The 129,829-nt window shown below is 53.0% G+C and overlaps 1 protein-coding gene across 5 annotated transcripts; it reads left to right on the top strand.

The window, feature by feature from the left end:
- The first annotated feature begins 41,191 nt into the window (after positions 1-41,191).
- Positions 41,192-125,589, top strand: KIAA0232 (KIAA0232 ortholog). Of its 5 annotated transcripts, XM_039232140.1 has the most exons (9): positions 41,194-41,208; positions 74,266-74,761; positions 91,447-91,584; positions 103,618-103,684; positions 104,835-104,916; positions 106,880-110,186; positions 116,361-116,469; positions 121,231-121,328; positions 123,104-125,589. In XM_039232140.1, exons 2-9 carry the CDS (start codon positions 74,531-74,533, stop codon positions 123,296-123,298), a joined length of 4,227 nt encoding a protein of 1,408 aa, XP_039088071.1. In that variant the 5' UTR covers positions 41,194-41,208; positions 74,266-74,530; the 3' UTR covers positions 123,299-125,589. The 5 variants fall into 5 exon arrangements, with proteins under 5 accessions (XP_039088073.1, XP_039088071.1, XP_039088074.1 ...); XM_039232142.1 differs by lacking the exon at positions 121,231-121,328 and having other exon boundaries at positions 41,192-41,208; positions 123,104-123,215; XM_039232144.1 differs by lacking the exons at positions 41,194-41,208; positions 74,266-74,761; positions 91,447-91,584 and adding an exon at positions 102,368-102,454.
- Positions 125,590-129,829: the final 4,240 nt, after the last annotated feature.

The following is a 129,829-nucleotide window of genomic DNA, read 5'->3' as shown; positions in this document are numbered from 1 at the left end:
AGTCACAGACCAAAACAGGCTCCAGGCTCTGAGCTGGCAGTCAGCACAGAGCCCGACGCGGGGCCCGAACCCACGAACCGCGAGATCATGACCTAAGCGAAAGTCGGACGCTTAACCGACTAAGCCACCCAGGCGCCCCTAAAGATAAAAGTTTTTAAAAAAATTTTTGTTGTTTGTTTGTGTCACATAAAATTTAATAATGCGGCTGTGTGAAAAAGAGTCTGGTATTTCCTCAAAATGTTAAACAGAATTGCCAGGTGATCCAGCAATTCCACTCCTGAGTACATACCCCCAAAGAACCGAAAGAAGACTCAAACAGATACCATTATTATTATCCATTATTCATCATCATTATTATTATTCATTGTTAGTAATACCAGCGTTATTCACAATGGCTAAAAGGTGGATGCACCCATGTGTGTGTTGACAGACAAAAACGACAAACAAAACGTGGTCTGTCCATAAGATGAAATGTCATTCAGTCTTAATAATGAACTTGTAACATCTGCTACAACATGGACGCACCTTGAAAACATTATGCTCAGAGAACTAAGCCAGACGAAAGGACAAATTCTGTGTGATTCTGCTTGAGTGAGGTCTCTAAAGCAGACAAATTAGAGACGGAAGCAGAAGAGAGGTTACCAGGGACACCCGAGTGGCTCAGTCGGTTGAGCATCCGACTTCGGCTCAGGTCACGATCTCACGGTTCGTGGGTTTGAGCCCCGTGTCAGGCTCTGTGCTGACAGCTCGGAGCCCGGAGCCTGTTTCGGAATCTGTGTCTCTCTCTCTCTCTTTCCCCCTCCCCTGCTCAAGCTCTGTCTTACTCTGTCTCTCAAAAATAAATAAATGGAAAAAAAAGAAGAGAGGTTACCAGTGAAGAGGGTGGGATGGGGCATTATTGTCCAATGAGCACAGAGCTTCTGTGCAAGGTGATGAAAAAAAAGCTCTGGAAATAGGTATTGGTGAGGGTTATACAGCATCGTAAATTGTACTTCACGCCATCGACTTGTGCACTTAAAAAATGGTTAAAGGGGTCAGTTTTATGTCCCATAACATATGCATATATTTTAGCACCATAGAAAATATTTTTAAGTGACAAGTAGTCTCTCATTACCAAAGTAATGCATTTTCACAAAAGACAGAAAAACACACAGAAGTAGATGTTTAAAAAACACCCTTTGAGGGGCGCCTAGGTGGCTCAGTCAGTTAAGCATCTGACTCTTTTTTAAATTTTTTAAAAATGTTTTATTTATTTTTGAGAGAGATAGAGACAGCATGAGCAGGGGAGGGGCAGAGAGAGAGGGAGACACAGAATCTGAAGCAGGCTCCAGGCTCTGAGCTGTGAGCACAGAGCCTGATGCGGAGCTCGAACTCACGAACAGTGAGATCATGACCTGAGCTGAAGCCGGACGCTCAACCGACTGAGTCACCCAGGTGCCCCAAGCGTCTGATTCTTGATCCCAGCTCAGGTCTTAATCTCAAGGCTGTGAGTTCAAGCCCCCTGTTGGGCTCTGCGTTGGGCATGAAGTTTGATTGAAAAAATAAAATAAAACAAGATAAAATAAAATCAACAAAATAAAATAAGCCAACTAAAACCACCCTTTGAGAAAGATTGTTGAAATGCAGGGGGAAAATGCAAACTGAACACAGACAGGAGGCCACATTTTCTGTCTCCTCTGGGGACATCAATGAGCCAGCTTCCCTGGGGGTCTCTCAGCTGCGTAGACTGACCTGCTGCGTGCCGTTTACGATCTGCCTGTGGGCAGCCCACAGGCAGGTGTGTAAATGCCTGGGAGGTGGCATCTTTAGCCTCCTCCCCCCTTGGGGGAGTATTTCCTTCTGCCGTCCCTTCGTGAGCTCTTCTCTGCTTCCAGAAAGTTTGGTGGGGTGCCTGGGACTCTAAGACCATCTCTTGCAGAAATGAAGCCCTAGGCTTCGTCTCTTGCTATTGTTCCAGTTAGTCATTTACTCACTTATGTCCTAATAGAGTTGGGCGTGACATTCCAGCTTTGTGTCAAAAGGATGTCGGCGTCTGGTTAATTTCAGACCTGCAAAAGCAAACCTCATCACTGTCCACGCTCTTTTATCGGGGAAGCCCGTCGGTAGGAACCCACCCAGAGGAGATGTTTGACTTACACAAGGGTGTTTCTTGAAGCACCATTTGCAATAGCACCGAGCTGCCCATCAGCGGGGGACCTGGTAAGTGGGGTATGGTTACCCATGGTGGGACATTTGCACATCAGCGAGCAGTGAGGGCTGATCGAACTGCACCACAGCATGGGGGATGGGAAAGAGATTATAAATGAAAAGATCAGGACGCAGTAGGAATCATACAATGTGTTTAATGTTTATTTTATTTATTTTGAGAGAGATGGAAACAGAGAGAGAGTATGAGAGAGAGCATGGGCAAGAGAGGGACAGAAAGAGGGGGAGAGAGGACCCCAAGCAGGCTCCATGCTGTCAGCAGACAGCCCAGAGAGGGGCTTGATCTCACAAACCATGAGATGGTGACCTGAGCTGAAATCAAGAGTCGGACGCTCAAAGGACTGAGCCACCCAGGTGCCCCTGTGCAATGTGTTTAAACCCTATTAAAATGTGCATCATTAAAACATTTTCAAATTTTTTAACAGCCTGAAAAAATTCAGTCCATGATTTTAGGTGTGAGAAACTAGGAAACTGTCTGAAAATCGGTGCAAAGTCATGCATGATGTAATTGTGAAATATGTAGTAGCTTAAAAAAAGCCTGGAAGGAAGCGTACGCCAGCGTCGTTGTGACTGTCTTTCTGGTATAATGAGTCATGTTGCTTTTTTTCCTCCCCTTTTTCTCTTTTTGTTTCTATCTTGGCAACAATGAAGCGGTCTACTGTAATCAGAAAAAGTGCTTTTTTTTTTAATTTTTTAAAAATTTTTTTAAATATTTTTTTTATTTCTAGGAGAGAGAGAGCGAGAGAGAGACAGTGTGAGCAAGGGAGGGTCAGAGAGAGAGGGAAATACAGACTCTGAAACAGGCTCCAGGCTCTGAGCTGGCAGTCAGCACAGAGCCCGACGCGGGGCTCGAACCCACGAACCGCGAGATCATGACCTAAGTGAAAGTCGGACCCTTAACCGACTAAGCCACCCAGGCGCCCCAGAAAAAGTGCTTTTCAATCTTTTTCTAATGCTTCGGCAAATTGAAAGTGCATTGAAATGCAAGTAAGTGCGTTGGGGTGACATGGTCAGTGATTTTTTTTTTCTTTCCCTAATTTTAAGAATTTGCTTTGCTTTTTAAAATTTTTATTTATTTATTTATTTTGCTTTGCCTTTTTTTTTTAAAGTTTATTTATTTAATCTGAGAGAGGGAGAGAGAGAGAGGGAGAGAGAGAATATGGGGGAGGGTCAGAGAGAGGGAGAGAGAGAATCCCAAGCAGGCTCCACACTGACGGCGCAGAGCCCTACTCGGGGCTCAAACTCACCAGCCGTGAGATCATGACCTGAGCCGAAATCGAGTCAGACGCTGAACCGACTGAGCCACCCAGGTGCCCCTAAAGAAACTTTTTAAATTTTTATTTTTTATTAAAGAATTTTTCTTTAATATGTATTTACTTGGGGGAGAGCACAAGCAGGGAAGGGGTGGAGAGAGGCGACGGGGGATCTGAAGTGGGCTCTGTGCTGACAGGCTGACAGCTGTGAGCCTGATGTGGGGCTCAAACTCACAAACCACGAGATCATGACTTGAGCCGAAGACAGACGCTCAACCAGCTGAGTCACCAAGGTGTCCTGAAACTTTTATTAATTTTTTTTTTGAGAGAGTGCGCATGGGGGAGGGGCAGAGCGAGAATCCCAAGCTGACTTCCCAAGCCCACCCCGGTGTGGGGTTTGGTCCCATGAACCTCGAGATCATGACCTGAGCTGAGATCAAGAGTCAGACGCTTAACTGACTGAGCCACCCAGCTGCCCCTTCTAGAATTCCTTTTATATAAGATGTCAAAAAGAGGCAAATCTGTAGAAGCAGAAAGTATGCTTGTGGTTGCAGGGGGTTGTCAGGGGCTGGGAGGAGGGGCGGGCATGGCTGCCAGTGGGCACGAGGTGTCTTTTGAGGCTGATGAAAACGCGCTAGGAATGGATAGTGGTGTTTGTTGTGTACCACCATGAATATACTAAAAACCACTGGATTATAATTTTTAAATGACGGGTTATATGTTTGATAAAGTGCATCTCAATAGAAAATGCAATTTAAGGGGCCCATGGGTGGCTCAGCTTGTTGAGCGTCCGACTTTGGCTCAGGTCATGATCCCACGGTTCGTGGGTCTGTGGGTTCGAGTACTGAGTCGGGCTCTGTGCAGACAGCCCAGAGCCTGGAGTCTGCTCAAATTCTGTGTGTGTGTGTGTCTCTCTCTGCCCCTCCCCTGCTCATGCTCTGTCTCTGTCTCTCAAAAATAAATAAACATAAAAAAAAATTTAAAAAAAGAAAATGTAATTTAAAAAAGGAAAGGTAGGGAAAAAGTTGTGAATGCGTAAAAACGGCAGCCTTAAGTTATTCTGTGACCGTCTGGGCACGGGCTGACCTTGCACCATGAACTGGCTCTGCTCCCGGGGAGGTTAGACATGCTGCAAATCCATCTGCACGGAGGGGGCCTGACGAAGACGGAAGCAAGTAGTGCTCACTCAGCCACTGGAGACAGAGCAAGATGAGCCCTTGTCCGTCCCGTGTCCTGGGGTGGGGTCATCGACGGCTGTGCACGTCTGCGTGGGCGACGGATTCTGCCCCTTTGTAGGTGTTCGTGCTGCTGTGCTGCGAAGCCCCCGTCTGTGTCCCCCAACTTCCCGCCGCCCCCTTCCCTAAGCCCTGCTCTGTTCACAACGCTGGCGAGGGAAGGATTTGGGGTGCAATGTGAGCCGACGCTGAGTCCCACGCCTGGGCCAATGAGGGGCAGCAGGGTAGCAGGGGCAGCGGAGGGACCCTTGTCGGGGTGGGGGGTCCCCGAGGGAAGGGGCCCCAGCTGTCTTCCAGGTTGTGAAATGAAGGCAGAGTGGGCAGGCTCAGCTCTGGAGCAGGGCTGTGGGGCCCCCACTGAAGCTCCGAGGGTCCGGGACCCCACCAGTTAGCTCAGGGGAGCCTGCGGGCCCAGGACCCACGCGGCCTGGGGAAAACAGCTCCCACGTGCGCGCCGGCGTGTCCCGGCCGCCCCTGCAGACTGGGAGCCCCTGGGCTGTGCGGACCGTCTACACACAGGAGCGTCGTGGGCACCGCTCAGTGACGGTGAGCGTGTGTGAGTGTGGTGTGTGCTGTGTGCGTGGGGTTCTGTGTTTGCCGTGCGCGAGGCAGCATGTGCGGATGGGCCGCCACCGCGAACCAGGCAGCGGGGGCCTTTCCAGTGGGCCCCTCCACAGCCCCTCCAGCGCCCACCCGGCTCCTGTGCGGCTCAGCGGCTCTGCCACGGCGGCCTCCCACGCCGCTTCCCCTCCCTGCCCCCTGCCCTCACCCCCCTTCCCACTCTCCTGACTCCCTGTCTCTCTGTGTGTCTCTGACCTTGACTCTGACACTGTCTCTGGCCTTTCAAGCCCCTCCTCCCTGTCCTTGTCCGTCGGCCTCTCGGTCTCAGTCTGTCTCCCTCCTTCACCCCCTTCACCCCTGACCGGGCCCTGATGGGCCTTTCTGGCAGACACAGCCCAGCTCCGCCCCTCTCGCCCCTGCGTGGGTGCCTGTTTGCTTCGGGAGGGCCCTGAAGAGTCTTCTCTCCTCATCTCTGACGCGGCTCACTGCCACCCTGTTTTATGGGGTCTAAATGAACGCATTCAGGCAGACGGAGCCACACCAGGGTGTGGGGACAGACCTAATCATTAACAAGGGTGTCGGCAGCCCACAGGGCCGGCTCCAGGATGCCCAGGAGAATCAATGAAGAGAGCTGCCCGCTCTGGTTCCCCCGGACCCGCGCCCCCCAGCCAGTGGGGGCTCCAGAGAGCTCAGAGCAGGCTCACAATCCCTGCGGGAGCATGGCCTTGATGCCTGCTAACTCCCAGCCCCCTTACACAGCCCTGGATGCACTGCAGTCAGGGTCCCATTTCACAGATGTGAACACTGAGGCCCAGAGAAGTCAGTGGATGGCCTAAGGCCACACAGCACCTCAAGGGCTCTGACTGTCAGAGCAGACAGTCTGCCCTTGGGCGGTCTAGGCAGGAGAGAGCGCTACCCACCTCCTGGGTAAGAAGAAGTCCCTGGAGGGGCCACCGTTCAGTCCCCAAATGTTCCCTGATGCTTCCATCACCACCTGGGAGGCTCCACTAAGTAATTTTGCAGAGTTGAGCTCTCTCCCTGAGAGAATTCTGAGTCTGATTTAAGGTAATACACTATGCCATACTTCGTGTCCTTCATTCATTCATTCACTCACCACCCGCTCACCCCTCACCCCACGTGCTCTCTCCAGGCCCCCATCAAACCTCCGGTGTCAGGCCCCAGAGCCAACGACCAGCCTGGATGTAAGTAGTTTAAGGGGCAGGAGCCCAGGCTGTGGGCCCTTTGAGCCCCAGCCTTGGGCCACCTCCTCAGAGCCTTGCCTGACGGTCCCCAAGCCCCCGACCCTTGCACTTGCAGTCTGGAGGAGGCGCTGGCCGTCTGGCTGTCTCCGCTGGCCTGCTGCCCCTGTGGGCCCAGCGCCCAGCACGGGTCTGCCCGCAGCAGCAGCTGAACTGTACACTTTGTGTACGGGGGGCAGCCACACCTCCCAGGCCAAACACCTCACAGACGACAGGGGCTCGTGCGTGGCTGAGGGGCCGAGGGCCAGCACTGCAGGCTGGAGGGCACGGGCCGGGGCGGGGGGCCCGGGCAGCGACCTCATGTTGGTCCAGGAAGACACTGCTTCTCTGGAGCTGCCCCGGCTGAGCCCAGCCCCTCGGGACTGACCTTGGCCGTTCTGGAGCCTGGCCACGCCCAGTGCAGAGACCCAGGGACGCCCTCTTCCCAGGTGTTTACAGATGGGAAACTGAGGCTCCGAGAAGTGATCTGCCCAGATTCACAGTGACCCAGCGCAGGCTGATGTTCAAACCCAGAGCTGTCGCCTCTCCCACCGGATTGGACATTTTCCCATAATAACCGTCAACACGAGAATGGTAGCCATGGTAACAGCAATTGACTGATGGGGAAACCGAGGCTCAGAGTGGTTGCACGCGTGGCCAGGTCCTTCCTCGTGCTAAGGGGGACTTCCAGCCCACGAGAGGCTGGGCCTAGACCTGGGGGGTGGGGCTGTGTCAGGACAGCATGGTGGCCACAGTCGGCTGGGGGGCAGCCCTTCCTCGCTGCCAGCTGGGCTGTGACTGACCTGCAACTCGCTGGGTGGCCTGGCAGGAGCGCCCCAGCGCAGCTCACACGCAACGCCGCCCGGGCGCGTCCTGCCCTGACCTGTTTCCCTGGCAGGGGCTGTGAGGCGGGCCCGGGGGACCTGCCAAGGCAGAGGTGACCACGGGGTCAGAGGCAGCGTCCTCTGCCCTCCCCGCCCTTCCTGGGCTGACAAGTCTTTCTCCTCCCAGCTCATCTCATCAAACTCCCACCCATCTGTCACAGCCCTGCTGAATGGCCCTGCCTCCGGAAGCTTCCAGACTCCCCCAGACGGAGTTGGGGGAGGCTTCCGCCCCCGCTGTGTTGTCATTATGGGCTTAGCCGTCTCCCTGGCTGTCCTGGCTAGAGCACAGCCCCGTCCGGGGAGGCTCCACAGCCCCCCTTTTTCTGGCATGGGGGATCACTTTAAACCAGGGCCAGCGACGCGACGGGGGCCCCAGACTCCCGGGCACGTGGTTGGCAGAGGGAGAAGGACCTACGGACACGTACACTTGCGGGGGGAGGGGTGGGGACCACGAGAAACAAGCCTGGGCAAACGCTTTCTTCTGACCGTGGGCGGCCCTTCTCCGCGCTCCCCGCGTGGCCCTGCCGATGGCACCAGAGGGAGCGTGAGGACCTGGGACGCGTGCACCCGGGGGTGACAGGAGTCCAGGCGGGAGGCAGTGCCGAAGCACCGGCGAGGCGGCCGGGACGGGTGGGCGGCACGGGGACGGTCCGAGGCGGGGGCGCCCCCGGTCCAGGCGCCGGGGACCCTGAGGCAGGAGTGTCCTCTGTGCCCCTGTGTCCTTGGACGGAGGAGGGATGACAAACGTCCCTGGGCGTGTCCCTCGGATCAGGAACCTCCAGTCTGGCAGCTTCCGGGAGCGCTTCCTGGCCAAGGTCAGTGGATCAGATCAACCTGCCCAGCCCGCCCGAGGCAGAAACACCCCCGGGGCCTCGCTGGGAGCGCCGGGCTTTTGTTTTTAGAATCTCTCTCCAAATATAAAAGTGGTGTTTGCCTGTTGTCAAAATACGGTGGGAAAAGCCAGAAAGGAGACAAGCTTACACCAAACATCACAGAATCACCCCGTCTGGCCCCCCGGAGACAAACCTTATTACCACGTTGGGGAGCAGCCCCTGGGGTGTTCGCTGTGCACCTTCTGGGATCAGGCCGTACCCGAAACTCTGTGTTTGGCTCTTTTCACTTAACAAATATGTTATGATTTAAAATCATGTTTACTGTTCCTCTCTGAGGACAAAATTATCATCTGCTCACGGTAAAAACAAACAATTACAGACGCATGGGACAGAGAATGGTGAAAATCCCCCACGGTCCTCGATCCGGAGGTGATGACCACAGACAGCCCCTGTGAATGGGGGTGTAAATGACCCCATGAGTGTCGAGCAGCAGAGGCATTAAGAACGTGGGCTTCAGGGTCAGGTGGGCCTGTTCAAGTCCTGTCTCCACAGGCAACCCCTGAGCTGACCTCTCAGGACCTCGGCTTTCTATAGAGTAGAACTGATCGGGGCGCCTGGGGGCCTCAGTCGGTTAGGCGGCTGACATTGGCTCAGGTCATGATCTCACGGTTCATGGGTTCGAGCCCCGCTTCAGGCTCTGTGCTGACAGCTCCGAGCCTGGAGTCTGCTTCGGATTCTGTGTCTCCCTCTCTCTGCCCCTCCCCTGCTCTCTCTCTCTCTCTCTCAAAAATAAATAAATGTTAAAAATAAATAAATAAATAAATAAATAAATAAATAAGTAGAACTGATCTGTAGGACCTACCCCATAGAGTATTGGAGGAATTAATAAATGAATGAAAAGCATTGACATGAATAAGGTGCTTACATAGGTAAGGTGCTTAAAATGGCACACAGTAAGTGCTCAATAAATGTCAGATTGTGAACAAGTACCCAGCAGAATCAACAAAGGAGCTTTGACCACGTGCCAGGGGAGGGCCTCCCATCTGTAACCCACGCACCCTCCCAGCAAGCCCGCCAGGCCGGTACTTTCTTGTCCCCGTTTCGCAGATGTGACAAATGAAGCCACGTGGGTTGAGTGTCATGACCACACCGCGCACAGGAGCCCAGAGGTGGAAGAGCCCAAACACCCATAGCTAGAACAACAGGTAACCACAAGGCGGGGATTAGGCGGGGGAAGATTCCTCGGCCGCGACCAGGGACAGAGCGCTGACCCTCGCTACAGCGTGGGCGGATGTGGACGCACTAGGCCAGGTGGAGAAGGCCCATCTTGAAGCCACCCTTCATAGGATTCCATTTATACGAAAGCCCTGGACAGGCAGATCTACCCAGACGGAAGTGGATGGGTGGGGGGTCGCCTGGGGCTAGGGGAGGCTGAGGGATGGGGGTTGGGCTGGGGAGTAGCTGTTTACTGCGCCGTGGGGCCTCCTTTGGGGGGTGCGGGAGATGCTTTCCAGCCACGTGTCACTCATGGCTACACAAAATTGGGAATATACCAAATGCCAGTGAGTTGGACATTTAAAAACCTTTTTTAACGTGTATTCTTTTTTTTTTCTTTTTTGAGAGACAGAGCGTGAGCAGGGGAGGGGCAGAGAGAGAGGGAGACACAGAATCTGAAGCAGCTCCAGCTCCAAGCTATCAGCTCAGAGCCTGATGCGGGCCTCGAACTTACGAACCGCGAGATCATGGCCTGAGCCGAAATCAGACGCTTAACTGACTGAGCCACCCAGGTGCTACTAAAATAGTGACTTTTTGATCATGAATTTTATGTCCATTAAAAAAACAAAGGAAAGAAAGAAGGGCCAGGTTCAGGATCATGCAGTGAGCAACTGACCATTGAAGTGGACGGAATGCTGGTCCTTCTGGGTCCCCTGAGGACCGCACTGCAGAATGGTTTACTCGTCAAGGTTTGCACACATCACCACGACCCCAACCTCCAGCAGCAGAATCACGGGTCACAAGGGCTGCGTGACACGTTTGAGGACAGGCCCCGTGTGAGCTCCTGAGGGGGTGGGATCGTGGGCCACCAGCCAGGATCCGGAGAGACTGGTCAGTGCGGTGGATCCCGGAGGCCTGCAGGGTGGAGGGCGGTGCTGACCTTTGGCCCACACTTTTAGGTTAAGCCTCGGCTTTCGACACCAGCCTCCAGCTTGCCAGGGTTTTATGTATCCTTCCAGAAGCCAAGACTTGAGGACAGAGCGGCCTCCCACAGGCCACAGAGCTCCCCATGGTGAATCATGGCATCGACCGGCCCCTGGCCACCATGTAGCCTTCGCACACGCGTCGATTCTGTGAGCTTCAACGTCCCTGTCGGAAAACCAAGGAAATAGTAACTCAACCACAGGGAAGTTCCAGCCGGAGCCGGGCGCAGCCAGTGAAGACAGAGGGAAATGTCTAGTCACACGCCCTCTACTTCTTGTGCAGTATCTTGGAAAGCTGGTTATGGACACAGAAATAGGCTCAAGAGATGCTGTTAAGCGAAAAGCGCCCAGCACCTGGTCCACAGTCAGCAAGTGGGAGCCGTTGTTACCGGTAACATGGGCTTTTATGCTTTGCTCACATGGTTCCCATTTACACAGAACATGTCTGGAGGGCTACACAGGAGGCTGTGGATGGTAGTCAGTTCCTTCCAGGGATGAGCAAGGGACACTTTTCACTCAACACCTTTCTTTTCTCTTGGAAATTTTCATCAAGAGCATGCATTACTTTTTTGTTTTGTTTTGTTTTGTTTTGTGAGAAAGAGAGAGAGAGAGCAAGGCAGGGGAAGAGAGAGAGGAAGAAAGAGAATCCCAAGCAGGCTCTGCACCCTCAGTATGGAGGCTGATGCGGATTTCGAGCCCACGATCTGTGAGATCATGACCTGAATTGAAATCAAGAGTCGGACACCTGGGGCGCCCGGGGGGCTCAGTCAGTTAAGCATCCACTTTTGGCTCAGGTCATGATCTCACAGTTTGTGGGTTCAAGCCCTGCGTCGGGCTCCGTGCTGACAGCTTGGAGCCTGGAGCTGCTTCAGATTCTGTGCTTGCATGCTGTCTCTCTCAAAAATAAAATAAAACATGAGCGCCTGGGTGGCTCAGTTGGTTAATTAAGTGACTGACTTCAGCTCAGGTCATGATCTCATGGTTTGTGAGCTGGAGCCCCGCATCAGGCTCTGTGCTGACAGCTAGGAGCCCGGAGCCTGCTTCGGATTCTGTGTCTCCCTCTCTCTCTCTGCCCCTCCCCCACTTGTGCTCTGTCTCTGTCTCAAAAATAAAGAAATGTAGAAAAAATTTTAAATAAAATAAAACATTAAGAAAAATTTAAAAAATAAAACAGTAAAAGGTTCGGACACTTAACTGACAGAGCCACCCAGGTTCCCCATAGCATGTGTTACTTTTCTAACAATGTAGTTCAAAATACAAATGTACTCTGAAATAAAAAAGAACTGTTAGTTATTGTGACGCTCTCAACTAACAGGAGAGGAAAATGTTGCCCAGACCTCACCTCCTCCAGGAAGTCCTCCTGTTGCCCCAGCACTGCCTGTTACTGTCTGTTTCCTTGGCTGCCTCTCCCTGGAAACTGGGAGTGCCTAGAAGGAAGGACCTTTTTTGACTCATCCCCCGATCGCCTTCACATTGTCTGGCAAAGGGCTGAGCGCAGCTGAGTGAAGAAATGAGGCTCAGAGAGGTTCAGCCAACTGCCTGAGATGACAGAGCACGTGGTTTGGCAGGGGACACCCAGGCCTCTGTGTTCCGACTCCAAGGCCCCCACCACGCCCTGACTTCTCTAAGACAGGCCCGCCCCCCGGCGCAGCAGGAACACACATGTCTCTTGTCCACTCACCGAAAATGTCCAGAAGAAGCCATCAGGGTATCGTCTAAACGGCTGCTAGTCCTTATGCTTCTGCTACAGTCTTTGGGGTTCAGGAGGAAAGTCTGCTCAGGCCCCAAGTGGCATTTGGAGATGCCCCAGGCATGCAAAAACCAGAGCCAACCAGAAAAGCCACAGAAGTAAGGAGGGGTCATCTTCTTACATTATCTTATCTGATGCTTCAAAATAGAGATTTCAGGGGCGCCTGAGTGGCTTAGTCGGTTAAGCGTCCGACTTTCGCTCAGGTCATGATCTCACGGTTCGTGGGTTCGAGCCCCGCGTCGGGCTCTGTGCTGACTGCCAGCTCAGAGCCTGGAGCCTGTTTCAGTCTGTGACTCCCTCTCTCTCTGACCCTCCCCTGCTCACGCTGTCTCTCTCTCTCTCCTAGAAATAAAAAACAAAAACAAAAACAAAATAGAGATTTCAGGGGCACCTGGGTGGCCCGGTCGGTTGAGCATCTTGGTTTTGGCTCAGATCGCGACCTTACAGTTTCGTGGATTTGAGACCCACACTGGGCTCTGGGCCGGCAGCTCAGACCCTGCTTGGGATTCTTTCTCTCTCTTCTTCGGTCTCTGCCCTTCCCTTGCTTGTGCTCTCTCTGTCTCTCTCAAAATAAATAAATAAACCTTAAAATGTTTTTTTAAAAATACAGATTTCAGCCTTCTAAATTTAGGTACAAACTTTCTGATGACAGCAGAGTCCTTTTTAGGCATAGAGTGGCCAGCACTGCCTGGAAAGATTTGGGGCCCGAGGATCCAGTATAGTAATTTTTTAAAATGTTTATTTTTGAGAGAGAGAGAGAGAGAGAGAGACAGAGTGTGAGCAGGGGAGGGGCAGAGAGAGAGGGAGACACGGAATGTGAAGCAGGTTCCAGGCTCCAAGCTGTCAGCGTGGAGCCTGACACAGGCTTGAACTCACAAACTGTGATCGAACTCACGAACTGTGAGATCATGACCTTAGCTGAAGTCAGACACTTAAACCACTGAGCCACCCAGGCGCCCCTAAATGTTGACATTTTATTTTCTTTTTTTAATAATTTTTTTAATGTCTTATTTATTTCTGAGAGAGAGAGGGACAGTGTGAGCAGGGGAGGGTCAGAGAGAGAAGGAGACCCAGAACCCGAAAACAGCCTCCAGGCTCTGAGCTAGCTGTCAGCACAGAGCCCAACGCGGGACTCGAACCCATGAACCGTGAGATCATGACCTGAGCTGAAGTCGGACGCTTAACCAAATGAGCCACCCAGGCACCCCAAAATGTTGACATTTTAAAATAAACTTGTTACGCTGCTCTTTTAGAAATAATCAATGGAATCTAAATCTCATAGCAATTTGATACCCACCATCACCCACTCAAAAATGCGTGACAAGCTCTTTGACAATTAAACATTTTGTGCTATTTTCTTGGTTTCTATGACTTCATATTTCCGTTCCATTTCCCCTGGAATTTTATCCTAATTTCACAGAATTTATTTTTATTCTGGAAAGTATTTTACTGTTACCGAATCATTATTCTCCATGCATAAATTGAAACTAATTTTCTTTGACTGCAAGTCCCTCTGGGCTAAAAATCTTATTTTGGGGTTGAGTTATCATTACCAAAATACTTAGTAAAAATGTCTTACATTATACACTTTGATAAATAATGATCAAACATAAAGGTACAATTTTACTAGAAATGTGTTAAGGATATACATAGGCCTTATTTTATGAATTAGTTCATGGAATTTACAGATGAATACTGTTCATATGAGACATGGCTCAAGCCAGGTTTTATTCCTCTTTTTTGAATTTATACTATAAGCACGGGAGTAATTTTTTCACATACATGCATGGATGGGGAAGAAAAGAACTTTTGTCAGAGAAATGTCACTTAATTCTCTGAATGCCTTCGAAGATGTGTGGCAAGAAAAGAAAGATCAAATAATGATGACCCATCATCTAAATTAGTTTTCCTGTTCGAGCATTGGGAACTTGGCTATGATCTTCTCAATCTGTTGATTCATCTTCGACTTACTGAAAAGCACCTGGATCGCACAGGGATATGTCACCAGCTGTTAACAAGCTGTTGGGGTCCTGCGGCCCCTGTCCCTGGGGAAGGACACCAAAAAGAGTTGACCCAAAGGAATCTGGAAGCCACCGGTTTTACCTGTTACTCTTTCGAAGACCCCTTGTTTAACCGGAGGTTCACAGGAAGAATTGGGGAAAGGGAAGTTTGTTAATTTCAATACCCCCCCCAAATTATTGTGTGCCCTTGTTCTATGCTTTATGTATATTTTCACAGAGACATAGGGGTACCTGGGTGGCTCAGTTGGTTAAGCATATGACTTCAGCTCAGGTCATGATCTCACGGTTCGTGGGTTCGAGCCCCGTGTCGGGGTCTGTGCTGACAGCTCAGAGCCTGGAGCTGCTTCGGATTCTGTGTCTCCCTCTCTCCCTGACCCTCCCCTGCTCACGCTCTGTCTGTCTCAAAAAGAAATAAATATATTTAACAAATTTTTTTTAAATGTTGGAGCTATAGATTTATAGATTTCATTTGATTTGTGACAAATAGCTGCCACCTTACCAGTTGGCCAAAGCAGCCATCACGGTCAACCGGGGAAGCCACCCAGACGTGCTTTCTCGGAGGAAACCTCTGTCTTCATTCGGTTCAGACCAAGGTGGCCATACTCCTCCGTCAAGGTGATCGCCTCCCTTCGGGATTCTAGACAAATGAGAGATAATTAGGTGGGTGGATAAGTCATGCTGAGAAGACCAACGCCTCCAGTCTTTACATGATAACCTTGTTGCTTGGCTCCTAGGAGACAATCGCTCTGAATGTGCCGCGTGAGACTCATGTCCCTTAAAAAGCCAACCAAAAAGACAAACACAAAAAATCAGAGAGTCTTGTCTCCCCGTGCTGTAATAGACGTGAATCCAGAACCGCCGACGTGAGCCCCACACGCGTTTCCGTCACCCGTCCTGCCCTTACTAGACGTGGGGACAGTGCCAGGATTCAAGCGGCTCTGTTCACACTGTGGTTTGGAGAGAAATCCAAACCAGGCCTTTCTCTCACAGGGCAGGAGGCATGAGGAAGGAGCCCTGCTCTGACCTCTCAACAGGGGGTCACTGGAAAGTGAGGTCCTTAAACCCTCCGCACCCACGTGCCACTTGGAAAGTCCTTGCTGATCCCTGGAGCACACGGCCCCTGTGAAGGCCGCTGCCTTGGGGGATTGGAGGGACCTCTGGGCCCTTTGCCCTAGGGAATCAGGCTGAACCCCAAAATGTCCCCAGAGTGGAGGATCAGGAGGGGTGAACGCTCCCTGGTCACCCCCCTTCCCCCCCGGCCAGCACTTTCTGGTGACTTCTCCTTGGACATCTCCCAACACCTCCGACAGGCCCACATGTTCCCTTCCTCATCATCCTGGGCAGCAGCGCCCCGCCCCCTACCTCAGCATCCTTCCTTGGCCCTCCTCCCAGACTTCAAGGCGCCGGGTCCCGAGCGATGGTCCAGCCACCTACCTGGGCCGGAGTCTGGCCTTCCAGCCCCTTCCCCTTCCAGTCCCTGATGGATACCCGTTGTCACACCCGCCCCCCCCACCCCAGTCGGAATGGGGAGACCGGTAACTGCAGCCTGCAGCCCGGGCCCCGGCATCCAAGGGAGCAGTGTGTCACCAGCCTCCAAGGGGAGGCATCCCCTGGCTGGCTGAGGACAAAGACAGTCCTGTCCCCCAGCCCGGCTGCCACTCAGCGTCACCGCAAAGCCCTCAAGGCTCACTGTGCAGTCCTTCCCTCCCACCATCGGGGGCTAAGGGTGGACTGAGGCTCAGGTTTGGGCAACCAGCCCGTTTTCCTGTTGTGGAAATGCGCCTGCAGGTCTGCAGGAGACCCTGGGCCCCGGGTACGTCTGCCCCTGTCCCGAGGGGCGCCTTGGCCCACCTTGGCCCACACGCCCGCACTGTTTCCTCTCTCCCCCGTGCACATGCATGCACACGCTCTTCCTCCTACAAGCAGTTGTTCACTGAACCTTTGCAGACCACGTATGTGCCCCGGGCAAGCCATGCCCGGGGATGTGATGTGGCGGGGATGCTATGTGGCCATGGCAGACCTGGCGTGCCGGGAGTTCACCTGTGTGGAGGACACAGGTGTTGATGAGAAACCGCGATTTCATCATGATGGTGCAGGGCTAGGACGGAAGTATAGGGTAAGAGGCGTCTACACCAGCAGGCGGGTCAGGGAAGGCTTCCAGAGAGAAAATGGGTCAGTGTGCTGCGCAGAGGCAAGGAGGGAGCAGGCTGGTGGGGGGAGAGGGCTTGCTGCCTGTGGGGGCTGGGCTCCATGATGCACTGAGCAGCAACTGTTCCCTTAACCATAGACTCGGACCACAGTCCGTTCTCACGTGCACCTCTATTCCCCGTGGCATCTCGAAATCAAAGCCAGAAAAAAGAGCAGAGCCAGCCCGAATGCATGCATATGGAGTTCGAAAACAGGTGAATGCAAATCCACCGGAACAGGAATGAGAACGGGGATTGCTTTCCCAGGGGAGAGGGGACGGTCAGGACCTGGAGATGGTCTGGGTTCTGACTGGAGCAGTGGCTATGAGTGTGTGCATTTGGTCAAACTCCCCAGACCCTCAGATCTGCGAATTTCAGTCCATGAAATTATTTTTAAAAGGGGCGGGGGGCGCCTGGGTGGCCCAGTGGGTTGAGCATGTGACTCTTTTTATTTTTTTTTAATTTTAAAAAAATGTTTATTTTTAAGAGAGAGACAGAGACGGAGCACGAGCAGGGGAGGGCAGAGAGAGAGAGAGGGAGACACAGAATCAAGCAGGCTCCAGGCTCCGAGCTGTCAGCGCAGAGCCCGACACGGGGCTCAAACACACAAACCGTGAGATCATGACCTGAGCCGAAGTTGGGCACTTAACCGACCGACCGCCCCCACCCAGGCACCCCACGGGCATCCAACTCTTGCTTTCAGCTCAGAACATATCTTGTGGTTGGTGAGATTGAACCCTGCATTGCTCTCTGCGCTGTCAGTGCAGAGCCTGCTCGGGATTCCCTCTCTCTCTCTCTCTCTCTCTCTCTCTTTCTCTGTCCCTCTCCTGCTTGTTTTCTCTCCCTCAAAACAAATAAATAAACATCATAAAAATTTTAAAAATTTAAAGAGAGAGAGGGAGGCAGGGAGGGAAGGAAAGAAAGGAGGAAGGAGAGACGGAAAGGGGGAGGGGAGGAAGGAAGGGAAAAGCAACGATAAACCAGCAGGAGAGGAAGCATGGGAAGAAAGCAGTGACGAGCCCGCCCAGCGAGCTCATTCGGGTTGCTTCACCTTTCCAAACCTCAGTTTCTCCTGCTGTAAAACCAAACCATCCCTTGACCTCAGAGGGCTCTGTGAGCCCGCCCATCTGCACCCAGGGCCTGGTGCACAGAGCCACTCGGGCATTCTGGAAGTCTGGGTAGCCAGGACCCCACGTCCGGGGAGCCTCACGGCACGCCCACTCTCTCCTGGCCCCCGAGTCTGGTGGGAGTGGCCTGCCTGGGCAGCGCGGAACCCGGACTCCGGTGTCTGAGCGCCAGGCCCCATCGGGGAGCCCCTGCCCGGAATCAGGCGCAGCTTCGTGGCACCGAAGTGGGAGGCCATCAGGGACTCCCCGGAAACTGCACTGTTAGGCCCCGGGGCACTCATGGCCCGGCTGGGCCTCCTCCCTCTGACTCAGGGCCGGGCCGCCGTCCTTTCCTCCCCAGCCGGCCGCTGCCCCTCCTTCCCCTGAAGCCAAGGACACCGCCCTCCGTGTTCTAAAGAGACACAGGCAGGGCTGGCCAGGAGCAGATGGGTGGAGCCCAAGGTTCAAGGCTATAATGGTCACCCTCTGAGAGGACCTTGGACCCATCATACACTTTTAGCTCCTCTCTCTGCAGCCCTGAGCTTGTCTCTCTGTGCCCGTGACCCCTGCCCTCTGAGAGACATAGTGAGCCCCTCCCTCCGCAAGACCCTCTCCAGGGTGCGGTTTCCCCAGGGGCCCGTCTGAGGCACCTTCATCCTCCGGGTGCTCAGCCGGCCATCTGCGGTCCCCTCCCTAGGTCTCCAGCTCGGTGGCCAGAGCTGGGTGAGAAAGGGCGCCCCCTCCTCACAGATGGGAGGAAGATGTTCTTCCTCTGCTGAGCCCGTCTTGAACACTAATCTTTTCCAGGGCTGCCTTATGCCGCTTCCCGAAGTGGGAAACAGGCTCCGGGAGATTGAGTAGCTCACCCCAAATCACACGGTGGAGTCGGGACTTGAATTTAGCTCTGACACTCAGGCCACCTGTTTAGCACCAACCCCCATGGCAAGCCCGTTCCACGGTGGAGAGAGGCAGTCGGACTGTTCCCCTTTAGACACGAGCTGTGCGTAAAGCCTGGACCCAGAGGCAGCAGAGAGGGTCACCCAGAGCCCCATGCCATTATGCACCGAATCAGAGGCAGCTGCATACAAAAGTCCTACCGGTCACGAAATGTCCTGATGATGCTTTGGCTGTCCAGCAAATGACTCTAATCATGATGAGTAAGGGTGGCAAGGGGGGACCGATGGGCACCCCCGCCAAGGAAGGTGTGTCCCCACCCTGCCTAGAGACATCTGAAGCCTCTCTGATGTGCTGCCCTTTCTTGCTGGAAGCAGGGTTTTCTGGAAAGGAGGACTTTGTGTGCTATTTCTCACTTAACATGGCTAAGAGGAAGAATGGTCACGCCCATTTTATAGATGAGGAGACTGAGGCCTAGGTCATTATTTGTCCAAGGTCACACAAACAGTAACTGCCCAAGGTGGATCTATCTGAAACCCTTGTTCTGTGAACCATATTGCACAACCTCTTTGCAGAAGCTTATCCCAAGTGACCTTCCCCAAAGTGCCCTTACTTCCAAAAGGGGCTTCCAAGTTCTTAAGCAGAATTTGGTTCTGTTCTGGGGGAGAGTGACTCTGGATGTGATTATTCTCTGCTGCACAGGCCTGCGGCTCTTTGCATATAGATACTCTGTCATCCAGAACTGCCGTCAGGTCCTCGAGAGTCTGGTCAGGGACGTCGGCCCTCCAGAGCGGGGCACGGAAACCCTCCGGAACTTGAGTCTCTAATAGAATGGGGTCCAAGCCTGAGCATGGCCTCTAGCACTGGGGATGCCTCTCCTTCTGGGCGCGCTTCCCCATTCTTGTCCCGCATCCCGGGCTCCCCACCAGGCCGGGGACCCCGTCTACTCCCTTCCCTGCCCAAGCCAGAGCCTGCAGCCAGCAGGAGCCAGGGGCCGACCAGGCGGGTGTGCCCATTTCCGGGAGCTGGCTGTGGTGCTGATAGCAGATCGCCGGCCAGGCCCTGCCGAGGACGGAGCACCCCGACTGTTCCGGGATCCCACTGCTCAGCCTGGCTCACTCCCCACGTGTGGTCGGTCTCTAACTCCGGCTGGTGGGACGTGTCTGGGGTGGTGGACAGGGCCTGGAGTTGAACAGGGTGACTGTGGTTGAGTCATCCCTCCGGACCGGCTTCTCTTGAGTGTTACAGATGGGGTGCTGATGGCTCATAGTTTCTGGAGCTCCCCTCTGCCCAGCGCTGTGCTAATCACCTCCCGGAGAGACCTCATGTCTTCTCACAACACCCCCATGCGGCAGTTTCTGTTCTCACTTCCGATTTCAAGCAGAACCGAGAGCTCAAGCTACTTGCCTCAGATCACACAGCCAGTAAGAGGCTGAGCCAGGCCTCGAACCCAGGCAGTGTGGGCCCAGGGCCTGTGGCCCGAGCCCCTCTACTCCCTGTGGTAGGAGGCTATGGTCGTGCCTTAAAGAATAAGCCACTCCTACCTCTCTGGGCCTTGGTTTCCCCATCTGTAAAACGGACGCTGCCCCCTCGTCAGTTACCGAAGTGAGCGGGTGTTCAAAGGAGAGACAGCTTCCACGAGCAGGCCGGGCGGTTCCAGGCGCTGGGGACGGAGTGGCGAGCAGAGCAGAGAGGTCCCTGCCGTCCTGGCCATGGCACTCGGGTGCAAGGACAGCAGACGATGAAGGAACTAGCACGTGGATACTGTCAGGCGATGGGGGGTGTAAGAGACGTGAAAACTGAGATCGAAGTGTGCAGGTGACTCCGTCCTCCACAGAAAGGACCTCGAGCACCCAGTACCGCGTCTGCACAGAAGTGGGGCCGGATCCGTGCTCGGGCTGTTGTGGTGGATCTGCCAGACCCTTCCACCTGAGCCACCTGACTTTGTCCTCCCCACGACCTGGGTGGTGGGTTTTATTACTTCCACCTTACAGATGAGGAAACTGAGGCCCAGAGGGGTTAAGCGACGTGTTCAATGCCTTGCAACTGGAAGTGTAACACCCTGAATTCAAAGAAGATGTCTGATCCTCAGCCCCAGGAGTGGGTTGACACACCCACACACATGCACACACATACACACATTACAGAGTTCTTATTTTATGAGTCTAGATTTTAACCAGCCATGACCAATGTCGGGGGAGTAGGATTTTTCATGCATCCGCCCGGCCTTATTCCAGGCCCTGTCCCAGCAGCCCTGGGCTGGGGGAGGTGCAGAGTGGGAGCGCAGCAGAGACAACTAAGCTACGAAGGAGTCAGGGTTTAATGAGAACATTCCAGACCTGGGCGTCAGAATCTCAGCAGCGTTTTGGGGCGCCCTGATAAAGGGCAACTCAGTGCCCTTTCCAGACCGGCACAGGGTAAATGTTTCCCTTTGCCATGGGCCGGGGGTGAGCAGGGTTGGCTTATGTTCTGGTTCTGGGCCTGTCACTTCCTCGCCATGCGACTTAGCGCAAGTCCCTGCACTCTCTGGACGTTAGGGCACCGGATGGGGGTGGGCTGCCCGGCACGGGCACTCTAGGCTGACCCTGGTGGTGCTGGGAGGAAGGTAAAGCCCTGGCGGATGTGTGGGACAGCCTCCGGGCACCTGTCTTTTTTTTAAAACACTTTTTTTTTTAATGTTTTATTTATTTCTAGGGGAGAGAGAGAGAGACNTTATTTATTTCTAGGGGAGAGAGAGAGAGACAGCGTGAGCAGGGAAGGGTCAGAGAGAGAGGGAGTCACAGACTGAAACAGGCTCCAGGCTCTGAGCTGGCAGTCAGCACAGAGCCCGACGCGGGGCTCGAACCCTCGAACCGCGAGATCATGACCTAAGCGAAAGTCGGACGCTTAACCGACTAAGCCACCCAGGCGCCCCTCCGGGCACCTGTCTTACCCGGAGCTGAGACGCTTGCCCGGAGCAAGTACAGAGAAAAGCGGCAGCTTCCTCAGGGTCAGGCCTCACGGCAGCTGCGGGAGTGACACGGGGTGGCTCTGAGCACAGGCTTTGGGACTCAAAACCGGGGCTTGACTCCTCGCTCTGCCCCCAGCCACCAATGTGACCTTGGCCAAGTCTCCCAGAGTCCCCCAGCCTCAGTTTCCTCATCCATAGCATGAACACATATTTGCAGGGAACCTAGCACGATGCCCGGTGGCTAGTCATTCAGGAAACAGTAACTTTGTTACTGTTGACAAAGTTAACAGTAACTTTAAAGCTGATGATGACAGATAGCATAAAAGCTACCATTTATCTGGGCACCTGTGTGGCTCAGTCAGTTAAGCATCTGACTCTGGCTCAGGTCACGATCTCGCAGTTGGTGAGTTCGAGCCCCGTGCTGGGCTCTGTGCTGACAGCCTGGAGCCTGCAGCCTGCTTCTGATTTCATGTTTCTGTCTCTCTCACCCTCAAAAATAAATAAATGTTTAAAGAAAATTAAAAAATAAAAGCTGCCATTTGTGAGCACCGACTTTGGACAAAGCCTGTAGCACAAAATAGGTTCTCCACAATGGTGATAGGTGTGTGCATATAAATATAAACATATATATTCCTATAAATAGTGTCTGAGGGAGGGAGGGAAAAAGGGGATCAAGAGAAGAAACAGTCACATGGGCGGACTTCAGGGAAGCCTGCGTGGCAATGAGTAAAATACTCATTTCCTTTATTGTATTTTTTTTTTACCATGACAATTCCAAATTATATTCTCTTAAAAATTGCGTACATAGGGGCATCTGGGTAGCTAGGTTGGTTAGCATCCGACTTTGGCTCAGGTCATGATCTCACGGTTCGTGGGTTTGAACCCCGTGTCGGGCTCTGTGCTGACAGCTCGGAGCCTGGAGCTGCTTCATATTCTGTCTCCCTCTCTCTCTGACCGTCCCCTGCTCACACTGTCTCGCCCTCTCTCTCAGAAATAAATAAAAACATTAAAAAATATTTAAAAATTGTGTATATATATTTATTTATTTTAATTCCAGCATTATTGACATAGTGTTATATTGGTTTCCGATGTACAACATAGTGATTCAACACTTCCCTAAACCACCCAGAGCTCCTCACGACAAGTGCCCTCCTTAATCCCCATCACCTGTTTCACCCATCACCCCCTCCTCGTCCCCAACTCCCCTCTGGTGACCATCGGTTTGTTCTCTGTGGGTAAGAGTCTGGTTTTTTGGGTTTGTTTCTCCCCCACCCCCTGCTTTGTTCATTTGTTTTGTTTCTTAAATTCTACATATGAATGAAATCATATAGTGTTTATCTTTCTCTGACGGGTCTATTTTGCTTAGCATTATACTCTCCAGGTCCACCCATGTTGTTGCAAATGGTAAGAGTTCATTCTTTTTTATGGCTGAATAATATTCCATTGGGTACATATACCACATCTTCTTTATCCATTCATCTAACGATGAACAATGGGCTGCTGGCAAAATTTGGCCATTGTAAATAATGCTGCTATAAACATCGAGGTGCATGTACCCTTCGAATCAGTGTTTTTGTATTCTTTGGGTAAATACTCAGTAATGCGATTAGTGGATCACAGGGTAGTTCTATTTTTAACTTTTTGAGGAACCTCCACGCCGTTCCCCAGAGCGGCCGCCCCAGTCTGCGTTCCCACCAACAGTGCAGAGGGTTCCCCGTTCTCGGCATCCTCGCCAACATCTGCTGTTTCTCGTCTGTTTCATTTTAGGCATCCTGACAGGTGTGAGGTGACAGCTCACCGCGGTTTTGTAAATACCCCTTTTCCACAGCTTGGATTTTGAATCACGTGACGGTTTTACCTATTTAAAATGACCTTCTTTTTTTAAAATATTTTTTATTTATTTCTAGGAGAGAGAGAGAGAGAGAGACAGCGTGAGCAGGGGAGGGTCAGAGAGAGAGGGAGTCACAGACTGAAACAGGCTCCAGGCTCTGAGCTGGCAGTCAGCACAGAGCCCGACGCGGGGCTCGAACCCACGAACTGGAGATCATGACCTAAGCGAAAGTCGGACGCTCGACCAACTAAGCCACCCAGGCGCCCCTTAAAATGACCTTCTAATTAGACTTATCGCTTTATCACTCGATCCTTAGAATAATCTGCCAGAGAGAGCTAGACCCCACCCATTCGGCAGACAAGGTGACATGCGTGACTTGCTCAAGGTCACCGGGCTCTATCTTGGGGGACTCTGGCCCAGCAGTGAGCTGGCGCCTGCAGTCGCCAGGGGCTCTAAGGTGCAGCTCTCTGGCCAAGGTCATGGCGTTGCGCCCCACGGGGTGGAGCCCCCACGGCCACTGCTGCTGGCCTCTGGCTGGGGCGGCCCGGACAAGTGCCTTCGCTCTGTCTGCCTGGGCTCACTGGCTGCATTTGAGAACCTGGCCTACAGGCCCCAGCTCTGCTGGGGGAAGAAATAAAAATAGCCGGGCGCAGAGGCCGGGGGCTGGGCTGTGGGCTGCAGTGCGTGCCTTTCCCATGACTCGGGTTCTGTGCAGCAGCCTTCTCCGGAGCCCGTGCGTGCCAGGCCCTGGGCTGGGTGCCCGGGAGGCAAAGCCGAGTCAGACCCAGCAGCCCCGCCCGCCGGAGCTCACGGCCTTGGGGGTGGGAGGTGGGGGCCCGAGAGGGGCTGGTGTGCAGGGGACCGTGCAGGAGAGGCCTCTCTCTCAGCCCGGGGGCAGGGGAGGGGAGTGGGGAAGAGTTCCCAGAAATCAGTCACGTGGGAGAACCCAGTTGTTAGGAAGAGGTGCGGGGCCCATTCCAGGCAGTGGGAACAGCATTTGCAAGGGCCGGGAGGTGTGAGGAGTCTGAGCCACTGAGGAGCGGGGGTGGCTGGGTGCATCTGGAGGGGGGTGCCTGTGTGGCTGGGTGCGGGGTTGGGCGGGGGAAGTGGGCGGACTTCACCACCGGAGAGGCAGGACCGGACCTTGGGGCCATGGGGAGCCAAGAGAGGTTGCAGAGCAGGGGATGACACGTGAGAAACTGGATTCCCGAACTCAAGGAGACAGTCACACCAAGGCCTGGACTCCACCATCTCCTGGGGAGGCGTCTTTACCAGCTTCCGGTTTCTAGCTCCTGCGACTCTTCCCGAGGGGCTCTCCCTGGCTGTCAGCATGCATGCCTCTGCTGGGCTCCACCCAGTACCACCTGGAGCCGGGCCCCTGCGGTGGGGAGACTGACCTCTCCTAGAGCAGGCAGAGCCCAGTCAGGCAGCTTCTAGAGGCTTCTGGGGCTCCTTCCCATACTGAGTCTCCCAGACCCACACTTCTGTCTCCCTCTTCCAATTTAAAAAAAAAAAAATTTTTTTTAATGTTTATTTATTTTCGAGAAACAGAGACAGACTGCAAGTCGGGAGGGGCAGAGAGAGAGGGAGACACAGAATCTGAAGCAGCTCCAGGCTCTGAGCTGTCAGCACAGAGCCCAACACGGGGCTCGAACCCACGGACCGTGAGATCAGGACACGAGCCAAAGTCGGACGCTTAACCGACTGAGTTCCCAGGAGCCCCATCCCTCTTCCCATTTTAAGGACTCCTGTGATTAGATTATCAACCGGATAAGCCAGGACAATCTCCCCGCCGCAGGGAACCCTAACCGCCCCTGCGAAGTTCCTCCTGCCGGTGTAAGGTAGCAGAGGTACGGGTCCTGGGGATCAGGAGGTGCCCATCTTCGGGCTCCACGATTCTGCTGAGCTCACCTCCGCAGTAGACCGTCTACACGGAGTCTTTGCCGGAAAGCTTGGTTAGGGCCACACCAAGAAGCCCACCCCTTGATGCTGCTCCCGCTTCTCCTGCCCCAGCTCCCGTCTGGCGTTCTCCTCGTTTCCCGGAGGCTCTCGGCAGTTCAGGCTCCGCAGATATTAGGTTTTGCTGACCTTTCACCCCGAATCACCTCCTCCAAGCCCCTGCCCCCCGCCTCACTCTCCGCAGCCTCAGAGCTTCTCATAAACCAGGGCAATTGGGGCAAAAATCCAGGAAGGGACTTGAAGCCACAATTGAAGGGAATTGGAGAAGGGGGCATGGGTTCGAAGTCTTTCTCTGAGGCTTCCGTGCTCATGCTCAGTGGCCTTGGGAGACTTGCTGGTCCTTTCAGAGCCTCACCTGACAAGGGAGTGGGGGCTTGGAGGGACCCCGGGGCGGGTCAGAGAGTGCACGGGTGCAAATACCCGGCACACAGCAGACTCGGGATACAGAGCTGCTGCCAGGGATCAGGTGGTTCTAGCCCTTTGTTATCCATCCTCTTCTTTAGAGACGAGAATAACGAGGGGCGCCTGGGGGGCTCTGTCGGTTGAGCATCTGACTTCGGCTCAGGTCATGATCTCACGGTTCGTGGGTTCGAGCCCCGCGTCGGGCTCTGTGCTGACAGCTCAGAGCCTGGAGCTGCTTCAGATTCTGTCTCCCTCTCTCTCTGCCCCTTCCCTGCTCACGCTCTCTCTCTCTCTCTCTCTCTCTCTCTCTCAGAAATAAATAAAACATTAAAAAAAAATAGAGACGAGAATAACCAGAAATCAATGCTGTGCTGCCTCCCCGATCTGCCAACCGCTTAGGGGTAAAAGAGCTCTGTTGTTTGTTTGTTTCCAGGATGCAAAGATCCGGCAGATTTCTCCAATCCCGGTGCAACTGACACCACCCGGAAGGCAGCCGGGGTTTCAGGTTACACAGGAGATGCTCTTCTGAGGACCCACCAGGACCTTCACCCCAAACCAGCAACAGCTTCGGGCCCTGTGCCAGCCACAGGGGTAATTAGGCCGGATGGTCTCGGGCAGAAATTCCAACAGTCCCCGTGATGCTGTAAATGAAGCCACAAGCGGGAGGGCGTCTGATGGACAGAGGGTGTGGTCAGTTTCCGGCAACTTCCCCCACGGGGCAAGGTTTCTGGGGCCCCCAGCCTCCCCTCCACCTGAGCGTGGAAACGAGTTAGGCTATGGGTTCTTGACGGCTTGGGCGTTAAATTAATGCACCGCTGTGAATACCGTTCCGTATTTCTGTGGATGGTGTTGACTCGGAAGAATGAAGGGTTTTCTAGACCTTTCTTTTTCCAAGAAAGATGTACGACATAGGAGTTTCCACATGATTCCTGTATGAGTTTGGTTGTTCTGTTTCTCAAAAGATGGGTTTTTGTTTTTCAAAGACTGTACATCTTTCTGCCAACTAGATGCCCTGCAGAACCTTCTAGCGTCTTTCTCCATCTTCCTCCCCAGGGCAGCTGGAATTGAGCCCGTCACCACCAGGCATGCCTGGCACACGCCAGGGGCGCATCGGTGGTGTGTTGTGAGGAACCCCCCCCCGCCCCCGCCAAGAATCCGTGGACGCACCGCACTTGGCAGGTGGATGAGGCCCGAGTATGCGGCTATGGCCCGAGTCCCTGTCACAGCTCTGCCACTTTCTGGCCGTTCCCCCTTTGCAAGGTCTCTGTTTCTCTTTGCTCTGGTAAAATGAGACAGTAATGGCAGTTGCCTCATCAGACTGTGAGGATTTGATTTGTAAATACACATAAAGCCACGGAATTGCCCGTGGCATTGGGTAAGCACTGAACAAACGCTAGCATTTTTCTCCTGCTTAAGAAGGCCTCCATGAGGGGCGCCTGGGTGGCTTAGTCGGTTAAGCGTCCGACTTTCGCTTGGGTCGTGATCTCGCGGTTCGTGGGTTCGAGCCCCGCGTCGGGCTCTGTGCTGACAGCCAGCTCAGAGCCTGGAGCCTGTTTCAGAGTCTGTGATTCTCTCTCTCTCTGACCCTCCCCTGCTCATGCTGTCTCTATCTCTCTCCTAGAAATAAATAAAACATTTAAAAAAAAAAAAAAAGAAGCCCTCCATGGGGTGCGCCTGGGTGGCTCAGTCGGTTGAGCATCCGACTTCGGCTCAGATCATGATCTCACAGTTCGTGGGTTCAAGCCCTGCGTTGGGCTCTGTGCTGACAGCTCAGAGCCTGAATCCTGCTTTAGATTCTGTATCTCCCTCTCTCTCTGACCCTCCCCTGCTCATGCTGTCTCTCTATCTCTCTCTCAGAAATGAATAAAAACATTTAAAAAAAAAAAAAAGGAGGCCTCCATGATGGGGCGCCTGGGCAGCTCCCTTGGTTGAGTGACTGACTCTTCTTGATTTTGGCTCAGGTCATGATCCCAGGATCGTGGAATGGAGCCCTGCGTTGGGCTCTGGGCTCTGTGGTGCGGCCCATGGGAGCCTCTCAAGATTTCTCTCTCTCTCTCTCTCTCTCTCTCTCTACCCCGTTCCCCTGCGTGCACGCACACGCACACACACACACACACACACACACACACTCTCTCTCTCTCTCTCACACAAATAATAATAATAATAATAATTAATAATAATAATAATAAAAAGAAGGCCTCTGTGGCTCATTAAACAAATAGAGGCAAGCGAATTCGTATATGCATATGAGGACAAGGTTGCCAGTTTCCAAGTGAGGAATAAGGGCTTAAAAAGAAATGAACCACAGGAGTATTATTCATGGCGACCAAAAGATGGAAGGAAGCAAGCCACATGCGCATCGATGGGTGAACAAAGTGTGGCGCGTCCGTGCGGTGGGATGTTTTTCAGCCCTAAAAGGGAAGGACATCCTGATGCCTGCCACAGCACGATGGACCTGAGGAGGCTATGCTTGCTGAAATCAGCCAGTCGCGGAAAGACAAATCCCGTGATTCCACTTACACGAGGTCCCGAGAGGAGTCAAACTCACGGACACAGCGGACTGGCGGCTGCTGAGCGCTGGGGGTGGGAGAGGGCGGCTGGGGGCTGCTCACTGTGGTGTTTCAGTGTGACAAGATGAAGATTACGGAGGTGACGGTGGGGAAGGTTGCACATTGCGGACGTATTGAGTATCCCTCAACTGTATACTCAGAAAAGGCTCAGATAGTATATTTTAGGTCATATGTATTTTACTACAAGTAAAACAATTTTTTAGGAGCGCCCGGGTGGCTCAGTTGGTTGAGCATCCGACTTCAGCTCCGGTCATGATCTCACGGTTTGTGGGGGCGAGGCCAACTGAGTTCTTGGTGGAGAGGAAGGCTCTGGTCAGGCCCCAGAAAGGCATCCTGGAGGTGGTGGCGTTTAGGCCGGGCCCTGAGCCTGCTTCCACAAGCCTTTACTGAGCACAGACTGCCAGCTGGGTGGGAAGTGCTAGAAACCGGGAGCACACAGGCTCAGTCTCGTGGGGACGACAGACGTGGCAGCCGCGGGGCAGGGGACGGGGTCAGCAGAGCACCTTTGCCTGGACAGATGCGCGAGCTGGCCCCGGGAGGACGCACGCGTTTATCAGAGCTGAGAAGCGTTCCCGGGCTCGGGGAACAGCATGGCAGAAGGCCTGAGGGCCCAACGCGGAGCTACATACAGCGTACAGAATTGCAAGACAAAACTTGGAGTGAGGTTTGTATGCTGGGTGACCCTGATTAAGGTGACTCCCTTCCCCGAACCTCAGTTTCCCCATTTGCACAACAAATGGGGGCCCTTTTGAGCGTGGGATGAGACGATGTGGGGACAGAGCGGAGGCTGGATGGCGTGGGGTTTTTCTTGTAGCTCCGTGTGTTGCTAGATCGCAGCAAACCAGGGGGACGGGGAGGGAAGGGTGACTTTGCTCCACTCGGCTCCTGGCCAAGCCCCTTCACCTGCACTGGCCGCCACCCCTCTTCCTAGAGAATCTTCTTCTGGGACCCCAGCCTCCCCACATGGAGCCTACCAGCCCCAACCTCTAAAATCTCCACCCATTGGAAACCCTCCATGCTGGATGTTATACCTTGAGGGGCGTTCTTTCCACTTCTGGAAATGCGGGCCAAGGGCGAGTGGAATTCCTGCTCAGGACTAGGGGTGGCCCCAGAGCCTTACCTCCAGATGGAGGCCGCTTGGCTATGGAAGTCCCACGCTCTGGGGAAGCGGTGGAGAAGGTGCCTCTCGTCAGGACAGGCAAGCCAGAGGACATTCGTGTCCCTCAGTGTCTCCCAGGCTGAGCTCAAAGGGCCTCAGCAGGAAAGGAGCTTTGCCCAAGTCAGTACAGCTGCCTGGCCACAGAGTCACCCTGTCCACTCTTCCGTGGTGGCCCTGAGAAGCAACGGCCCCGCCTCTGTGCCGTGAGCACACCTGATGTACCCACTCGCTTAGAGTCACTTCTCTCTGGAAGATGCCAGCTTCCTCTAAGGTGACTTCAGCATTGTCATCAGACTATGGCATAATTATGGCATATAAACATACATATAATATCCATGTTAATAAGTATCAATTATAGTCATGTTCTCTGTAAACACCATAGCATCATGAGCTGTTAGGAATGATTCTTAGGAATGACCCAAACAGAGCCATAAATCATCGGCGTCCTCTGATCTTTATTTATTCATTTGACAAATCCGTATTCGCACACCTGTGGTGCGTGAGGTCCTGTTTTCAAGGCTGGGGACACAGCAGTGCACACACGGCAGATAGGGCCCTGCCTGCTCTTCTGGAGTTTACAGTCAGAGCAGGCAGAGGGCCAGAGGCAAATAAACATGCAAAGAAGCGTATGGTGCTTAGTGCGAGGAAGAAAAACCCAGGTCACACGCAGGGCGAAGGGGAAAAGCTATGTGATTTTATGGCCGTGGAAGATGACCGGGGACATAATCTAGTGGATTGAACGGTGGACACAAGAGGTGGGCACAGCACCTCTGAATGTGGCTCTATTTGGAAAGAGGGTCTTCGCCAATGTCACTAAGTGACAGATCTGCCGAGGAGCTCCTCCCGGATTTGTCCAGGTTAGGCCCTAAACCTGATGACCAGTGTCCTTCTAAGAAGAAGAGAAGATGGGCACACGGAGAAGACGATGCGAAGGCCTCAGTGACCATGGAGGCGGAGGCCGACTTTGGAATGATGTGGCCACAAGCCAAGGAATGTCTGGAACCATCAGAAGCTGGAAACGACAAAGGATTCTCCCTTAGAGTCTTTGGAGGGAACGTATTTCTGCTGCTGCCTTGATGTCAGACTTCTGGACTCTGGAACCACAAGAGAATAAATTTCTGTCGTTTGATCAATCCAGTTGGTGGTACTTTGTTACAGCAGCCCCAGGAAACTAACACTCACAACTTCTAACCCACCTTGAACACGGTGCAGAAGTAACCCGCACAGGTTTGCGGGGGAGGAGCATTACAGGTGGAGGCAGATCAAGTGCAAAGGCCCTGAGGTCGACTGGGCAGATTTGGGGAACAGCAAAAACCAATGTGGCTGCTGCAGGGGGCATGGAGGTTTATGAGAGCAGGACGGAAGGAGCCTGATGGGAGACCCTTGTGGCAAAAGGACATCCCTTTACTGGAGAGTTTCGGGTAGGAGGGTGACACGATATGGTGTGGTCCATAATCAGATCATGCTGGCTGCTGAGATGAAAACAGACTGAAGAGGTGGAGGGTCGAAGCTCACATTACATGCCCCTCCCCCCAAAGTCAAATCTGATTCTAGAAGCACTGCAGGCTCTCATGCTTTACTGAAGGTTTGTGGGAAAACAGAAGGGAAGTTGGACAGCACACACCCAGCAAATGCTCTCCTCCCTTCCTCTTTAAATTTTTTTTTTAATGTTTTATTTATTTCTTAGGAGAGAGAGAGAGACAGCGTGAGCAGGGGAGGGTCAGAGAGAGAGGGAGTCACAGACCGAAACAAGCTCCAGGCTCTGAGCTGGCAGTCAGCACAGAGCCCGACGCGGGGCTCAAACCCACGAACCGCAAGACCATGACCCAAGCAAAAGTCGGACACTTAACCGACTAAGCCACCCAGGCGCCCCAACCTCCCTTCCTCTTTAAACATCTCGGCTCCTTTTTGTTTTCAAGCTCCATTCAAAATCCTTAAAAAAAAATTTTTTTTTTAATGTTATTTGTTTTAGACAGAGAGAGACAGACCGTGAGCAGGGGAGGGGCAGAGAGAGAGGGAGACACAGAGTCCAAAGCAGGTTCCAGGCTCTGAACTGTCAGCACAGAGCCCAATGCGGGGCTCGAACCCAGGAACCATGAGATCATGACCCGAGCCGAAGTCGGACATTAACAGACTGAGCCACTCAGACGCCCCTGCATCTAAAACCCTTTGAATAACAATCCAGGATCTGGGGTTAGTTTTTGCAGCCGGCGGAGCAGCCTCTGGAAAGCTCAAAGTGCCAGCCCCTGGGTCCCTTGTGGGAATTGGTGTGGACCTCTCCGGGGTCCCTGTCTACTTCTCAGCCCTTGCACAGACCAGAGAGCAAGACAGGGCCACGGCCCTTTGGTCGGGGGGAGTCCAGGGCCAAGTGGTCAAAGGCCAGAACCTTGTCCGTGGCTTGGAGGGTGCTTCTCCAGGGCGACTGCCCACACCTTCAGTTTGGGCACCTTTGGGACCCACGCCTCATCGGTTACAGTCCCTACCACCATCGCTGTCTTCTTGCAGGCAGGAAGCGTCATCTTCTCAATCACCTGGGAAAGGGACAGAGGCCACCCCTGGCGGGACTCACGAACACCCTCTTCAACACAACTTGGCTAGACGTGCAGCCGGTTCGTCTGGCCAGAAGCCTGTGCAGCTTGGCCAACAGCTTCAGGCAGACGTCCTGGCTCCCGGGCTCCTTGTGACTAACCGTTCGGTCCTGTTTGTGGCCGGCATTGGCTTCCATGATGGCGCCTCCTGCTCAGCCAGGTCTGGAAAGATCTCTCAGCTCCTCCTCGAATGCATTTCCCATAGACACCACTAGTTCTCTCTCCAGGCAAAACAAAGCCTTTGCCAGCCCTGGGAAATGACCCCCGCCTTCCTGATTATCATCATTGACATTGCCTCCTATGGTCCAGATTTTGGGCCGGGGAGCAAGCATGTTACATGCATCATCCGTCTCCCTCTAGCCCCACAGCAACCTAGGTGTTGGGTACTATTATCCTCATAGGTACTTTACGGGTAAGAAAGTTAAGGCTCAGAGCCGGGGGAACACACTTTGCCCAAGGCTACGCAGCTGACCAGCGGAGGAGTCAGTCCTCTGGACCCCAAGTTAAGGTACACATGACCTGGGTTGGCCTGAGGTGGTGAAGCATTAGATGTATTCACACAAGCCTGACCTTGTAAAGGCATCCACGTGCTACCCTTTTTACTAGGTCTTCACAGTGTCCTTGGGGGTGACCAAGTACAGCCGGGAGACTCAACAATGACCTAATTGGTATCAGGAATTTCCAGGCCGCTGGGGTCTTCAGCTGTTACCATCACCCTCCCTGCCTCTTCCCCAAGGTATAGCTTGATTAGTGTACTTTTTATTTTCTTTTTTAAAGGTTATTTATGTATTTTGAGAGAGAGAGAGAGACAGAGCACCCAAGCAGAGAGAGCAGTTGAGAGAGAGAATCTGCTATCGGCGCAGAGCCGGACGCGGGGCTTGAACTCATGACCCACGAGATCATGACCTGAGCTGAAGTCAAGAGCAGGATGCTTAACCCACTGAGCCCCACAGGTGCCCCAGTAAATGCACTCTTCCACCACCCTTCAATCCTGTTCCAGACTTGAAGGGTTGGAGGCAGCCTTGAATATTATCCTGTCCAGACCACGCCAAGTGCCTCAGTATCCCCTCCAGGATCTCAACTAAGGGGTTGGGCTGTGTATGAATACGCCACCTGCAAGGCGCTCACCATTCCTCAGAAGGCCTGTCCCCCCTTCGGGCACCTCTGGCTGCTTAAAGTGGAAAGGGCACTAGAGGAAGAGGGATGACCTGGGTAGTGAGGCCGGGCCCGGTGACCTTGGATGCGTCACTTCCTATCTGAGCCTCAACGTCCTCACCTGTGGGGCAGTGGGTGACGTGGAAATGAAATAATACAGGTGAAAGTTCTTAGCACAGCACCTGAATGGAGGAGGTACTCCCTAAGAGCACTCGCCGCTAACGGTACAAATACGTACGACCTTCCCGGAAGGCAATTCCAGGCGTAGCAAGAGTTCTCTCTCTCTCTCTTTTTTTTAATGTTTTATTTATTTCTGAGAGAGAGAGAGAGAGAGAGAGAGAGAGAGAGAGAGACAGCGCCAGCAGGGGAGGGGCAGAGAGAGAGGGAGACACAGGATCTGAAACAGGCTCCAGGCTCTGAGCTAGCTGTCAACACAGAGCCCGACACGGGGCTTGAACCCACGAACCGTGAGATCATGACCTGAGCCGAAGTCAGATGCTTAACCGACTGAGCCACTCAGGCGCCCCCAAAAGGTTCACACTGTGTGCAAGGCACATATTAATACTCCTTCACAGGTGAGGCAACGGCCGCAGTGGGCACCCAAAGCCAGACAGCTTCACCCAGAGGCTGGCTCTTGACACTATATACACTTGCACTTCACCTGAGACTGAGATATAGTCAGAAGTCATAAGGGTAGGGGGTGTTCCCCTCTTCAGAGGTGCTGAGAGCACACGCAGCACCGATAGATTTGCAAGGGAGGAGGCGGGAGCCCCAAGAAGGGTCACAGCTTGCCTGGGGACACCCAGCCAGTGACGCTCAGAACCTAGCTCCTCCTGAGTCATCGCTGCTCAGTCAGAGGCTAACTCCTGAATGGTGGCCTTGCCTCGGGGACATTTTCCAGCTTAAGATTGTACCTGGTGCTCAAGAGACTTGAGATTCTGAATACCTCCAAAACCAAGGGTCACTCGTCCTCAGCCTTAGACGGACCGAAGCGCAAAGCACATCACATACGCTCCATCCAAACTTGCCGGGTAGGTGAACGAATCCCTCCATAGCATACTTGCACATTTCTCACCTGCCCTGTGAGTACCTTCCAAACTCCCCGTCATAGCCTGCAAGGCTTGGCTTTGATCTGCACTCTGTTCACACTCACACGTGCGTGCACACACACCCCATCTCTCCAAAGTCCTCTGCAATCCTCCAGCCATGCCGAAACTGCTTTCAGTTTCTTAATACACTCTGACCTTTCCTGCCTCCAGACCTTTGCACTGTTCTTCCTCTGCCTGGAACACTCCCCTCCCCTCCTGACCATAAAGAACCTAGTTCTTCCCATTCTTTAAGACTCTATCTGAACAGCACTTCCTCCGAGAAGCCTTTTGATGACTAAGCTAAAAGTAGCTACAGCTGAGTCCATTCCTTCTGATTGCTGCTGCTTGCAATATTTATCACAGTCAGTAATGATACATGTAAACATTTTACAGTTTCCTCCTCCTTAGATTGCAGGTTCCCCTGGGAGCCGGGCTGACTTTATTTCCCTGGGCCTCCCAAGAGTTCAGCACAAGGCAGGTCAGATTGCGCTCACAGGGTTTGTTGACTGGATAGACCGAAGGAAGAAAGGAAGGCGAGAAACTTGGAAGGCTTGGGTCCCCGGTCGTGGCAGAGGCTCAGCTGTGGACCTTTGAGAATCACTTCAATCCTCCCCTGATCAGTGAGATGACGCCAGGAACAGTCCCTCCCAAGAAGGGATAAGGGTTAAGTGAGATAGTGTGTCAGATGTGAGGCCAAGGACAGAGTAGGGGTTATGGGTTACACGGTGCCCCCTCCTGCCCCCCCCCGCAAAAAAAAAAAAAATCCTAACCCCCAGCACCTTGGTGAACTTTTTTGTAAAGAGACTCTTTGCGGGTATAATTAGGCAAGATGAGGTCATCCTAGAAGAGGGTGGGCCGCCAATCCCGTATGACCAGGGCCTTATAAGAAAGGAGAAAATGGAGGAAGATGTCCGTGCGGACACTGGCAGAGACGAGTATGTGTGTACAAGCCGTGGGGCCCCGGGGATGGAGGCTGGGCACCAGAGGCTGGAAGAGGAAGGGACCATTCTCCTCTAGCGGCTTCCGAGGGAGCACACACCGTGCGGACACCTTGCTTTCAGGCTTCCGATCTCCACTGCAGTGAAACAACACATTTCCGGTGGCTAAACCACCTAGTCTGGGGGTCTTTGTACAGAAGCCCTAGGAAACGGATCCGGTGGATCCTCAGCAAGTGTCAGGTCAGTGTGCCTTCCTTCCTTCCGTGCTCCGGGACAGCTCTCTGCGCACATGCCGTCTGCAGCAGGCAGCGCGATTTCAAAGGGTCTGTGTCGGAATCACTCCGATGCGCAGCGCAGAGCTAGCCCGTGAGGGCTTGTGAGGTGTGACCAGAACACATCAGTGACCGTGTAGGAGCCCTGTGCCCTTGGCGGCTGGACGAAAAGGCCCATTTCCGGCTGTCCTTGTCCGGCTGGGATCTGCTCCATGCTGTGCTCTGGGGAGAAAGGTGCGGGGAACTTGTCCGGGCTAAGACGCGGGGGTGAATGGAGAGGATCTGGGGCCACCCCCGGGTTTCCCGTGCGTCTGTGCCCGGCGTTCCTCCCCAGGCATTGTCCTCCTGGTGTGGCAGCCAGGGAGCCTCCTTTGATGGAGAAGAGGGAGTACAACCTTCCAGGTCACCTGCTCCAGGCCTTTAAATATCATCTGGGCGGAACACCCTCTCCTACATAAGGCCTGACCGCTGACAAGCCACTGTGGGCTATGCTCACTTTTTAATATCTTGATTAAGAATCACTTCCAAGCCCTTTGCATGCCAATCGCCCCAACACAGGGCTCTCTTGGGGATGGAAAAGCAAACCTGGGCAGAGGAAGCCTCATGAACTGTTCTGCGTTGTCATTGATGACAAGCCATCAGGGCCGAGGCCAGGGGATGGGGGGGGAGGTGTGGTCAACGTCTAGCCCCAAAGGGCTCCTCTAGAGAGACTTTGGCCTTGCTTGCTTCTTACTCAGACTTGTAAGGTGGGTAGAGTCCCTACGTGTTGGAATGGGCTCCGAATGGTGGGCAGCTGAATCGAGATTAGTGTTTGCTCCCTGAGGGTGCTGGGGTTGTTCTGTTTTCGAGATACGGAGCCAGCTCAGAGAGAGGAAGGAACTCACAGCCAGACTCACAGCCAACCTGAGTGCAAGTTCATTTCTGAAGCAGATTCAATAGGGCAGGGCATGAGGGCTCTAGCTCACCGGGGGGAGGGGTGGTGGTGGAGTGGGGTAGGGGGTGACAAGGGATGGAGGAAGAGGGACCCAGAGAAGAGTTCATTCATTGTGTGTTCGCTGTGTACCCGGCACTATTCTGACCCCCTACGTGGATTCACTTATATGCAGCACTCTGAGGTAGCTCCTACTATACTATGCCCATTTTACAGATGAGGAAACTGAGAGGCAAAATAGCGTACCTATGTCGGCAAGCTCGTGAGTGGTGAAGCCCAGGTTCAACCCACCAGTCCAGCCTGTGCGCTTGGCCAGCAGGCCACCCGACCTCTAGATTGGGTGGTCGCTGGTGACCCTGTTGAGTTTTCTGCAAACTGGGGTGGAGGGACAGGAGCGAGGACAAAGCCATCAGCCCTTGGAACAAGTTTGAAAAAAAGATAACGAGACAGCATTTACACGGCTACAGAGTCCGCAGAGGACATCACCCGTCTGACTTTGTTTGGTCCTTAATATAAGACAGATGAGCAGGACGGGGCCATTATCCTTTCATTGTTTCCTATGCTGGGAAATGGAGGCCCTATGAAGGTCAGTGGGCTCCTCAAGGTCAGAGTGTGACACTGTGTCAGAGGCTTGACCTCAACTTTTCAGATGCTGGAATGGCATTTACCACTCCTGAAGGGGGTGCAGGGCCGCTGAGAGATGTCAGGAGGGGCTATCAGCTTGGGGAGATGACTGGAAAAGGCCAAGAATGAGGGGTTCGTTCACAACTCTGACTGATCATATCCGAGCTGCAAAGACCAGTCAGAATCCTAAATGAGGGGGTTGGGCCCGTGGGGAGGCAATGGGGAGCTCTGCTTGGGGTTCTTATCTGGGCATCATTCATGTAATAGCTGACTCAGGGCAGACTTTAATGGAAACATGCGGCACTGTAGCAAGTACACGGCTACAATCAAACCCCAATGCTTGCCACTTAGTAGCAGCGTGGCCCAGGGGCAAGCCTCCTAACCTGCCACTTAAGTAGCAGTGTGGCCCCGCGCAAGGCACTAACCTGTGGGGGGGAGGGGTCCTCCACGTCTCCACTGCAAATAGAAATAGCGTCCCCCCCTCCCCCCCGCTGACCATTGTCCATGTTGGGGAACACCTGAGATTTGTATATATTCTTTTATTTATCTATTTTTGTTTTATTTATTTTTTGAGAGAGAGAGAGACCACAAGTAAAGGAGGGGCAGAGACTGAGAGGGAGACATAAGACTCAAAGTGGCCTGAGAGCAGTGAGCCCGATGCGGAGCTCACCCTCGAACCGCGAGATCCTGACCTGAGCCCAAGTCGGATGCTCACCCGGCCTGAGCCCCCCAGGCGCCCCTAACGTATTCTTTTATTTTTAAAACCAGACTTTATTTTTTAGAGCAGTTTTCGGGTGCGCCCCAAAACTGAACAGAAAGTACAGCGATTTCCTGCATCGCTCCTGCCCCGCCCCCCTCACAGAGCCTCCCCCTTTTATCAAAGTCAACTTCATTGAAATTTTGTTTCCAACATTCAGAGGAAAAAGACCACACAGGTGGATACTTTTGAGATCTTCCTAGGATACTTTTGAAATCTTCCTAAGTCCGTTGTTGTGCAGAAGGGGAAACTGAGCCCTAGAGAGGGAGATTACATATATATCCGAGATCAGAGAGCCAAGGAGGCCTAGCTGCCGCTCTCTGCCAGCGTGCACGGCGGCATCACGAAAGAGTTCTGGCTGGACTCGTGAGTGTGTTTAAAAAACCACTGCCCCAGCTGGCATCAGCCTGAGTCCTTACTGGCATCCAGAACGTCCAGGTCAGAGGGCGCCCTCTCCCCGCCTCGCCCTCGTGCAGCCCGTGGTTCTGGGGCTGGAGACGCGGAATGAATGAACTGCCGACTTACAGTCAGACCAAGATGGTTTCTCTCGAGGAAATCCTCAAGTGGCGAATCCTACCAGTTGGGCCTTGACCCCACTTTCCTCTGGCCTCTTTTCCTTCCCTGAAGATCACAGCCCTCAAGAGCCAAGGAACTACTGTCGTTCCAGTTTGACCTCAGCTGATCACTACTCAGGAGCTTTAAGGAAGGTCTCAGGCAGGGTGGCATAGTGGAGAGTGCAGGGGTCCTGTTTGAGACGCTCACTCGAGCGAGCAGTTGTTTTCTCTCTGCTTGTCCACTTGGACTGTGTTACAATGGCCATTCGCTCATTTGCCCACAAACTCGCAGGTCTCGTGATGGGTGGGTGAACACTGCGGATAAGATGGTGTCTTTCCTAGGATGCAGGTCTTGGAGCTGGGGAGGGGGAGAGGGGAAGGCTGAGTTTGATGACTAAACAAACACACAGTCAAGATAATTTCATACACTGATAAGAGTTATGAAGAAAAAACCAAAAACCGGGTCGTTACATCATGACTGGGAAGACAGATCCCTCTAAACTGGGGATCAAGGAAGGTATCTCTGAACATGGGACATTGTATTTGAGCCCTGAACAAGAAGGAGCCAGCTGTGCAAAGATATGGGGGAGAGATGATTCAGGAAGTGCAAAGTCCCTAAGGTTGGAGTCAGCCGGACCTTCTAGGACTTTTATCAAAACAAAACCATCTGAGGAGCGCCTGGGTGGCTCTGTCCATTAGGCGTCCGACTTCAGCTCAGGTCATGATCTCATGGTTCGTGGGTTCGAGCTCTGCGTCGGGCTCTGTGCTGACAGCTCGGAGCCTGGAGCTGCTTCAGATTCTGTGTCTCCTTCTCTCTCTGACCCTCTCCTGCTCATGCTGTCTCTCTCTCAAAAATAAATAAAAAAATTAAAAAATTAAAGAAACCCCACAAAACCATCTGAAGCACAGGGAGCTATTTTGTTAAGAAAACAAAGTAACCAAGACACTTTCGTTCTCTAATCTGTAATCTTCCCCTACTCTCTCTAAATCCTGCTAATCCTAGTTAATTCTTGCCCAGTTTAAATACTTCTGTCCTCTAAGAAGCCTTCTGATTTCACTACTTTATGGTTTAGAAAGTCTGGTCTGTGGCAAAAATGAGAAAAATAAGGTCAGTAAACTCCGAGTGTGTTTGTGTGTGTATAGCTTTAACACTGCCCACCGTGTTTCCTTTCTTCCGAGATTATCTGAGATACAATGTTACTATTTTTGGTTTTCGAGGCTCAAAAATTCTTTCACAAGGTGAGTGTAGATGACAGCGATGTTACCGATGTGACAAAAATTAAAAGCTGATCACACGGCAAATCCCTCCTATTTGGAGGGAGATGTCACTGGTGTGTGAAATCCCAGGTTTGGGGGTACCTCGCAGCTAGACTCCCAGGCTCCTTTACCGGCCTCTCCTTTGCCCCAGACCACCCTTGGCTCTTCCACACCCTTCCTGCCTCTCCATCCCTTTTTAGACCGAGCTCCAAGAGGGCTGGGCCACCCCTGCCTGGCCTGGAGCCAAACCAGCACAGGTGCTCAGAAGATGTTGATTGAATGCACTGTGATTTGTGACACATTCAACCGAGATGAACCCCAGAACCTCGGAAAACAAAACTCTGAGCAAGATGATGCAGAGGAGCTGTGCGAGTGAAGACCCCAGACCTCAGAGCCCGGAGTCTGGATTCAAATCCTGCCTCCTGTAAGAGGCAGTGTGGTACAGGGGAGTCAGAAGCGTGCTCCCCACCCCAAGCAAGGCTTAGGATAAATCACTTTCTCTGAGCCTCTGCTTCCTTACCTGTGGTATGGGGATGATCATATCCAGGATTCTCCTGAAGAGTAAAAGACATGTTTGCCGAAAACCACTTTGTAGGTAGTATGTAAATGAGGGATCTCCATGCCAGCCCTCCAGCACCTGGCACCCTGCCCAGCTGCCCCCTGCCCCCGTTCTACGTCCGCTTCTGCCAGGAGCCTGCGAGCCGGTGCGAGTCCTGAACAGAGGGGCTGGGCGCCTGGCACCTGGTGGGTGCTCAATAAATCAATCAACGACCAATGACCCCAAGCAGGTCACTCCCCCCCTGGACAGGTCTCCCCTTTGTAAATTGGTGATCTCCTGGGCTCCATCCTCCGCTCATACTTAGGAATTTGCTTTTTAAGGACAGGACCAGGAATCGCATCACTAAGTAAGGTGGGTGGGTGTGAAGAGACTTTGATTAAAAGGTTAGTGCACATTTTTGGTTCCTACTTTCGAATGTTCCGGAATTTATTTTTGCCTACTTAATAAAAAGAGCCATGTCACATTTCTTTAGGTTGTCTCCTAGGTTTCTTAAAAAAAAAAAAAAAAAATTAAAGTCTTTATTTTAAACCGCCCACTCCAGCCATCCCAGGACGCGGTTTAGGAGGGGGCGCAGACAGGTGGAGCTTGCGCCCGGAAAGGCGGGGGCTGCACCGGGGGCCGCGGGTGGAGCGACGCAGGGCGAGCCGCGGGGCCCCAGCCGGGTCTGGGGTCCGGGGTGGGGCGGCCGCACCGGGGGCCGCGGGTGGAGCGACGCAGGGCGAGCCGCGGGGCCCCAGCCGGGTCTGGGGTCCGGGGTGGGGCGGCCGCGGCGGAGTTCAGGGGCTCCCTCCCAAAGCCGCCCCACGCGCCCCTCCGCGGGGGGCGTCTCCCCTCCGCCGGCCCGCACGTGGGGTGGGCCCCCGCCAGCCAGCAGCCCTCCGCCCGCGGCGGCGCCCCGCGCCCACGCCCAGCCGCGGGGCTCGGCCAGGTCCGCGGCCCTCGGCCCGCCCACGGGGCCGGCCGGCCGGAGGGGCGGGGCCGGGCGGGGCGGGCCGGCGCTGATGTAATCCGGCGGCTGGGCGGAAGGATATGGAGCGCGCCCGGTTGGCGGGGCGCTGAGGCCAGTTGCCGGGTAACGGAGCGGAGCGGCCGCGGCGCGCCGCCTCCCGCCCTCCGCCGAGTGGCGCCGGAGCCGCCGCCGCTTTACGTAAGGCGCAGGCCAGGGCCGCCGGCGCTCGGCAGCCGCTCGGAGCCCTCGCCGCGAGAGGAGGCGCCCCCGCCGGCCGCCGCGCCGCCCGGCCGCTCGGCAGGTACCGCGGGCGGGGGCCGGGGCGGGCGGGCGCGGGTCGGGCCGCCGCCGCCGCCGCCGCCGAGGCGCCCGGGGCCGGCCTGAGGGAGGCCGGGATGCCCCGCCGGGCCGCGGGCTCCGCGAGAAGCCCGGCCGGGCCCCGGGCGTGCGGCGGGCCGCGGAGACCCCCCGCCCCGGCCCCCGCGGCCGCGCTCCGGGCGCCGGCGCGCGGGGGCCGGACGATGAGTCCGCACAATGGGCCGGTGCGGCCGCGCTGGGAGCGGCTCTCTGCGGGGAGGCGAGGCGGGGCGCGGGGCCGGAGCGCGGGCGGCGGCGGCGGCGGGGCTCCCCTGCGGCCGGCGGGTGGGCGCTCGCCGCGCCGCCCTCGGCCCGCGCGTCCCTGCGCCCCTCCCCTCTCCTCCAGCATTGTCCTTTGGGGGCCCCGGCGGGGGGACCGCCGGCGGGGGAGGGGCCGCGCGGGGCGGGGCGGGCGCTGACTGACGGGCGCGCGGGCCTGTGGCGCGGGGCGGGCGGGGCGCGGGGTCCGGCGAAGGTGACGGCCGCGGGCGGGAGCGCCGGGGCCCCAGGAGTCGCCGGCTCGGGCCGCCGAGGGGCTCGCGCGGCCGCGGCGGCCTTGCCCAGCTCCCCGCGCCTGCCGGCTGGCGACACGGGGTTGTCGCGCGGGGAGTGTCGCCCGCCTCCCGGAGTCTCGGCGTGCCGCGGGCGGCGCGCAGGTGACCGGGCCTGACGAGGTCCTGGAGCAGACCCCCCCGTACCCCCCCCCCTTCGTGGCAGGAGCCAGTTTTGATTTCTCTTTCGCCGCCCTCCAGTCTGGGGCCTCTGTGGGCAGGGTGCAGAGACTTCACCTAGTAGAAGGTATAGCCGATTAAGCGGGGAGGAGACGTGCGGTTCCTTGGGATGATTTAATTGTGGTTCCTGCTAATAATTACCGAGGTTGGATACTTGGATTCATTGTCCCAAGTTTCCAAGAATGCGTCTTACATCTTTGGGCCTTAGCTTGTTAAAACCAAACACCGGTAGTAGATTGGGGGGGGGGGGCGCAGATTTGATAATAGGTGATAATGCTGTGGATGAAACTGAGCAGCCAAATCCCCAAGCTAGATTTCTCCTGTGCAGCGTGAGACCTGTGCCAGAACACCTTGACCGCTTCGCAGACTATGAACTTAGAGGAGGGGGTGGGGAATCTACCACTCTGCGTCCTGAAGGTCAGATATTCTGTCCTCGGTTCTTTTGGATTGATCCATTCTTAACTGGGTCTCAGGAACGTTTTATGCCTCTTTTTTTTTTTTTTTTGGTGACAAAAACCGTTTCCAAAATTATGCCTTTGCATACCTTTAGCAGAGTCTCTTGCAGTCTTACTGTATACTAGATTCAGTCGCTGTATTTGCAAAATAATGCATTTTTAAGTATTGAAGAAGTAGTTTACTGCTTCGGTTTGGGCACATGCCTTAGTTATTCTGCTGGCTTTGCAGCTTTGGCCACTGAACATTGACTGGAGGGGGGAATACTGCTTTTTTAAAGTATTTAATTCCATAGGAGGTGGAGTTAGAGGGGGCTTTTGTTTTTTAAAGAAAAGCACAGGTCTTTAACATGGCATAAACATGAAGCAAGTCTGTAATTATTTTAAGGGTTAATAAGCTTATTTGTTACACGAGTTGCAAACCTTTAGGAAAATTACATGGATTTTTAGCATTTTTCTAATGGAATTATAGGTCACCCTGCTTTTACAGCAGCACTTTTCAAAAGCAGTAGGAGGGATTCTTTTAATTTTGCATAGTGTCCCTGGGTTTTCTTCCTGTTACAGCAGCATTTGACTTGGAGCAGTTAATAGCCTCATAGCAGGTTTTTGGGTCTGTAAAATGGAAGGAATGGCAATACCTGCATCAGGCTGGTTCGGGGGATCAGCGGAGGCGAGATGTGAAGTAATTGTGTCAACAGCCCTCTCCTAAAATATTAATTAGATTAGTGCTAGTGCTTGAAGCCGCAGATTCCTCTCTGGGCTGATGCCTTCTCTTTAGACTCCTCCCCACCCCTTCCTGTGCACACACTGCCCGGAGTCCTCAGTCCTACACAGCGGATCTTGCCAGTGTCTTGGCTGAGAAAGTGAAGACTGCTTGTCGTTGGAGCCTACACTCCAGACCCACTAGCGTCACGTTCAAGGTCCCTCCGTGTGCCCCCCATCATCCCTGAACTTTACATGTCCTCTCGGTCACCTCGCCACAGTGTCCCACTGAGTGGGGCTCTGCTTGGTTCCCTGAACCTTCCTCCCTGCTCTGTTTATGTCCTTTCCTCTGATTGGAATGCTCCGTCTCATTCTTGCCCCCTCCGATTTTTAAAGGTCCACACCTGATTTTATGTCCTCTGGAGCCCTTTGGAAATCCTGTCGGCGTGCATTATTCATTGGTGCAGTCATAATCCTCTATTTTTACTTTCATTATTGCCTGTATCACATTGCATTGTGTACGTTAAACTCTGGTTGTGGTGACCGTGCCATTATTTTACCCCCGACACCTTGCCGAAGGGCTTAAACATTAAAGCAGGGCTTAAACATTAAAGCGGTTAAATGTTTGCTAAATAAAATACAAGTCTGTCTTCATTGTTACAGAGTATTTTAATGAGATGTAAGAGTACCAGCCATGACATTCAAAATGTAGTTTTACTGTGTTGAGGATAATTAATACTTGGAGTATTTCTTTTCAGTTATTTTTGATCTCTCCCATAATACCAGCTGGTATTTTTATACAAAGTGCAAACAGCCTCCCTGTCCGAACTTCAGGGTCCGTGAGCCTGCCCTGCTGACTGTCAAGTCCGTGCACCCCGTCTCTCGGGTAGAGGCCGCCGGAACACAACTTTTAAAATATTTCTTCTGTCTGGAATAGAACGGCACTCCCAGCAGATGACACGCTTTTTCTTTAAAGCTTTTTGTTTGTTTGTTTTGGAGATTTGTTCTGTGTAGAAAAGGTAGCTTGCTTGTTTGGGGGGAGGGGGCGCTTTTTAAAGAACATTAGGCCTAGATTTGCAAGACTCAGCCTGGTGTCCTGGCTCCTCTCTGTCCCTGTGTCACTGTGGGCAGGTCGGTGACATCTCTCTTGGACTTCGGCGGCTTTGTTCTGTGAAATGAGAACAGTCGTGTCCGTGCTATTTTTGCTCCGCGGTGTCACTTAAAGTGGCTACACTTTGTGCGCTGCACGTCCTTGCTCTCGCCTGGGTGCTAAGGCCTCCGCTTTCCCAAGGCCGGAAACTCTTGAGTCCTCGACCGGGACCGAGACCCCTGACCAGGGATTCAGCAGAGCTTCCTCCACGCGTCCTCCTCCGTGGTTCCTCGGCCCGTCCTTGCGGAGACGGCTGTGTGGGCCTGCAGCCTGGCCTCCCTTTCTCCTTCTCCCTGGTCCTCCCGTGCAGTTACCAGGGTTGCTCAGCGTGTGGATCGAACCCTGCTGTGCGCCCACCCGCTAAGTATGCGCAGGGGGGCAGGGGGGCCTCTCGGCGGCCTCCGCCTCCTCTCACACCTGCGAGATGTGGCCTCCTTCTGCCGGTAGGCTCCTCCCTGCAGAGATCTCCACCTTGGAGACACTGGCACCAGTTGGGAATTAGTGGGAAAGAAATCACGGAGACCAGGCCCCCTGGCCTCAGTTCCCCGGGGAGCCCCGGCCTGCCCGCTCGCCTGTGTTTCAGCCCCTGACCCTTGGCCACTCTCTGCATGTGCGTCTAGTTCCTGTGTGCCTTCTTCCTCCTGTCAGAGGCCTTAATCCTGCCGGCTCGGCTTAAATGCTGTGACTTCGGTGAAAGAAGCTGCCGCCGATTTTGCGAATGACCTCCCCATCACTCTCCTGCGCGGTGCTTGACTGATGCCGCCACTCGGTTATGTTTCCTCATGACATTTAGTTTGTTCTTTACGTGGAGTCTTTCCTGGATTATAACGGACTCCAGGGAAGAGAGGAAAATCTTCTCCGTCGCCCGTTCCTTCTAGCACGCGGTGTAGGCTTTTCCGTGGTACTTACCCACTAAATGCTTGCCTGAGTGAGGTCAGTCACCTGCGGTCCCTGATTTCAGCAGAGGGGAGTAGGGTTGGAAGGCTTTCTGTGAGAGCTTGGTGAGTGCACGAGATGTGGAACAGGACCCGGCGTGTAGTAAGTGCTCAGTTAGTAGCTGCTTTTAGCCATTCTTTTGAGCAGGTGTAGACAACGCTAGTGGTTGGGTAAGTTGGTAGATGGTACGTGCGGGTTTACTGTAACGCTGGTCACAGATTTGTTTCTGGGGCACCCACGTTCTGGTGTGTGGAAAGAACAAAGTCATCTGGCTTTTGCAGCGGAGCCCCGTTCTTTCAGTAGTTTGGAGATAAGCAGAAAAGGGAGTACTTGTTTGGAGAGGGCTTTTTCACAAGCCGATTTGTGACAGTTGTCCTAAATTATTCTGAAGACCAGCAAACCTAACTGTGTGAGGCAGGTTTTTTGCATGTGGCTTGAGAAAGTCAGTGGAAAATGGGAATTGCTAAATTTCCTATTACATGTTATTTTTCAGTAAAGCACATGTTTTCATTTTAATCTTCTACCTTTTAAAAAAAATTTATATTTATTTTGAGAGAGACAGCACGAGTGGGGGGAGGGGTATCTAGAGAGGGAGGGGGAGGAGGGACAGAGAGAGAGAGAGAATGAGAGAATGAGAATCTCAAGTAGGCCCCGTGCCGCCAGCATAGAGCCCGATACAGGGCTTGAACCCACGAAGCCCTGAGATCATGACCTGAGTCGGAACCTAGAGTTGAACATTTAACTGACTGAGCCCCCCGGGCACCCTGTGTAATTATTAAGTGACAGAATGTCTCTATTTAATGTTTGGAGGGACTGTTGAAAGTCTGACTTTGACAGGATCTCCAAAGGTTTCCCGGTTACCAGCTTCCCCATCCCCCTCGGCCTCCGTCTGCTGTCCTGGTACCTGGCTGGGGGGCCCCTGGGTGAGGAGAACTAGCTTCAAGTTTGAAACTTTTAATTAAGTATATAGTTACTGTTTTATTTTATTTTTTAATGTTTACTTTTGAGAGAGTGAGTGAGCAGGGCAGGTGCAGAGAGGGGCGGGGACAGAGGATCCAAAGCGGGCTCCTTGCCGGCAGCAGAGTCTGACAGTCTGACATGGGGCTCGAACTCACAAACAGTGAGATCATGACCCGAGCTGAAGTCAGATTCTCGGCCAACCGAGCTTCCCCGGTGCCCCAGTTACTGCTTTTAAAATATGTATGTATTACTGATCGAAAGGTGTATCTAGAAATTTCAAAAAGTAATATCTGTTGGTCCTCATGTAATCTGGAATTCCCTGCTGCCAGCAACTTAGGAGTATGTATTGCTATTTGATTTACATTGACTGTATTTATGATTATGAACTTTTTAAAAGAAATTCTTGAAAATCTATGTATTCCTAATAACCCTTTTTAAAAAAAAAATTTAAATGTTTATTTTGAGAGAGAGAGAGAGAGAGAGACAGAGCGTGAGCAGTGAAGGGGAAGAGAGAGAGGGAGACACAGAATCCAAAGCAGGCTCCAGGCCCCAAGCTCTCAGCACAGAGCCTGATGCGGGGCTCGAACCCATGAGTGGTGAGATCATGACCTGAGCTGAAGTCGGATGCTCAACCGACTGAGCCACCAAGGCTCCCCCTCCCCCAATAAACCTTTCTTAAAACCTGCCCCAAAGACTTGGGGGGATGGCGGGGCTGTCCCAGCGGGTGAACTAGTATCTGTATTAGAAATAAAGGCAATAGTTTAATAATGACCTTGTGCTTGAGAATGTTGTATGTGTGTGTTTCTAGCTAGAGTGGTAAGGAAATGTGAGTTCTGTGAATACAATCAGTGTGCATGCGTGTCTGTGTGTGTGCCTGTGCATGTGTGTGTGAGTGATAGCTCCTCTCTGACGCTGTCTGTAGTCTTCATGGTGCCTGGCACGGGGAGTGGTGGCTCAGTACATGCTGACATGAGTCCATCACCTGTGGAGATAAGTGTAAAGAAATGTGTCTTCATGCATTTTCAGATTTTTCAGCCATGTGGTTGTTCTCTCTGTAACGCGGGGAGGTGGAAAGTGCAGGGAGTGGCGGGAGGAGGGGGGTTATTTTCCCTTTCAGGCAGGAGTTCATTTCCAGCTCAATTACATTTTCCAGAGCACCTTTGGAATCTTTGTAGCCGCTATGGAGCTATTTCAAAGTTGTTTGCCTAGTTTGGGGATTTATTCAAGCCTTTTATTTACTTTCATTTATTCAGTTATTAGCTTTGCCCATGTCTGATTGACATTTTGCTGCTTAGCATCTTCTCTGAAGATTTTAATCAAGAGAAAGTTGAAATGGAATAGACATTTTTTAAGTTCTTTGTGGGTTTTTTTTTTTTTTTTTTGGTTGCTGTTATTTGCCACTGCTTTCTCTGGTTACCACTGTAGATAATGAGTGCTGATTGTATTTTTGTTAATTTTTTATTTTGCTAGTACCATGAAAGGAGTTTTCTTTTTGTAAATTTAAAAGCTTTATTTAAAACTATTAAGGTATATTTTGTATGATTCATCAAAGCATTGTTCTAAATATAGGTAACTGCTATAAAACTTGTTTGGATTTTTAAAAGTAGATGTTAAGTGCCTGGAGAGCTCAGTCGGTTAAGCCTCTGACTTAGCTCAGGTCATGATCTCTTGGTTCATGAGTTTGAGCCCCGCATCAGTCTCTGTGCTGACAGCTTGGAGCCTGGAATCTGCTTCCCATTCTGTGTCCCCCTCTCTCTAGCCTTTCATCGCCTGTGTTCTAATCTCTCTTTGTCTCTCTCAAAAATAAATAAAACTTAAAAAAAAGTACATGTTAAGAAGTCTAACAAAGCAGCTTATAAGATGAAAAGTCAGTCTCCTGGGCTCTCCTTCCCCTCCTGTACTCATCCTGTATGTAAACAATCACTGATGAAGTTTCTTGGATGTCATAGGAAAAAATATGCCAATACTTAAAAAAAAATGGAGTACCTGTAGAGAGTATTCTGTGTTTAAGCAAACCCCGAACTTTGTATCTTGGAGTGCATCTTGGAGCACTTTCCATATCAGCATGGACAGATCTTTGTGTGCACATCCACTTCACTGTGGGGTTGTTTTTTTAGGTGCCTGGTATTGCATTGTATGAATGTGCCAGGATTTAACTCGTTGACGGGATGGGCTTCCGTACGGTGCTGCTGTGAGCATTCCTGAAACGTGTATTGGTGAACTTCTGTGAATAACCAACTTTCCTACTCGAAGCAGCCTAAAACAAACAAACAAGCACACAAAAAGCTGACCAGCAAGTTTCTAACTTCTCTGAATTATCATTGATCATGTTAAAAAATTTTTGGTGGGTATATTTTCATAACTTCGGCATTAGTTTGGATGTTTTCTTCTTATATCACAGGCAGTCCTGTGATATAATTTTGCACTACTAAGGAAGGCAAATTCTTTCTATTGCACATTCAGTATTTGGTTAAAAATTATACCAAAATTAGTCAGTCAGAAGAAGACAAATATTCTATGACTTCACTCATAGGAGGAATTTAAGAAACAAAACAGTGAATACAGAAAAGGGAAGCAAAAATATAAAAACAGGGAGGGGGACAAAACCTAAGAGACTCTTAAATACAGAGGACAGACTGAGGGTTGCTGGAGGGAGGTGGGGGGTGGGTGGGGGATGGGCTGGGTGGGTGAGGGGCTTAAGGAAGCCACTTGTTGGGATGAGCACTAGGGTTATACGTAGGGGGATGAGTCACTGGGTTCTGTCCCTGAAATCATTGCACGATATGCTAACGAACTTGGATATAAATGAAAAAAATTACAGAGCTTCATCCAGGGTCAGCTTCATGAGCCGGCAGCCTGTACTGCAGTCCCACGGGGTCCTTGCTTGGCTCGAGGCTCTGCTCGCACAGTCTGGACTCTTAGTAATTTTGACCCAGGGGCCTACGTTTGCATTGTGCACTGGACCGTACCAGTTATGCAGCCTGTCCAGTAAAGGCTTTTTTTTTTTTTAAGTTTATTTATTTCGAGAGAGAGAGAGAGAGAGAGAGAGAGAGAGGGAGACAGAGAATCCGAAGTGGATGCAGGGCTTGAACTCCCAAACCGCGAGATATGACCTGAGCTGAAAGCAAGAGTTGGGTGCTTAACTGATCAAGTCATCCAGGTGCCCCATCAGCACGTTTTAAAAGAAGTGTTTAAAGGGAAGCATCTCTCATCTTATACCCCCTCAGCCTGGTTCCTGTGAGTCTCCACCAGAAACGGTTTAGTTTATCGGCTTGGAGACTTGACTGCATATCTAAGTGCATGTATGTCATGCTTGAGTAGTTTTTAAAACTGCTAATAATTGGTGCGCCTGTGTGGCTCAGTCGGTTGGGCGTCCGACTTTGACTCAGGTCATGATCTCACGGTTCGTGGGTTCGAGCCCCGTGTCGGGCTCTGTGCTGACAGCTAGCTCAGAACCTGGAGCCTGCTTCGGATTCTGTGTCTCCCTCTCTCTGCCCCTGCCCCACTTGTGGACGTTATCTCTCTCTCTCTCTCTCTCTCTCTCTCAAAAGTAAGTAGATAAACATCTAAAAAATTAAAAAAAAAATAAACCTCATAACCTAGACAGCTACAGACTTAAAAAAATTCTTTAAAGGAGCTCCAAAACCAGCGGTAGGAAGTTGGTACAGAATTGCAGTTTTAGATTTTGTACTGGGTTGTTTTTTTTCTTAAAAAGCATGTTTTACTTTAAGCTGTAGGGAAACAGCTTAAGTTTCAACAGTGTTAGGATCTCTGTGTCTGACAATATTTCATTTTCTAAAATCCAGTAAAATAAACCATAAGCCCATCACAGGCAGGTCAGGAATGAAAATGCAGTTTAATCGTCAGGCCCAGTGGAACAAGGGGTCACTAGTGCGTATGTAGCATTACTTGGGCTTTGCCTAGTTATAGAGGAGCCAGAATCCTTGCTGGAAGGGAAAGGAGTCTCAGAAATGGCTGGGGAGCCGGGCGCGGAGGTGGCGCCTGTAGTCGCAGCCCCTCGGGAGGCCGGGGCAGGAGCAGGGCGTGAGCCCAGGAGTTGCGGGCTGTAGCGCGCTATGCCGATCCCGTGTCCGCACCAAGTTCGGCATCAGTATGGTGACCTCCCGGGAGTGGGAACCACCAGGCTGCCTGAGGAGGGAGAACCGGCCCAGGTCAGAAGCGGAGCAGGTCAGAAGTGGCTGGGGAGCAGGGGTGAGGAGGAGGGTGAGCCCGCGTCTGCTCGGACGCGGGTAACTGACTCCTGTGTCCTACGGCCCCTGAGAGGGGTGGTATCCGGTCCATTCTACGGATGGTGCAGCTGCGGTGGGGAGGGCTTACCTGAGGTCACGGATAATACGTGGTGGAGCCAGAGCCCAAAATTCTTTTTTTTTTTTTAAATGTTTATTATTTACTTTGGAGAGAGAGGGAGAGCATGCACATGTGTGTGAGCACGAGTGGGAGGGGCCGAGAATCCCAATCAGGCTCCGTGCCGTTAGCGCAGAGAGGCCGCAGGAGTGTGGAGGAAGAGCTTCTGACCACCGTGCAGGTGAGACCCTGTGCAGGGCCGCGCGGGGAGGGGAGCCTGGGTGGGGGTGGCCTCAGGCCAGGGCAGCTCTGAGAAAGCCTTGGTTAGGCTCCTGGGGGGGTCTGTAGCAGGCTGGGTGGCCGGGGTCTAGTACCCCTTGCGTGCCAGTAGTGCTGGGGGTGGCTCGATGTCACTGTGGTGACTCTGAATGTGCAGCAGCAGCAGCAGCAGGTGCTCCGCCAGGGCCATCTGAGCAGGGTCACCACATACACGAAGCACTGCTCGGTCCCGACAGTATGAGGAGGCAGTGGGTAAAAGTATCAAGTGAAAATTGATGCGAAGAGGAAAAGTCGAGCAGGAGACGGGTTGGACAGGGTAGGGTTCTCTGGTAAGATGCCACTTGAGCTGAGACCCGAAGAAAATAAGGGAGAAAGATCTGGGGCTCCCTGAGAAGCAGAGTGTTGCAGAGTGAGAGCAGTGCGGGTAAGGGACCCCGACTCTGGATGTGATCTGCCGGTAGAACTGGGATTTGCTGGCAGAGGGGGGATGGGAGTGGGAGGAGGGGGAGGGGTCAGGATGAGGCAAAGCTTTGGCTTGAGCAGCACGGGCTGCCTGGACTGGCATTGGGAAGGTAGGTCTCTGCAGGGATGGTGGTGGGGAGGATTCAGGTTTTTCTAAAGACATGTTATAAGTTGAGATGCCAGTTAGACCGCTGACTGTCTCATAGCTTGAAGGCTCTAGAAATGGGAGGTTCCTGAGAGAAGCAGAGCAGTTTGGAGTAGTCACACGTCACTGGCGTGTAAAACCGCGGGCCTGGAGACCAGCTGGGACCGCGCTGCTCAGTAAGGTGGCCGCAAGCCATGTGTGACTTTTGAGCACTTGAATCACGGCTAGTTTGACTTGACATGTGCTGTGTCAGATATACAGCAGATTTCAGAGACTCCACATGGGAAAACAGATCTCTGTAATCTTTTACCCTCATTATGCTTGGACTGATGATAGTTTGGATCTGTTGAGTTAAATGAAATATATTATTGAAATTTATTTTACCCATTTTTCCTTGCTGGTATGGCTGCTGGAAAATTTGAAATTACGTACCCGTGCCTCACATTTTGCTATTGGAGGGTGCTAATGGAGGGGTGAGTAAGGGAGGAGCGCGGGGGTGAGGGGGCTGTGGGGGGGTTGATAATAGTTGTCTGTGGGCAGGTGAGCTCCACTAAGGTGTCTCTAGAACTTGTGTACAAGAATGCGAGCAGCTAGGCCCGGCCGGCACATGGCACACGGGCTTGGCTCCTTAGACGGGAGCAGGTCTCGGAGAGGAGGTGGTCCAGAGGGTCAGGATCATCCCCTTCGGCTGCTGTGGCTTCTGCTTGTGCGTTAGGCGGAGTCCGATCAGGACCAATGCGGCCGTGCGGTGACCGCGCCGCCGCAGCCTGGCCTCTGCCAGCGCCCTGCAGTCGATGACGGAGCACCTGTAGACGCCATCAGTGCAGGAAGGTGACGCCAATGACCCCCAAAGCCTTGACCTCAGGCCTTTCTCCCAGCTTGCAGCCTTCGCTCGATGAAACGCCTGTTCGGATATCTTACCTTCCTTCCAATTCTGAGCCCCGTAGGCCACCTTGGAAGGCTCCCCAAGGCCCCGGAGCAGACTTGGCTACTCGAGGGGGCTTTGTTACGTTCTGACTTGGTCATTCAGTTCTTTCGGTCAGTGTGCCATTCCTGTCCTTGTCATCTCACAGAGACCCCGGGTTGGAGGCGTGTGGAGGGGGGCTTGGCTGACCCCAGTCGGTGTGAGGACCTGGCTGGTGCGGCTCACGGCGGCCGCGTGCTGTGTCGGTGGCCGTGCGCGCGCGCCCGTGCCGCCTGGTGCAGCGTCAGGCCTGGAGTTCTTCCTGGCCCCGTGTTTCATTCGCCCGTTTCCGAGGAACGTCAGTGCGCATTTCAGGGCAGCGGTTGTAACGGTTCTTCGTTAGCGGCGGCACGGAGACCGATCCCCCCCCCCCGGCCCCCCAGCGGCCTTTCTCCGGTCTCTCCCCGGGGCAGCCAGCTGAGCACCTCTGGAAGGACCGGGCTGCAGTGGGGTCAGCGCCGGTGTCGCCTTCCCTCCGGCACGGGGTTCAGGCCTCTCCGCTTCCTCAAACACCTCTGGGTCTGTGCGGATGGTGAACGGCAGTGGCCGAACCAAAAGCCCTGATTAACAAGGATACGCTAAATGCAGCGTAAAAAGGCTTCGCTTGGACCCTTCAGAACTGTAGGGCTGCAGGCTGCACGGTGGAGGAGGGGCAGCTCGGCGTGCGGGGGCCCCGGTGTGGATCCGCCGTGGGACCCTGACCACGTCGCAGTGTCTTCATCTGTGAGCTGCAGAGGTGTGTGGCTGGGCGTGGTGTGTTTCCGTGCTGTGACGGCGGTGTCCCGCACAGAGAGGGAGTTCTGTGTGTTTTGAATGAACGATCGAAGGGAAGAATTCTGGACGCAGGGGTGGGGAGATGCGGTTAGGGCAGCTCCCTGCCCCTCACCTGAGCCCCTGCCCTCGGTCTCAGGCTCAGTATTGGGTTTTGGTGCTCTGAGAGGCGTTTGAGTGGCCCGGGACGAGAGGATGTCTCCCAGCCAGCAGTCGGCGCGCTCCCGACGCTGACGCCTGCGCGCGCGCCCCTCGCCGCCGCGGTTGCCGGGAGGTGGGCGTCGCGGAAGCAGGAACGCGCTTCCGGGCCGGTGGGAGGCGTGCGGCGGAGTCCCAGGGCCGCCGCCCACGCGCCTCTACTTAACTCTCCATTACTCTCCTCCGCCGGCCGGGGCCGCGAGCCTGAAAAGCGGTGTCACGAGGGCTGCTTCCTTCCGGAGGTTCTGAGCGAGGCCCTGCCCTGTGCCTCTGTCTCAGCTTCTGTGTTTTTGGCGCGTGCGCGCCTCGCCGCGAGTTATGCCTCTGCGCGTGGCCTCCTGTGTGGGCCTCTGTGCACGTTTCCGTCATCCTGTGGGCACGTCGCTTACCGGGCCGGGCACTGGGCAGAGGGGGATTGCAGGGCCGCGGCGGGAGAGTGGAAGTGTGGCGCGGGTACCTGGACTCTGGTCAGCTGTCGTGTTCGCACACCGCAGCACCGAAGTGCGATTCCGGCCTTTCTGCAGAGCGAACGGTACTCGGGATGCTGAGGATGGTTATTTCGTGCACGCGCTGGAATCACATTCTCTTCGCTGGAAAATTCCTCGAGAACGAGCCACCATCGCCCCCCCAGACGCTTGGTCACGCCCACTGGGTCTTACTTACGCACCGACTCGACTCGACTCGTGGTAGTTTCTGAGGCTTGAATCCAGTTAAAGGGCCACTAGAACCTGATGGAGCCGTCCGGCCTTCGGGGAGGACGCTGTCCCCGCGGGGTCCACGCCTGTAGGGAGGAGGGAGACGAGGGGCTGCCTCACAGGCCCCGCCCGGCCCGGCCGACCCCACGGGGGCGCGCAGCGAGAGTCGCCCGGCACCGTGGCCCTGGCCGGCCCAGAGGACCAGACCTGCGCGCTCTCCTCTGTTGGGGGGTGTGGACCACCCTGGGGAAAGTCCCTGAAGAGGCCGGCACAGCGCCCCCCCCCCGGCCGCAGCTCAGCCTTCACTGGGGAGCCCCGGGGTCGCCGGTGTCTGCCACAATGGGAGAGTAGTTTTCTTAAAAAATTTTTTATTGATCTGGTTTTACGTACTGGTTGGGTTTCTGAAGAAACATAGAGTTAGTCTATTTCCCTTTCCCTGTGACTTCCCTCAGCCACCCCCCACTCCCGCCTGCTGCACGTAGGGGGTGTGTGGGGGGGGGGTGTAAGCAGTTACAGCGCATTAAGCTTCCCCCCGGAGTAAACGTGCCGGTTTCCTTGAACTTAACCTGATTTCACGCGGTGTCTATGCCACCTTGCGGTTTTCTTGGTGTGGCGGAGCCCTCCTAGCTTTTCGTCAGCTGTGAGCTGCGTGCGCTGCATGTTCTCAAACGATTATCAGTGGGACAAAGGTCCTTAGATCGGTGCTCGTTCTCAAAATTTTGAAATCTATTTCACATGAATTTAAAGTTTTTAATGTTTTTATTTATTATTGAGACAGAAACAGAGCATGAACAGGGGAGGAGCAGAGAGAGGGAGACAGAGAATTCGAAGCAGGCTCCAGGCTCTGAGCTGTTAGCACAGAGCCTGACGCAGGGCTTAAACCCACGAAAACTGCGAGATCATGACCTGAGCCAAAGTCGGATGCTCAACTGATGGAGCCATATAGGCGCCCCTATTTCACATGTGTTTAAAAATATGGATTCATTTAATTCTACCTTCCTTTTCCCCCTCTTTGAAGTTGTCCTGCTTTGATGGTTTGAAGGACTTCCTAAGGCGCCCATGGTCATACTGGACTAGTCAGAGCAGACTGTAACTCCCAGAGGGCTAGAGTGGGATGCGGGCTGTCGCTGTGCGGGCCTCTCCTTGGGGCCAGAAGCGCCCCGTGGGTGTGACTTGTCTTCAGAGGGTCGTAGTGACGAAGAGCCTGGCTCTGCAGTTAGCTGCTTCCAGGTCCCGGCTCTTCCTTTCTTGATGTTTGGAGGAATTAAGTTTCTGTTCTCAGGTGCCATCTCATCACCCGTTGAAAGGGAATAATGACGGTGTCCACCTCCTGGGTTGTTGGGATGAAAAGAATGAGCCGTAAACGTAAGCTGCCTCTGCTGTCACTGGAAGAAAACCACGCGTGTGTCGTAACAAAGGAGGTAGTTTTGTTCACTAATTCTAGACATAGGTGACAGCGACAGCCATCGTCTTCTCAGACTGCAAGTGGAAGGAAGTGGTCTTGAGCAGTAAAGGATGCCTGCAGAAAACCTACAGGGAGCATCGGCTTTGACAAGGAAGTGTGGAAACACTTCCTGTGTAATCAGGTCCCAGACAAAGGATGACTTCCCTGTCCCTGACCCACTGAGGCGAGGGCGGGCCCCGCAAGCCGAGAGCGGCATTGAGCCGCCTAAGGGTCACAAAACTCTCCTCCTTCCTAAGAACCTAGGAGAGCCTGTGGCCTGGATCTGTGTGCGGGACGTGAATCTTCGCCGAGAGGTCTCGGAGGACACCTAACGTGACCGAGGAATGGTCCTTGTTCACAGCTTGGAAGGCTCAGCAGTGGAAAGCCATCTGTTTTCCTCGAGTTGATCTGTATATTTAGTGCGCTTCCGAGGAAAATCCCGGCGGGGTTTCTCACCGCATGTGGTGGTCGATCCCAAAATTATAAGAAGGAGCCAAGGACTGCACACGGTGGCCTCTCCTGAGAAGACCTCAGTGCTTCACAGAAGAGTCTAGAAGTTCAGAGCGCGTGGTGTTGGCGTGGGGATGCTTGCCAAGAGCACCACAGAGAGCCCCAGATGGGCATGCAGGTCTGGGGGCCTTTGCTGCGGGGGCGGGGGGTGGTGTGTGGCGCACGCGGGCCAGAGGGCCGGGCCACCAGACACGCAGCAGACCTGCGCTCAGGGGCCGGCCTCGCTCATTCTAGACACGGGTGACCTGGAGATGGATTAAGGACTTGAACGTTTATTAGATTTTACAGGGTTGTACTGTGGTGACAGAGCCCCCAAATTCTCAGTGGCTAAAACCCCAAACGGCTCTCCCTGGTTCACGTCACACGTTGGCGGCTGCGAGTCCATTGTCGCAGTGCTGCCAGAGGTGTCCTCTCACCCTGAGACCCGTGCTGCGCCGTCGCCTTTGGGATGCGTTCTTCCAGTGGTACCACCAGGGGCCAGGCCTAATCACAGTGTCCGTCACTTTTGGAGCTGCCTGCACGTGGTGTGTGTCACACTGGTCACGGGGCAGTCGCAGGGGCCGCTGCCAGTCCGCCCCTGCGACCGTAGGGCCTTGCTGTGTGACAGGCCGTGGAAGGGAGCGGCTGGTTGGGGGCAGGAGTTCACTTTGCCCCAACAGGAAAAGAAAAACGAGCACTTTCAGAAGAAAATACAGAAGGGCCTCTTCCTGGCCTTGAGGCAGGGAGAGGCGTCTAAGGGTACGTGTTCTCCAACTTTGAAGCACATCCAGGGGCGCCTGGCTGGCTCAGTCTGTAGAGCATGCAACCCTTGATCTCAGGGTCTTGAGTTCAAGCCCCACATTGGGCCTAGAGGTTACTTAAGAAAAAAAGTGCGTTTGTCATCTGGGGACCTTGGTAAAATGCAGGCTCTGGTTCAGCGGGTTTGAGTGAGGTCTGACCCCTAAAATCTGCCACCACAGTGACTCTCCCCTCTTAAGCCCTATTCTCCACTGCTCTTGTAGCAAAGATCTCAGGCCCTTGGGGGCGGGGGGGCTTCTGTATGAGCCCAGCCCTTCCTCTGAGTTGTAGGCCCCCTGCCTCCTTCCCTGCACCTTCGTGTCGGGCGCTGGCCAGCCTGAGGGAGGCCGGGGAGGTGCTGGCTGTGCTGTGGCGGCCGAATCCAGCCAGGACACTTCATCTTCGTGTCTCCCCCAGAGACGTTCGGGCACAGGGGTGTGCTGTGACCTAACAGAATACACAGTGCTGACTCAAGTGCGGAGCCAGCTGTAGGGGGGTGGTGATGGAGAGAGAGCATGGAAGATTGAAATTAATTGGCGTGAGATTATTTCAGGAAGGAATGACCGCATCGGAGACAGGATGACAGTTGAATGTGAGCGCGTACGCGGGTAGTTCTACAGAGCGAGGCCAGCTAGCTCATGTTCAAACAGAACCATCCTGTGGGTGGGTAGAATCTGAGGCTGAGAGGTCAGAGTAGGAGAACGGATTTGTTGGTAGTGACTGCTGAATAAATCACACAGATCTTAGACCTTGTCAGTGCGGGGTTGAAACTTTTACGTTCTGGGATCTCTGACATAGCTCAGGGCCAAAGTCACGCCAGTAGCTCTCTTTCCTTAGTTACGTAACACCTGGAAGAAGCGTCTGGCTAAGGTTTCTCTGATTTATTAACTATTTCTAGAGATTATAATCTAGAGATTATAATCCAGAGTTGTCTAATTTCATGTTCACTTGAGTAGAATACTTACTGCTAACCCTTAAGTGAAAAATTTCACATGAGCGAGAACTTGACCAGAACCTATAAGAAAAGCATAACCAACTTCATATTTTTAGAAGATGCTTATTTATTCTTTTGAGAGAGTGAAAGCAGGGGAAGGGCAGAGAGAGAGGGAGTCAGAGGATCTGAAGAGGGCTCTGTGCTGTGGGACTTGAACTCAGAAACGAGAGATCATAACCTGAGCTAAAATCGGATGCTCAACCAACTGAGGGCGTCCCGCCCCCCGGCGCCCCAGCCGACTTCATGTTTAACAGGAGTCATTTGAAAGTTGACTTTTATGTTTAGTGTTTGGATAATTAGCTGTTTCTGTTTATATGCTTTTCTCAGCTGTGCCTCAGCATATGTTCCTGGGGTATATGTGAGCGTGTGTTTCTGCTACTTTATTTCTTTACATTGACCTTTGTAATAATGCTTATGACTTGAATGGATCAGCAAAATTTTAAGGAGTTTTGACCCAAATAGCGCTCTGCAGATTATCATTCCAGTCTGTTTTTTGAGAAGGGTTTTAATAAGTATAAATTCCAGTCCAAACTTTGTCACCTTTGTGTCCTACTTTGCTGGGTATTTTATTTTACTTTTTGAAACTGCATTATTATTATTTTATTGTTAAGGAATCCACTTTTGTGACTGTCCTGAAGCCCAGGCTGGTTGCACAGTGTTGAGTCCAGGAGGTACCTCCAGATCGGGACTTTGTACTCGTAAGCACGGTCTTCTCCACCTTGCTTCACGAGGCGGATAGCAGTCCTGAACCACAGGCAGGTCGGGGCCTCACAGGTTGCTGGGTGTTTTAAGTATATTTTCGAGAATATTGCATTGTTAATATTACATGGCCTTTAAAGTATTTATATGTCGGGTCTTGAGAAATGTCGATGTAGGGAGAATTTTGTAGATAAAAAGTCCTACTAATGCCACTGTACTTGGCCTCTAAGAGCAGTGGGGCTTCTCAGCATGTTTCCCAGGTTCAGGGGTGCCTCGGAGTACACTTAAAAGTCAGCAGCATTGCTTTACTTTCTTTTTTTTTTTTAAGTGTATTTATTTATTTTGAGAGAGTGAATGTGTGAGCAAGGGAAGAGGAGGAGCAGGGGCCAAGAGAGGAAGAGAGAGACTCCCGAGCAGGCTCCAGCTCTCAGCGCAGAGCCCCGTGCTGGGCTTCACCTCTGGTACCGTGAGATCGGGACCTGAGCCGAAATCAGGAGTGGGACACTTGACCGACTGAGCCACGCAGGCGCCCCCAGATTGGTAGCATTTTTAAATGTTGTAGCAGCTGTGCTTGACCCCAGCAGATGTTTATTAAGCACCCGTCCATCTCCATTATCTTGCCCCTCCTCCGACCCCTGGAGGACGCCCTCTGAGCGCCACTGGCCCTTTGAGTTCCCTCACTCCTGGTGGCGGCTCTGCCACTAGCATCCTGTTGTCAGATACCTGTCTTCTGACCCCGCAAAGAGCAGCTTGGTGGTTTTGTCCGTGGGAACAGACCCGGGAGCATTTCACTGGCTGTGAGCACCTCCTTGGCACTTGGGTGCCGGCTTTGCTGCAGGGCCTGTAATGTGCGCTGGCAGATCGTTGGTAGCATTGATGCAGGCATCCACCCGTCCCCCGAGTGCTTGGACTCCCAGGGGAGGATTGAGGCGTGCCCAGGGGCAAGGGGGGACGTCTGCACGTTGCTGGTACCGTGTAAAAAGGAGTGCTGATCGAGTTTCTATATAGAACTGTAATGTATGCAAATTATTTAAAGGAAAATAAAGGAGAAAGAAGTCCTTAATGATCTTATTTTTAAATGGTATCTTCAGTTTAACTTGTCAACTCTAGGGAATTTAGGCTCTAAGGACCCTAAGATGATCTGTGTCTTCCTTGTGACTTGGCCATTAGGGACAATGTTAATTCCTTCTGGTTAGAAGGTCTTATTTCCCCGAGTGTGTTCTGAGGAACACAAAAGCGGTCTATAAGGAAGTAAGTATGGAACATGCCGTCTACCTTGGTTCCTCTCTGGAGGCCCCAGATGCACATTACCGTGAGTATTACCTTACTGAAAGTTTTCAGAGGCCCTAAAATAAGCAAGCCTACTTTTGTTTCAGCTCTGCTACTTCCCTGATTTATGCAAAAGGAAGAACATCTCCAGCAAAAATAATAAATTTTTATGTCACTTAGAATACACTTTGGGGAAACTGTAGTGGGTTATGTTTTAAATGATGATACTGTTCATTTAATAGCTTCCTAAGGGCCGTACCTATATCGTCATCCTGAGAGTCACAGCTACAGACTTGATTTAATCTTTGAGGCATATACTTAATGGGTGAAAAATACACATACTCAGAACCTATTCTGAGTTCTCAAATGTGTATCTTTTTGCAAAATCAAATAGAGAATTCTGATCCTTCACAATGTCTAACAAGTAGGATATGAATCAGATAATCCGTACAGATGTTTTAGACTGAATTAAGTATCTTTTATTGACAGATACTAAAATCTTACCGCAGTATTGCTCATTATCTAATTTCATTTTGGAGAACTGTAATATGTATTACTTAACTTACAGTTTTATATAGTAATTAAAAGAAATTGGGGCATCTGGGGGGCTCAGTAGGTTAAGTGCCCGACTTTGACTCAGGTCATGATCTCACGGTTCATGGGTTCGAGTCCCACATCAGGCTCTGTGCTGACAGCTGGCTCAGAGCCTGGAGCCTGCTTTGGATTCTTTGTCTCCCTCTCTCTCTGACCCTCCCCTGCTCACGCTCTCTCTCTCTCTCTCTCTCTCTCTCTCAAAAATAAATGAAAACATTAAAAAGATGTAAAAAAATTGACCCACTGTTTGCCAGTGAGCTATCGAATTTTGGGCCCTGTTCCCTCCACCCATTGAAACTCAGAAGACAGATCACTGAATTTTGAGGCCAGTAGTTGAAAGCTGTAGAATTTTTGTGCTCAGACGTTTGACAGGCAGAGGTATCACATTGTTAGATAACTTGATGATGAAGACACCGTGCTGTAGTATTGTATTTGATAAAACGTTTCATCCTGGATTCAGTGGTTTTCGTCATGTTTGAGCCTTTTGCGTTTTCAGAATTCTAAAACTCTGCTTGTTTACATTTTTTCTTTCTAAATATAGTGGTTTTAGAAATTTTGATTTCTTAGAGTGAAGGTCAGTTAAGTTTCTCCTTACAGAAGTTTTTATATTTCTGAAATTTAATTTCTTTACTTTCCAGCAATTTTTCTAAAAGCATTTAGTTTTTTAAATGTTTTTATTTATTTCTAGGGGGGAGAGAGAGAGAGACAGTGTGAGCAGGGGACGGTCAGAGAGAGAGGGAGTCACAGACTGAAACAGGCTCCAGGCTCTGAGCTGGCAGTCAGCACAGAGCCCAACACAGGGCTCGAACCCACGAACCACGAGATCATGACCTAAGCGAAAGTCAGACGCTTAACTGACTAAGCCACCCAGGTGACCCTCTAAAAGCATTTAGGATTTCCTAATAATGAGCTTTGTTTCGATGCTTGGATTCTGTTGGGTAGCTGCCTTGTCGTTCACAGGACGACTGTGCCTTTCCAGTGTCTGCCTGCACAGACACCCCCTGCTCCCCCCCGACCCACATTCTGCATGGCTTTTCATTCCATCGCCTGCTTGATGTGAGGTTTCCCCCCTTCTAGGGAAAAACAGCATTTCTATTAAATCTTCACCATGGACTTTTTTGAAGGCATAAAAACTGCCATTTTGTAGTGCTGTTAATGAATTCTAATGTCTAATAGACCCGGATGAATTATAAACCCCTTGCTGGTTATCGTAACGTGATAACCTGCGAAGAGGATTCAATAGGGGAAAATCAGCCCCGCTTCTCAAACCAGAGATGTTAACATTTGAGTGTGACTCCTCAAATGACCGCCAGTGGGTAAAAGTTAGAAAGAAAAGAATGTACTTTGCACAGCGCTCCTCTTCCTCCGGTTGGGGCCGCTGACACTCAGAGCTCAGAGGCTGACCTGGGCTGTGAGTCGGCAGCGCTGACAGTAGGCGGGGAGAATTGATCCACGTCGGACTGAAGACTCTTCCCATGAGGTTAGTCTCGTGACACAAGATCTCGTTCCCATTTGTTTTTGCTTTAGTGGAAGTCTACCTGGTACTTATGATTCTCTGTGGAACGAGTACTTTCACCTGTCTATTCTCGTGATCTAGTTTGTTCTCTCCTTTTTTTTAAACCTTTTTATTATTAATTTTTAATGTTTACTTTTGAGAGAGTGAGCAAGCAAGTGTGGGAAGGGCAGGGAGAGAGAGGGAGACACAGAATGCGCAGCAGGCTCCAGGCACCCAGCTGTGAGCACAGAGCCTGATGTGGGGCTCAAACTCACAAACTCTGAGATCATGACCTGAGCTGAAATGCGACGCTTACCCAGCTGAGCCCACCAGGCACCCCATCCTTTTCTTATCTTTTCAACAGGGAGATTGATGTGGAAGTGTTGGGGTTCAGAGCTGACGACCAAGAAAGAATTCTTGAGAGGTCTTCCTTGCAAACAGTTGGTTTTACTAAAGCACAGGGACAGGACCCCTGGGCGGGAAGAGCTGCGCTGTGGTTGTGACGGGGGGCGGGGGACTGATACACTTTCAAGTTGGGGGCGACCGCATAAGTCTCTAAGGAATTTGGAAGCAAGGTCTCCAGGACCTTGAGGGGGCTTGCTGCTGGTAGGAAAAGATCATTTATTACTTTCTAGAAAACCCTTAGTCATGAGGCCCTTCGGATGTGTGTCAGGGGCTGTGGGCTTGGAAGATGATTGCTAACCTATCTTTGGGGGTAGAGGTAAAGGAAGTTTCTGGAGGAATTTTTATATATTGAAGTAGACTTTCAGGATCCTGGAGGTTGGGATAATGTTAAGCTAAGATTACATTTCGCCCTCGGCAAAGTGTCATCATCGAGGCAGCTGGGCTCCTTGTGAAAGGCTGCCCTGTCCATCTCGAGGACTTGTCACTGGGCTGTGAGCTGTAAGGAAATTTATTTTGTTTTCTTTTGCCTTTGTTTCCCACATCGGAGATCAACCAGGTCTGTTAGTCGTCTGCAGTTCTGTAAGATGTTTGCTAGTTCCTGCTTCTGTCCAGCAGTGCAGTGGTCTTGTCTGTAAGAACAGTCCTGTCTTCAGGGAAATAATTAATTCTCATTGCCACTGGAGAGCATAGGCTCATCAGGTCGTTTCTGATAACCTGGCTGGTAACAATGGGGTTTATTTATTTATTTTTAAATGTTTGTTTATTTTTGAGAGACAGAGTGCAAGTAGGGGAGGGGCAGAGAGGGAGGGAGACACAGAATCTGAAACAGGCTCCAGGCTCCGAGCTGTCAGCACAGAGCCCAACGCGGGGCTCGAACTCGCTAACTGCGAGTTCATGATCTGAGCCAAAGTTGGACACTTAACTGACTGAGCCACCCAGGCACCCCTAAAAATGGAATTTAATCTTTATGCAGTTCTTACTTGCACAGAAAGCACTCATGTCCATGCTAGTTTTATGGGTTATATTATCCTAAAAAGAAACCTTGTTTCTTAGCACTTGACACATTTCTGGATGCGGAAGAGACTGCAGGTCTGATTATCTGTATCTACCATAGTTTTTCAGGTATAGAAGCTGAATGGTTTTATGTGATGAGCTTTTAGCCTGTCATTTCTTCACGTGTCAGAATTCCAGCCGAGGCTGTAGATTTTCTATGCGTTCTGTTTTCTCACCATAGATTCACTCTGGAGGCATGCCACCTATGAAAGAAAATGCGCGGTATCTTGTGTTCCAAATCGATGCACTGAGATCAGAAAATAACAGGCAAGGATTATGTATATGCGTATAACTACCTCCTCATATGTATGCGCTCTGATCTGCAAGGCAAACAGGATCTTGGTGAAAAGCAGCGGAGTAGAATCTGAAAGCCAGGGTCTTAGTAGTTTAAACATCTCCTTTCTTTGTTCTATTTTTTTCTATCTATATTTTTTATATCCTTTCCCCTTGCCCTTCAGAGGTGTGTGTGTGTGTGTGTGTGTGTGTGTGTGTGTGTGTGTGAAAATTGTATTTACACCCAAATTGAGGAATTAGGAAAAGACAGTTCTGGGTAATTTAGACCCTTGAATACTGAACGCTTTGTCAGATTTACTGTGCAGTTCGTAGCAGGGAAGACTTGTTAAAACTATGTAGTTAGCATGAAGGCATCAATTGTGAAGCACCGAACTGGCTCAAAGAGAAGGTGGGAGGCAGTGGGTTTCCCTGGGACGAAGTACCGGCTGATAACCCGGGGATGAAGACCGAAGCCCACTCCCCTAGGAGGGTAAATACAGAGGTTCCAGCAGACCTGGAAGTCGTTGATCTTGTATCACTAACGGCGCGCTTGGTACCGGGCACCCAGGAAGTCTCCGGGATGCGTGCGGCTGGTGCGAGAATGAGCCGGGGCTCCTAGCTCAGAGTCCTTTCCCACCGGGGGTGGGGGTGGGGGTGGGGTGGGGGCTGAGAACTTGACTGGAGCTCCGCGTTCCCCCCACGGGCTGCTGTGATGAATATCGCCTGGTTTCCCAAGCCTGTCTTTCACAGTTCTTTCCCCATTTAGATTTGGGAATTGTTTCATCTGATGCAATTTAGCTCACCTGCCGAGGCCTAAGCACTCTGCTCACTAGCCCGGGGACAGTGTGTCACGTGGGGTGAAGACCTTGCAGCCTTGCTGGTGGAGGCGGCCACGTGTAGTCGGAGAAGGGTATGGCGGGTACCATTGGAGGGCAGAGAGCAGGGAGGCCAGGGGTGCCCTGAGTGTCCCAGGAAAGAGCAGTGTGGCTGGAGGTGACGAGGGAGGGCGTCTTAGAGGAGAGGGGGCCCCGCAGGTGTGTTTCCGTAGCGTGTGCGCCTTCTGAGACCTCCCGGCGCCTGTTTTGTGGGGCTTCCTTTTTCTTTTGCAGCGTTCTGGTTCCTCTGCCTCAGGTGCGCCCCCTCACCTGACCAGAAGGCTGGTTTCCATGGGGTTAGACTTAGAGTTGTGTCCCACCGCGACTCCCACGGTTTTGCCCCTTGAAGCAGGTGCTTGTGACACGTGTCCCTGGCCTTCCCTCTGCCCCTGGCGTGTGAGAGGTGCCTCCTCCTCCAGGCCCCTTGCATGGCTGAGGCCACTGGACTTGCCTGGACTGACGAGATGTAGGGCTCGCCTCCAGCAGGGACACGCTGTGGCACCGGTCGTCTTTCCCCTGGCTTCTGGACTAGCGGGGTTCAGGGTCGGGGGCCATGCTCTCGTCTTCGGTGCCTGGGTGGCCGCGCTGTGATTATGCTGAGCGCCCCGGCCAGTGCAGACGGCCGCGTGGCGGGAGCAAGGACCTAACACTGTGTGTTCGGGGACTGATGGCTTCTGCAGCGGGTCCGTCCTGTTGTGACTGAAGTAACCTTTCTTCCGGAGTTTTGGACCTTGGCCCCTTCCTGGTTACGCTGCTTTCTTTTTGCTTTGGCCAAGAGCTTCGTGGTTCTTGCTGCTCTCTTTACGGTTTGACACTGTCCTCGAACCTTCCATGACGACGTTCTACTTGCAGTGACATGTGACCTGATGAAATTTGAGGCCCATCAGACACAGAGGCTAAGTTTTCCACTTTCCACCGATGGTCCCTCTAGCACATGGTGCCGTCTCAGAGCGCCTTGACTTCGCATCCGGCGTCTGGGTGTGAGGAGGACTGTCTGGTACGGCCCACAGGTTCGCAGGGAGGGGTACGTGGATTCTGTTGAAAAGAGCCAATGACTCCATGTTTAGTCCAACAGAATTCATTTACTGGAGAGAAATCAAGCCAGTATTGGTTTGTTTGGTTTTTTTAATATGTTTAAAAAATGTTTTAAATGTTTTTTTTTTAAATTTTTAAAATGTTTTTATTTATTTGTGAGAGAGAGAGAGAGAGAGAGAGAGAGAGAGAGAGAGAGACAGCGTGAGCAGTGGAGGGTCAGAGAGAGAGGGAGACAGAATCCAAAACAGGCTCCAGGCTCCAAGCTGTCCGCACGGAGCCGGACGTGGGCTCAAATTAACCAACTGTGAGATCGTGACACGAGCAGAAACACTGAGCCACCACCCTGGAAACAGTTTCGTATTGAAATTCAGCTGGTCACTTGTCTGCTCCGCTTGAGGTCTACACAGAGTAAACTGTAGGGTGTCTGTTCCTTGGAGCTCACAGGAGACGCCGCTCCCGCAGCTGGAGAACACTCGAGGCCGTCGTGGGGGCTTCAGCTTGAACCGCCTCCGGGAATGCGGTGCCACACAGAGTGCAGAGGCAGCACTCTGCTTCCTGGGGCGTCCTGCCCAAGGGAGGAGGCTTTGGAGGGTCCGGGAACTCCTGCAAAGTGACCCTTCCTCCCACCACGGAGAACCCCCGGTTATTAAATTACTCACTTGAAACTTGCGGCCTTTCTGTGTCTTAATTACTTGTTGAAAAAGTATTTATATAATCACTTAAGCAGTAGATCCATTTTCCTTTATTCTTAGTGGACAAATCACTTGGGACTAATTACATGGCTGAAAACATACAGACTAGATAAAGAAGTGAATGCTTTTATTTTAAAAGTTGAGTGTGTTGTTCTAGTCCCGGATCTCACCATAAACATCACAGGCCCCAGGGCCCTGACTCCTGAGGGCCCAGTGGCACGGGACCCCTGGGGGTGTCACCGGAGTGAGCAGGGCTTGACGGAGGCTCCTACCTCCTCACCCCCGCCGCCCAAGTCCAGCACGTTCACTTGGGGCCCAGATTAATGGTAGGCCCGGAGGCTTCGATTGATCCCCAAGCCTGCACAGAGTTGCCCAGTCTTTGGGGGAAGATGTTCATTCACCACCAGGGCCGTTTTTAACCCTTCAGACTCTAAAAGGGCTGGAAATCGTACACGGGGCAGCATCGGCTCTGGTGTGGCTTGTGGGCCAGCTCGGGGTGGAGACGGCCCTGCGGCTGTGCTCGCCTCCAAACAAATAGGACACCAGGCCGCCAGGGAGCCATTGTGTCCCTGGGGTTCCGGGGTGGCCCGCTGCGCTCTGCGAATTTGTAGCAGAGAATGAAAGTGCTGGTCAGCGAGAAGGAAGGCTTCGCTGTGACTGGAAACTAGTTTCAGAGTGTGTTAGTTTAGGGATAGTAAGGAAATCGAGTATTTTTTGTTCTAAAAGCGGAATACATTTTACATAAATACTGTTCTTTGCATCATCGGATCAGTGAGGGAACGTGTGAGATGAAGCGAATGTACACAGTTCGGGGTGAGGGGTTCGGAACAGTGCCTGCTGTTCATGACCATTAGGACACCCACGTAGGACACCCATGTCTCACTTGCTCATTGCAGCAGCCTCAGGTGAGTCTGAGCTGCACGGGGTGGGGGGTTCGGAACAGTGCCTGCTGTTCATGACCATTAGGACACCCACGTAGGACACCCATGTCTCACTTGCTCATTGCAGCAGCCTCAGGGGAGTCTGAGCTGCACGGGGTTGGTGGGGGGGTTATTTATTACTGTTTTACAGGTGAGGAAACACAGACCCCAGGAGGTTACGGGCGCAAAACCAGCTGCTATGTAGCAGAGGTGAGGGGCTACAGAAGCGCCGAGGTGATGACCGCTAGGCCACTGTGCACGCCCCACCGCGCGCTGCCTTCAAAACCTAAAGAAGAGGGGCGCCTGGGGGGCTCAGTCAGTTGTGTGTCTGACTTTCTACTTTGGCTCAGGTCATGACCCCACTGTGCTGAGCGAGGAGCTGCTTGGGGATTCTCTCTCTCTCTCTCTCTCTCTCTCTCTCTCTCTCTCTGTGGCCCGTCTCCCCCTCCCTCCCCCCTCCTACTTCCCTCAGCCGCCCTTCCTCCCCCTCTCCTGCCCCCTCCCCCATTCTAGTCTCTAAAAAATAAAAATTAAAAAAAAAATCTTTTAAAAACTTAAAGATATAAGTGGTAGAAACTTCTAATTACTTGTAGCTCTGTATGTATTTTGGATCCTTAGTGGAAACCATTTAAAATTTGATGTAAAAAAGACAAAAGATGTTCTGAAATCAGCATATTACTGTGAGACTTTAGAAACGATCACTTCGGCAGCAGGATGACTTGGGTCAGTCTTGCTTGGGAGACAGACCCTCGGGTGACCCAAGGCTCCTTCCTTCCCTGTGACCCTCTGGAGAATCACGTGTTGAAAAATGAACTGAAGCAAAACAAGAAGCTTTTGAGTGCGTACAGTGCTGCTTTTTCTTCCAACCTCTTGCGGAGAGTTTAGTTAAAGTGAATGAAATTTAACTTCATACTGACTAAATTTCACATTTGGAAGGAGTATAAAGATGAAGAGACGGTTTGAAATTTGGGTGTTTGCCAGCTGTGCTCTTGAACTTGCCAGGTGGACGTTCGTGGCTTTTGCCTCTGCTCGTCAGAGCCCCCACCCCCATAGTTTTGACCGTGTGGTAGATCCCACCCAAAGGGAGGTTTAATTAAACACAAACCATGAGCCAACGTACCCAGGAGGCTCCTTTCAGTTCACAACTGGAAATAGACTCTCCTGGGGCCCAGCGTTCACCCCACTATTGAAGGCTTGCTGCTTCGGAGAGGAAGCCTCGTTACGGCCCGGTGTTCTGTCCCTGGGCCGTCTGCTAACTGTGCGGCTCCAGGTAAGGAGGACGGACGCTCTGGCTCCGAGAATGTTCGCACCTGCTGGCACGGTACAGGAACGGCCAGCTGGTGCTCTCTCTGTCTCGGAGCCCTCGCTGTCAGGCTGCGCTCAGGTGCCGTGCAGACAGCTGCCCGCTCGTCTCACCGGGCCACACCTGTCAGCTTGAGCCCTTTTTCTGTGGCTGTCTGCAGTCTGAACTGTGGAGAGTAAAAAATAGATCATAATGGCTAGTGAGTCTAGGGATGTGGCCCATTATTTACAAATTGTATGGGGGCTCCTGGGTGGCTCAATCGGTTAAGCGTCCAGTGCTTGATTTCGGCCCAGGTCATGATCTCAGGGTTCCTGGGATCGAGGCCAGTTTTGGGCTCTGTGCTGCCAGTGCGGAGCCTTCTTGGGATTCTCTCTTTCCCTCTCTCTCCACTCCTTCCCCACTCATGCTGTCTGTCTTGCTCTCTTAAAATAAATAAATGTTAAAAAAAGATAAAAGCTATGTAGAATCAGCTATTGAACAAGTTCGAGGAAGAGTTCTTTTAGAGGTGAATGTGCAAGGGAAGGTTTTAACCAGCTCTGGTAAGATCTTGGGGGTTCAGCGGGCTTTGCTTCATTTTGCATTTGTAGGCCGATTTTTTTTCTCACCCACTTCTGGAATCTTTTCACTTGGCTAAAGAAGTGTGAAATCTCTTAATGACAACAGAGAGACGCCTAGGGTTGATTTGAAACCATGTTTTAAAATGCACGCAATAGGGGTGCCTGGGGGGCTCGGTCGGTTAAAACTCTGACTTCGGCTCCAGTCATGATCTCACGGTTCGTGAGTTTGAGCCCAGCTTCGGGCTCTGTGCTGACAGCTGAGTCTGGAGCCTGTGTGTGTGTCTCTCTCTGCCCCTCCCCGGCTCACACTCTGTCTCTCTCAAAAATAAACATTAAAAAATTTTCAAGTGCACATAATAACAGCTATAACAGTGTTTCTCTCTGTCTTCACAGTGAACAGAGTCTGTCGTGGCACAAATTTTTAAGGCCTTAGTGCATTTAAATGAGGAAAAAAACGTTATACTAAGTTGTTGTGTGAAACTGATTTTTTTAAATGTTTATTTCTGAGGGAGAGACAGCATGAGCAGGGGAGGGTCAGAGAGAGAGGGAGATATAGAATCTGAAGCCGCTCCGGGCTCTGAGCTGTCAGCACAGAGCCCGACGCGGGGCTCGAACCCACGAACCGTGAGATCATGACCTGAGCCGAAGTCGGATGCTTAACCGACTGAGCCACCCAGGTGCCCCTACGAAATTGATATTTTTTAAAAAAATTTTAATGTTTATTTTTGAGAGACAGAGAACAAGCAGGGGAGGGTCAGAGAGAGAGGGAGACACAGAATCTGAAGCAGGATCCGGGTTCTGAGCTGTCAGCACAGAGCCTGATGCGCAGCTCAAACCCACAGGTTGTGAGAATATGACCTGAGCCAGTCAGCCGCCCAACCAACCGAGGGGCCCCACCCCTGGCACCCCTATGCACGCATTTTGAAACTCTATTAGGTATATAATAAATAGGACTGTTATGTCCTCTTGATAAATTGACCCCTTTATCATTATGAAATGACCTTTATCTCTGTTAATACTCTTTTCTCTAAAATCTGTCCTATTAATGTAGATGCTCAGCCTTGCTTTATATTAGTGTTGGCATGTTGGATCTTCTTCAGTCCTTTTAACCTATTTGTGTCTTTATTTTTGTGGATATTTTTATAAGCAGCATATATTTGGGTCTTGCAGTTTTAAAGTTCAGTCTGACCATCTCTGCCTTTTATTGTTATTTTTAAATGTTTGTTTATTTTGAGAGAGAGAACACAGGTGATAGGGGTGATGCAGAGAGAGAGGGAGAGAGAATCCCACGTGGGCTCTGCGTTGTTAGCCTGTCACAGGGCTCTAAGGAACCGTGAGCTGAAATCAAGTCGGACACTCAACTGACTGACCCCCCTCCACACTCATCTTTGCCGTTTAATTGGTTGGTTAGGCCGCTTAATTTTGTTATTATTAACACCAATCTTATCCCAGTCTGTCCAAGTGGCATTCTACCATCTCATGTAGCATGATCAGAGTGGGTAATAGTGGGGTGTTTTCAGCTCGCCTGGGTGGCTCAGTTGGTTAAGCATCCGACTTCAGCTCAGGTCATGATCTCATGGTTTGTGGGTTCGAGCCCTGTGTTGGGCTCTGTGCTGATGGCTCAGAGCCTGGAGCTGCTTCAGATTCTGTGTCTCCCTCTCTCTGACCCTCCTCTGCTTACACTGTCTCTCTCTTTCTCTCAGAAATAAATAAAACGTTAAAAATTTTTTAAAAAAAAATAGTAGTGCATTTTCCCCTTCTCTTCCTGCTCGGTGAGGTCCTGGGTTTTGCTTATACATATGTTGCAGACCTCACAATAAATAGTTACTATTTTTGTTTCAATCACTGGAGTATCTTTTAAAGACACTTTCATAAAGAGAAGAATGTCTCCAGTGCTCTGTGTTCCTTTGAGTGGATCCACGTTTTGTTCTAGATCCACATTTTGTTTTCAAGTCATTTTCCTTCTGCCCCAAGGACTGTCTTCATCATTTCTGACGCCTCCGCTGCTTTTGCATGTCTGGAAAAGTCTTTGTTTCCCCTTTGGTTTGGAAGATTTTTTTTTGGGGGGGGTGGAGTACAGAATTCCAGGTTCATGGTTTTTCCTTTCAGGCTTCTCAAGCCCTTCTGCCCCCTTCTCACTTGCGTGTGTCCAGCAAGAAACCTGGTGTCCTCACTCTCTGCTCCGTCACACCTGAGGCCTCTGTCTGGCGTGAAGCTTTCTCTGTCACCTGTTTGAGGGGCTTTGTTGCCACGTGCGCTGGTGTCATTTTCTTCATCTTTCTTGTGCTTAGAGTCCAGGGAACTTGGATCTCTGGGTTCAGCGGTCATCAGTTTTGGAAGAATGTTGGCTATTATTTCTTCGAATGTCTTTGTTGCCTTCTCTTTCTTCTCCAATTACGTGCATGTTAGATTTCTTAAAATTGTCACATCAGCTGGCCGAAGCTGTGTTAGTTTGTTCCTTTCTCTCTCTGTTTCATTCCATAAGGTTTCGTTTGCAGTTTCAGACTCTGTAATTGGGGCACCTGGGTGGCTCAGTCGGTTGAGCATCCGACTCTTGATTTTTGGCTCAGGTCATGATCTCATGGTTCATGGGATCAAGCTCCAGTGACAGTGCAGAGCCTGCTTGAGAGTCTCTCTCTCTCTGTTTCACTCTGCGCCCCCCCATAAACAAACAAACATAAAACAACAACAAAATAAATGCCCTTATTTTTCCTTCTGAAATGACTGATCTGCCATTAACCCCAGGCTGTGTGCTTTTCATTTCGTATGCTGTCGTTTTCATCTGTAGATGTTCGACTTTATATCTTCTGTTCTCTACTCCTGCCCTGCGTGGCATTTTGTCATAATAACTGCTTCAAGGTCCTTTTCTGCTGAATCTAACTTTTGTGTCAATTTTGAGTTGGTTTCAATGACTTGTTCTCTTCATTTCTACTTCCTTTGTGTCTGTCTGCTAATTTCTTTGCATGTCTGCTAATTTTTTATTAGATGCCAGCCATTGTAAATGTTACTTTGACAAAATTTTTTTTAATGTTTTATTTATCTCTGAGAGAGAGGGAGTGTGTGTGTGTGTGTGTGTGTGTGTGTGTGTGTGAGCAGAGGAGGGTCAGAGAGAGAGGGAGACACAGAATCTGAAACAGGCTCCAGGCTCCGAGCTGTCAGTACAGAGCCCGACAAGGGGCTCGAACCCACAAACCGGGAGATCATGACCTGAGTCAGATGCTTAACCGACTGAGCCACCCAGACGCCCCAAATATTACTTTTTAAAAACTTAATGTTTATATTATTTTTGCGAGAGTCGGGGAAGGGTGGGGGTGGAGACAGAGTATTGGAAGCAGGTTCTACAGTTTTAGCGCAGAGCCCGATATGGGGCTTGAACCCACACACTGTGACATGTGGCAGATGCTTAACCAACTGAGCCACCCAGGCAGCTGTAAATTTTACTTTCTAAGTGCTGGATATTTTTTGTGTTCCTATAAATTTCTTGAGATTTTTGTGGGACCGTAGTGAAATGAGTTGGAGACAGTGTGGTCCTTTCAGGCTTTGATTTTAGGATGTATCAGGCAGGCGCTGTCCCGTCTAGGGCCTGTTGCTTCCCCGCGCTAAGGCAGCCACTTCCTGAGCGTCCCGCGCCTCTGACTCGGGGTTTTCCAGCCTGGCTGGCGGGGAGCAAGCCATGGTGAGTAGCAGGTGCTCTTCCCTCCTGTTCTTGGTGGCGGTCCCTTCCCGTGTTCGGGCGCCCCCTCCCCTGCCGGCCCTGCTCCGTGCTGTGCGGGACGCGTGAGGGCCGCCCCCCTCCAGTCTCGGGCGCTGTTTCCAGCGAGCCCAGGCTGCCTTCGGTTCTTCCATCTGCTTCCTTCAGCCGTGGCTTCCGGTCCGCTCTCCGTCTTGGTTGATCCTCATTGACTGAGCACCAGCTTGTCACCTTGCTTCAAGTGATGTCCCCAGAATTCCCTGTATTGTTTACTTGGTGATCCGTCGGGCATCCTGGGTGCCAAACATACTAAAGAACTTACAAAAAATGTTTTAGTTTGGAGAGTCAGCTGGAAAATTTCAGCAGGTAAAAATCATAGAAAAAGTTTGCTTTAATTTGTCTAGCTTCTGTAGATCAGAAAAGACAGTTTTGTAGAGAAAATTTTAGGAAGCAGAATGTACATTAATGATAAAGTAATAACTTAGTCCTGTGGTAGATTTAAACATTTGTTGTTATATTAATTTTTTTAAATTTTTGTTTATTTTTGAGAGAGAGGGAGGGAGGGGCAGAGAGAGAGGGGGAGACACCAAATCCGAAGCAGGTTCCAGGCTCTGAGCTGTCAGCACAGAGCCCAGCACGGGACTCGAACCCATGAACTGTGAGATCATGACCTGAGCTGAAGTCGGACGCTTAACCGACTGAGCCACCCAGGCACCCCTCTTTATATTTAATGAATGTCAAAGTCACTGTGTAGTTTTTCATGAAATGCAAGAAAGGAGTCTTAAATCTTTGGGGAAGTCTTTTTATTTGATCTTTTTACTAACGTCAAAAATGCTTTTTTTAAAAAAGTCACTTTTGGTAACCCTCTTACTATCTGCTAAAATTCACGCAAAAGCTGAGATGGACATGGCAGGAGATGGACCTGCCATTGTGTTAATTTTCATTTTCTGGTGATGGAAGTTCATGAGAACTCTAACATGAGGAACACCATGATGTAATAAGGCCATTGTTAGGTTAGTTTAACACATTCAAAGTAGGGTAACTTTGGGAGAAAAAGCTGTTAAGAGTATGACATCTATCACAGAAGCAAGCAACCCATGAGTCGAGGTGTGGAAGTTACACCAAATAGAACCGTACAGCCCGGCGTGCCTCTGAGCCAAATCCATGTTTTACCTTAACTTGTTTTTTGAAATAAGTAGTGAGCAACCACATAAAACCTTTAGCCATACAAAGTGATTATCTTTGTGAAACCTTGAATTAAAAGGACTCATTTTTAACCAGTGTTTAAATGAAATGACTATTCAGTTGCTTGTTTCTGTTACACTTAAAAATGAACTAGTGATTCGTTACCACACACCTTCCAGCGCTGCAGACGAGCACGACTTTATTAGCCCGCCTCTCGAGATCGCGAGATAAATGTCGGTGTGATTGAGCAGAAGCGCAACAGTATGAAGTTCTGAGTTTTCCTTTCTTTCGAATGATACTAAGCTTTTAAGGGTTCAAAATGTCACTTGGCTTCAAATGTCAAAGATTACAGCCAGAAGAAATCCGTGTTCTATGATGCCAAATTTCAATAAACAGTTCGTTTGGGTTTTTTCCCCGAAAGATCAGTAATTTATGTCTGTATATGACGCGTGACTTTTCTTTCTCTGTCTCATTCCGTAGGTTCTGCCGGAGACTTCCATCTGGCCTCAATGTGAAAGGAAAGTAGAAAACCACATCTCTGTGTTGCTCCCAGGATGCTGATGCGTTGGCCATGCCTGGAGTGGGAAGTCCCGGTCTAGACGGCTGACTGCCCGCAGAAGTAGATGCGTGGCCTCCATGTCCGGCCTCTCTCCTTTTCCCTGGAGTGAAAGTCCCCTCCGGATACCACCAGGACGTCACCTGCAGAAAATGCCTCGCACGCTAAGGATGTCAGCGACCTAAATCCATGCGCCCTGTCTGTACAGTAGTCGTGGACGGTTTACCATCCGGGAGCTCCGCAGCCTCTTCTCCGGGCCCCGTGTCTGTTTCTGACATGTCTCTGCTCCATGCTCTGGGCCCAGTGCAGACCTGGCTGGGACAGGAGCTGGAGAAATGCGGCATTGACGCCATGATTTACACTCGGTATGTCCTCAGCCTCCTGCTGCACGACAGCTATGACTACGACCTACAGGAACAGGTACTTCCGTGTCTGATGCGTTTCGTGACCGTGCGGGGTTGTGTCCGCAGGCTCCTAGTTCCTCGGCACAGTGCGCCCCTAGCCCCTGGGGCGGCAGCCACTGCCGCGGGCCATGCACGCTTAACCTGCCTGGGAGCGCCCACGGGCTGGGTCCTGGCACACCCTTCAGCGGGGCTCTGTTCTCTGCACTTGCCTTTCTCCGTGTTGGGCCTGTTCTGCCTGACACTCGGGCCCTCGTGGCCTGGTGAGGGCTCGGGGACCTGCCGTGAGCAGCGCTGCGCCGGGAGGTACTGGCCTCTGCCGTTAGGAGCACCGCACATGGGGACTAGATGTTTCCGTTTTCGTGTCTGATGCCCTTCTTACCGTTCCAAAGGCTAAGGTTTCCTTTTCGTGTTAAACTGCTTATTCATCCGAGTGTCACAGGTCCGTGGGCTTAAACGTTGGGTGAAGCCCATGACTTTGCCCTAAGTTGTCATAGATCCCCTGGGGAGTCGACCCTCACACACTTCATTCGACTTTGGTGCGGAGTTGAAAGTGAAAAGGAAGCAGATCTAGCTTCTTGAAAGAGTAATAAGCCCGACTTCAGGGTCCCCCTCCCAGAGGAGGCACGGAGAGTGAGGCCGGCCAGAGGGTGGCACGGTCCTCACCAGGGGCCACATGGGCTCTGGATGAGCTCCATGCACCACGTTTACGTGACCCCGAGTGTTTCGTGGGCCGATTTCGTTGCTGCTGTTTCCCATTCCCGTTGCCAGCACTGAGAGCAGGGGTGGCGTCACTGACCGAGAAGCCACAGGAAAGCCTCCAGGCCCCGCGTGTGCGCGCAGAGCCCCCCCAGCGGGGTTAACACCGGTCCCTCGTCGCTTGTCCGGAGGGCATTTCTCCCTGCTGGTGTCTCGTTGCTGGTCGAGCCCTCCCTCTCCCCTGCTGGCAGGTTGCTTACTGCCCTGCTGCTGAGAATGAGGTGTTTCCAGGGGTTTGACTTAGAACCTCATAATCAGAAAATGTGTCATTTTAGTAGTCAGTGTTCTGTGAAAATTCCTTCTAGGACTCTTATTATTTTCCATCCTCTTTCTGTTAAATGTAAAAAATATATTTTTAGGGCCAAATAATATGTAAAATCTACAAACATGGAAGAATTCTTTTTAAGTTTATTTATTTTGAAAGAGAGCGAGAGAGAGCACAAGTAGGGGAGGAACAGAGAGAAAGAGAGAAAGAAAGGGAGAGAGAAAACCAAGCAGGCTCTGCACCGTCAATGCAGAGCCCAGTGTGGGGCTCGAACTCGCAAACCATGAGACCAGGAGCTGAGGTGAAATCAAGTCAGCGGCTTAACTGTATGAGCTGTGCCCCCCCTCCGCCCCCGGTGCCCCTGGAAGAATTTTTATTTCCAGAAATGAGCAAGAAGATATTTCTCTTAATTCAGAAATCATGTGCTTTTAGGGTTGCATGCGAACAGCATCTGCCTCGAGTGTTTCGTCAACGTCAGTAAGTTCCTTAGCACGAGGGGCTCGTGTAGGGCGTGCGGTAGCGCAGGGCGAAGTGAAGTGCTGGCCTGCTGTTAAGATTACAGCCGAACAGGGGCGCCTGGGTGGCTTAGTCGGTTAAGCGTCCGACTTTCGCTTAGGTCATGATCTCGCGGTTCGTGGGTTCGAGCCCCGCGTCAGGCTCTGTGCTGACTGCCAGCTCAGAGCCTGGAGCCTGCTTCGGTCTGTGACTCCCTCTTTCTCTGACCCTCCCCTGCTCACGCTGTCTCTCTCTCTCCTAGAAATAAATAAAAATATTTTAAAAAAAAGAAAAAAAAAAAAAGATTACAGCCGAACACCTCTCTGAGGAGACGGGTGTGTGACACCTCTGGTTCCCTTTTAGTAGGACTTGGGGGGCAGGGCAAGGCAGCTGTCGGGGCCCGAAGGATCCTCCTTCCAGAGCTCCGCTTCATCTTTAGGGGGCGGAGGCCGGAGGCTGGGGAAGCAGAGCCTGTGTGCGGTCACCAGGAGAATCCAAGGGAAATAAGGGCTCCTGAACTGCTCCTCCCCTCAGCGTGGGGCCGGGGGCCGGGGGCCGTGCCGATGGGGAAGGTCACATCGAAGATGGTACTTGTGTGAACGGGTGACCTAGGGGGTCAGTTAGACCTGCTGTTAGGATGTTACTCTCTGCAAGTCGGGGAGGAGGCGCCCACTGTACCCCCGGAACGGGAGTCCCAAGCGCAGGGCGAGGGCAGCCTCCCTGGTAGGAGGAAGGGGTGAGGGGCCTCGCCCTCCGCCTGTGACTCACAAGCCTTCTCAGTCCTGCCCGCCCACCGGCCAGAGCTCCTGATGTCCGGGCCCACGTGTGTGGCCCGGCACCGCCCCTGGGGTCCGAACGACGCCACTTTTGGGTGTCTGTTTCCTCCCATCTTTTCTTGCCCCTCAGCCCGTGACTATGTCTAATGTTGACTCGAAGGTGGCCGGTTTTAAGGCCCTTGCCGCAGCTGCTAGCCTTACCTGCCACGTTTAACGCCTCAGCTTTCCTGACGTTGGTTAAAACAAGCCCACGAAGAGGCTCGGAGTTCTCGGGAAGGTTTTCACGTGACTTTGGTCTCCGTTGTCCAGGAAGATCGGGTAGGAAGCGAGGCTGATCAGACCCAGGTCTTTTTTTTTTTTTTTTTTTTTTAGTATTTTTAAATTTTTTTTTTAAAATTTTTATTTATTTATTTATTATTTCTAGGAGGGAGAGAGAGACAGAGAGAGAGAGAGAGAGAGAGACAGCGTGAGCAGGGGAGGGTCAGAGAGAGGGAGTCACAGACCGAAACAGGCTCCAGGCTCTGAGCTGGCAGTCAGCACGGAGCCCGACGCGGGGCTCGAACCCACGAACCATGAGATCATGACCTAAGCGAAAGTCAGACGCTTAACCGACTAAGCCACCCAGGCGCCCCAATCAGACCCAGGTCTTGACTGAGCTGGAATGACGAGCGGTTCAGCGCCAGCCTGCGATGGGAGCGGGGCCACGACCGCAGCTGCGGCGGCCCCGTGTGCCCCCCCGCCCTGCGGCTGCCATCGAGGCGCCACCGTCCCCTTATTTCCACATGTTCTTCTTTCTCATTGCTCTTCCTTCCTCCCTTCACTCATGGCCACCAGAGCGCGCAGATGCGCTCTCAGACCACCCGGAGCTCACCTGTGGTATTTTCGGGGGGAAACATCCACGGCTGTTCTGACCCGCCCCGTGGGGCCCTCTCTGCTCGCTCCTGATGTTGCCGCGCTGTCTGCTTCCGGACGTGATGTTCTTACTGGCAGGCTCTTCGTTAGAGTGATTAGGCCGTGCTCTCTTTCCCGGTAGAGTAGAGGATCCTCGAGGGCAGAAGTCAGATCTTCCTCTTCTAAAAAATGTTTGATTCTTGTGAAATAATCTCGAACATTGGAATAATGAAAACATGACAGGGAACTCTCAGTCACCAGTTGATCATATTTTCCCACTTTTGCTTTATTTCTCTTCCCTCTTTTTGATACTCTCTTATCCTAAATAAATCAGCATGTATTTCTTACGATTGGGCTTTCTCTCAGCCACGATACGGTTAGGAAATTTGGGAAAATTAAGACGGAGGCATTAGGATACGCTGTCATCGTCCCTTTGTAGTAGTTGTTCACTGACGTCCTTCACCACAGCCTCCGCCACCCAGGACCCGGGCTCGCACCTCTCTCTCCTGTGGTGGAGAGTAGCTCCGTATCCTTCCTTTGCGTCTCGCCACGCTCACAGCGTTGAAGCTTACAGGCCACTTCTTCCGCAGGATAGCCTTTGACTCTGGGTTTGTCTGATGTTTGCCTCTGTGTAGTGTCCACACGTGTGTCTGGGGCCGTGACCTTCTGTAAGCCACCGAGTTTCTTCCTTTTCCATGCACCACGGCACAGACACGACGGCCGTCTGTTTCATCGTGGCAGTGCTGGCTTGTGTGGGGGCGTCTGCCAGGTCCCCCCCCGCACACAGCTGGACACTCCGCTCTGTAATGACCAGGTGACCCGTTTGGAGACCCCGGCAGTTTTCCTTCCATAGAGGATTCCGCCTGAATCACCTGGTACTTGGCTGGTGACAGGGTAGTGGTTTTTCTCACTCCGTCATCCCTCTCTGTTGCGTAGCGGCCTTCACCTTCTCAGATCCGGGGCCTCCCACGTAGAGGCCGCCGCAGAGTGGTGGGGGCGGCGCCGGACCCTCCGTGTGCGGGCCTCCTGTCGTCAGCCCCCACACCACCCCTGGGAGGGAAGTCGTCTTTTCTCTGTCTCCACTCCTGTGGGAATGTACATTCAGAGAGGTTAGGTGATCTGCCCAAGGCCTCACAGCAATCAGTCGGGATTTAAACTCGTGTCTGTCAGATCCAAATCACGTGCCTATTTTTATATTAAGAGAGTTTTGCTGTTTTGTGTATTTGTTTTCATATACAACAAATAATTATTGAATGAATAATGCATAAATACTCTGTTGCAAAGGCACTTGTGGTTTGTAGAAGTAGGGGAAGTTCATTCCTGTTTGTTCACTGGAGAGTTTTGCCTGAGTCCCTCTAGAGTGGAAGCGAGTGCCGTGGCTGTGTGCACTGCTGGAAACTCGGAGCATCGAGTCTCTAACTCTTAAAATAGTTGGAGTTAAATTATTATTTTAATGTTTGTTTAATTTATTTCTGAGAGAGAGGGAGACAGCATGAGCAGGGGAGGGGCAGAGAGACACAGAATCCGAAACAGGCTTCAGGCTCTGAGCTGTCAGCGCAGAGCCTGATGCAGGGCTCGAACCCACGGATCGTGAGATCATGACATGAGCTGAAGTCAGACGCTTAACCGACTGAGCCACCCGGGTTCCCTGGAGTTAAATTATTAAAACACATTTAATAGTCTTACAGTTGGCTCACAGGGAAGCTATAGTAAAACCATAATTTAAAGGCAGGAGTTGCTTTTCCAGCCTCAAGGTTGTGCTGGGCTGATGGTCAACACAGGTTCCCCGTGATCTGTCTTGAATAGGAAGAGTCGTTGGAGGAGGTAGGATGTCATTCTTAGAGCCCCACATGTTCTTAATTTTCCTTCATCAATAAATGAAAACTATCATCCAAAAATTTATGACGGCGTTTTTTAGGTCTTCGTGGTTTAACGTTCTCGGTATGGTGAGGTCTTCATTGGCCTGTGATGATGACAGAAAGCCAGCTTGGCCCGGCTTCGGCGGAAGCAGCAGTGACGACGAGCACACACACACTGCGTACAGCCACGCATCACAGCGCTCGGGCCCTGCGCTCCCAGCCCCAGAGGTGGAGGTGCTGAGAGACAGGGTCACACAGCTAGTCCATTTGGGAGCCGCTGTCAGCGTCCAGAGGTTCGGGCCGGCCTCCGTGGCAGCTGGACCCAGGGCCTTCCGTGGAATCCGTGTCCCACCATGAAGCTCGCTTTCTCTGTTGCCTTTCTTCTCAAGCCTCCCTGTCCGCCTCACTCCCCACCGCAAGCGCAGACCCCCAGCCAGCAGGAAGAGCGGGGTTCCGTCCTAGTAGGCCAACTTGGTCACGGCCCCATCCTCGACCCGGCTGCTAGGCTGAGGGGACTTTGGTGGCCGGGCTACAAGCACCTGGATTGATAGGGACTAAGGACTGGAGGGGCCGGTGCCCTGGAGGGAGCTGGGGGCGGGGCAGGTGCTGAGCCACCGGAAAGAAGCCCTGTCTGAGCACCTGCGTGCAGAGCCGCACTCTCATCTCGTTTTTTAAGTTTGTTTATTTTAAGAGAGAGAACGAGAGAGCAGCAAGCAGGGGAGGAGAGGGAGGGAAGGAGGGAGGGAGGGAGAGAATCGCAAGTAGGCCCCTCTCTGTCCGCGCAGAAACTGACATGGGGCTCTGTCCTCCGGACCGTGAGGTCTTGACCAGAGCTGAAATCAGGCGCCGGGTACTCCCCGACCGAGTGCCCCAGGCGCACATTTCTTCCAAAATGCTGCTCCGGTTTGGGGCCGTGCTCCCGGCCCTGCTGCGCCCCGAGATTTGCGTTTGAAACAAACTGTTTGGCTTGTTATCCACCCTCCGTGATTTCTTCGAGGATTTGTATCTTTGAACAACACCTCCTCTGAGGCTGTCCCTTCGTGCTCGTCCCTCAACCTGAGTGCTTGCTCTAGGTGCTCTTGTGATGCTCGGTCTTCCTGGGTCCCAAAGAGGGAGCATCGTAGACGCTGCACAAAAACCCAACAGGGGTTTTCCTTCAGCTTTTTTTTTTCCCCAGGCATAAAGTACGTACTGACCAGGGTAGCGATGGGTGAATTTTCATGAAGGTCGTATCTATGTCATGACACCCAGGTAGATCAACAGAACACGACCATCAGCACAGACGTCCCCGTGTGCCCTGCACGGCCGCAGCATGCGTCCCGTGCCCAGAGGAGAAGCCCGCAGCGTGGCCCGTTTTCCAGCCCTTCCTCCCGGCACCTGCGTCTCTAGTGCTTTCTGTGCAGCCCCGAGAGGCCGCCCTGGCTCCGCGGGTCTCTCTACCCCTCACAGGGCCGTCTCTTCCCCCCATGTCTTGCCCTGGACCCCGGGACATTTCCCGGCAGAGACGGCAAGCTCAGATGGGATGGTGGCCCTTGCCTGGCACAGCAAACCCACCCCCCCGCCCCGTGTCCTCCAGGCCTGGTGGCCGCAGCAGGTCTCCAGCGCTTCAGCACACGTGGTGTGTGGTGTGTGGTGTCATATCTTACCTGGCTTTTCCGGTTACCCTGGGTGGGAGACTATTATCAAATAGTCTGTAATCTAGACTATTGTTAAATAGTAACTGACCTGTTGTTAGTTACCTTTTCTTTTTTTTTTTATGTTTATTTACTTATTTTGGCGGGGGGCGGTACCAGGTAGGGAGAGAAAGAAAGAGAGTGTGTGAGTGGGGGAGGAGCAGAGAGAGAATCCCAAGCAGGCTCCGCACTGTCAGCACGGAGCCCGACGCGGGGCTTGGCTCCCGAACCGTGAGATCAAGAGACCTGAGCTGAGATCAAGAGTCCGATGCGTAACTGAGCCCCCCAGGCGCCTCCCCCCCTTGGTTTTTAAAGACTCTTCCTTAGAGCAGTTGCAGGCTCACAGTCAGGCTGATGGGAAGGCACAGGCATCTCCCGGACACCCCTGCCCGCACGTGCAGGGCCTCCCTGGTGCCCACTGCTCCCACCTGACTGGTGTGTTTGGTACTGAGCCTGCATTGAGTAATCACCCAGATTCTGTAGCTTCCGTTAGGATTCGCTGTCCGTGTTGAGCATGGTCTCGGTTTGGACAGCTGCATGGGGACTGACCTGTATCTGTCCTCACAGCCGCCTGCGGAGTGCTGTCACCGCCCAGACGCCCTCTGTGCCCCACGTGTCCATCCCTCTCTCCCCCAAGCCCCGGCAGCCCCTGGCCTCCCCAGGGCCTCCGTAGTTTTGCCTTGTCCGGAATGTCGTCTGGTTGGACTCGCACAGCGTGTGGCTCCTTTCACTTCGTGGTGGGCATTTGCGCCTCCTCCAGGTCTGTTTGTTGTTTGACAGCTCCCTTCTTTTTGACGTCGAGTAATACTCCATCGTCTGGGTAGCCCCGGTTTTACCGTCTGTTTCCGCACTGAAAGACCTCATGCAGGGGACAGGACGTGTCGGAGTTTCCTCCTTTTTTAAGGCCGAGTAATATTCCGTCGTGTGAAACTGCCGGTTTGCTTCTGCAGCCCTCCACGGGCGCGCGCCTCCTCCACGCTGTACGTGTCGTGAACGACACTGCGGTGCATGTGAAACAGCCTCTCTCTGAGGCCCTGCACTCAACTCTCCGGGGAGTGGAAATGCTGGGTGATACGGTGATTCTGTTCATTCTGTTTTAACTTCTTTTGAGGAACTGCTGGCAGCTGTTCCCATTTACCTTCCCACCGACACCGCCCGGGGTCCAGTTTCTCCACAGCATCACTGACGCTCTTGTTCTTTCTTGGTGGTTTCCCCCCCATAGTAGCCGTCCTGACAGGGTGAGGGGGTGTCTCACTGTGGTTTTGATTCCCATTCCCCCTGATGGTTGGTGACGTTGCACATCTTTTCAGGGGCTCCCGGCCGTCTGGGTGTCTGCTGGGAAGAGCTGTCCGTCCAGGCCCCCTGCCAGCTTCGAATCGGGGTGTTTCTCCTGTTGTTGAGTTTCCGGCGTTCCCACCGGGCCCACAGTGTGCAGCTCCCTTCTCCCTCCCGCGGGTTTTGCCTTTTCACTCTGTCAGCAGTCTTTTAATGCACAGAATTTAAAAATTTTCACGAAGTCCATTTTGTCTATTTTTCCTTTGGTGTTCTGTGCGGGAGGTCCCCGCCGGAACTCCTGTGGGGAAGCTTTGCCCTGTGTTTCTTCCAACATTTTACAGATGCAGCTCTTACGTTTAGGCCTTCGAGCCACTTCTGGTTAACCCTCGCGTGCGGTGCGAGGTAGGGTCCGCTGTCCTTCTCTGCAAGTGGGATCCAGTTTTCCCAGGGCCGTTTGTTGAAAAGACCATCTTCCCCCTCCTCCCCCATCCAGTAGTCGTGGCATCCTTGCTGAAAATCACTTGCTCGTTTCTGCGAGCATCTATTTCTGGTCTCTCTGTTCTGTTCCTTTGGTCTCGTCTTTGTCTTTATGCCAGCACCACGCCGTTTTGCTTATCTTTGTTGCAGCTTCTTTTAAATCTCTTTGTTGAGGTGTAGCTCTTGTAGCTCAGAGTCCGGCATTCTAGAAATGTAGCCATATTACCGCATTATCTGTGTTTGCCCGAGATTAGGTAGGAATGATCCCAGCACTGACTGCGACACAGGCCTGAGGACTTCTGCAGGCGGCACAGTTCTTTATTCTTGGGGGGTCGCTAGTGATGCGCCCCCGTGGCCCACTGGCAGTAGGTTGGCCTTTCTCTGCCTGGGAGAGCTCACGTCCCCGTGTTCCCGGTGACAGTGCTGTCCTCGTTACACATACTGCCCCAGAGGTGTGACCTGCCCTGGGCTCCCCGGTGTCTCACCGCTTAAGCTGTGTTTCAGCATACATTTACTCCATCGATGTTGCTCAGATAAAGCTTACACGTAGGTACCACGAAAATAAAGTCAGAGTAGGGGTTAGCACTGATGATGGATGTGCAGTTCATGTCTCCAGACTTCTAAGATATCATAATAAAATTTTGGGGGGAGGGTTAAAATCTTTTCATGGAATAGAGAAATGGTTTTGACTAAAGATCATTGCATTTTTACAATGCACATTTCTGCTTTTTAACTCACCACGTGGATGCTTGTGACGTGCCAGACGCTGTGGCAGCACCGGGAACACAGAGCTGACCGGGCTTGGTCCGGCAGACACCCCTGAGGGCTGTGCCCAGCTTGGGCCACCGCGTGCGGAGCAGGGGTGCGGGGGGTGGCAGAGGTGAGACCAGTTGGGCGGGTGGAGGGAGAAGGAAGGGAGAGTGCACGCGGGGTCACAGAAACAAGATGGGGCTGATGTCATGAGGCCCAAGAAGAGCAGGGCAGGGGTGGGAGCAGGCGGTGGGATGGGCAGGGCGAGCAGCGGGCCCAGTGGACCCGATGTGCCACGCCGGAGGCCACGGTGGCTCTGGACGGCCCGCCCCGCAGTGTGGCACGTGCGCTGCGGGGTGAGCTGGGGGGGGCGGGCCCGAGGGTGGCGGGCCGGCGTGGCGGGCCGGCGAGGAGCGGTCACTGGTGGTGCAGGACCCGACTGGAAAAACATAGGCGTCGTTAACTGAAATGATGCTGGTGGTTAGAGGCAGGTCGCCATCCTTCTGAGCGACGAGAAGCACTTTTGCTACTGAGGCCCTTCCTCCGATTCTAGCTTTTCTTTACAAGCAACCACGAATGTGGCCTGAACTGGCTCACAGGGGAAAGGTCTCTGTAACTAGGTTTCCAGAAGCAGGGCGGCCCCAGCCTGGTTTGATGCAGAGTCCCTACAGCCCCCGCCCTGCCTCTCTCGGGCCTCCTCTGTCAGCTGGGCTTCGCAGCAGCTCCGGGGGGGGGGGGGGCAGCCACAGCGAGCATGGTTCTGCCGCCCCCCCCCCCCAGCCCCGCTCTTCTTCTGCTCCTCGTCAGGTGCCCGTTTCTGATCGGTCACACGCCTGTGTCTGAGTCGAGCTCTGCGACCAAAGGGATGAAACGCTGCCGATTGGTATTAAGCCAGTTAGGGCCTGAGGATGGGGGTGGCCGCCGGCTCATTCAAACGCTTGGTGGTTTGGGTTTCCAGGGCGCTGCCGAGCGGAAGGTGTGGGAGGCAGGGGTGGGTGCCCAGCAGACGTCATCACCCCAGCTGTGCTGCAGGGCGGCGTGTTCCTTTCCTTCCTCCTGCTCCCGGTTTCCTTTTTGACAGAAGGCAGCAAGGGAAAGTCAATCAAAACTCTAGCCTTATGTCACCTCACAGCAGCGTCTGGAAAAGTACTTGGTAACAGATTTTCATGCTGAGACAGTCCTTCAGCCGTCTCTTCTTCGGGTGCTTGGCAGTTGTGTTCTGCCTTTAAGATTACGACTTTGAAAAATCATGCTTGATTTTACTGACTTTATTGAGTAAATATTTGGCACATATCCAGTATTTTACGTTGTCTCTAAGTGGACTTGGAATGAGTAGAGCATAGGAGACTAAAAATATCACAGTAAATAAGATGGAAATATTTTGACCCATTTTTTTATACGATGTTCTTTTAAAAGCTGATTATTAGCTCAATGCTATCGTTTCAATAAGTCTTCATACGGTCACACAGTATGTGAAGCCAGGGGAAAAAGTGGAGCAAGAGAGTTCTCAAATAGAAGTGGAAAAAACAGAATGCAGAAAACTGTACCTGCGGGGTGCCCGGGGGGCCAGCGGGTTAAGCATCTGAATTGGACTCAAGTCGTGATCTCACGGTTTGTGGGTTCGAGCCCTACAACGGGCTCTGTGCTGATAGCTCGGAGCCCAGAGCCTGCTTCGGATTTTGTGTCTCCCTCTCTCTCTACCCCTCCCCTACTCAACGCTCTGTCTCTCTAAAAATAAACATTAAAAAGATAATAGAAAAAAGAAAAGTGTACCTACTATGCTGTTTGTGTACCTTTCGCTACAGACTTGATAATGTTTTTTAATGAAGTTAACCTAAAATTATAAGACAAAACCGCTTTTATCTGCAAAATGTATAGTGCAGTGAAGCCATTCTAACAGCTAACTAATAACATTGCCTGAGTCACAGATAACGGGAAGCTGCTTTGTACGTTTTGATTCTGCTGGAAGTGAAAACCAGCAGAGTCCCTGTGCCGACCTGGCTTTGCGGCAGGGTGTTGTCCAAGGTCACGCTGCAGACCCCCTAGCCGCGGTTTCCCGCCTGACACAGTGCAGAGGAGATGCCTGTATCTTAAAATCTGTGTAACTGCTCAATTGAGAAGCTTTTCCCTACCTTTCACGTGGACGTGACTCATCTGCAGTATAATGACATGCTGAAAGGCAAATACTAAGAGAAGAAATCTAACAATTTTATAAATGCTTTCTAGCAGTAACATGTCAAACTCACGCCTGTGGGTTAATATCGGTATTTGGCACTATCTGTGTGAAAAGACCTTTTCAAAGATGAAATACGTGAAGACTTGTTCTAGATCAGCATCAACAGGGCAGCTAGGTGAGAGAAAGAAAAGACATCCAGATTGGAAAGGAAGAACTGAAACTATCTGTTTCATATATGAAACAATCTTGTATATAGGAAATCCTAAGGGATGAAATTAAGAAGCTTCCATTCACAGTGCTATCAAAGGGGATAAAATGCTTAGGAGTAAAGCTTGCAGGTGCAAAACGTCACTGAGAGAAATGAAAGAAGATCTTGTCAATGGAGAGAGCCCCCATGCTCGTGACCAGAAGACTCCACGTTATAAGACGCCGAGCCCCGCACGCCAACGTGTGCCCTCAGGGCGGCCCTCTCACAGTCCCCACTGCCTGTATTGCAGAAATCGGCAGGCTGATCCAATGTCCATATAGACATTGGGACTCAGAAGGGCCCAAACAACCTTTAAGAAGAACAAAGTTGGAGGACTCGCTGTCTGATTTCCAAGACACTACAAGGCTCTGGAATCAAGACGGCTCAGTGCCGGCACAAGTGCAGCTGGATGAAATGAAATCGCATTCCTCATGTGCCTTATACTTGAACAAGGCCATTCTGTGGGGAAAGAAGAGTCTTTTCAATGAGCCAAGCCGAGGCAACGACAGCCACACGCAGAAGGGGGGCGTCGGGCTCCTACGTCACACATGTACGCATGGGAGCTCCAGCCGGTTCCTAGACCTAAATGACAGAAGCCCAAACTGTTAAGCTCTTGGAAGAAAACGTGGGCGTAAGGCTTCATGACTTGGAGTCGGCAATGATTTCTAAGATCTGACACCTAAAAACAGGCAGCCAGCGGAGACCTCAACACTTAGCCTCTCTCACAGTGAGAAACTAGTGTGCCTCGGTGGACATCGTCGAGAAAGTTGGAAAAAAAAAACCACCGTAGAGTTGGAGAAAATGTTTGCCAATCCTGTCTCCAATAAGGGATGTGTGTTCAGAATAGATAATTATAAAATGGGCCAGTATTTGACTAGACGTTTGTCCAGAGAAGATACACAAATGGCCAGTCAGCACACAAAAGGATGCTCTAGTCATCAGGGAAATGGGAACTGTGATGAGGCACCACTTCACACCCATCGTGGTAGCTAAAATAAAGCCCAGACAATGACGAGCGTCGGTGGCGATGTGGGGTAAGTGGAGCCCTGAAACGCTGCCGGAGTCGTGGGAAACAGAGCAGCTTTGAAAATTGCCCGTGCTTCGGGAGGTTGCACACAGAGATGCCTGTGACCCAGCGGCGCTACCCTGAGCTGCGCAATCCGAAGAGAAGGCCTGCGCCCACACAGCAGCTTGTGTGTGAATGGTCGTGACAGCCAGACGGCGAGGCGCGCCGAATGCCCATCAGCAGGTGCACAAATAACACGTGCCTCACGGGGTCGGGCCTTCAGGACCTCGCGCTGAGTGTAGCAGCCAGACGCAGAGGAGGTACCTCATACCCTTCCTTGCGTATGAAGTGCCTGGAAGAGGCCAGTCTATAGAGACGGAGTCAGTAGCTACCCCGCTAATGGTACAGAGTTTCATTGGGGATGATAAATAGGTTCTAAAATGAGGTAGGGGAAGAGTGCTTGGGTGGCTGTGTCGGTTGAATGCCTGACTCTTGATATCAGATCAGGTCTTGATCTCACAGTTGTGAGTTCAAGCCTCGCATTGGGCTCCATATTGGGTGTGGATCCTACTTTAAAAAAAAAAAAAAAAGTGGTGAAGGTTGTATAATCACCACTGTGAATTCTACTAAGCACCACTGAATCCCACACTGTAGAAGAGTACGTTCTGGGGGCACTTGGGGGGCTCGGTTGGTTGGACGTCCGACTTTGGCTCAGGTCATGATCTCGTTGTTCATGGGTTTGAGCCCCGCGTTGGGCTCTGTGCTGACAGCACGGAGCCTGGAGCCTGCTTTGGATTCTGCATCTCCTTCCCTCTCTGTCTCTCCTTCACTCATGGTTTGTTCCTCAAAAATAAATTCACGTTAAGTTTTTTTTTTTTTAAAAAGGAGTACATTCTGTGGTATATGAATGATATGTCAGTGCAACTGTTATTTTTAAAAAATTAGCATTAACAGATGAACATTTGTATTTGATTTTGATGGCAGGGAACATTAACTATGAACCCTGGATAAGCAAATGATCTCTCCTCTTCTCCCTAAAAGAGGTTTGTCCTTCTCATCAGTAGGGCTGGGAGCAGAAAGTCGTGCTGAATAATCGTTGGAGTTCCGTCGATAAAACATTGTGACACTCTTCTTTTTGTGAAAGTACCTATAATTATATCCTTGGTTAGCCTCTTGGCCTGTAACGTTGAAAATATTGCCTGGCTCTCTGCAGAGAAAGTTTGCTGTGTCTTGGTCCCTTGCTCTAGCACGTTGCTTCTTCTGCCCGGTGTCTCCCCTGCCTCGAGCCCAAACTTCCATTTGCTCTTTTAATACTCCACTTCGGGGACCTTTCCTTCTGCAGGAGGCCTTGCTTAGCTGCAAAGTAGGCTTCCTAGGTGAGTCCTATAGCGTATGTAATGGCAGCAACCATACCCCGGTCATTCGCTTCTGTGTCTGTGTTTGGCAACAGGCCGTGCACGTCTGACAGGCAGGGACTGGGTTGAAGGCAATCTTCAATCCCTTACAATCCCTAGCGCCCTACAGTCCCTAGCGCCCTACAGTCCCTAGCGCCCTATAGAAGACCCTGCGGTCATTGTGGGATGAAGAGGTGAGTCCACATTCGTGTACAGACCTGGGGATGCCAGACAGGAGACGTGAAGCCAATGCCAGATAACCTGCTCCAGGTGAAGAGCTGTGGGAACTCTTCTCATTTCTCCATTTAGAGTGTGAGCAGGGGAGGGGCAGAGAGAGAGGGAGAGGGAGACACAGAATCGGAAGCAGGCTCCAGGCTCCGAGCTGTCAGCATAGAGCCTGTCTCGGGGCTTGAACTTCATGAACCGTGAAATCATGACCTGAGCCAAAGGGCGCCTAACTGAGTCCCCCAGGCACCCTCCCTCCAAAATACAGCTTTTGACTATTAAGGGAGAATGACCTAATTACAGGAAAAATCAGAAAATAAAATTAGTGTCCTCCTCCTACTCACCAAGATATAAGCTCCTTAGTGACTTCTTAGTTCATTTCTCTGAGACATTTTAATGCACATTAGTGTGTGTGTGCATGTGCATTAACAAAAAAATTAGATCGTACTTTGGTGTAAACTCTCATGTACACTGTGAATAGCTTTCTGTGTCAGGAAACGTGCTTCATAATTTCTATAACAATTATATCTCATCGCCTGGATGAGCCGTAACTTAACGGAGTCCTCCTTATGTGGCATTGAAGTTGTTTTTTGCAGGTTTGCCTTGATTGATGGGTATCTGACCAGCGCTGCAGCAACCAAATCCGCGCACATGACGGTGCTTATTTGGTTAGGATACATTCTCAGAAGTAGAATTATTCGGTTGAAAGTACATGCCCATGTTTGAGAAGCTCGATATGTGTCCTCACACTGCCCTTCAGAAAGAGCACTTGTCCATGTGAATTTTGAAAGTCCCTTCTGTCCGCCTGATAAAACTTTATTAGCATCTCTGAAGGTGTTACCTCTGCTGGGGAGAGAGGTATGTTCGTGCTCAAGGAGAAAGAGCCAGCCTTGGCAGCTCAAACAACAAGGAGTCCCCTCTTCCATAATTAAACAAGTCACTTTTTGACCGTCTTTGCTTTATATGCTATGAACAGTAGAGAAAATGACAGCATCTGTCTCTGCCTCTGGAAACTTGGAGTCTGCGTGGTTCTGTCGGATCTTCCTGTTAGAGGACAGGCCCTATCTCCGCAAGATATCACTGATAGGGAATGTCCGGTTTCAGGTGTGGGCCAGCCAAACACACGAGATAAATGGAAATATACCGATAGGACCTACTTGGCCATCAAACACATTTTCCCTTGGAGACTTGGAACTGACCCCACTCAGCCAGAAATATGTTTTGCAGGTTCATGAGATCTGCAAGCGTGCCCAAGAAATTAAGTAAAAGCTTGCTAATTATGATGGGTGTCGACAGAGGGATTGGCCCCTCACTCTTCTCTGTTGGCATAAAAGTGATTTTTATGCATTGGATCAAAGTAAAAATTGGGTTAGTAGATGGTGTGTAAAGATTTGATCTTTTAAAATCTTTTGAGTTCATTCTTACTATGCTTTTCCTTCTTTTCCTCATCTTATTCATATATTCATATCTGTTTGCTGAGGACCTGCCATAGGCCCTGTCTTCTGAGTAATTTTTAAAATGTTGCTGTTGTCCATCTTTCTAATCTTTTTTCCTTTATTGTCTACTGGTTTTAATCATAATTTGTCAAATGGAAGGCTTTTTAAAAGGCAAGACAAAGTAGCAAAGCAATTAAAACGATTGCTTAAAGTCCCAGTTGAGGGAAAGAGCTATAAACTTATATGTTGTAATATTATATAGCCAAAGAATTTGTGGCAACATGGGGGTAATGCTCACAGACCAGTAAGTGAAGTCCAATTACAATATTCTACAAATAGCATGAGTTCAAATCTCTGATTTTTAAAGCATACAGAAGAGACCAAAGGAAGCAGTCCAGATTATTCCAGTTTTTACTGGAGGGTAGTTTTGCTTCCTTCCTGCTATTCAGCTTTTCTTCAGATTTTTATAACGGGCGTATGTAACCAAGGGGAAACATAAAATTAAAATGCCAACATAAAATATTTTATATGTGTTATTTTTTAGACAATAAGGTAAAGAAACAGGGACTGAACCGTTTAACTGTTAAATGTTAAAATCTCCTAGTTATATGAACACTCAGAGTGTGCTTCAGAGTGGGAAGCACAGAAGAGAAGACATTTAATTGTGAGTATAGTTTGGAATTCATACTGAATTTTAGATGATCTACAGTACTTGCATTTATTTAAAAACAGCTGAGTTGTTTATTAGCATTTACCGTGAATGTCGGGTCAGGTTCATTGAGATCATAAATAATGTAATGATAATCTCAGTAATAGATGCCAGATGAATGGATTGTCGTAAAGTGTTCTGACTGACCGTGGTCTGTGGTGTGTTATTAGCGTGTACCATCTGTGTCGAACATTCGTGGCAGGGAACGTATGTGTGAGCGTGTGGGAAGTAACGGCGTGTGAAACTTGTCATTTAGTCTTGTTCATTGAACCCTGTCTAATCTCATTTTAGGAGAATGACATCTTCCTGGGCTGGGAAAAAGGAGCTTATAAGAAATGGGGAAAGAGTAAGAAAAAGTGCTCAGATCTAACTCTAGAAGAAATGAAAAAACAGGCTGCCGTCCAGTGTCTTCGCTCCGCTTCTGATGAAGTAGGTTTCCGTTTTATTTCTAATATGTAAGAGAAGGAAAAAGAGGTGGGGTGGGGGTGGGGGCGGGGTGGGGTTAAAGGTATACAAATACAACATCTTGACCAAAAAAACTTGGAAAACCAACTCCTCATTGTCTTACCATTGTAATGCAAACAGTATCCTTTTTTTCCTTTTTGGCATTTTTCTACGTAAATTGAGTTTTATAATATATATATATATTTTTTTTTACTTTCTTAACGTTTTTATTTATTGTTGAGAGAGAGGCACAGAGCGTGAGGAGGGGAAGAGCAGAGAGTGGGGGAGACAACAATCTGATGGAGGTTCCAGGCTCCGAGCTGTCAGCACAGAGCCCGACGCAGGGCTCGAACTCAAACCGTGAGATCATGACATGAGCCCAAGTCGGACGCTTAACCGACTGAGCCCCCCAGGTGCCCTTATTACTGGATATTTACTTAGATGTTTTTTTGTTTTTGTTTTTAAAGTAATCTCTTCACTCAGACTCATGAGTCCCAAGATCTTCAGTCCCATGGCTCTGACTGAGCCAGCCAGGAGCCCCTCTTTGGCTCGCTTTTGATTTTTTGTTGCACTCTCCAGAATGTTTTCACGTGAGGCCTTTCCGTGTCCTGTTACTTCTTTTAGATACATTTCTGGAAGTGGGATAGCAGTGCTGGTATTCCAAGGACACCGTGTTTATGATTCATAATTTTCTGTTTTTCGGAAAATATCTTAAGATTATTTTTTAAGCTCTGTGCCTGTCGCATGCTCTGCCCACTGAGCCAGCCAGGCACCCCCATCTTACAGATGATTTTATCAGTCTTCTGATACTTCGTAAAATATTTCCCCGTCCTTCATCCTGACAGGACAAAATAGTTTTAGATTAAAATCACCCGTTTAGATGAACACTTGGCTAATTCTGATTACTCGCTGTAAGATGGACTCTCAGATCCTAACTACTTAGGAACTGATTCTGCTTTCACCACTGCTCACGGTCGTGCGGTTGAAGTGCCTTTTGTAAAGCAGAGTTGAATTGAGAGGATTCATACCAGTTACGGAAACTTCCTCCTGGACGGAGTCCTCTAACGGCTGCTTCTGGGGTAACCAGGTTTGCTACCTCTGATCATCTGTGGAAGTTTCTTCTTTGTGGCTGCCGCCCGCCACACGTGCCTCCCAGCGGTGCGCTCCCCTCCTGCTCACAGTCGTGACAGCCTGGGCCCCCCTGTTTGGGCTCGTTGTGCCTTGGGCAGGCCTCGCACCGTCCACTGCGGGTGTCCGTGCTCTGCTCCTCGGGGCCCGAGGCTGTGAGCCGCCCGGGTGCGAGCACGTAGGAGTGTTCCCTTGTCAGCCTGCCCTTGTCCACTCCCGCTCTTCTCCTCTCCCCTCCCCTCCCCTTTGATTTGTTAACCTCTGATTTCTTGAAAGCACTGCCTCATGGACTGTGGGCTAGGAATTGGGAAGTAACCGCTCCTGGGCTGCCTGAATCAGGTACCGTTTCAATATAGCAAGTGGGACACACGAGCCTGGCCTAAGGAGGGAGTGGGGGGCGCACCTGACGCACGGCGGGGGTCTCACTGAAGCGAGTGCTGAACGGCGAGCAGAATGATGGACAGCCAGAGTCATTTTCTCCAATGATCCACAATCTCTCCTTCATTTCCCTTTCTGCTTCTGGGTCATTCCCTCTCGTCCGAAGGCTGCTGAGGGCTGGGGCCCAGCACTGGTCACCTAGGGAGAAATCAAGTGGCTGGAAGTCCACCGGTCGGGTGCGTGGCAAGGAGGGGGCAGAGTTGCCTGGGGACCCCGTCCGTGAGCAGGCGCGGTGCTCACACAGGAACGAGGTGGTCGGGTCTGTACTCAAAAGCTATTTTCTGTCTGACCCCGAGGGGAAAGTAATTTGGAGGGTCAAATGCAGGTGGTTTTTTTTTAAAGGAGAGGTTAGTTCAGGTAAATTCTTGGAGCAAAATCCAAGGCAGCTGCTGAGTCATGGCTGGGAAGAAAATGCGCGCTGAGAGTTTCAGTCTGGGTGGGATCTTGTTTCTGCTCTGGACCAAAGTGGCTGAGAAATGACTCTTGCCTTCGACTCAAGGCAAAGGGAAGCTGAGTGGAAGACAAGTGCGCCCTGAGTGAACTGTTGAAGAATGAGGCCTCTGGGCGCCTTCTCCTAGCCTGACATGGGCCCTGGTCCTCTGGCGCTGAGCTTCTGTGTGACTGGGACCCTGGTGCCCTGGTTGCTGAGCTCCTGTGTAACTGGGACCCTGGTGCCCTGGTTGCTGAGCTCCTGTGTGACTGGGACCCTGGTCCCCTGGGCGCTGAGCTCCTGTGTGATTGATACTTGCAGGGCATGGCATGTGTTGTAAAGCACTTGATATGAGGTAGACAGAGGAGAGCAATTCTTTACATTGTTGCTTTGGAGAAATGGTTTTCTCTGCTGTGGGGTCAAAGCTGGGATTGTTGTTTTCAAACCCAGTGAACTATACTTGTCCAATTTAAAAATTCTTATTTTATAAAATAGTTGTTGCATTGCTTTTTCCTAGTGATTGTTTTTAATCCTATCAAATGAAAATTAGCTGAGGCAATGAACGGGCCGGGCCGGGGCCAGGCCGGTACCGGAGCTGGGTATGTGCTTCGGGAGTGAAGGAAGTGGAAGAAGGAAGTTCTCAAGCCCCTCCTGCCTTTTTCAGACCACCTGCTGGAAGATGTGCAGCAGCGCGGGCTCCTCAGGCCGGCTCTCCTGGCTTTTGGGGAGTCAGTGGAAAGAACTTGGGGGGAAAACAATCTTCTTCCCTTCTTCCCTAACAATAGGAAGGAATCTGTGGATGTTCATAAACTGTAGCCTGTGTGTCCCCAGGCTTTCCTGTCTAGAATCTGCCTGCTGGCTGCAGTGAAAATAAAGGTACAAAGAGGTCCTGCAGAGGAAAGTAGGATGCTAGCGTCTTGTTTTCTGTTTTGGCCACAGTGAATGTTTGCACACGGGTGTGATGTTCATTTCCTAATACTGAGGATGGCCACGTACGTGGTTCTGTGCTTCACTTTCCTACCCAGCCCCTACCCGCTGATCAGAGTCAGCGGTCAGCGGCCACTCACTAGCTGGTTTACAGTCTGACTGAAACCTTAGCGATGTAACTACGGGACAGTAACGTGACCCATACTCTCGTATCGGCGGGGCCAGCAGAGGTGAGGGTGAGCATCGCCTGTGAGACGCAGTCTTTTCTTGCGAACTCCGCATGTGCCTGTGTGACTATACAGGCGCAGTGTTCGTTGGCTCTGGAAAGGCAGCCATGGCATCGGGCTCCGTGCGTCACGGTTGCCATAAGGTGGCTGGCTTCCTGGACCCCGCCTTTCCGTCCTCATGATGTGGTACTTCCTCCTTGCACTTGGTCCCTGCAACACGTTGTGCCCCGCATTACGGCCTTGACCTGCTGAGCTCAGTGCTCGACATAAGAGACGCACCAAAATAGCACGGGACGCAGTTACGTCAAATTTAATTGTATGCGTTGATTACAATTTGGCAGCACCTGTGAAGAATTTGTGCATTTGGTGAGCAGTCATTCCTCCAGGAGATCGTGACCTTCCCAGGCCTTGCCGTCTGCTGAAACGGCCTTTGCTGATTCCCTTCGCTTGCACGTGCAGATAACACATGGTTCTCTGGCCATTCATTTTCTTTCTTTATTTTTTTTTATGTTTCTTTTTGAGAAAGAGAGAGTGCATGTGCAAGCACGAGCTAGGGAGGGGCAGAGAAAAGGGGAGAGAGAGAGAATCCCAAGCAGGCCCAATGCTGTCAGCGTGGAGCCCGATGTAGGGCTCGAACCCACAAACTGTGTCATCATGAGCTGAGCCGAAACCAAGTTGGACACTCAGCTGACTGAGCCGCCCTCGCCCTTGGCTGTTCATTTTCTGTAGCATGTTTTGCACCTGCTGTGGCTGCAGTTATGACGGGGCCGATGCAGCTCCCACGTCCCCCAGTGTGGTTTTATTGAGCAATGCTGTCCTGAGCTGTCTCTCGTCAGTGGCCGTGGCCCACGCCTGGTGATAACTATCTCCAGACTCCTCTCCCCATTTTAAAAAACATAAAGCAGTGTTGAGGTTCGTCGGCTGTTGTTATTTGGAATCCTCAAGTTTAGTTGGTTCTGTTTTCTCTGTCCCCACAGTTAAAGCTTTTAGCATTGTTTGTTTCGTTTTAATAAGTAGTTATATTTGTTTAATGGAGCTTCTGAAAACTGCATTAAAGGCGGTAGCTCGTTGTCCATTTTGGGGTGTCCTTGGAAGGTGAGGGGCCGCACTGTCGGGCACAGTGACAGCTCTGTGCTCTGGAAGTAGCCCCGCTGCCCACCCTGTGGGAGCACCGAGGCCCCGGGGGCAGCGCCTACTCCCACATGGACTGAGACCCCCCAGTACAACCCCTGCGTCCGTCTTCGTGTTTGCCAGCGTGCTGTTTATATGCTGGGCCGGGTTGGACGTACGAAATACACAAACCCTGTTAGGTGTTTCATGGCACTTTACTGTTAAAGTTACTTTTGACGGTGTATTTACACACTGACTTGTGAATTTACCTTGTTCTGGATAATAGTATGAGGATAAAGATGATGGTAACTAACATTTATGGAGCATCTAAGATGTATGAGGTTCTGAGCATCGCAAGAGGTGAGGCTTTGCTCCGTCTGTAGGCCAGACCCAGGGGCTAAAGCTGTGAAGGCTCACAGGGGCTGTGCGGTCACAGCCAACCCCCAGGAAGAAGCCTTGGCCTTCTCTCCTCGCTCTGGATGGAGGGGGGAGGCATTCAGGGACACGTGGAGACTGTCAGAGGACTTTGGCTTTTCCTCGGGGAAGTGGTGGAGCGTTGGAGGGTCTGGGTCAGAGGCTAGCGTAACCTGAGTTCAAAGCTGTTAGGGCCCCGAGGGCCGCTGCACTGAGACTGTGTGGGACGGGGTGAGGCTGGGTAGCCGGAGGGGCAGGGGCGCACACCGAGAAAGCGCTGGTCTGGAAGGTGGAGGACAGTGAGAACTAGTTGGATTCTAAATATATTTTGAAGGTAGAGCCGACAGGATCCCAGTGGGGGTGGAGAAAAGGGAGGAATCCAGGAAGAGGTAACCAAGGTTTCTGGTCTGAGCAACTGCAAGAGTGGAATTTTTGTGTCTGAGGAAAGGAAGTTAGGGAAGAAACACTAATCTGTTGGGGGAGGGGGTGGGTGTGAATAGAGCTTTGAACACGAGCTCCCAGGGAGAAGGCCAAGCGGAGACAAGGTGACTGGGTGTGCGTGGGGGTTGGGGGTTGGTGGGGCTGGGTGTTCTGGGAGGAGGCTGGACAATAGACTGTTTGCTGTGTGTGTCTCTCTCCCAGACCCGGCCATCTCTGTCTCCAGGGCCAGGTCGGAAGCTGCATAGGTGAGGCGGGAAGGTGCCGTGCGGCCTGTGGGGCATGGGCCCAGCTCCACGTTAGCTTGCTGCGGCCGTGGCAGATGTGGTCCTGATGGGGCCAGATCTTCTGATCTCGCTTTAGGAAAGATAGGAAATTGTGATTTCTACAGGAAATTCCTGACTTTTAAATGTCAGGAAGTAAGGATAGGAGAAGGGCAAGAAGTGGGAACAGCTGCTGTGAAATCCGCAGCTGAGGGGAGTAGAAGGGCAAAGAAAGAGGCGCGTGAGGCGCTGCGGCGTGGGACGCAAAGGGGGCCGAGGGCGCGAGGGTGCGCAGGCCGATGGGGGGCAGAGGATGCAGCATTGAGTAGCCGGGTGCCTGGCTTCGGGCGGAAGTTCTTATAAGCAGAGACCCCCTCCCCCTGCCGTGCTCTTTCCTTATGACATGTTTCTCCGTCTCTCTCAGGTGCTACTGCTATCCTGACCTTGGACTTGGCTGTATGCGTATCTGTATAGTTTCATTAAACATGGCTTTGGGGGCACACGAGTGCCCGACTTTCCCATGTTACCTTTATGTGGGCGGAACCATACCGCACGGATTCTGCAACTTCTTTAGTTAACATTTTTAAAGTTTTATCTGTGTTTGATAATGTGATTAACTCCTTTTCACTGCTAAACAGTTATCCATTGTAAGACCATAAAGCTGTGTATTCTTCTGGTAGTGGGCCTTTTCGATTCTGTCCCATTTCTTGGCTGTTAATGAATAAACAGTGCAACAGGGAGCGCCCCGCACACACTCTCGTGCGTGCTCGCAGGGCTTTCTGGACTTGATATGCAGCTGTCAGATTGCTGGATTAGGGTCAGGGTGTTTTCACTGTTTTAGCGTCAGGGGCTTGTCTTTGATGAAAGCTGCGGGGCTGACCAGGAAGATACACTAACCTGTTGTTACGTGCGTTACTGTCTTATATGCCCACCAGTTGCTTCTTTAAGAGATCGTGCTTTCTAGATTAAAAATAACCATTTTAAATTGTGTGTTGAGGAGCTGGACCACTCTTGTTACTTGAACAGTGAGGTGTGAGGAACAGTAGATCTGAGCGTTTGAGCCCGAGCGTGCCAGGCGCCTGTGCCCAAGGCTCCTTCACCAAGTCCAGCCGCTACTGGAGGAGTGCGGGCACTTGAAGGGAGAAGGACCTGCCATGTCCAGACTACCGTGAGCGTAGTTTGCACACACATTCTGCACACATTAAACAGTATGGTCTCTGCCTAAACCGTCACGACGTGTGATGGGCCAGGAGAGTTGGATTTTGCTCCAGCTGAAGCAGTCTCTCTCTCTGTAGACAGTGAGACGGAGGCGCAGAGAAGGCGAATGGCTTGCATGGTGTTCACATGGGACCCTGCGCCCGGATCACGTGCACCTCGAGTCACATTGCCCCGCCAAGGGTGATGCAGGGCACAGTTCACCTTTTGCTAAGCCTTGGTTAAGCTGTTCGACCATGACTTATAACAGAGGCTGACATCCTCTGCTCCCTGTGACAGATAACTGTCTTTTGTCCATCGTTCTAAGAAGATGGAGATCATGTCCTCCCGGGCACGTGACGGGTGTGTGATATTTACCCAGTGAGTATGTCTCTTACGCCACATTCTAGAGAGCAGATGTAGTAAGAGCTGGAGGTAGCCAGTGGGTAGGTTTGTGTAGATCTTCCTGGGGTCGAGGCTGGGAGTCAGCCCTCATGCACGTGCCGTGGCAGATACAGCTTGTTGTTGGTTTGGGGTTTTATTCATATGTCTGTCTGTCTATCTATTTATAATATTTATTTACTTTTGAGAGACAGAGACAGATTACAAGCAGGGGAGGGGCAGAGAGAAAGGGAGACACACAATCCGAAGCAGCTCCAGGCTCTGAGCTGTCAGCACAGAGCCCGACGCGGGGCTCGAACCCACGAACTGTGAGATTATGACCTGAGCCGAATCAGAGGCTTAACCGACTGAGCCCCCCAGGTGCCCCTATTTATTTATTTAATCAATCTGTGAGTGGCTGCAGGCCAGGGATGTCCGTTCTGTACAGCCCGCGCCTCACCCACCACTTCCTGTTGCGTTACGCCTGACCACGTCCCGTATTCCTCTTCCTTCCCTGGCTGCCAGAGGCATAAGGTCGTGAACCCAGGTGGACACACTCCGTGTCTCGCTTGGTGCTCTTCTGTGTATTGGCTTAACATTAACTTAGTTCTGAACTTTAAAAAGGTTTTTAAGATGAAAGCAACCCTTCACAGTGGATCGTCACCAGTAATCCTGCCTCCGTGTCCAGTTGGGTTTCCTCCCACTAATCTTCCAACTCTGCTTTAGAAATTGAAACCGGGAATCTGAAGAATTGTAAGAGAGCTGCATCCACGTGCAGGGTAGGTCTGCGCCAGAGGAGTGTCCGGAAGTCTGTACCTTGGCTGTTCCCGCAAGACAATACCCCACAACTGAGTGACTTACACTAGCCGTTAGGCTCACTCCTGGGTCATGTGGGCGTGCAAGGGCTCAGCTGGGAGGTTCTTCTGTGGCTGGTCCCGGGTGGGCTCTCGCTGCTGCTGTCTGATGGCGCTGGGCCGGGAGGACCCAGGGTTGCCCTCCTCGCTTGTCTGGCCTCAGAGGAGAACCTGGCCGTGACCCTCTCATGGGTAGCATAGGTCCGTATGTGCAGGGCCCAGGACTTGGCATTCCTAGGGGGCAGGGGCGCACTGGCTGGCGCCCCACAGTGGGCGGGGCGGCCGACATGGTTCTGGGGGCACAGAGTGCTAGACTTCCTCTGTCCTGGGGTGTGCTTTCTGGAAAGTTGGAAGCAGGCAGGACACCAGGCCCCCAGGAGAGAGGGTGTGCGATGCCTTAATGGAAATGCGGGAGTGAATGGAAGCCGGCAAATTGGCTGGAGTGGCGTCCAGCCGCCTCAGCCTTGAAGATGAAGAAGACACATTCAGGGGATGAGATGATCTCCTCAAATTCTAAACATGATAGTAGAAACGAAAAAGTTCAGCAGGAGGGTTGGAAGGTGGGGTGGAGGAAATCCCCCAGGAGGCAGAAGAGCCCCCCGTGGACGGGGTAGTGGCACCATTTTCTGGGTGTGGAAAGCGGGGCTGTGGTGGGTGAATGATTTAGGTAGGGTCACGGGGAGAGCCCTGGGATGGTGTTCAGTCCCAGGTCTTTTTTGACTCCCGTGTCCCTGTCTGTGAGCGGACCAGGCAGCTTGGGGTCCCTGAGTGTCGTATTGGTTAGTGACCGCAGGCCTGGGGTGGGAGTGTCCGTCCGGCAGTTAGGAAATTTCTAGTTCAAACGATCTCTCCATAAAAGGCAAACCTTTGAGTTGGTTAGTATGGCGGCAGAAACCTTGCAAGGTGGAGAGGAGAGATAACGGCGGGGCCGGGGGGGGGGGGGGGGGGGGGGGGGGGGGGGGGGGGGGTGCATGTGATGGCCTGTTTCCTTTATGCTGGTGATGGGGAGGATGGATGGTGGGCAGAGGGCGGAGACATCCTGAAGATGGGAACGAACAAAAGAATTTGCTGGAAGCAGTGGGACAGTAGCTGCAGTGTCTGACTGAGCCTGGGTCCCTGGCAAAAGCACGGGTCTTTAGCTCCGCCCCCAGCCTTGGTGAGAGGGTGTGGCCGTGCAGGTGGGGGGCGGGGAAGGGGGCCCTGTCAGGCAGAATGCAGAGGACTTGGGGTTGTCTGGGTCAGGTTAGTGGTCTTTCTTACTTGTCCAACCTCAAACTCAAATCAGAGCAAAGTTTTTTTTTTTTTTTTTTTTAATGTTTATTTTTGAGACAGGACAAGCATGGGAGGGATGGAGAGAGAGAGGGACACAGAATTAAAAGCAGGCTCCAGGCTCTAAGCTGTCCGCACAGAGCCTGACAGGGGGTTCAAACCCACAAATCGTGAGATCGTGACCTGAGCCACAATCGGACAGTTAGCCGGCTGAGCTACCCAGGTGCCCCCAGAGCAAAATTTAAAGGCATTTTAGAAACCGGGAATCCAACAGTAAGGTTCTGGAAAATGGAAAACATAGACAGAATCTAGAAATGGAACCGGCGTTTAGGGGACTGGTGTGACAGGCATTCTGATGGGGCCTTGGATGTACATCATCCTGGTTGAGCCTCGAGAAACTTGAGGGGGAAAGTGTGGTCTCAGGGTCATGGGTGAGGCAGCACACATGTCCTGCTGCCCGGTGAGTGTGTGGCAGGGTGTGACTTCAGACGGACGCGGGAGCCCATTCCCTCTGGGAAGTAGGGGTTACTGCAGTGTAAACCCCGGCAGGACAGGGCCCTGGCTCTCTGTCGGTCTCGCCTGGGCCAGGTGTGCTCATGACCGTGCTCATGACCATGCTCACGACTGGTGGTTGAGCCACTGGTGAAGCAGGGTGCGTGGTCCTGTGCTTCACCAGTCTCCAGATTCGGAGGGCTGCCACTTGAATTTGAGCGTGCTCTTACCCTGCGGAGGGCGGGGGCTTTTCACCTGCTCATGGGCCCCTGGGCCGTGCCTATAAGCGGTGCGGTTAGGAGTTTGGTGGGAGTGGTAGCAGTTTTTGCACCTGCAGCACGTTCTTCATCACAGCCGTCCCTAACATAGTCTGATTTACTCTGTTTCTTCAGACACCAAGGTCTCAGGTAGCCCTGAGTGCCCTCGCGGGAATGGCATGCTAGTGAGCCCTCTAACAGCCCCTGCCGTGCTGGGGAGAGCACACAGAATTTCTGCTCAGCGCCACACCAACACTGACCAGCAGCTGCCGCCAGACGACAGGGGGCGCTGCTGCTTTTCGGGCCCCTTCCGTTCCTCACAGTCCCAGCCCAGCGATCTGATGATTACCTTTTTTTTTTTTAAACATTTATTTATCTTTGAAAGACGGAGCACAAGCAGGGGAGGGGCAGAGAGGGGGATACAGAATCCAAAGCAGGCTCCAGCGCAGAGCCTGACACAGGGCTCGAACCCACAGACTGGGAGATTATGACCTGAGCTGAAGTTGGAGGCTGAACCAACTGAGCCCCCTGGGCGCCCCTGATGATTACTTTTAATCTAAGTAGGATTCTGCGGGGTTCAGGGAGAGAAGACAGAGCAGGGGGGTGGAGCCTGCTTTCTTCCGTGTTCAGGAGTGAGCTCACTGTTGCATTGCCATGTGGATGTAAGAGCAAATGCATGTACTTCTCAGCTGCCTGCCTGTCCAGAGCAACTGACCTTCACAGATGTGTGGAGGTAATTTCCAAGACAAAGCAGAAAACAAAAATACCGTCTGGTCACTAGTTATGACAGTGGTTGTGTGTAGAACGAATATTAAATGGCTGGCCGTCGTACGGACCCGAGCGAAGTCGCGGAGCGATCCCGAGAGGCTCGGCCCTCGGCCCTGGAGGCTGGCGCTCGGTTTAGAAACACGGTGACATCGGCTCACTGGAGAGAACGGCATGCAGGCAGCGAGTCAGCTGACAGCAGTGTTAGGTTCGTGGTCTGGAGGAAATGCAGTAAAACAGCCCTGGTCCTCACACCTTGACCGTGATGGTAAGCAGCGTCTTGCCGATGGAGCTGTGTGCTCAGAGCCGTGTTTATGACTAACATCTGCCATGGGTTTCGGGGTGTTTCTAAGGGAAGGGCAGCTCTTCCGCGGCCCTCTCCCGGTCGCCTTCTGTCCGTCCCCCTGCTAACAGCTGTGGTATGTCGGGGATAGGGTGGGCCTGGCAGCGTCTCCTGGTAACCGTTTTCACTGCGCTCTGCTCCTTGCCGTTCAGGCGGGAGCCGCGCGGTTTCTTGTTGAGGATTTCTGTGATACTTGTGCTGAGTCATTTTGAGTTCGGTGAATGGGGAGCGGTTCTATTTTTAGCCCCTCCAGGCCCCATGAGGGCGGTGGGGGGAGCGGAGGCCATGCACCTGTCCGGGCGGCACCCACCGAGGAGACAGTCCGTTCCGGTTTAAACAGGACCTTCGACCGCAGAGTGAAGGTCCCCGGGACTACGTTTTCTCTCTTCAGACCCCAGAAAGGACTTTCCTTTCTTCCTGCTTAAAGTTTCAAAGCCTCCGTGGCAAACGAGTACTCGTTTGTGCCTGTTTCCAGCACCTGTCGTTCTGTGCACTTCGGCTATTGTCGTCTCCCTCCCGATCTCAGGCTCTCCTGTGCCCTGCTCGTGACCTTTAAGAGAAGACAGAGCCCTCACCCTCGCTCAGGGCCGCGGCGTGCTCTCTGCCCTGCTCTTTGCTGCGATCATCTGTGTTCGCTTCAGAAAAGAACAAAATTGCCTTGTTTTCTCTAGACCAGGAGCTCCTGGAAGAGCTGCATACGATGTTTGTGATTTTCTTTCCCCTTGATACTGAGTCTGGTATAGAACCTCCTCACGCAGATATCGGATATTGTTTTCCCTGGTGACCATTAGCCGCATGATGAGGGCTCAAGGCCGAACCCCCACAAAGGCCGGCCACTCTGGGAGGCACATTCATAGTTTCACATCTTCCCAGTAGGGGCCGCTGCATGTACTTGATTAGTAAAATAGGTACATTAGATTGGATCGGCAAACCTGTTGTTTTTCGACTCTTGTGTCATTTCAGTATTGGTGACGTAGTTCCTTTGGTACATGAAGGAGTTGGAAGACCCTTATGTTAAAACAAAGGTGTACAAGTACCGGATTCTTGGTACGTGCAGGAGACTAACGTGTGTGTTTGTTCCCACGCAGAGCTCTGGTATCGAGACTTTGGTGGAGGAGCTTTGCTCCAGGCTGAAGGACCTTCAGAGCAAGCAAGGTGAGCGCACAGCCTCCGGGGTGCCCTGCACACACATTAGGCCGTTCGCACAGCGGTGCCGCGGGCACCCAGGGGGTGGATCGAGAGCATTTGGGGTTGGCCAGAGACAGACAAGGGCAAGAAAGTGTGTTCAGTGCGTCTCCGTGGCGGCAGCATGCGCGTCTTTGGCTCTTAGTGGCTCTGGGTCACCCTTAGCGGCCCTTATAGACAGGCCCCTGCTCTGAGATGCGTCACTTAGTCCACAGGCGCCCTCACAGTGGGGGGACGTACAGGCTCATCTTCACATCAAAACCCAGGGATGGGGAGCGACGTTTCCTCTTTGCCATCCTTGTCCCCGCAATTATCTGCCGTTGACATCAAGGCCTCCCAAGGTGTTGACAGTGATTATTTCAGATTTGAAAGGAAGTTCTGCCTTGACTCTTGGATTGTTCCAGAAAGGCAGTCTTTGAAGCTCATTAAAGTTGTTTTGCTTCGTGAATCCCCACAGCTTCTTGGGCCAACTTTCCAGCAGGCCCTTGGAGTGAAAGCTGCATATTAAGGTTGAGGGTCATGGTTTTCTGTGTCCTCTTCCTGGCCGTTCTGATGCCCGGTGACCCTTGAGCCTTCCTCTGAGGGGCACAGTTGATTTGTTTTTAACCTAAGGCAGTAGGTACCATGAGCTAAGCTGAGACTGTAGCCCTTTGCTTCGATTTTACTCGAAACCCAGCCCGTGCTCACGCCGGATGTTGGGACAGAGAGCTGATTGTAATGGGTTTTCTTAGCAGATTCGTATCCGTTGAGAGGAGTCAGTACAAAGTCCGCGCGTGGGGGATTTAGTGAGAAAGTACTGTTGGGCTCGAAATAGAAGTTCCCCCTCCTGCTGCTGGAATTAACAGGGGCCTCAGTGTGTCAGTCAGATGCCTCGAGAGCCCTCAGTCAGTGACGAGGTGGACAGCTCTCCCCTCAGCCCGCCGCCAGCCTGGCTGAGCTAGAGAGTTCCCTCTGGTGCTGTGAAGAAGTAGATCTTTATTAGAAAGACAAACGGGTATAGAGTTCTTTTCAAGCCTATATAAGTTCTGATTAAAGTTATTTGAGAAACTTAAAGAAAAAAAAAGGAGCATTTATTAACTAGATATACGACAAATCTTTCTGAATTTTTGTTTCATAACAGAAGAGAAGATTCACAAAAAGTTAGAGGGGTCTCCCTCTCCCGAGGCAGAATTATCCCCTACAGCAAAGGATCAAGTGGAAATGTATGTAAGATTGTATTCAGTCATGAAATGTGCCTTGTTGAAACTCAGACTAACAACTGCTGTGTGCTTTACAGTTCTGATTCGTTGCTCTGTATTCAGTCTCCCGTTTTGTAATTCAGGAAACACGTGTTGAGCACTTTACTGTGTGCGTGACACGGAGAATTCAGAGGTGAACGAGACAGTCCTGTCCTTGTCATACGTGTTGAATCAGGACTTGTGCACCGAGCGAGCGAGTGGAACACGGCTGTCACTGACCGTCCGCCCGTGTGCCGTCACGCCAGTCCCCGGAGACGGCCATGGGAACGCGGGCGCGCCCTTGCTCTGCACGCAGGGAAGCCGGGGTTCCGCTGCTGCCTCCAGAGAAACGGGGGCCGGTCATTGACTTGTCCACCTTGTTTCCGGAAGGTGCCCCAAGTCCTTTGTTTGTAGGTGGTTGTTTGAATCGGCTGCTTCAAAAGCAGAACTTGCTTATTATACAATTTATTTGAATCTTCTGAACTTGTAGAACTTCAGGTGAAAATCGCTTTTACTGGTTGGTGTGTCCCCCGTGAGCCACGTGTGGCCGTTTAGCACTTGAAATGTGGCCACTTCAAGTTGAGATCTGCTGTAAATACAGAATTCTCAGATGTCAAAGACTTGGTATCAAAAAGAATGTAAAAGATTTCATTAATATTTTAAAATACCCATTATATGTTACAAGGAAACATTACGGGTATATTTGGTTCAGGAACCTATATTACTGGATTCCGTTTCACCTGTGTTTTCTTGCACTTTTAATGTGACTCCCGGGCTGTTAAAAATTATGCGTGAGGCTCACAATGCATTTCCATGAGGTAGCTCCGGTAGAGGCCGGAAAGGAGAATCAAGTATAGGCCCTTTGAAAACATGGCCTTTTCTCACCCGTGTGTGACCTTCACTCTTGCCCCCCAGGATACAGTGCCCCCCAGGCCGCCCGACTCTACTTGCTGGCGTTGGCGATCTGTCTCGCTCTGCAGTCGCCCTGGCTCCCAGCTTCTTAGCAGAGTGGAGAGTCGTCTTCTAGTCGTCGGGCCCTCTAGAAGCCGGCTCCGTGACCCTCCCCCTGCATTTCCAGCATGTGCACACAGGCTCCCGTGCCTCACACGTAGGGCTCCCCAGACAGTGACGTTTCTGGAACATCAGGGCTCTGCTGTGTCCACTTTTCCCAGTGGCTCTAGGCTGCGCCAGCAACCTCTTTCCCAAACACTCGAGCGCCCTCCCTGCTCCGTGCCGTATCTGACTCACTGCCCGGCCTGTCTCCTGAGGGAAGAACAATGGTGACAGCAGTCACGTAACAGTCCAGCTCCTCTTGTACATCAGTCCCCTCCCTCCTCACAGCTCTGGGAGGTAGGTCACGGTGTTGCCTGCGTGTCCTGGGCCATGGAGAGGGTCTGTCACATGCCCGAGGTCACACAGCTAGTCAGGCCAGGGGGTTCCCCCTCCTCCCCGTGCTCCCAGCGGCCTCGTGAGGGAAGTCCTGCGGTCACCTTTTTACAGCTGAGAACGTGGCTGGGACATCAGATGATGAGCTTCAGGGCACAAGCATAGTGAGTGACGTGAGCTGAGATGCAAATGCAGATATTTCTTATCAAGAGCCGACATTCTTTCCACTGCACTGTACTTGTCCTTTGTTGACTTCTCAATTAAAACTTTGAAGATAAAAACCGTCATCTTCCCTAGTTTCTAAATATTCTTAGAGTGCTCCTCTCTGTGCCGAGCATAAAGGTGCTCGAGATATGGGACTCCATGTAAAGCACATTTCACTGCGTTACTCATTTTTTTAAAGTTCATGGTTCGTGGGTGACGTCAGTGTTGACTGTTAAAATGAGCGCCCCCGCCCGCTCCCCCTCCCCCTCCCCCCTCTCCCCTCCCTGCGGGACAGTGTCGTTCTGCTGTATCATGTATGTCTGAGGGCCGGCCTTGAAGTCTTTCCTCTGTGTTCCAGGTACTACGAAGCCTTTCCCCCGCTGTCCGAGAAGCCAGTCTGCCTGCAGGAGATCATGACCGTGTGGAACAAGTCCAAAGTCTGTTCTTACTCCAGCTCCTCTTCGTCGTCCACAGCGCCGCCGGCCAGCACAGACACGTCCTCCCCCAAAGACTGCAACAGCGAAGGCGAAGCCGTCAAGGAGAGGAGCGGCGACGTGACGGCCGCCGTGCACGACAGAGCCCAGGGCGCGGGCAGGAGCGAGGAGGAGGGCCAGCTCGCCCGGGGCGCTGCGGAGGAGAAGCCCGCCTCGTACAAAAAGCAGGTCCGACACAAACCCGAGGGAAGGATTCGCCCTCGCTCGTGGTCTTCCGGCTCGAGCGAGGCGGGCTCAAGTTCCAGCGGTCCTCAGGGAGAATTCAAGGCCTCCGTGAAGTGCGTGAAAGTTCGACACAAGACGCGAGAAGTTCGAAACAAGAAAGGGCGGAACGGGCCGGGCAGGCTCTCGCTGAAGGCCGGCGACAAGGCCGAGCGGGTCATCCATGCCGCCGGCGGCGGCGGCAGCAGCAGCAGCGGTGGCGGGGGAGGCGGGGGCCCCGTCAAGCCGCTGTGCCGGCGCGGGAAGAGGCCCCTGAAGGACCCGGGGAGGCGGGACCCCGCGGGCGCCGAGGGAAGAGACGTGTCCCTGGAGAGCAGAAACGACAGGGAGTACAAGGAGGAGCCGCTGTGGTACACCGAGCCGATTGCCGAGTATTTCGTCCCCCTGAGCAGGAGGAGTAAGCTGGAGACCACGTACCGACGCAGGCCCGAGGCGAGCGAGCTGCCGGCCGCGGCGGTGGACGAGCTGTCCGAGTCCGTGCGCGGCCTCTGCCTCAGCAATGGCAACGTGCATAAAGCATACCTCGCGGCAGGTACTTTCATTGACGGTCACTTCGTGGAAATGCCTGCGGTCATCGACGAGGAGGTGGACCTCCCTGGGACCTCATTCTGTCCTCTCCCAGAGGACAGCGGGTATCTGGATGGTATTCATCTGTCCGAATTAACACACTTCTATGAAGTGGACATTGATCAATCCATGTTGGATCCTGGTGCCTCAGAAACCATGCAAGGAGAAAGTCGGATTTTGAATATGATTCGACAGAAAAGCAAAGAGAAAACCGATTTTGAGGCCGAATGTTGCATAGTGTTAGACGGGATGGAGTTGGAAGGGGAACGTGCAATATGGACAGATTGTACCAGCTCCGTGGGCGCTGAGGGCCCGCTCCTGCAAGAGCTCGGCAACCTGGCCCAGTTCTGGGAGTGCTGCTCGTGCAGCTCCGGCGACGCCGACGGGGAGAGCTTCGGGGGTGAGTCTCCGGTCAGGCTCTCCCCGATCCTGGACGGCACGGCGCTCAATCCCCACTTGCTTGCTGGCAATCAGGAGCTCTTTTCGGATATTAATGAAGGATCTGGTATAAACTCTTGTTTTTCAGTGTTTGAAGTGCAATGCAGTAACTCTGTTTTACCGTTTTCTTTTGAAACACTCAACTTGGGAAATGACGACACGGATTCTAGTGCTAATCTGCTTGGGAAAACACAGTCTAGATTGCTAATATGGACCAAAAATAGTGCCTTTGAAGAAAACGAACACTGTTCCAATCTCTCAACGAGAACTTGTAGCCCATGGTCCCATTCGGAAGAAACACGTTCAGACAACGAGACGTTGAATATTCCGTTGGAAGAGGCCACGCAGTTTAATGCAGAAGATATGAATTACGTAGTTCCTAGGGTCTCATCAAATTACGTAGAGGAAGAACTTTTAGATTTTTTGCAAGACGAAACCGGCCAGCAAAACGGTAGAACGTTAGGAGAACTTCCTACCTTAGTTTTCAAAACAAAATCTAAACTAGAATCTGTCTGTGGTATTCAGCTAGAGCAGAAGGCGGAACCCAGACCCCTGGACACGGCACGAGGGTGTGGCGAGCGCGGCCCCCGCGGCGGTGGCGGGTACGGCTCCGGGATTATCAAGGACATCTGGACGAAGATGGGCGACGGGGGTTCTGGAGCCGCGGCGGACGTGGAGCGGCTGGACGAGGAGCTGTTTCCAACGGATGTCAACAACTACTGCTGCTGCCTGGACGCCGAGGCCGAGGCCGAGGCCCTCCAGGAGCCTCACAAGGCCGTGCAGAGGTCAGAGTACCGGCTGTGGGAGGGCCAGAAAGAGAGCCCCGAGAAGAGAGCTTTCGTCTCCGGGGAGCTGTCGAAGGTGGATGGCGGCGACTACACCACCCCCTCGAAGCCCTGGGACGTGGCCCAGGAGAAGAACACTTTCATTCTCGGAGGGGTCTACGGCGAGCTCAAGACCTTCAGCAGCGACGGGGAGTGGGCGGTCGTCCCGCCCGGCCACGCCAAAGGAAGTCTGCTCCAGTGTGCGGCCTCTGACGTGGTGACCATCGCGGGGACGGATGTCTTCATGACCCCGGGGAACAGTTTTGCTCCTGGTCACAGGCAGCTGTGGAAACCCTTTGTGTCGTTCGACCAGAACGATCCGCCGAGGAGTGGGGAAAATGGGTTAAATAAGGGATTCTCGTTTATCTTCCATGAAGACTTACTAGGAGCTTGTGGCAACTTTCAGGTGGAGGATCCTGGGCTCGAATATTCCTTCTCTTCCTTTGACTTGAGCAATCCGTTCTCACAGGTTCTGCACGTAGAGTGTTCGTTCGAACCCGAAGGGATTGCCTCTTTCAGCCCTAGTTTTAAACCCAAATCCATCCTCTGCTCTGATTCTGACAGCGAAGTTTTTCACCCCAGAATATGCGGCGTCGACAGAACACAGTACAGGGCCATTCGGATCTCTCCGAGGACTCACTTCCGCCCCATTTCTGCATCGGAGCTGTCCCCGGGGGGAGGGAGCGAGTCAGAGTTTGAATCTGAGAAAGATGAAGCCAGTGTTCCCGTCGCTTCCCAAGCTGATGCGTTTGAAGACCCACAGGCAGATCTCCAGCCGCTGGAAGAAGATGCGGAGAAAGAAGGCCATTACTACGGAAAATCGGAGCTCGAGTCTGGAAAGTTCCTTCCCAGGCTAAAAAAGTCCGGCATGGAAAAGAGCGCTCAGACCTCCCTGGATTCTCAGGAGGAGGCAGCCGGGATTCTGCCGGTGGGCAAGCGGAGTCCGTGTTTGGAGTGCGGCAGGGGCGAGTCTCCGCACAACGCTTTGGAGAGCCCGGCAGCGAACTGTAAGATAACGGCACAGTGCGAGGAGGAAGTTAGTAATTTTTGCAGTTGCAAAGCAGGCTGCCAGTTCCCTGCCTATGAAGATAACCCTGTGTCTTCGGGACAGCTGGAGGAGGTAGGTGTCCGCGCCTGTTGGGGCTTGAGGAAGGTTGTGGCTAGGACTTGAATGTGAGAGCAGCCGTGTCAGGCCGTGAGAGAGAGGGTGAGTTTGTTGGGAGATGAGCTTAAACATCTTAAAACATAACGTTCTCCTGACTTTACCGAAGGACTTCAGATGGGTTTGATCTTTAGGAATTTGGGCTCGGCCGTAGACGGCTTCTGCAGAGGCGTGAACAGACGCGTTTAAATCACAGGCTAGGAGGCGCTCGGGGGCTGCCTTGGGCTCCACGGCCTGTGCTCCGGGCAAAACCGGACCGGCCGGACCCGGGAGGTGACAAATGAGGAAGTGGCCGTGAACTATGCCGAAGCCCTTTGCTCTCCTCGGAAGCCGGAAGCCGGAGCCGAGGGTTTCCTTACATACCGAGCCCACCCGAGGGCCTCCGAGACGCACATCCATCGGAGACCGTAGGCTTCACACGAAGGACAAATTGCGTCCGTTTCGAGCGCTGGCACGTGGATTGTGGTACGTGTGAAGGCCAGGCCACAGTCCACGTGCGCCAGCAGGGCTTCCGCGGAACTAAGCCGAGGCTCCTCACTCCCTGCCACGTCCACATTCCTCGAGCTGTGAGGATGATGGGTTCAGTCTGCCAGACGAGGTTCATTAGTGGTGGTAGTTTTGTGAATGGGAGTCACTGTACCCTTTGAGTATTCGTGAGAAGTGGCTTGAGGTTAGGTGGAGTGCGCAAGAAACAACCCTTGAGGTAACCTGTTCCACCAAGAAGCACAGTGATCTGCCTGTTTCTCAGCCGTTACTTGATGGGCAGCGCCCGGCCTTTCTCCAGGAGCAGCTTGTTAAAGAGAGAGTTGGAGGTGTCTGCTTGTCCTGCCACCAGCGGCCAGAGAGCCCCTGGGTCCTCCCTGCCATCTGTCCCTGTGCCCCTCCACCCACCTCTCTCGTATCCACATCCTGCCCATACCCCCTGTACCTCAAGGCTCCCAGGTCCCACCGCCTTTCGACCGCTCCCTAATTCTCCCTCTCTCCTTCTCCTCCCGCATCAGAAATAACTTCTCCCTTCTCCTTCACGCACCTTGTGCCTCTTTTTCTCTTGCGTTTTCCGTTTATTAAATGCTTATTTTTGAGAGCGAGAGAGAGACAGTGAGAGCCAGGGAAGGGGCAGAGAGAGTGGGAGACAGAACCTGAAGCAGGCTCCGGGCTCTGAGCTGTCAGCTTGGAGCCCGACTCCAGGCTTGAACTCAGAGAGCCGCGAGATCGAGACCGGAGCCGAAGTCGGACGCTCAGCTGACTGAGCCATCCAGGCGCCCCGCATTTCCCATTTTTCATGAGTCAGTTGTGTACTTTTTCCTCGTTAGGTTATAAACTCCTTATGGATACAGACTCGCCCCTTCTCACTTGCGGGGTCAGTGCCTGAGTGGCACCTGAGTGCGTGTGGTGACAGGAGGCTCCCCAGAGACTCACTGCTCTGATTAGCCCACCTGGAGACCCCCAGAGACGCGTAAACCGAACCCCACAGAAACCTTGAAATCCGAGCTGCCAGGAGTGAAAACCAGTAACGTTGTTACCCTTTATCTGTTTGTTGATTGCTCCGCTTTTTATCCTTGAACATTCCTTTATGTACTTTGTATTTCACCTGGTTCCAGATTGGGAAGAAAGAAAAAGAGAGGAGAAGCGAGATTCTGCATCATACCACTGCCATAATCCTTCGCTTTCTAGTATGTTGATAGATTTATATGTTCTCAGAATTCTGGGTTGTCTTGGAAAGCTTCTAGTACAGTCCTCAGAGGGCCTCGCGGGGTCGACCACGAGTCTCCCTGTAACTGCTGCTCTCGGCCCCAGCCTCTGGGCCGAGGTGCTGCGTGTAGAGTGGTGTCAGAGCCCACATCAGAGAGCGTTCTGAGGTCTGGAGAGGTTGGGAGATGGTGTGACAGGACAGCAGGGCCAGGCTGGGACCGGAGTGTCCACGTTTCCACCCCCACACGGCCGGTCAGTCCCGGGGAGTCCCCGTGCATGGCCTTCCTGGGAGGGGGCAGTCTGCGAGCCCCGCTATAAAGGTCACGATTTAAAGTCCACCTGTTTCAGAGCAAGTGGACTAAAATGTAGGAATTCTAGGGGCTCCTGGCTGGCTCAGTGGCAGAGCACCGACTCTTGATCTCAGGGTCGTGAGTTCAAGCCCCACGTTGGGTGTGGAGTTTACTTGAAGATAACATAATTTAAAAAAAAAAAAAAAAACTTAAAATGTAGGAATTCTAATAACATTGGTGCCCAGGAACGTGGATTCTTTTCAAAAGTTGTTTAGTTCAGCCAACTTCAGCAGACATGTTTTGAATACCTGTTAGGTGCCTGTCTCTTGCCCTTGAAGAGTTCAGTCTCGGCACAAAGACCAGTGTGTAAGCAGAGTATTTATTTTAATTGAAATCGGTACTTTAGTCGTAGGGTCCCAACCCAGAAGGCACCGGAGGGCCTGTCCACACAGGGAGCAGGGCCCTCCCAGCAGCCGAGTGTGCGCTGCGGCACGGCCTTCCGGGATACTTCATGCCTGTGGGAGCAAATCCTCCCGCACGTGTGTTCCTTCTTCTCTTCTGTCTTTTCACAGAAATGGCAGGTTGTTACAATCCCTTTTCCTTTTCGGTTCCCTGCACACTCTTCCACGGTGTGGGCGGCTGCACTGTGATTTCCGTAGCCACTTCCTTGTCGCTTAGGGCATTTGGGCAGATGTGATCGTAGCTCACACGGTAGATGGCGCGGCAGAGGTGAGCCCAGGAGGCGGGGGAGCCCAGAGCAGAGCCCTCCTGGCAGTGAGGGTCCCAGGGCAGAAGGAACAGCCTGAGCAGAGGTGAAAGGGCCCGGAGCTTCTCACGCATGTAGGGCGCCGGCCAGCAGTTAGCTCGCGGCTCCTGAGGCACAGAGTACAAGTGGGGAGCGCCGGGCGTGCCTCCGGCGTCCGTGTTTGTGCCTGAGGTGGAGGCGATGATGTCCTTGTCGTTCACTTGGTCGCTGACTTGCTGCCTGCGCTTTGCCGCACAAAGCACAGAGGGTTGGGCCGTCTTCGGGAGTTCATGGTCTGGCCAGGAGAGGAGGCCTGGCGGGCAGAGGCTCCGACGCGTGGGGGGCGTGGCGCCCGGCCCACCTGTGCCACCAACCCCCGCGTCCAGGACAGAGCCCCGAGTGTCCCCCGCGGGGCGCTCGCTGTCAGTAAGGAAGGACTCGTCTTCCACACACTCTGCGCCCCTACGTTTGTGTTTTTTCCTTTCCCTCCAGACCTGGTAACTGAGGGCTGACTGTGGCCGAGGGGCACGTTCCAGTGCTCTTCCCGGAGGAGGGACACCGGTCACCTTGGTCCTGCAGGACCTGGGAGCTCAGTGGGAGTTCTGGGCAGGGCCACTACCCAGCCCCCGGCTCCTAGAGAACTTGAGTGTCCCATCTGGGACCAGAAACCTTTCTGGTCGGGCTTTCGAATGTTTCTTGGGAACCTGCTCTATAAGCTGATTATAGCGTTCGCTGGTGTGCCAGCGCCAGAGAGAGGGCACACCGGGTGCCTGGAGGACTTGCCAAGAAGTAGGGGCTCAGGCCGGCTCTCAGCAAAGGTGCGATTTGAAGACAGGCTTGCAGGAGAGGCAGAGCGGAGCTGCGACAGAGGCACCTGGCCCGCCCTGCTGTGTTCTCGCCTAGTTTCCCTTCCTCCATCCCCCGCCAACCAGAAGTTGAATCCGCGCATACAGTGGACGTTATTTATGTAAAGCGTGGTCATCTTTGCTGGGCAACCCAGAGGTTGGAGATAGCGGAGTGGAAAGAGGCCGTAAGATAATGCAGCTTCATCGAATGTGTATTCACTGTAGCATCGAACAGCACAGAGAAGTCTCTGCCTTTGGAGTTGACATTCAAGGGGAGGACGCACAAAACATCCTAAAACCATAGCAGAAACTGGCGTGGCTTTAACAGTGGTTTCAGCCCGGGGGCGGGGGGCTGGGGGGGGCTGGGGGGCGGGGGAGGCAGAGGATAGCACACCAGAGAATCCGGGACCTGCATGCAGGTGGAGCCTTTTCTTCAGGCCACGGACATTGAGTATCCGCTTTGTGTGTGCCCTGTCCCCGGGGGTGCACAGGCCCATGGGACGTGGACCCTGCCCTCGAGCGGCTCCCTGCCTGTCCTGCTCCAGCCTCCTGTGCGCCCCGGCCGGCCCCCACCCTCCGGGGTGAGTTCTCTTCCCTTTTCTTAACCTGGCCCCGCCCCCGAGGTCCCCAGCCGGGGGCTACACGGAGCCGGAGCCGTGTAACTGCCCTCGCAGGAGGAAAAGCTCATCCCTCCACAGCTGCCCGGGACGCAGGTAGGACCTTGTTGCCTCCGGATCCATGTGCCTTCAGTGGTGCCTTGGGGACGTGGGCGACTGTTCTGTCCAGGGGCCCTCTTGCTGCTCCCGAGTAACACTAAGCTGTCATCCGGCAGAGGGTGGGTGCGCCTTAGAGTGAAGGCAGGGCCCTTCCAGAAAGCTCTCAGGGTTCTGTGAATTATGTGCTGGGCGCAGGTAATTACATTGAACGCTGTGGACCTTGGCTACCGCTGGCTTCATTTGCATGAGGCCACACCTGTGAGTTCTGCTTAGTGGAGGTGCCGACCCGCTAGTGTCGAGTAAGCTCGTGGGGGGTGGGGAGGAGCTTTGTGAACAGTGACTGGCCTCTACGGACAGACAGTACATGTCTTCAGTTTCTCCTTGGAGAATATTCCCGCAAAGATATGTGACATGAAAAATGAAACTTTGGGGTGTTTCCCATTAGTTAAATAATAATAAATACATTATTGAATCAAAAAGTTTTCGACCCATGAAACTAGTAACAGAATCCTGTCAGAGGACTGATGACCATTGGCCGCTAAACTAGCTCAGTTTCGAACTTGAACTCGTACTGGATCATCCTCTGAAGCAGTGAAGACGCATACAGCGTTCACAGGCCTTGTGTGCATTTAGTCTCACCGTCCTCTGGTCTCAGCTAAGCAGATGCTTGGGTTCTAAAGACCTTGCCTGTTGGTCATTTGCTGCCTGTACAGCTCCCTTCTCTTCCACATGGTCTCTGACCCCCTCCTGCCCGAGTGTGTGAAGGAGAAGAGGCCCTCCCTTTTCTCCAGAGCACCACACACCGGTGGGGACTTGGGGGCCGCCTGTTACTTCTCTGCGTTTCCAAAGTAGAGAAATTACCTTATCTGGGATGTTTATGGGGAATATTCTGCCTTGTAAGAGTTTGGTTGTGTTTTGCGGCGCCCAGGTGGCTCAGTCGGTTAAGCATCCGACTTTGGCTCAGGTCATGATCTCACGGTTTGTGGGTTTGAGCCCTGCGTTGGGCTCTTTGCTGACAGCTCAGAGCCTGGAGCCTGCTTCAGATTCTGTGTCTCCCTCTCTCTCTGACCCTCCCCTACTCATGCTGTCTGTCTGTGTCTCTCTCTCAGAAATAAATAAAACATTAAAAAAAAAAAAAAAGTTTGGTTGTATCTTTAAAAAGGTTTTCATTCCGTTTCCATTATAAGTGCTTTTTAAGAAAAACTTTTTTTTTTAAATTTTTTAAAATGTTTTTTATTTCTGAGGTGGGGGGAGAGCGAGCGTGAGCAGGGGAGGGTCAGAGAGAGAGGGAGACACAGAATCTGAAGCAGGCTCCAGGCTCTGAGCTGTCAGCATAGAGCTTGATGCGAACCGTGAGATCATGACCTAAGCTAAAGTCGGACACTTAACCGACTGAGCCACCCAGGCATCCCAAGAAAAACTTCTTTTATATGCTGTGAACACTTTGGCTTTTCAAGTTCTCCTAGTTGGGGTGCCTGGGTTCGAGCCCCACATTGGGTGGAGAAATTACTTAAAAATAGAATCTTTAAAATAAATAAATAAATTCACTTTGTCTGGAATAGTATTAAAATACAAAAAGAAAAAGTCATCAGTTTGGGGCGCCTGAGTGGCTCAAGTTGGTTATGCATCCACCTCTCCATCTCAGCTCAGGTCTCGATCTCAGGGTCTTGAGTTCAAGCCCCACATTGTGCTCTGTGCCGGGCATGAAGCCTACTTTAAAAAAAGAAAAAAAGTCATCTTAAAAATCCTGGATTTATAATTCATAGTTAATAATGTTTGAATTTTCTCTTTTGTAAGTTTATATAAGTTTGTAAACTTCTTCTGTGTTCGTTTAACCTCAACAGTTTCCTGTATTGAACACTGATGTTCAAGGAATGAATAGAAGTCAAGAAAAACAGACTTGGTGGGAAAAAGCTTTGTACTCTCCCCTTTTTCCTGCATCGGAGTGTGAAGGTAAGGAGGCCTGTGTTTGCTCATTGATTCTTTCGTTCAGATCTCTAATTCATTACGAGCAGTTCTCTCGCTATGAATATCATCAATATCAGTCCAAAAACCACTTACCAAGAGGCTTTCGTCCGGCACGGGGGACACGGAGATGAGTGCGAGCTGTGTCCTGCCCTTGGCCTGATGTGGGGAAAGGCAATGGGAGACATGAAGCAGGACCGGCCTGCCTTCGCCCAGATCTGGGCAGGATCCCAGTGACGCGGGGTGGAGGTCATCAGCTACGGGGAGAATCTTCTGGAAGGTGTCCAGGTTGGGGAGCCCGGGAAGGGCAGAGCCCGGGAAGGAGGATCTCTGGCAGGTGGCCGCACAGGGACCCGTTGCGCCCAGCTTGGGTGTGGCTGAGGCCAGAGAGGCAGATGGGGAAGGAGCCCATCAGGAGGTCAGGGAGCTCTGCTGAATTAGGTCACGTTTAACATGCAGGAAGGGAAGGTCGTTTAACAGATTGCAAATTGGAGGGTAACTCATCAGGTATGTGTTTTGTTTTTTAATACTTTAAAATTTATTAATTTTGAGAGAGAGTGGAGGAGGGGCAGGGAAAGAATCCCAAGGAGGCTCTGCACTGTCAGCATGGAGCCCGATGTGCAGCTTGAACTCATGAAACTGTGCGATCATGACCTAGGCTGAAACCGAGTCTGATGCTTAACCAAGTGAGTCACCCAGGCGCCCCTTCTGACAGAGTGGAAAGGGAATTGGAAAGCGGACGACACAGACCGGGACTCCAGGCTCCTGTGGGGGGCCTGGGAGTGACAGGGTCCGTGGCTGGCCTCAGGCGCTGCTGGGGGGGGGGGGCGATGGGAGAGCGGTGGGGGGAGGTTTCGGAGAGGAGGCCGGGGCCGCGAGTGAGTCTCTGTGACGAGCGAGCAGCGTGGGGGGGATTGAAGGGGGACAGGCGGCGGGGGGCGTGGGGCAGTAGCACATTTGGTCTGTGAGCCTCCCGGTTGAGCATACCCAGAAGCTATAACACGTCTGGACGTGAAGTCTGGGGGGTGGCGAGGACGGAAAAGGCCGTGGGCTTGCTCCAGGGGGTGGGGTTCCAGACTGCGGCGGGCTCCTGGCTGGGCTGCCCGGCCCCTGTGGGCTGCAGCCTCTGAGTCCCTCCTGTTTGAGCCGGAAGGGGCGTGTAAGCCGTCTGTTAGTACTTCCACATTTGTGGGTCTGTCGTATCTCCGGTTGTTTTGTGACCTCCCTTGCTGGCCACCGTGCCTTGTGCAGCCTGGCGCTCAGGACGCCTGCACTGGGCTAGGCCTCCCTTCGCAGCCCAGCCTCGCTGCCAGGGTGGAAGGCGGGGTATTTGCTTCTCTCTTTGCTGCGAGCCCACAACGCCTCCCCCAAAGCTGGTCTTCCTCCTTCCCAGAGACTTCATTTTTAGCCTCTTGGTTTACTTAACCGCATTTATTAAAGGTCTGTTGGCCTTACCATTAGCCAATATCTGGGTCCCCTTTTAATATTTACCAGGTGCTCTCAGTCTTTCCTTATACGTTGGCCCCACTGTAGCCTTGTGAGATGTCAACCGAAGTTTTCAGATGAGGAAGCCTGAGATTCAGGTTTGGTGATCTGTGCGTAATCATGCATTAGCCATCGAGCTCAGGCTTACACCCAAGCTGTCTTCCTGTGGTCCAGAAGCTTTGTTCTCTATAGTAGCTGTGTGTACTTGGTGCCGAGGGGGGCGCCGGGGTGATGGGAATGCAAATCTGGCCTTGACATGTGTCTGTCCTGCTGCACGGGGTGAGTGTGTCAAGTCAGAGATGAGTTAACTGGAATATAGGTAAAGGAGGCCGTGTGCCCCACAGTCGGGCAGCGAGAGGGCCTCCCAGAAAGTGCCAGAGGGAGAGAGGGATGTGGCAGCAGGCAGGGCCGGGGATCAAGGAAGACCAGTCCCTTTGGGAGAGTAGGGTGATTTTCAGATACTGAGTTCGTGCTTTGTTAGCGTGTCAAGGGCCATCTTCACAGCCTTAGTCTAGTTCTCTGTCGTTAGTACGGGGTCCGTCCTGGCTCTCCCCTGTGGGTCCTTGGCTCCTGTGCCAGGCGGGTGATGTACGTGAAGGCAAGTGCACGATGCTTTCTTTAGCTGTGAGGTGACAAATAGAGAAACTCTCAGAGGACAGGCAATGTTGACCAAGCTTTTGGATGACCTTCTGCTCACAGCTGTGTCAGATCCCTGCCCGGTCACCTGGTGCTGATGGTGACGCCATGGTCCTGTCAGCCTGTAGGGATGGGGGCACACGGTCCCAGGGGCGGGTTAGCCAGGAAACCAGCGAGCCTGTCGCCCACTCACGGAAGGGGCCACGTGTCTCCCCTCTGCCCCTGAGGCTCCCAGCTTGGCTGATGATTGACGCCAAGCGCATGCTGCTCTGACTAGGGGGTGGACCTGGAAACTTCTGGTCTCCCCGGGAAGCGGGTGGGTGGGGAGGGGAGGCCATGCCCTTATACAGTAAGGTAGGAGCCAGGAGGCTCAGCGAGGTGGGTTCTCCCGGCACCCTGCAGCAGGGGGCCCCGTCTGGCCTGGAAGCCCCCTGCCCCACCCCCTGCACCCCGGACCCTGCTGGCCTTGCTGTGTGTGGCCACATGCACTTCTTATGTGCCCACCTCGTGCCAGGCGCCAGGCACCAGGAACGCAGGGGCAGAAGGGTCTCTTTCTTGCTCTCCTGATGGGCAGACGTCCAAGCAGAAACCGGAGGGGGTAGGGACACAAGCCATGTGATGGCGGGGCCGCCTGCAGGGAGAGGCGCCCGGTCGGAAGCCCCGTCTGGTGCGGGAGCAGGATGCCTTCGGCAAACCTCGGTGGGCCTGGCAGAGGGGAGCTGTGCGGGAGTGCGGGGGGCTGGGGTCAGCCAGGAGCAGGGAGCCGGGGCGCAGGGGACCTGATACTCTGTGCCCTGACAGATCGTCCGGGTGGGGTGCTCTAGAGCTCTCCCTGCTGGATTCGGAACGTGTGGAAGGCTCGCTGTAAGCGTGGGCATTATTTAGGTCTTGCAGAGGAAGCCGTGCAGGGACACTGCAGAGGTGATGGTTTCGGGAGACAGAACGGAGCTGGACTGCGGTGCCTCCGTTGCCAGCTGCTGGCCCCGGGGCAGCGACCAGACCTCTGTGTCTCCATCGTCTGTATTTGTAAACAGAGGCTAAACACTATGCCTCTGGAGGCGATACTTGGAGGAGGGGCGCGCATCGCGTGGGCCTGCGGCGTGGCCCTAGCCTGCAACGTGGGACCGTCCACGTGAGGCTGTGAACGGCGTCCATGGTCAGCACTGCCTTTTCCTAACGCCCCAGGCAGCACACTCTCCTTTCATGCGTACAGAACCCCTAAAGCAGGACAGGGAGGGGAAGGGGTCCACGGGGGGGGGTCTCGGGGGGCTGGATCCAGCTCTGTCCGGGCACGTCTCCTAGTCCAGGAAATCATCTCCTTCCCTGATCCACTCGCTTACCTGGTTCACGTGGTAAGGAGCTGGGTGTGGCGTGGGGACCGCAAAAACTGGGTCAGGTGACTGGCTGGGACGGCTGAACAAGCTGGGGTCTGGGTTCGTAGCAGCAATAGTTGTCTCTGGGCGCCAGCGCCGTGTTGGGAGTGCACACGGCCATAGCTGTACCTTGCACAGGACTCCGTGAGGCCATGTGGGGACCCTGTGTCAGAGATGAGGGAGCTGGGGCTCAGAGGGACGGTGGCCTGCCCTGTTGTATCACAGGTGCAGGCAGAACCGGGGCTCCGCTGATGTCCATCCGTCTGGTCCCAGAGCCCAAGCTGGTAACCTTGAGGTCTGAGACCGCAGAGAGAGCCAGAGGCCACGGGGAGGGAGGTGTGGCCTGCGCAGCCTCAGTGAGGGCCGTCCCGTGGGCTCAGCAGCCCTGGAGCGCCGACCCCGTCATCTCTGGTCGTACGTGGGGCGCACGCCAGCTCTTTGAGCATCTCGTGACTGGGCCACAGGCAGCGGGAGGCAGTTGCTTGGTTGGGAGCGTTAAGGGACTCTGACACAGGGATTCAAAGCCAGGGTCCGAGTCAGGCCGGTGCGTAGGAGGCCGGTCTAGGCGAAGATGTGGCGGCGGGGGGGGGGTGTCGGCCCTCGGCGCGCATCAGAGCCCCCCGGGAGCTCGTCAGACCTGCTGCCTGACCCTGGCCCAGCGTGGTTCGGTCAGGATTTCGGGGGGCCGGCCAGACTCTTCTCCAAGCTCCAGGATTGAGAACCTTTGCCTTCAGTGATTTCTGATTCCTTCTAATTGTAGCCTCCAGTTCCATCCCCTCCGGGGGCCGCTTACCTGCTCAGACCGCGCGCCTCCTTTCTCTTGCCCGTTGCCCAGATGCTGGAGTGTGGTGTGGACCTGGGCGGGGAAGCAAGGCTGCGACTCTCCTGGGTCGCTCCTCCTGTCTGCAGTCCCTTTGGTCATTTGTCACATTACAGGGGCGAGTATGTTTGTGGTGAACGAGTGTCCCTCGGTGTGATGACGGGCATGTGTGTCAGACCAGCCTGTTTTTTAATAACTCGATAAACAGTTTATCAGAAGAATTCTTAAACGGGCATGGCAGCTTGCTCGTGCACACCCGGCTGGCCGGTGACGACCATGCCTGCTGTTAGTGACAGCCTCAACCCCTCAGAGGGCTGGGGGACCTAACTGATCTGACTTTTCAGCAAAAAATGAAACGAATGCATGTTTCATAACCGTGTCTTAATGCAATTTCCCCCCCTTCCCTCTTTTCCCTTCTCCACTCAAAATGATAAGAATGTTATACAAATACCAAGGGAGAGCATGGTATAGAAGAGAGTCCAGATGGGAAAGGCATGCCCCGTAACGAAGAGCATCTGTTAGATTTTAATAGGGTAAGTGGACTGTCCGCCTTACTAACTTACTAACGGCCACACACCCCCCCTTGCCACTCAGGCTGGAGCCTGGGAGCCCGGGGAGCCCCCCCCCCATCCGGGGTCCCCCAGCTGCGTGGGTGTGACCGTCCTCCTCCGTGGCGCTCAGCCCACGTCTGCATCACCTCCCACCTCGTCCGCCTATCTCCTGGCCTTCCCCGAGCCTGTCCCCCCTCCGCCGTGAGCCCTTGGGTGGGTGCCACCACAGAGCCCTCCCAGCGGCCTCCGCCTTCCCGTTCCCGGGTCTCCGCCCCGGCACCGGGCCGCGTCGGGTCTCTCTGAGCTCCCGGCAGGCAGGCATCTAATGAATTGAAAGAAACGTGTCTGTCTGCTCCGTGTCGGCTCAGGCCCCGTGAGGACTTTCCCCCAAAGCACCCAGGGGCCCGTGGGCCTCCCCCGCCAGTGTTCCCCGCCTTGGCCAGTGGCGCCCTGCCGCACCCCAGCCCGGAAGCCGCTCTCTGGCCTCTGTCACCTTCACACACCGTTCGGCCCCGGCCGCCCCACCCGTCAGCTGTTGTACCTCCTTCCGCCTCCGTCCCCCGCGCCCTGTCCAGGCCCGGTGTCCCCTCGCTGGCCCTCACGACACCTGACGGGTGCTGTCACTGTGCCGTTCTGCACCGACTCAGGCCCGCGTGTCTGACCACAAGTGTAGCCATGAGCTGTGGCCTCTGCTGGGACTCTGCGACTCACACTCCTAACCACGGTGGCCTTCTGTCGCTGCGCTCTGCCCTTGCGTGCCTCCGGCCTCACGCCCTCCCTTCTCCCTCCTTCCACGCAGCTGTCTTTCTGCTTCCGCCTCGGGGGCCAACCAGGGACTGCGCTGCCAGTTGGAAACGGGGTTGTCGTGACTGTGACGGGTGGGGGTGCGGCTCCTGTGACTCGGGCGGGGGTGCTGGTCGCTGTGACGGGGCGGGCTGGTTACTACGGGGGTGGGGACGCTGCTAATTACGGTGGCTTGGAGGGTGCTGCTGGTTACTTTAAGTGGCCGGTGGGGGTGGCACGCTGCCGGTAACTGCGGGAAGGAGGCCTTGTCAGTCACTTGGGGGGTGGGGAGCATCCCAGCTGCTGCGGATGGTGGGGTGCTACCGTCACTCCCCCTGAGTTGGGGGGGGCATTGGTCATTCCTGTGACCAGGGAGGGGCTGCCATTTGCATTCAGCATCCTGGGGGACAGAGGCACAGACCACCTGGTGTGGGGGGGCAGTCCCACACAACGGGGTTTGTAGGGCTCCAGGTCCGAGGCCCGGTCTCGGGCAAGCTCTGGCTCTTACTTCTGTGGGGCTCACTCTCCACCCTCCCGGGAGCACTCGAGAAGAACTGCCTTCCCTGCCCACCTGTCTGGAGTGTGTGCGCGGGTCCCGTCTCCCCTTCCTCGCTGCCCATCACCTGGTTCGCACCACAGCGTGTGGTTGTGTGGTTGTGTGTGTTGGTTTGCTTGTTGCAGGCTCCCTGCGCCGGCCTCGTCCCCACCCGGGCTCGGCACTTAGACTGTTTGTCGTGGCCCCGACACGCAGTGTGTTGTGTCCCTGGACCGAACATACACGGGTAGGGCGCTCGGTCCAGGAGGAGACGCTGTTTGTTTTGCTTAGAAGCAGTAAGACCCTTCACGATCTGTAACTCCCCCCAAGAAAACCATCGATTTGTTACTGAATCTCTGTGTATCAAGAGTGTGTTGCACGTAGCCCCCATGAGAAGAATCTGGCTTTTGATCTGTTGAAACTGTTCCTTCAATCCCAGGTGTCTTCTGTTTATGAAGCGAGGTGTGCAGGAGAGAGAGACGCCGGAGCAAAACCCAACGGCTTCCGCAGAAAGACCTCCTCCAGCGCCGGCTCCGGCTCCGACGGCTCCGGCTCCGAAGGCTCCAGCTTGGACGGCGGGGGCGAGTGGGCGGGCCCTGGCGAAGAGGAGCTCTTTTCTCGAACTCATCTCTAAACCTGCAGCGTAGTGCAAATTAATTTTTGAAAACGATCTGTGATGGCAAATTACCCTTTTGTGAGGCCTGTTAATCTAAACAACAACTTAGGGTTCTGCTTCAATTAACTGATTCAGATCAGCAATTATCTTTCTCTTCTTGCTTATTTTAGAGTTGAGGACAGCTATCCTGTTGAAGATTTTTTTTTTTTCCAAGCTGTTAAATTCTTGGCCATTTGAAATAGACTAGATTGTGTTGTCGAATCAAGAATGGGTGTGCATGTGCTTGTCTGGAAGTTTCACTGCTTTCCACGCTTCTGCAGCTCCCATCCTCCTGGCTGCGGCCCCGTCCCTGGTACCCTAGCGCCGCGGCGGCCGCAGCCACTTCCACGCTCCAGAGACCTGAGCTTTGGGACCTCTAGGCTTTGTTCTCTAAGAACTGGGACATAAGTACCTTCCCCTGCGACGGATCGGGGCCTTTCCGAAGGCCGGAGGGGAGCATGGGTGACTCATCCACGGTGTTCGTTCAGTCAGATCTCATGTACACTGGAGTAGGAGCTGCGAGGAGGGTGTGCTTTTAGACACTTACTCAAGACTGTGTTTTCTATCTTAGGACTTCCCCTCCCCCCCTCGAGGATCATGGAAGATACTGTGATGTGTGATTTTCTTGCTAACTGAAGGAGCCAAGGCCTTGGGGTGTGGGCGTAGCGTTTGAGGCCAAGTGGGGGAAGAGCGTACCCCCAGCCTGTTCTTACGTTGCAGTTACATTTCTGCCAAAACACCCCTTCTGGGTTATTTGTGGTTTGGATCTTAGTTGCAAATTACGGTCTTCTGGTGACCTCCGTTGAATCGAAGCCTCCAGAACTCGAAATGGCAAGTGCTTGACGTGCAGTAAGGGCCGCCTCGGCACCCCGAAGAAACCTCGGCTGCTGCAGCTAGCTCCTGTGGTGGCTGCGATTTAGTAGAGCTTAGATCTCATTTTGTGTTTGAGAGAATGTTCTGGGCAAGTTGTGTTGGTGGGTGGGGGGCGGGGAGAGGAACCGTTCCCCCCACCTGTGCGATTGCTTCATGGGACTCGCCTTCCGCTCTGGCGGGGACCCTGGGGGTCAGTCCATCTCGTACAGTCCCATCTGCTCACGACGGCCGCCCCCTGGGCGGCAGGTGAAGCTGGGGGGGGGGGGGGCGAGGTTTGGGAAACCACGTTGTTTTTCTTTCTAATGAACTCATTATTCAAAAACAAACAACAAAACAAAACCCCCGATTCTGTAGGCTCGGTTTAGCTCGTCCGTGATGTCAGGAAGGGCAGAAAAGCGCGACGGGGGCGAGAGCGCTTCACCGCTGCTCCCGGCAGGCAGCGCGGGACCGGCCGGGGCCACGTGGCCGACACCCACGAGGCGCTCGGGCCCTGGGTGGTGTTGCCGTTCTCGCCCCAGGTGGCACGGGCGACCCCAGTGGGGTGTGTCCTCGCTCTGACGTGCCTGACGGACGCTCAGCTCGGATGCCCCCATGCGGCAGGGTTCGTTTTTATACAGCACATCTTTTGACACTTTAAAGTGGGTGCGTGTGCGTGTGTGTGTGCGTGTGCGCGCGCGTGTGCAAGGTTTACGTTGCTGTTATTTATTTTACAGACTTTATAAGGTTTTATGTATTTTTCTTTCTTCCGGAGCTTCCTAAAACGTGATTAGCATCTGCACTGAAATACAATTTAACAGCAAAGGCAAAAAAAAAAAAAAAAAAAAAAATTGGAAGTTGTAAATTCCTAAAATCACTACGGTGACGATCAGTTTAGAAATCGTTGCTCGATGTAGCAGAGACCAAATAAATCTATTTCAGACACAACCTTTAGCTCAGTTGATTTTGGACAGCTGCTTTGTATCAAGACAGGGCTGTGGGTGACGCCGGTGCTGACTTCCCTGCGCACCGGCGGCGGGAAGGCCCTGTACCTTCCACGGGGGGTGGGGGTGGGGATGGGTTCTCAACGGGCAGGGGACTCACGGGTGATGTATTTATGTGTTTTCGTAGCTCAGTGGCTGGAGGCCGGGGGCTTTCAGCAGCCGAGTCGAGCGTGTGGTTTTTAGTTTTGTGAATGGATGATCACAAAGAAAAGCATCTTTTATTAAAAAGTTGGCAAAACGCTGAAACGCACTGTGGCGTGAGGCGCGTTGCGCACCCGGAGCACCGACGTCCCCGTTCTCCACCCCTGGGCTCGGGGTGTGTCCCCGTGGTCATGTTGTTCCGATCTCACGTCCGCCAGAGTAACTGATTTCTTGTTTTCTTGTGGAGTTAACACCAAATAAAAAGTTTGAAAAGCAGCTGGTTGTCTTCCTTGATCGCAGCAAAGGTTCTCGGGTGACGAGCCCTGGCCTCGTCTTCACCGAGCGCGGAGGGACATGGCAGGTGTCCCGGTCACATGGTTCAGATGCAGGGGGCTCAGCCCTCCCGCGGGCGTTTCGGGGTGTCGGCGGCGCCGCTCCGCCGTATCTGCCCGCTGACACCCCGCCCCAGCCACTGCCTGTCTCTGGCACAGAACACAGGTTTCTGTCCGTAGCTGCAGACAAAACTTCGTCTTTTTGTTCCATGGGGGGGGGGGGGGGGGGGGGGGGGGGGCATACACGAACGTGGTCCTTGTAGAAAAAGAAATCAGGATATTTTTTAAAGTATGAGGGAAAAGCCGTCCGTACTTCCTTCGCCGTGAGGTGGGAGCCGCTCACATTCGTGCACAGCACTTTTCTGGACGGCAGAGTGTAGATGGGAACATATATATGTAGAGAGAGAAGTTTACAGGAAAGGGCGGCCCTCCACCCGCTCTGTAACTTGGGAAATAGGTGTTTACTCAGATGTCCTTTCGTGGCGGGAGCCGTAGATCCAGCTTCTAGCTGTGTTACCCCGTGCTCGGCTGCCGTGGGCTCCTCAGTGCTCGGCACTTACAACGGTCCTTTGACCGTGTCTTCTGTGTTGTGAATGGCACTTCTGTGGACGCCTTCAGACCCGCGTGTCCTGAAAGGGGCCCCCGGCCTGTGGAGCACCCGCGCCTGTCGCCATGTCCCCGGCCCGTTGCTTGCCTGTCCCTTTTCTCCCCACCTGCCGGCGGACACTCAGCGCTGGTTATTTGAGGCCAGTGCTTTTCCAGGCTGGCATTTGTCCTTCATCTGGGGCAGAGGAGAAGCATCCACGTTTTTTGTCACCCATTTTTTTTTTTATGGTTTCTGGGATGTGTAGGCATGTTTTTTAAATGCTTTCTTCACCTTACAAGAGTATAAAAATATGCTTCTATGTTTTTCTAGAACCCATATTCTTTATGTAGAGTCGATTTTTTTTCCCCCTTAAGTAAGCTCTACGTGCAGTGTGGGGCTTGAACTCATGACCTGGACAGAGATCAAGAGTCGCCGTGGCTCTACTGACTGGCCCAGCCAGACGCCCCCGTACAGGTGATCCTTGAATCGTGTGTATTATATATAAGGAGCAAAGCTTAAGGATTCAGCCTCATTTTTTACCAGTTACCTGGATGGCTGCCCCAACTCCCCAATTGTTACAAGGCCCCTATTCACACACACCCCCACCCATTATTTGAAATGACCTCTGGATACAGGCCCTCTTAATGTGGAACCCTAGATCTGATTGCTGGCTCTGTGACATCGGTAAATTAATGCAAGTCAGATGCTGAGAACAGCGTCCCCTGCCTAGTAAGCCGTCTCACTGGTCCGGATTCAGGGCATGTCCGGGATCTACTATTTTTTTTTTTTTTTTAAATTTATTTTGAGAGAGACTGAGACAGTGAGCAGGAGGAAGGGCATAGAGAGGGAGAGAGAATCCCAAGCAGGCGCCACGCCACCGTTAGCGTGAAGCCCAGTGCGGGGCTTGAACTCACAACCCATGAGATGGTGACCTGAGCTGAAGAAGAGTCCTTGCTTTGCCAGCTGCACCCACTAGGCGCTCTCAGGGTCTTGTCTACTTTGATCGCTGCCTGGGTGGGACCTGAGTCCTCAGGGTAGAGCACAGTGCCCATGGGTGTGGGGGGGCGCCGAGAGCCTACTTCCCAGAAGTGGCCGAGGCAGGACCGGAGGGTGTTAGGGCAGCGGGGAGGTCCCCTGTGCAGGTGCACGATGGCCCCGGGAGGTGTGCCCTGTGGCCCGCACACTTGCTTCGCGGTGCCCACACCGGCTGCTGGGCCGGACCGCTGCTCTGCACGTAGCCACCTGGAGCTTGGGCTCGGTCCCTGGGCATCGTGACATCACGGCTAAGTGCTTCTCAAATACCGAGGGACACGGAGCCCTCTCTCAAAGTACACTAAGCGTTCGGCTGCTGCTCTTGCGACTGATGCTGCTGCTCCCGTCGCCGCAGACACCATGCGTGGCAGGCTCCAGGCCGCGGGTAAGCGGCGTGTGTCTGCACAGCCGTCCAGGAACGGAAAGGAGGGCGCAGCCCCCGGTCTCTCTTGCAGGCAGCCGGCGGACGGCTGGCATCACAGAGGCCGGGAAAGGAGCTGCCGCGTCACAGCCGCCGCCAGCCTTGCGTCACCGGTGCCGGGGGAGAGTGGTAAGGGATGGCTGTCCCCCCCCCCACACACACCCAGCGGTGACTGGCAGTGACGCCAGTGCCTCACACTGGGATGGTGTCTGCAGTTGGCGGGCATTCTTCCCAGTTAACTGTGGTGTTGACTGAACCCTGTGAGGTGGGTGCGTTCGCCCTGTTTGGCAGGCGACAGAACTAAGGCACTTGCCTAAGGCCTCCCACCTGCTGAAAGGTGGAGCCGAGGCTCGAACTCCCTGGAAGTGGCGACCATAATAGCATATCCCGAGGCGTTGGGATGACACAGCGCAGCAGCCGTGTGGCAAGGACACACTCCTGGAGCCACGGTTCCGGGGTGGGTATCCAGGGGGCTGCCGCACCCCCGCTGGTGCCTCACATCCGCAGGCCCCCCTTCCTTCCCCCTGCTCCATCCATGGGGGGGTGACCAAAGGCCTCCGAGGCGCTCCCCTCAGGGCGAGGTCGCACTGTCCCCTGCCCTGCCGGAAGACAGGGAACCACTCCCATTGGTGTCTGGGCCAGGGGGCGGGGCCACAGCCAGACCAGGGGTCCCGTAGGAGCAGAGCCTGGGGTGAAGGGGTGAAGGGGCAGCCACGTGGCCTGTTGCAGCTCAGACGCTGGGCCGGCCACCTTGTGTCACAGCCCGGGGAGCCTTTTGGGGCTGGGGAGGTGAAAGAGGTCCCCTGCTCTGCCGGGCCACCCAGCAGGCCCCGGGTGCAGTCACCGATGGGGACGACAGCCCTCAGCTTCCAGACCGGAGGGGGTTCGGTGAGAGAGTTAGGTTGGGGGCGTGTGGAGGGCCAGGAGGCTGGTGACGGGGTAAAGCCGCCTTCTCACCTGGCCCGCCGCCTCCTGCTCTGCTGTGTCTCTGCACACTTCTGTCTGTCCCCACACCCCCCTGCGTCCTGGGCCAGTCAAGTCCCCTCCCTCCCGGCTCCTGCTCTGACCCCGCCTCAGCCAGAGCTTGACCTGAGTCCAGGCCCTTCCAGCCATCCAGGCTGGTCCCATGCCCGCCGCTGCAGGCTCCCCATTCCGGGGTCTGGGACCCGCCTTCCCACCGCTGTGGCCGCCACTCCTCCCCTGCCCCAGCCCCTCCTCAGACCCCACGGGAACCTGATGCAGCCAGGGCCTGGCCTGGTCGGGGAGCCTGAGGCCGGTGGGAGAGGCCACCGGCCCAGCCTGGGGACAGCTTTCTGTGCCTCTCCCCCCGCTGAGGAAGCGACATTGAGGAGCCCTGGCCCCCAGGCCCTAAATCCCAGGCTCCACCCCACGGCCTCCTGGGGTCACCGAGGGCCTTGAGCAAGTCCTGGCCCCCTTCCGGGATTGACTCCAGGTCCTCTGGGCCAGGGCCCCCAACTCCTGCTGGGCACAAACGTCAAACATGCCCCCGCATCCTCCTGTGAACCGCAGGCTGCCAGCCAGCGCCGTGGCTCCCCGCGAGGCCGCCTGACGCTCCGGCCCAGGGGTCACAGACCTGGGAACCGCTCAGGGACACGCGGGGCCCCCAGCTGACGAGGCGCTCGGTGGCCGACCTGGCCCGCGGCCCCGCCCTGCGCTGGGCTCCCGAGCCGGCCACGCCCCCCCACCTGGGGGGATTGATGCCCCCCCCCCCCCCCCCCGCGCCTCCCCTTCCTGAGCAGGGGGGAGGGGAAGGAGGTGGAGAGGCGCTGGTCTCCAGGGGACGCCTCAGCTGAGCCAGGTCCCCACCGCACGCGCTTCTCCCGGCCTGGAGCCGCCGCCTGCCGGGCTGGGCCCCACCTTACCGAGCCTCGGCTTCCACACGGGACCGCGCCCTGGGGTCTTTTCTGGGCCGGGGGTCTTCGTGTTGCAATTAAGCCGCTAATTGGGAGGAAAAAGAGGTCTCGGGCCTTGGTGTCAAATAGGGCTGGGAGACATTCGTTCATTCAACAGACAGCTACCAAGATCCTACTCTGCGCCCGGCCCTGCAGCCGGTCCAGGTAACACGGTTGGTTTCTCTAAGTCCGGAAACCTCCTTCGGCCCTAGTTCTCTGGGGGTAGAGGTCC

The sequence above is a fragment of the Hyaena hyaena genome, unplaced genomic scaffold (assembly GCF_003009895.1).
Source record: "Hyaena hyaena isolate Hyena2069 unplaced genomic scaffold, ASM300989v1 scaffold_63, whole genome shotgun sequence".
Lineage (NCBI taxonomy): Eukaryota > Metazoa > Chordata > Mammalia > Carnivora > Hyaenidae > Hyaena > Hyaena hyaena.
The sequence above is the reverse complement of the archived record's forward strand: the minus strand, read 5'-3'. Positions and strand labels throughout refer to the sequence as shown.

Coding starts and splice junctions, on each gene's coding strand:
- KIAA0232 (XM_039232140.1), top strand. CDS start 74,531: ATGCGCCCTGTCTGTACAGTAGTCGTGGACGGTTTACCATCCGGGAGC. Junction 74,762..91,446: donor ACTACGACCTACAGGAACAG/GTACTTCCGTGT, acceptor ATCTCATTTTAG/GAGAATGACATCTTCCTGGG. Junction 103,685..104,834: donor GGACCTTCAGAGCAAGCAAG/GTGAGCGCACAG, acceptor GTTTCATAACAG/AAGAGAAGATTCACAAAAAG.